A 144,179-nucleotide genomic window follows, 5' to 3' on the forward strand; every position below is an offset into this window, starting at 1 on the left:
TGTTCTTTTTAACTGCTGGGTCAGATGCATCGATGTAGAGGTGAATGTGCATGAAGGAAGTGGTTTTGACAGTGAGGCTCAAATGTGAGTGTAACTTGTACCAAATTGTATGCATGATGTAATGATCGCGTAGAGCATGAAAAAACAAGCGACTTTCCTTTTTGGAGCGCCCTCAAATTCTTCATGGATCAAGAGATACGACTTGATCTAGGTGGAGGGGCAAAAGGAGTGCAAATGGTGCTCAATGATGATGTGTCACTGTGGGTCACATGCAATGATGATGTGGCACTGTGACTAGCAAGAGGTGTGCCAATGGAGCCCTGTGATGAGGTGGAAGGAGTGGTCACATGCAGTGACTGTGAAGATGTAACTGTGCCTGCAGGGGTTAGTGCTGACTAGACAGCTGAGGTGGCACTACTGATGATGTCAACAGATGACATGGCAATGATGACGTGGTAGATGATGTGGCACAAGTGACATGGTAGATGATGTGGCACAAGTGATGTGGCAAATGATGTGGCATAGGTGACGTGGCAAGTGACATGGTAGATGATGTGTCATTGATGATGTGGCAGTGGTGATGTGGCTATGCTGATGTGGTAGCTGATGATGTGGCTGATGAGCTAGCAAGATGATGTGGCTTGCTTACATGGCTGTGATGACATGTCAATCGGTGATGACATGATAGATAAGGTGATGGGCACTAGAGATAAGGTTATGTCAACTTCAAGTACTTGTTAGATCTTAGGAATCAGAATATGGCAATTGGGATTCCGAAGCTACAGTTCCTTGGAAAGGTTTGTGAAGCATGCTGCTTCGGCAAACAAAAGCAAACCAACTTTGTCAGAAGTACCTCTCATGCACAAGGTATTCTTGATTTAATACATACAGATGTATGGGGTTATGCCCAGACCCGCAGCATCAATGGTTCACTTTACTACTTGACTTTCATCGACGACTATAGCAGATATTGTTGGGTCTACTTTCTGAAAGAGAAATTTGAAGTGTTTTCTAGATTTCAAGAATTCAAAACCATGGTAGAAAACCAGACAGGTAGAAAGATCAAGGTCATGAGATCAGATAGAAAAGGTGAATACATGTTTTCAACATTCACGAACTTTTGCAGAAATCACGGCATTCGAAGATAATTCACATGTGCAGATACTCCTCAGTAGAATGCAAGAGCTGAAAGGAAGAATGGGACTTTAGCAGACAGTGCTAGAGCAATGCTTAGTGAAAAGCATCTTCCAAATCACTCTTGGGCAAAAGCAATAGCCACTGCAAACTATTTGCTCAATTGGCTTCCTACCAAACTGATATGGGGTATGACTCCTTATGAAGCATTTAGTGGACACAAGCCACACATTGGGCATCTCCGCATATTTAGTTGCATAGCATATGCCCACATACATGATGATCATCGCAAGAAATTGGATGCAAAGTGATGCAAATGCATCATGGTTGGCTATAGTGAAGAAAGCAAAGCATACAAATTGTATGATCCCATCAACCGCAAGTCATTATCTCCAGAGATATAATCTTTGATGAGGAATCAGAATGGAAAACCTCACCTATACAGGAGATAGAAGCATCGATTTCACAGTCATCTACCAAACAGGTTGATGAAGAAGAGCAAGAATTGCGAGCAACACCCCAAGCAGAGCCACAGCAACTCAGACGGTCTACTAGGGAAAGTAGACCTCCAGCCAGATTGACATATGCTGAGAAAGGTAAAGCAATTCAAGTGGAAACCACCAACTATGCTCTTATGACTACCATCATGGCTACGGAAGAGCCAGTTTACTTTGAAGACATAGTAGACAAGCCAGAATGGCAAAGTGCTATGAATGAAGAAATGGATGCTTTGTATAAGAATAATACTTGGGAATTATGCGACCTTCCACCAAGAAAGAAGGCCATAGTAAACAAATGGGTATACAAAGTGAAGTACAATCCAGATGGCAGTATTCAAAGATACAAAGCTAGACATAGCAATATGGTCAAGTCTATGATGAGACTTATGCTCCAGTAGTAAAGATGGATTCCATACAGTTCTTGATATCACTAGCGACGCTCAGCAAATGGAATGTGTATCAGCTTGATGTCAAGAATTCATTTCTCAATGGTTATCTAGACGAGGAAGTCTACATGCAACAACCAGCAGGTTATGTTGAACCAGGAAAGGAGAATAAGGTTTACCATCTCAAGAAAAGTCTCTACGGCTTAAAGCAAGCACCCAGAAGTTGGTACAGTAGATTTGATAAGTATTTTGCTAATCTGGGATACATGAAATCCAATGCAAATCATACTCTCTACTACAAAGTTCAAGGGGAAGACATTACTATTGCACTTTTGTACGTAGATGATCTGATTGTGACAGGAAGCAAGGATAGCTTCATCAAAAAGCTAAAACAAGACTTATCTGCAGAGTTTGACATGAAAGATCTTGGACTTATGCACTATTGTCTTGGAATTGAGTTCTGGAGAGATTCAGATAGCACATTCATAAGTCAACTCAAGTATGTTGACAGTCTCCTGAAGAAGTTTCATATGGCAAATTGCAAGATTGCAGCCACTTTCATGGAACAGAGTTTGAAACTTACTAAAGATTCAAAAAAGCCTACAATCAACGATAGGTACTACAGGCAGCTCATCGTATCTCTTATATATCTAACTATTACTCGGCCAGATATTTGTTATGTAGTAAGCTCACTAGCATAGTTTATGGCAAATCCAAAATAGTCTCACTGGAATGCAACCAAAAGAGTTTTGAGATACATCAGAGGTACAAGACAGTTTGGGATAGAATACAGAGGAAGTCATCCACGGTTGCATGGATACTATGATAGTGACTATGCCAGAGATCATGAGACCAGGAGATCCACACATGGATATGTATTTTTCCTTGGTCAAGGTGCTATATAATGGTTGTCGAACAAACAACCAATTGTTTCTTTGTCTTCGACTAAAGCAGAATATAGAGCACTCACTATAGGTGCATGTGAGGCTATAACAGATTACTTTGATGAGTCAAAGCCAACAACAATATACTATGATAATCAATCGGCTCAAGCATTGGCCAAGAATCCAGTATATCACTCCAAGACAAAGCACATTGATGTCAGAGAGCACTTCATCAGAGAAAGAGTGTTACTTGGTGACATCACACTGCAGCATTGTGATAGCAAAGAAAATGTTGCAGATATCTTTACCAAACCACTCGGTAAAGAGCGAGAAACACCAATTAGCTCTTGGTTTGACGTAGAGGAAGGACATTCCCATTAAAGGGGTGTGATGGAATGTAATGCTCATTCCTTCTTTGATTCCCTAGAATCATCATCTTGAGGGAAGGCCTACTTCATGATGTTGATCTTGAGGGAAGGTGTTCAGAGTTCACGCTCAACATCATGTGATCATGTGTGCATAGCACCATCACGTGACCATATATACATAGCACTAACCTTATAGAGTGCTATAAAGGAAAGGGTTAGATCCCCTAATCCTAACCCTAAATGGGTTTGTATATATTCTATTTTTTCAACTAAATCTAGTGTACAGTTAGTCATTTGTGGTGTGCTCTCTAGCTGTGCCCTCTCTCCTCATCTCCACTCTTCTCCTATCCCCTCTTCATATTTTGTCAGACCTCGCCTCCTCAATCATATCCCTTAGAGTGAAGATGTGGTCTAGGGTAGAATGTTGCCTCTTGAATCCTACTTGTCCTAGTGCCCGTGCCCCTAAGCCTCTATGTGACTGCTACTGTTGAGATCCCTCTCTAACACTGATCCATAGATCTTGGCTAAAGTGTCTCCAATCATGAGAGTACGGTAATTCCTAGTATCGATAGGGTCCGTGGCTTTGGTATTGGCACAATGGTGGTGGTTGGTGCTCCCAGCACGTGGGAAGCCGTGATGACACACGAACTAATTGAACTTCTATGCTAGGATGGAAGCTAATACATCCTGCCCATGTGCAAAATACTTAGTCCACAGGCCCTCATGATCTTGTGCTCTTCGATTGTGTAATCATCAGAGTGCAGCCCATACATTCTGTGTGATGAACAAGTGACAGGTGGTGGGCCTAGGTATAGAGGACATGTCTAGCGGTGTTTGCATCTAGGCATCATAGAGGGAACATGCATATGTGTGCCACACACCTCGGTTAGTTATGGGAATATGTAGCTTTACTTCTAATAGGAGCCCCTATTTAGTGGTTGGGTCTCCTCCTTGAAAGGTCTAATAATCTCATCCATCCTGAACCCAGCAAAAGGAAGTGTAGGCTAGAGTGAAGCATGCCCTAAAGGGCTGATCCTTGTAAACTCTTTCTAAATTAATAAAGCGTGCCCTAGAGTGAAGCGTGCCCTAAAGGGCTGATCCTTGTAAACTCTTTCTGAATTAATAAAGACTACAATTTTCAGTTGATTTCTTTATTTGTTATTATTTCCTTTCTTTGAATTGTATGTAAGTTAAATAGAGAAAGACAAATTATTATTATTATTTTCATATTGCATGTAAAGAAATTGGAGATTGCAATGAAAAAGACATAGACTACACAGAATATAAAAAAGACACTTTATTATATTCATAGGAGCAAAATACAACATTAAGAATCTGATCGCCCAAGGTGCAATACATACAACATCTCTAGCCATCACCCAAGGTGTAGTAAATAAAACAACCCTGAGCACCCTTGGGTTTCCTAAGGCATATGATGAACTGCATATCTTTGTTAGACACGGTGACCTTCTTCCTGTGGATGGTAGCCAGCTGGGTATCATCCATGAGGTCTGTCAAAAGTAGGCCTCAGCTGCGTGCTACAAACTAAGAAGGGCATGTGCTAAAATACGCCAAGAGGCCTCCACTATCCTTGCCCTATACCACCTAGATATTGTGCTTTGGTTGAGGTCCTGTATGACCTCGTGCACTACCCTTGCAAAGCTTGCCTTTGGGATGAGGAGCTCCACAGACTTTTGGTACTTTCATATCTCCTAAAGTGCCATGGTGGCGCTTGGTTTAAACCTATAACTCTTCAGTGGAGGAGGAACTATCTGGCTTGGATGTACTGGTGGATGTTGTCCTCTCCATGGGGTTGGACGGTGATGTGGCTATTGTGATCTCCCTAGACTGGATGGTGAGGTGGCTGTTGCTCCACATGCTTCTTCCACCTCTACTCCTCACATCTTTTTTGGGTCTCTCCATTCTCTGATTCCATCTCCTTCGTATCTTCTTGGGGCTTTTGTGGCTTCCGCTTCTGACAGGGGTATTCTGAATGGGGGGTTGAATTGTTGTCACTGGAGGAGCTCCAATCGGAAGAGGAGACTACTGGAGTAGTGAGCTTCTTCACCTTCTGCTTTGTCTTGGCCATGGGGGATGGACAAAGAAGGAGAGAGGGTGTGAGAGTGAGAGAGGGGGATGGGGGATTAGGGGCAAGTGGGAGGGGGTGTTGGAGTGTGGGAGGGGAGAACTCTTAAAACAATGATATGAAAATGCAACCCAATTCCTTTATATAGGGCCCAAAACCCTGATTTTTGAAAATACTTGTTTTCAACATAAACTCGTAGAACATGAACTTGGTGCAACCTTGAGCTCAACATTACCTCCAAAAGCATAGAATTGGTGCAACCTAGATCTAGAAACCTATAATTAACATCGAACAACTTAAAATTTTCCTTTTTTTTGCATTGATACACTGACTTTATTGCATATGACCTTACTAAAATTACAAATAAATTCTGAAATTTATGAATGGGCATCCACATTGGAAGAGTCTACACCATCAATTTCATTTGAGTCCACCCATATGCACCCTTCTCTGTGATGGGTTGCACGCCACCTTGCATGATTTTGTCTTGTATTTGATGAACTATATATTCTTCTTCTATGTTTAGCATTAACATCTCGCATTGCATGGGACACTAAGGACTCTTTGAATGCTAGTGTTGCAGTTGCTCTTATTTCAATACGCCTGTACCACCAGTGAACCAATTGAACCATTGGGCTTGACTTAGTTCTACCACCCCCATGTTGGGTCACCCTATTATATGCACAACATGCTTGCCAATGTTATCTTTCCATGCCCTGAGTGGACCACACTCCAATGCTTCCATCATGCCATGCCATGTATGGTGCATGTGCATATAAAGTGTGCTGCTAAACAAGAAAACAAATTAATAAGTATGGGACCAATCAATATGTACATCTTAATATGTAAGTTAGAGATTACCATGTACTATGTGAAATGATTCTTTCCCTAGGTAATCTCCATATTCTAGCTAAATTCATTCACAGCATTGATAAAATGGTGCGCATCATCATCTTTGAACCTTTTCTTTTGTAGCAAAGATACCAAGCTATCAAGGGCTAACCAAACTCGAGCTTTTTCCAATCTTTTTTTCCCCTTTCCCCCTCGTTCACAACAGGCATTGTGTAACTTTCGCCATACATCAAACTCATCAGCACGTTTGAGCCTATCATTCTTTTTCTTTGTAGAAAGAAATTTTAAAGCCTTGACACCTCCAAAACTTGGCTTACAAGGAACATTACCTGTTTTTTCATATCTTTTCTCATCTTTTGTAATCTTGACTTGCCTAGGGTGTAGTCCCATATCTAAAAGCACTTTTTCAATTCTTGCAATCATTCTCTCACTTTCTTGTTGGGGCTTTAAGTTATATGCATCAATGATATATAGGTGCAGTGGCTTTTCAATTATTCTAACAATGGCATGAAGGGCATAAATGTGTACTCTTTGAAGAGGAATTTCAAGAATTAGGCTCCATGATGGATCTTTCCGTGGAACATCACGATCTGGTGCCTTTGTCTGATCGATCTCTGCAAGTTCACAAGCCCATTGCATTTGGTTCTTTTTACTTGTCTGCAATGATACTCTCTTTTGCATGCACAATGGACAAAGATGGCTTGTATTTGCTCCATGTGCCACATTAAACATACACTTGAGGTCAGTAGCTAGATGCCATTCTACGTAGTAGGATCCATAGCCCTCAACCTCAAGTAGCTCACCATTGTTATGACGTTTGATCACACTTGGGATATCTGTTTGGTCAAAGAACCACTTCAAAATTGATAGTGACTCCTTTGGCACCTGTAAAACCAACTCACATTCTATTTCAAAATATTCCAAGCATTTTCCATTATTACCAAATCAAAATTTAAATTTCCAAGGTACCTCAAATGCAGCCAGCCACCAAATCTCCTGTTTTGATTGAATGCTGAACTGCCTTGCATCATCAAGCTCAACTTGATCATCCAATATTCTATTCATCAATGTCAAACTGACTCTTTCTAATTTTTGACCTTTGACAACCTCACTTTCATCAAGCTTCAGTACGATCTTTAGTTAACCATTGCATTCTTCCACAGGCATATCATAAAACTTGACCATGGCCTGCAAAGCTCTTTGAACATCCATCACAAAGTTGTTGTCGACTGTGAGTTCCAATTCTTTGGACTCTCCAGCCTTCCCTTTCATAGTTAGTGTACTACATACATGCTGAGGCTCACCAACTAAATCAAGTACACCCAAATTGAGAGAATGCCTTGCCTTATCAACATCGGTAAGTTTTGAAAGCGAGGTTTTAACTTTGTTCCTACAGAAAGACATGCTTTCTTTAAGCTCTTAAATATGAAACGATATGCCCTGGTACTTATCCCTGCAATGTCATAGACTCCATGTGCATTAGTTGCATTGAATTGCTCCACAACTTTGCTCATGGAATCAGATGTTATATTTGATTTTAGACTTTTGAATTTGGGATGTTGTATAGTAGACTCCAACATTTTTTTCGTAAACACTTCACCCAGAGCACAAGACTGTTCATCATGGATAGACATGAGTTCTGAAACAGTCCTACAAACTCTCACTTGACACTTCTAGTGACCACTTTTCTTGGATATTTCATCCATTGGATGCAATTTCCTGTTACAAAGTCTTGGACCCATAGGAGTATCCTTCATGAATGCTAATGTTCTTTCCACTTTCTTGATCTCATCTTTAAGAGATGTGTTTTACATCTGTAATTGAATTACATTTACAGTGTGCTCTCCCAACTGAGCATCTAATGTTTGAACCTTTTCCTGTAATTCATGATTTTTATTCTCTATGCCATCATACCATTTTTCTTTTGTAGCCATCTGAACAGTTGTAGCTTGCATAGATGATACCAAATGTTGATTCCAAGACTCTAACATTGAAATTCTTTTGTCTCTTTCGTTAAGCAAACATTCATAGTGGGTGTGAAGGCTCCTTGCTCCATAAGCAATCAACCTTTTACAATATCCTAACAAATGATTCTCACCCTTACATAGAAAATTTATAAAGCTGGTCAACCCATGGAATTGAGGGGCTTGACAAGTTTGTGGATCTATTGGATATATCTTCCCATCTAACCACAAATCCATATGAGTTTTTCCTTGATTCCGAAGAGCTACCAAATCACTTTCACTTGCTAAGGAGGATTCATTCCTCTTTAGAAATGGTGCATTTTTTGCATCAATTTGAAAATGGATGTCCACCTTTTTCTTTTTCCTAAGGGCCTCCATGGTTTCATACACTTTCCACCTAACACAACATAATATTGACATTAGCAAAGAACATTTATATTCAACACACAAAACTAATACCACATACACAAACCACATAAATAATAAATAATAATACCAAATCATAAAACTAATCCACATATACAAATCACATAAATAAAATGACCTTGCCTTAGAAAAACATAGTAAGATAATTAACGGAGTAAATTACACAAAACAACATGTAGTATAATTAAATATCACAAACATAATTAAACTATTGTATGTAAAATAAATAAAAATTTAAAACAAACATAATTAAACTATTATATGTAAAATAAATTAGATATTAAAACAAACTATATCAAACATGCTTTAAAGAATAATGAATATTAATAACATCAGCACATATACATGATAAAATGATAGAAAACAAAACTAATATCACATATAAAGATAGCACACAAAATAATAATGACTTGCATAGTCAATTTAGAGGCACACTTGACTTTGTAAATCATACATAAACAACACAAGTCACATCAAAATACTACAGACATTGTTAAACTATTAAATGCAAAACATATCAAACACTTGACTGAATAATACCTGATTCTTGAAATAGAGATCTTTGGAGAAAAACGTGATCAAACTTGTTCTCCTCATTGGACCCTCTTGTATTAAAGGAGGCTGAAGTAGATGGTGGATCTTACTTCAGAACAAATAATATGCTGCCAAACATCTCGAAATCTATTTCAAAATAGAAAATTATACATAGTAAGAGTGTAGAGACTGCTCTTTTACTGTTGCACTATTCTTTCTTGTAAGAAAGCCTCAATGAGCTCACTTTTCATGAAAATTCTTTCAGATGTTAAAAAAACAAAAACTTGTGAATGAATAGTACCTAATTCTTGAAAAAATGTGATCAAACTTGTTCTCCTTAATGGGCCCTCTTGTATTCCAGGAGGTTGAAGTTGATGGATCTTGCTCCAAAGCAAATTATATGCTCCTAAACATCTCAAAATCTATTTCAAATAATCTTTTATAGAAAACTACACATAGTAAGAGTGTAGTGACTCCTGTTGCACTATTCTCTCTTGTAAGAAAGCCTCTATGGGCACATTTTTAATGAAATTTCTTTCAAAACAAACAAATCTTTCTGCATTTTCAAACAATGTAGTAAAAGAAAACAACACAACTATACAAAATGAACTACAAACTAGTTGTTTCTTCAAAACTGCTTCATTGAATCTAAAATCTCATCATTTCCACTGTCTTTTATTGTTCCAAAGGATATCTCACCTCAAAATCCATGAAAGCTACTTGGATAGACCCCAAAACTTCACAAGCTCTTCGAACTCATGCCCCCTTATAGAGCAGTGTTGAGAGATGGGCAAAAGAAAGATTGATTTTCATGCATAAGCAAGTGCAATGCCTGAAAATCAATCTTCTTTCATCCTTTCTCAAAGAAACTCATCCAGAATCTCCTTCTACACTTGAAACACCTTGCATAATTCATGTTCATCCAGAACATTGATTGCCTTGAGTTTCTACATGAAAATGATTTCAGATCACAAGAGAATCTTAGATGAGGGAAGAAGTGGCGGGATTTGAAACAAAAGAGCCCAAGATAGAGCAAGAAGCAAGGTGAATCTTGTTCAAAAATCTTGGAAGTTTTGAAAGAATGAAAATGAAATGGGATGAAAATGTAAGGAAAGAAAGGAAATGACGAGATTTTGGCATGAGATTCCATCCCATGATAGGGAGAACAGAGAAAGAAGCTTCCTGCTCAAAAGAAACGAGCAGATTTGAAAAAAAGGGTGGAGCAAGAAAAGTTCAAAATGGAGCTCAGAAATGAGGGAGAGGGAAGAGAAATGAGAGAGAATGAAAGGAGTGTGGTGGTTGATGGGAGGATTTGGTTTCTGGACAAATGGTGCCAGTTTGGTTGGGAAACTAGGTTTTTCTATTTGGTTACAATTCAAAAACATGATGGGAGAGTTGAGGTAGCAAGTGGGAGGCCTACATCAAACTTTGGTCCATTTGAATAAAGAAATAAGAAAGTTAGGCCTTTTTCAATATTCTGTTGCCCTCCACTAGCCAATATTATACTCAGTTTTATTCACCTCATTCTTCCATGTCACTACCCCAAGGGCTCTCTTACACTTGAGCACCTTTGCTAGCATGAGGTCCTAGCCATAAATTTATCCTTAACCACCATGGGATGGCTTGTGAAACTATGTGCCTAGATGAATCCTTGACATAGCAAGAGGCAAACCCTTAAGGGGAGGTATAACTTGCCTTCAACATGGCACAAAAGAAAAGAAGAAGGCAAGTCTTGGACAACTCAATAACTGCAAAGAAACATGTTGAATGGAGGTTGTCAAAGATCTTTGTGGACCACAAGTGGATTGATAGAGTTTAAAATCTTATAAACAAATAGTACAATATACAATTCACTAGAGCAATGTATTCTTAAAATTTATGTTCTCAAAAATTTAATACAAAATTTGGTGTGAGACTTTGTCTCCTCAGTAAAATTAGCAATTCTAATATCCTTGTTTTCTACTCTTTTGCTTCTTTCATCGAGCTTCCCTCCTTCTATCTATTTGGCCTTAGGAGTAGAACTGCCTCTCTAAACCTTATAAGATGGTGCTTCCCATAGCCATCAAGATGTAAAGGACTCAAGTAATACCACATGTCAGCACATATGCAGTGTAAGTGAGAAAGCCTACCCTTGAGTATTGGTGTCCTGGGCAATACCCAAAATGTCCAAAGCAAAGAAATTCTTAATTAAAATAACTTTTTCTTTCTATCGATTCACCTGATATCCACCGAGATACTATGATAAACATTTAAAGAAATAGACTACATCCTCTCCATCATTGCTTAACTATCTATGATAAATAAGATATTAGTGGAAGACATCTTCTTCATATAGTCAGAAAGAGTCGATAATTGTCCAAGACCCCTTTCTCTACTAATAAAAATAATTTAGAAAAGAAAAAGAGTTATAGTTTACCTTCAAGATAATTGTCATCTTCAATATACAACTGCAATATGAAATAGAAACTAATGAGAAAGCTTTACATAAAGCGTAATAAAAATAATCTAGAAAAGAAAAGAGTTATAGTTCACCTTCATGCTCTCGTCATCATCCAATATTTTATCCTTCCAAAGGTTAGTGCTTCTTTCTATGATACTCTCTCTATCTTTTCATGCTCATATACCTTTGGTTGTAGATTCATCTCTGTTTGGACCTACTTGAAGGGCTCATCATTTATCTCCTTGAAATTAGTAGCTTTTTGAAAACACATAGATAATTCTTCTTTGGGGTCAACCTTATCTTCTACCACCATGAGATCATCATCATCAATACCTAGACCTTAGTCAAGACTACAAGCTTGAGCTGTTAATGTAATAGCATTAAATTCCCTTAGGTCAAAGAGGATGAGTATGGCAAATAGCAGATAATACTCTTGACCCTGAATAGTGAATGAGGGAAATATAGAGGGATAGCAACACTAGAGGTCTCAAAATCAATCCCTTCAATAGAGCTTAGTGTTTCTAACTTTAGAGCAACAAGGTCCAGTAGCCTCTTTGCTTCCCTGCCCAAGATCTATCTCCTCCTCTTCTAATTCTAGTACTTCTTCAATATATTTGTCCCCTTCTTAAATATGAGAGTCTTCTTGGACATCCTCCTTCGCCTCTTCTGGCATCTCTTCACGAGCATCATGACTGAAATGAAGGAACATAGTGAAAGAAAGACTTTCCTCTAAGAGGCTACATCTTTTGTGATGAATAGTGAATTTTCCTTATGTGATTGGGGTAGGGTGTCAAATCTTCTATTACCAAAATCTCGAGTTTTTGATTTTTAATCAAATCCTTCACATGAATATAAGACTTGTTGGATATGACTAGCCTAGCGCTCTCTATAAGATTATGGATCTGTCAACTCCTCTGTTATGAAATACTTATGCGGCTCCAAGATGGCACCATAGTCTTGATCTTTGTTCCAAATCTCAAAGAATATGTGGAAGTCGTGCTGAGCATTGCATTTCTAAAGGAACTCCAAAAGTATCAAATCTGATGACTTTGGTCTTGTTTCAAAGTCTTTCCCTTGAATTGGATTGGCATTTTGGCAACCTGAACTAGCCTCCTCCATTCCATTTGTTCTCTCCCTCTTCCTTGTAGTTTCCTCTCTCTGACAGGTTGTACTTGCAATATGCAATCTCCTCTTTGAAGAAGTTTGTGATTTTTCCACTTCAACTTGCATCAAAAAATGAAATGATTATCTCTTCTCTCTCTCTCTCTCTCTCTCTCTCTCTCTATTTTGTGTTGAGCATTGCATTTCTTAAGGAATTCTTCGCTAGTCTCCAAAAGATATGCCTTGCCATTGATTGAAAAAATTAATAGCTTGGAATCTACGAATGTGGCCCTCCTCAAAGAGAAGGAAGATGTAGACAAAACACTAGCTGAGGTGAAAAAACACGGAGGGAAAATGCAAGAGGAATTAAGAAAAGAAAATCCAGAAAAGAGGAATGAGAGAAAGAAAAGATTGAATGGATATCTAAAAAAAATAAGCTCCAGGACAAAATACATGCTCTGGAGATTGAAGTGCAACAATTGGAGAACATGAAAGCAACCTCAGTAGGATACTGCAAGGCAATGGAAGAGCTGAAAATATAGAATGCTATTCTCAGGAAGGATATTGTAGCAATGCAGGAAACAATCCAAGGCAGACATGTACAGCAAAGGGGAAGCTAAGATGTTGGAGTGGAAAGATGTGTTAAAAAGGGTACAATGGCCCCAAAGAAAGAATTGATCTCCGAAGCACTTGAGGAGGAAAAGAGAAGGACCACTAATGCATTAAATGTCCTAGTAAGGGTTCTACCAATGGGAAACACTCCAATGGAAGATGCCAATACATTGTTCACTAAAATGGGTGGGTCAATCTCACTTTTGAGACAGCCTGGAGAGTGGGTGAACCTGAGGCACCTAAAAATCCATTCGTGCTTAAGTTTTGGACAACCATGGATAGGAAGACCCTCATGAGCATGAGAGCTGAGCATGAGACTGCTGACTCTAAAAGGAACCAAAATCTACTTGGATGATGACCTCCCTCTCCTACAACAGGAGCACCAAACGGAAGGTATGGTACAAGTTGGCAGCAAGAGCAAGGAAATGGGCTGCATTCGAGAGAGAGGAGACAAGAAGGATAAGGAAGAGAAGGAAGAGGGAGAATTATGATGGTGTCAAGCCCATGGGATGAGGGTACACACAAGACACGTATGCCCCTCCATAGGCTTTGCAGCTCCTTGATCAAGGGAAAATAGAGGAAAAGATAGAAGAGAAGAGAAGAGGGAAAAGAAAGAAGAGGAGAGGAGAAAAGAGGGAAAAGGGAAGAGGAAAAGAGAGGGGAAAAAAGAGGGGGAAAAGAGGGAAAAGAGAAGAGGAAAAAAGAGGAGGGGAAAGAGAGGAGAAAGGAGAGGAGGGAAAGAGAAGGAAAAAAGAGAGAAAGAGAGGAAAAGAGAGGGGAGAAAGAGGAAAAGAGACGAGAAGAGAGGAGACAAATTAAAAGAGGAAAGAAAAAGAGCAGTTGGAAAAGAAAGAAGAGGAGAGGAGGTAAGAGACAAAGAGAGGAGGGAAAGAGAGAAGGAGAGGAGAGAAAGAGAGGAAAAGAGTGGGGAAAAAGAGGGAAAGAGAGGGGAGAAAGAAAAGGGAGGAGAGAAACAAAGAAAACGAGAGGGGGGGGGAAGGGAAAAGAGAGGAGAGTTCCTACACACATCACTGTTGCAGCTAGCGCTTGAGGCGCTAGCTGCAGGCCAATGTATTCACGAAAAGAAAAAAAGGAAAGAGAGGAAACACGTTCTTACCTAGAAAGTATGTGTCCTAGCACCGGATGATCCTACTCAGAAGAGGTGGTGTTTTGTTTTATTGCCCTACAATAGAGAGGAAACATACCATTTTAAGTGAAAGGAGGAGTTTGGAGAAGCAACATTCCAAAGGAACGAGTTGAGGAGATAAAGAGAAGCCTACAAACAAGGAGAAAGCATGAAAATAATAAGTAGATATTTCATACTATTCTCTTTCATGATTGTTTTTCATGTATTGTTTCTTCCTTGAGAGGAAGAAAAGGAAAGGAGGAGACAAGGAAGGAAATGTAGAGGAAGGGAAACTAGAGGAGAGGTAGAAAGAAAGACAAACAAACCAAACAAACTTGAAATAGAAGTGGAAGAGAGGAATTCTTACCTTGAGGTGGAGAGGGAGCTGCAGCAAGTCTTGTAGGTGCAGAGGGAGAATGTATGAGAGGATGGAGAGGTGGGAGGGGGAGGGAGGAGGGAGGACTAAGGAGGCAAGGTTTGTGGGCGATCGCAAGTTGAAAAAGAAAGTGAGAGAGGAGAACGCACAAAAAATCAAATGGCATTGCGAGACAAAGAGCACGGGTTTTTGGTTCCCAGATTCCATTGGTATGGGCATCGGTATAAAGGTGGGTATATAAAATTAGAGTGTTGGCATGGGCATCGGTATGGGAGTGTCTATATACTGATGCCATACCAGTTGACAAAACAGGGGGTTCTAGGGGATTAGGGTTTAGGGTTTTTAGGGGGGGCTTGGGGGCTTGGGAAATTTTCGAGGGTGAGTGCATATTTGAAGGGATTTAGGGGAGATTTAGGCCCCGAGGTGTTTAGGGTATAGAGGGGATTAAGGGTTCAAGGGGAGTTCAGGGAATTTGGCAAAGTTTAAGGGGTTTAGGGGGGGAAGGGGGGGATTAAGAGGACTTGAGGGAATTTGGGGGATTTGTGTGTTTGGGTGTTTGACTTGCCTGGGGGGTCTAGTTTTGGATGTGCTTAGGTGGAGAGGATGAGTAGTAATAGCTCATCAGATAGAAGGCCACCTCCTAGGAGTTTGGAGTGGCTTCATGAGAGATTGCCTTGTCCTTTCTTGCATTGTAGGCATGTCATCAGCACTGTAGTGTCATGCACCACTTGAAAATGTATGGAGAGGCACCATCAAAAGAGTATCATCATTAAACCAATGATATTTGAATGATTTATGGATATTTATATTGATTTTCCTTATTGCACACACTAATCTTGCATCATTATATATGAGAAGAGCAGTGAGGGAGCACATGCACCACCACTAAAGTTCCAGCAAGATGAGGATGATCCTCTAGAGGAGGACGAGGGTATGGGGGACATAATGGATTCTATTTTTGGAGGCACCATGGGAGATGGGGGTGAGATGTCTGAGCATGAGACCGTGATGCAAGATTTGGCATCAACATGCTTGTATGATGGTGCGAGGATGAAAAAACTATGAGCTTGCCTCTTGATCTTGAATTTGCAAAGCAAAGTATGGATGGTTGGACAAAAGTGTCTCAAACTTGATGAGGTTTGGATCCTTGATCTTAATATCTCATTTCTAATTGTTTTAATTAATTAGTATCCCATTCGCAAGGTTTCTTGAATATGAAAATTGTAATAGATTTCTCCTCAGAAGATCTTGCCTATCCCAAATACCATGCGCAATTCTAGAGACAAAGTGAAGAAGATGTTGAAAATGGTTGGGATGGATTATGACACCATCCACGCTTACCCTAATGATTGTATTTTGTTTTGTCATAAGTATGCGATTTGGTTAATCTCCCGGAGTGTGGAGCACAGTGCTACAAATAGGAGTGGCTAGGGGAGATGAATCCAATGAAGGTCTTGAGACATTTTCCCATCATCCCCAGAATACAGCACATGTTCAAAAGCAAGTCCATTGCGCAACTGATGATGTGGCATGCTATGCATCGGTCCACCGATGACACTTTGAGGATCCCTATAGATTGTGCTTCTTGGAAGCACATAGTGGCCGGACTTTGCGAGGGAGCCACACAATTTACATATTGAGTTCCCAATGGATGGCATGAACCCTTTTGGGTTACACTCTACATCTTGGTCGACATTGCCCATAGTCTTGATGAATTACAATATCCCGCCATGGCTAACAATAAAGAAGGGACACCACATGCTTGCCCTACTTGTGCCGAGGAAGTACAAGGCCAAAAATATGGGTGTATGCATGGCACCCTTGATCGAGGAGCTACAGACTCTATGGAGGGCCATACGTGTCTTTGATATTTCTAGAGCCCCGAGGCGCTAGGACGCCAACTCAATATGTATTATGTTACTACCCTCGTCCAAAATCCAAGGTATGGGGGGACAAGGTCCATATAGAATATGCATTGATTTCCATTTAATTTTCAAATATGCAAGGGATAAATATGAAAATCCCATGTCCCCTCTCTGGAAAAATATAAGGCATATACATTGAAAAATATGCAAGATTTTAAGATTTGTACATATTTTTCATAATCTGTGAGGCCCAAGGGAGGGGATCTTTTGGATGAGGGGGGGGGAACAAAAAATACACTAAAATATGAAAACCCATCTCCTTTCAAATTAATGTAATTTTTTCATGTGTTACCTAAATTTCAAGGTGTAGAGACATATTTGAAGCTCTTTTAGTGTAGAACACAACCATGTTGATTTGACTAATTTCTACTCATGGAATATTTTTAAATTCATCTCATACTCAATATTTTGATAGGTTTTTGTCACTAAAGGGAGTTGGCACCCCAGACCCGAGGCAAACTGCAGACATTTTCATCAAGGAAATTTTGAAGTGGACCATGCATGACTATCCAATATCTGGGGAGTGCGTAGATACGTGCTTTTGCATGCCTATTGATACCTTTATGCTTTATTATGGTGTGATCTATGCATGTCTAATGACCTATTTGTGCATGCATATATGTAGGATTTAAAACACAAGGGTACCATGCTTGTCCTATTTGTGGCCCTAGTTTGAATGCACGACACTCCATATGAGGAAGATGGTTTATGAAGGTCATGCTCAATATCTTCCACTTGATCATCCTGCACGTGAAGGTCAACTTGTATCCTTCTGCTACAAAATACATCCTCATTGTTTTAATCATGTTTTTTTGTAGTACAAAAAGTACAGTGCATTGAAGTCACATGGATGGCATTTTTGTGTGGAACGCATCGATTCAAGGAGAGTCACATATGATTGTGGAGTCATGGCTAGCTTTGTACAAGATAGTCAAGCAAGTGCTTCAGATACCAATTTATCTCCTCAAAGTTAGATTATTGTGGGACCATACGTGACATCTATGAAGTTGATTTTAGATGACTTAGTATTTTCATTCTTAGATGTCAAATAGTGAAGAACTATCTATAATGGTCCCAATGCTACAGTCAAGAGAGATAGTAGTGGTTTCTTTGCCATTGACTCCACCTTACCCTAGACTGATGAAAGTGATACTTTTGTTCTACCAGAGAGCATTGTGAACACATACATACTAATGAATTGATTAAAAGCTAATATCTTCATTTTCAAACAAATGTTGGAAGATGTTCACATATATATTGTTTTTTACTTAAGCATCAATGAATATAATTTGTACATTCAACATAGGTGGTATTTCTTCTGGATCATTTGGATCCAAGATGGTGGTACGTGGTCCAAGTTGCTCCTCAAAGCAAACATATTTTTGAAGATAGGAATGTGGATACAAAGATGCCAGCAGAAGATCAAAACAATGATATCAATGGATCGAGGGAGGAGGATGAAGATGACGATATGAGCCACGAAGAAGGTGAAAATAATGACACTATAATGGAGGACGGTGGAGATTACAAATTTGGAGAAGAAGAGGGAGAACTAGAGGCCGGTGAACTAGAGGATCAAGTCTTAGGTAGACATACAATAGGGGATGATGATGTAGGTTATCAATTGTATGTAAACCTTGAGATAGACATATTTGGCATTCAAGACTTGGCTTAAGACAAAGCCATCGATGTAAATGCTACTGATTTATTATTTTGGCATCGATGAGACTTCCTATGTGTAATTTGGCCCTCACATTATAGTGACATTTTGTACATTAGTTTGTATGTTAAGTTCACTATCAATATATGAGTGTTTTGATCTCAAGTTTAGTATACATATTCTTATATTTTTTATCTTTCAAATGAGCAAACTTGTGGTCCAAAATTATTTTGGGACCCTTGGAAATAACGTTCTGTAAAAGCATTAGTCTAGAAAATTGTACCCAAAATTCGCTGCAAGCATCAGTAAAAGTGTCGGTGGAAGGGTTGGTAGTAGTTGATATGAATGTCGGTATAGGGGTCAGTATATACCAACCCCTATACCTACATATATATCGATTACCATACCGATTGATATTTGGACATCTATACCGACACCTTCCACGCCCACCAACCATACCGACGATCTTCATGCCCACGCCCACAAAGCATCGATAGATAGTGCCGAAAAGATGCCCGTGTCTTGTAGAGCTTATTGTAGTGTTTATAATATTGTGGCATAGACTTTAACTATATGAATAAAGGTGTTGTTATCCTTCGACCTTGCACCCAACTTGGCTTTTTCTCTCCTTGGAATCGACGACATGCATCAAAAGAGCCAAGTATTGTAAGATTTTATATTGAAAACAAGCAAATTTGTATGAAATAATATTTGTATGGTAATATATAATATGTTATTATAACCACAGATACTGTGGGTGGGGATGCGGTGCGCTTTCTTCCCCAAAAAGTTATAAGTCAAGAGAATGGTCCCTTCCTTGTGCATCGAGATTGAGAGCATTGATAGTCATAGCATCGCGTAGCATCATGAAGAAGTGTCATGAATGAAATTTTTATTAATATATTACCTGAATGTCAATAGTCGTATTTGTAATGAGGAGTCTAAGAAACACCCACGATGTTGTCAGATTGATTGTCTCTAGGATAGGGTCCTTCCCTGGGCAGTGATATTGAGAACATTGAGCTTCTTAGAATCTAATAGCGTCATTAATAAGCCTCGCGAATGGATAAGATACTAACATATTACCTCAATGTCAATAGTCATGTTTGTATTCCAAGTTAAGATCTCCTCCACTTTCTGCAATTATGGAAACATATTGAAATATGCTATCCATTATTCTTGAATAATGCTAGAATCCAAATTTGACACAAGCATTAGCAAAAATTTAAGCTCATTTTGGGGCCCTAAGAGAAATTGCTATATTTTTCTCTTTTTTGCTCTAAAAGTGAATAATATCAAAAATCAAATTGACAAAGTACGTATTCAAGGTAAACGTGCATTCAATGAGGATACATGAGCTACTTTATTATACTTGACATAGGGTGATAAATTGGTGTTTTGGACCTCATTTGTGCATCCGGAGCAAGCCAAAACCCCTAAAATGACTTTTGAAATACTGAAAATGAACAGCCGGAGGCTCAAAAAAGACTAAAAAGGCCCAAAAAACCAACCTTGCAAAAGAATATGATTTGATAGGTTGGGTGGTACTTAAGCTGTCAAATCACATTCTTCTGCACAGTTGGTTTTTTGGGCCTTTTTGCCTTTTCTGGTCCTCCGGTTGTCCGTTTTCAACATTTCAAAAGTTATTCCAAGGGTTTTGGCCCACTCCAGATCTGCTAATGATGTCAAAAACACCAAATTTTGCATCTGATATCAAATATAATAAAGTAGCTCATGTATTCTTATTGAATGCAAACTCAACAATCTTTCTTATTTTCTCTTTTTTTTTATTTTTTCCAATGTTATGTTGGCCCTCCTTTGATTGGCAAAGGCCTATTTACCTTCTATGCTAAAAGGCCCCAAATTGAGCTTTGATTTTTCCTAATGACTTGCAAACACTAGCTTTTATCAATGCTTGGTTATTGAGCATGCACACGCATGCACTCAAAAGTTGGACTTGGACTCAGAGCACATACAGGAGTGGTCTGAGTAGAGTTGGGAGTCCGTCCCACGGAGGCACACTTCACTGCATACACATGACTACCTATGGCAAGGTATATTTAGAGACCCATAATTTTTGTGTTTGAACTTGGATCGAGGAAATTATTCAATTGTTGCAACGGTCTCACATTAGAGCATATTTGAAGTCATAAAAATTTTGGAAATTTTCCTCCTCGTCATTGGTGGACAAAATGATTTTTAGAGATTTTCCCCCTATAACCACCATAAATGAAAATTTGAAATTTCATGGAGGGCTCCTAGTCGTTAGTTTATTTTTTTGATTCAATGGTGTTTGTTTAAAATCCATCTTGTGCATCGATCTATTAAGATCAAACTTTTCTTGAGAGTTTGGCACAAGGAGTGAGGCTACCCCTACAAGTCCCATTTCAATTGTATTGGCACAAGCATGCCTCAATAATTGGAGAATCAAAAAATACCTATATCTACCTAGTGTTGTAGAACTAGAGTTATTTTACTGGGAGCAGAATTAAGAGCATGAGTCAATCATAATTCATAGGGAGTATCCAAATATGGCACTTGGAGATGGCCCAACACATTCTTGATCAATTTATTTGGCATTCCAGTTATCCATTGAGTAAGGTTGATAATGAGTTGATAATGTAGACATGCAACATGCATGGAATTAATCAAGGGTATGGGGCAGGTTTTAAACCTCCTACTTATAATGCTTGACAGGGTCAACTATGCTGAGTAAAAATATCACCTCAATCGTAGTATTTTTTTAGCTCTTACATAACATAGGAGCCTTGATGATTTGTGAAACTCGAGTAAGTTTGAAATCTTTTGACAAATTAGATAAATGTTTTGAAAGTTAAAACTTAGAACTTACATTTTAAACAAATACTCTTATTATTATCAATAATTAAAGAGATAGATGTATTAATGTAGCATGTGTTCAATACCAAATATATTGTATTGCACACATTATCTCTAAATCCAACCTTCTGGCACACATTATCTCTAAATCCAACCTTCTGGCTTTCAAATTGTGAGGACCTCGACTTCCTCAAGTTGATCGATAAGAATGGCGTGACTATCCATTGTCTCAACTTATGATGTCCTGAGGGTGAGAAATTACTACTGCTGGGAGGGGGGAAAAGAGGGATGGATGGAGTGCAATTGCTCACATGACATATGCATTGATGTAGATGGCAAAGAGTCCCACCAGGGAAATTTGCCTTTGTACTTGGCAAACAAGTTGCTTCTGCATGTAGACTTCTCATTGTATAGCAAAAAGTTCAAGAAGCCTTGAATAGATGTTGGAGTGATACAAAATATGCCATCAAATGCAATGGTGGGAGGACGAGAGACATTGGAAGAGTGAGTGGAGAAGCTTTGTGATGAAAAAGAAGCTTGCTTTGACAATATCTATCGTTTGTAAGCTCAATGACAAATGAACGACAAATGAACACTATCATGGCCCTATAGGTAGAGTTGAGAAGCTTGAACAACATGAACGTGTGCTTGCGGCAGGAGTCCATGGTGCAAAGAGATGCATTGCAAGGACATAGAGATAGTTTTATCTCACCATCTTTCACACCAAACTATTCTAATGGAGGCATTTCTAGTGGATAGTAATGATTATGTCCCATTCGTTAGATAGGTTTTGATGCATATACTACTAAATTTTATACCAAAAAGGTTTACTTAGCTTCATACAAACCATGCAAGCAAGTAGGTTGTTCCCACTTTTTCATCTTTTGAGTGCTCACCATCATTGTATATGGCTTTGGGACCTGGCAATTTGTTGCTGCGCTAGTTCATGAGTCATGTAAACTGAGCATCTTTGAATATTTGAATGTATGCTTCCTATATATTTTTTGAGAAATTAGCATAATATGTCTTGACTCTTGAGTTATTAATATTCAATTGTCTACATAAGGTATTAAACTTATAATACAATATGCATCAAAGCAACCTATTGAAGCAAGCTACAAATCCATTGAAGGAACCCATTGGAGAAGACCATTGAGGGAACCCATTGGAGAAAACCCATTGAAGCGACCTCATTGAAGCAACCCATTAATGCAAACACTTAGATATTTGATAAAAACATGAACATATACACCATGAAGACATACATGTTGACATTAAACCGATGCACATACAATGATAATAACATACAACTCTAGCATTTATCTATTGCACATCATCACTAGAGCAAACATCGGACCTCAAAAGTATCAAATCCAAGATTGGGGGATTTAGATTGACTCACCTTATTTGTTTCCTACAAGCAAGGAAATTGGATGTACAACAACATGGGGGCTTTGGGTGTCAATGTCATAGTTTTTATGCTATTAGACAGTGGCTATTTCTCGTTTGGGTTACAAACCTTAAGCGGGTATAATAGAGTACTAAGGATCTCATCCCTACAGTATTAGCAATAGAGTCATTCATTTGTGGCCTTGGCGAAAAAACTTTCTTACCTCCCCGATGTAGATTAATTTTCTCAAATTATCGAATGAGATCAATTCATGCCCCGGGGTGGTAGAGCATATGGCCACATGCCAAGCATAACCATTCCTTTGGCGGCGACGGGTGTGTTACTATCTATGCCAAGTCACTTATAGATATATGTGTCACTAGGATTAGGCTTACTTCATCTTCTCTTTATCTTCTCTTTCCACCCCATGTCTCTCTCTTATAAACACCTTCTCTTTCCACCCCTATCACTCCACCTTCTCTCTTACATGTTCCTTTCTCTTTCCACCCTTTGTCACACCCCCACCTCTCTACATGTCACACTTTCCACCTCTATCTTACCACATTTTTCTCCTTTCACCCTCAGTCACCTTACTAATTTTAGCACGACATGCTCAATGCCTCCTCTTTCCACCCTTGGTCACACTTTCACCTCTCTCTTACAAAAACCTTCTCTGTCCCACTCCACAACTCTCTCTTACAAAATCCCCCATGTCACCTTGCTATTTTTAGGGCTACCCTCCCTAGCCACTCCGAGAAAAGTATGCTAAGTTTAGCATCTTCTCTCCTAAATTTAGCATCTCCCTGCTATATTTAGCATCTCCAATCCTTTCAAACCTCCGTCCTTCCTCTTGTCCCTTTGGCGATTTGAAGTCCTCTATGGCGATTTCTCTCCGTTGGCTTATTTCAGCAACCCCCCTCCCTCTCTACAGCCCCCACCTCCCTCGCCTACCCCCTCCTTCCCTCCTACAAGGGCATCCCCCTTCCTGCCTTCCTTCACACTTTTGCCCACCCCCTCGATCCCTCCCTAGCTGCACTAGGATTAGGCTTACTTCGTGTTATCCATTGCCACACCCGCTTCCTAATGTGACGTCTTATTCTCACATGATGAATTCCAGGTTCAACATAGGGTTATTATACAAGGATCTTCTAGATTAATGTCTCTTCTGCCATAGAAGAGGACATTTTATCACGGATTGCCAAGCAAATACCCTCATGCTGGTCGTGGCGGCACACATGCACCCCTTACTCTCTCATCTTATCATCCCTGAGTCCCCACTGAGCCTTTAGCACCTCCCGGGCCTCCACCTGTTCTGGGACCTCTAGCTCCTCTGGAGCCTTCAAAGGTCAACGCTCTCTAGGGCGACCATAGTGCCAACAAGACAGCAGATGGAAAGAGAGACAGAGACAGAGATAGAGATACAAACAAAGATAGAGATAGAGTCATACTCATAGTCATAGTCAATGTTGGAAAAGGTAAATGCTTGTTGTAGAGATCCGGTCCATTGCACGACTTGTTTTGGCAAAGGTTGGAGATTCGCTACATACGCCAAGTCTCACGCTCCGCTACATTTTTCACTCCACTTCAAGTGGCTTCTACTCACATGGGAGTGGCATATGGTTTTCATTGCTAGATAGAACATGCATAGGACACAGACATCCGCAGTTACTTGTCTCGTTGGATCCCAAGTGCACATATGTCAACAAAGGGTACTTTGGCCAAGATTCGGACTGCATTATTTTTATTATTTTCATGGTCCATGATGACATTCCTTTGGACCAACGTGTGCATGTTGGTATGATATCCAAGATCTTGCTACACGATAGTGCACCATCCCACTTGAGGATGCCATTGTACAATAGTTTACTCAGGTGTGGCTTTAGTCAGGAAAGTTCTATAGTCATCCCCTTCACCAACGGATATGCATGTAGTTGCCCCCCCCTTCCCCCCCCCCCCCCCCAAACTTCCATTTCATGTCTAGACTATCCAACATTTCATGAAATGTGAGGGGCTTGAACGACTATCGATATATTGTTGATACAGGAAGTCACAAGATGGGAGTACCAAGATTGCATATCTTCCCCTAATCGTGTGCCCATTCAGGAGGATAAATTATCACATGCCAAAATTGACAAATACAAGTACTTCTCCAGGGCCAAAGTAGAACTATTTAGAGCTAGCCAATGGCACTAAGGTGGGAGTCTGCAAAGCAGTATTAGCTAGATGGGCTTCTACCATCATTCAGAAGGGTATACTACTAGAGAGTAGGGCAATTTATATTATCATCCAGATTGAGAGTACATCTGTTAGTGTTCTCAATGTGTATGCTCCCACCGCACTACGGCTCAAACGAATTTTTTTGTGGCAAGTCAAAGAGTCATCCTCGGGCTAACGCTTGGATTGTTGGAGGAGATGTCAAAATGATTGACTTCTCTAAAGATAAGATTGGCCAGAGAGAAGGAGGCTTATCTGATAGAGAGAGGATTGATTGAGACCGCTTTTTGCTCCATGATGGACTTCATGATGCATCTTGGTTGGATAATTACTCACTTTTAGGACAGTTTATAGCTCTCTTAGACTGGGGCTTCTCATGGCTCTCTATTCCTAGCCAGATTAGGCAAATTCTATGTTGGTCAATGGGACCAGGGTGGAGGATGACATGGTGGTATTCGGCCAAGATTCATTCTTTTGAAACATGATGTAGGTTCTTCCCATGGCTAGATTGGGTAGCACGGGATTTCTGGTTTTAGGACATGGAATTTGTGCAAATTCTTCGAGAAATCGTGTTATCATAGGACAAGCCACAGGAGCACGGATGGCTAGCCTAGTTGGAGCGGGCATTAGCAACAGTCAACGATGCTTGCTAGGCAAAAGTAAAACAAGAGAAAGAAAAACACAGAGACAAAGAGAAATTAGAGAGGGTTGAGGTTGCCAAACAACATGGCTTGGCATATAGCTTCTTGAACTCTCTTTTCTAAGAGGTTGGTTCGCCACAACACAGGGAGACTAGAGGAGTTCCAGGGTAGGAGAGCTCACTTCTGATATTGGTCCCAACAGACATTTTGGATACATAAGGGTGACAAATGCTCAAAAAACTTGTTCAGCGAAATTGGACAGAGATATTCCTATGACGGCTATAGAGACTTGCAAATGATGCAGGAGTATTACAAGCAGATCCTCACCATCTTGTGGAGATCAATTCCAATTTCTACTAGAGTCTTTATACAAAAGAGCCAATGACCATTGAGATTGCCAACACGAGAGAGGAAATTTGAAGGCATGTTCCAAAGATTAGGATGTAGCACATGCTTGATTGTCCACTCACTCTTCAAGAGATTACTGATGCATTACGTGAGCTTCCCAAGGATAGATGCCCAGGTGATGACGATTTGTCTCCACTCTTTTTCAAGACTTTGTTGGATATCATTAGACCTCAACTCTTATTCACCTTCTCAGAGACTCGTCAACTAGGGATTTGGGCAGCCTTTGTGTACTAGTCTCATTTGTCTCGTCCCAAAAGGGGGAGATAAGAATATTCTCAAGATTTGGAGACCCATTACTTTCCATCGGACTTCCTATAAGATATTAGCGAAGACTTTGGCTTTGCGCCTTAGACCCCTACTTCCCAATATCATCAAAGCTGCATAGACAAGCTTTGTTCTGGATTGGAGATCCTGGACAATGTGTTTACTTTTTGGGAGGATACACACACTAGGCACAGGACAAGCGACAAGATATTGCAATCTTAGTTCTCAATTTTAAGAAGGATTACGACAAAGTTGATAGGAGCTTTTTCGAGGGTAATGAGGAGGTGTTGTGTTTTAGTGACAGATGGAATTCATGGGTATAGTCCCTATATGCTCACTCGGCTAGAAGGATGTTGTTGTGTGGAGGTAGAGGACCTGCATTTTAGTTATCCAGATTAGTTCGTCAGGTTGCCCTCTTGCACCATATCTTTTTCTTTATGGCTGAGGAATGAGTTACTTTTTGTAGGCTACTAGTCAGGACACTCTAGGGCTTTCTCTCCCAATGGCAGGAGGAGTTGCTGGATACAAAGTTTGAAGGTGACATGCTAGTGACAATCAAGAAACATCCACGCAGTTTAACTATCACTGCTCCTTCCATTGATAAGTTCTCCCTAGCATCAGAAGGACTAGTCAATTCGAACAATTCAAAAGGTAGTTGGACTAATATGGTAAATATTTTGGGAGCAAACATGCAAGAATCATCAACCTCTGCACCATCTGTAATTGAGCATCCATCTCAATTGTGCTTCCTTATTGGAACTGTCCTGAACTTGCTGAACTATTTGAACAACCACCCACTGATACTGTACTGAACTTGCTGAACTATTTGAACAACCACCCCTTACAATGATCATGCACATTTGCTTAATTACTTGCAAGATTTGATACCACGATTGCCCTTGCAAGTTCAAGAAAGGCGTGTGTGAGATTCTTGCCATGGTGGTGCGGAATCAAAGTTGTTGGACAAGGTAGCCACACACGCATGCACATCTCATGAGCACCCCTACATGCAGACTCCAATCATGCAAGAGCCGGGGCTCTCAGACAATCTTCATGTAGCAATTGAAACATTTCACAGACATGATAAAAAAATTGCCTTGAAAGAGCATCTGATACCTTTTCTCCATAGAAAACTACAAATGAAAGTTACAACACAATCCCATTGCCTTCCCACTCAAAAAGAAGCTTACGCAAGTATATACTATGCACTTTGAAGAGCTATCTTATCAATTTTCTTTGTTTGGGTGGATGTTCTTCTTCAATGTCCGCATTGATAGACACCTACCTCTATCCACCACTTAGCCCAATGCCCCCTCTAGTCTATACAAAGCTTCATGTCGGATGTGTTCAGGAGCTTATGGATGCAAAAGAATGGAGAAAACAGCCAGCTTGAGCTCTCATCTCAGAGGTAAGAAAATTACAACAAGCATACCAAAGCATGCCAAATATATCAAATCTGGCCAAATAACTAAGAACCACTTGGTGTTACTCAGATTGCCTTTTAGTCATTACATAAATAACAACCCGCTGACTTTGAAAATCAGGATGCCATATGGATCGTGGGACTCTCCCGATTCGAAAAATCTTTAAAGCAGATTCCAAGAAAAACTCCAAAATAGCATCTGTGAGTTTAGAAGGCCAGAAAATTTAATCAAAAATCAGCCCGACTCTGGTTACAAATATAGTTTCCTTCTCTAGCAAAAGAGCTTGTCTTGACAAGAACCATCAGGGAAATGCAAGTCAGAAGCTCACCATAGCGTAATTCAGCAGCAAGGATAATTGTTGAATCATTGCAACACATCCATTTGAGAGTGCATAGAAGCTCTTGTATGGTCTCCTCATTGTACACCACATCGGACGCCAAGACTGGAATGTCTCCAATAAAACACACTATGAGGAGCCATGTGATACTCGCAACCTTCCAATGTGCAGGAAAGGATGTTCATTACAGGAGACATTCTGAACTACTATGATCATTAAAAGATGAACCACACCTTCCCTATAGATGCTGCACTGTACAAGAAAGTCTATTACAGGACACATTCTCAACTATTAAAGGCTGAACCACACCTCACCTACAGGTGATGCACTGTACAAGAAAGATTACTTAACCAAATTTACCTTTCTACTCGAATGTCTACGTGGAGGAAGACTTGATACAAGTGAAGCTACTTTAGAAGAAAATGTACATGGGGAGAGGGGGAGAGAGAGAGAGAGAGTCCTTCTTCCCAATGAAGTTTGATAGGTTTATCTTAGTTACGTAATATGTAATTATAGGAAAATTTTCATTCTTGCCTTCCATTGACAGCAACCTTTGTTGGGTTTACAATATAATTTTACATAATCATTCATAAAAATTAGAAAACATTCATCTCAAAAGCATTAAATTAGGGTATTCTAGCTATTGTACCCTTCATGTAGAGGTAGAAATCCACTTTACATTACAACTAACGCTCCACAATATAGAATTATGATATTATTGTCAATGTACAATTCACATAGATGTAGAAAGTTTCAGCATTTTTTTGGGTCAAGGGTCAATCACTTCACAGTTTTTAGATCTGTGGCATATGCTTTCCTTCAAGAAAAGCAAAGGTCAAAGGTTCATGACCTTTTGATTTAGCGTGATGAGAGCTGTGAGAGTGGAAGTATGGAGTGATCCCATATGAACCATGCACAGCCTGCTCTCCCCATGCCTGCCCTCTTTGCATGCTGAGTGACGTATATCTCTGGTGCAGATTTATATATCTTCCCAGTAGATGGCCTACCATCTTCTTCTTGCCACTTCGGACTGTGATCTTGGATGCGCCCAAGCCCTGCTTTACTTTGGCTGTTTTGAACCATGGTCGGCCGAGTAACATGGGATATGACAAATTGCCCTGTTCCATCTGAAGGACCACAAAATTCACACTGAACGTCATACCTTGAATGCTGATTTGCTGGTTCCTAGTGGTTGAACCCGGCCTTGATCCGCCATCTTTACTTGAAACGGAGCCTCGTCCAGCTCTGTCAATCCCATATTTCCATACTTTGAGGGAGAATATTCACACTGGATTCCCCATCCAACTCCTTCACCGGGCCCTTGGACCGAGTGATGGCCAAAACATCAACTTTTTGAGAACACTCCGGGATTTCCTCAATGAGCATGCATCCGCAACAATCACAAAGTTCATGCAGGTCATGATGTTGATTTCTCATGGTGTACAACAGCAGTGGACTAGCCAATTCTTGTATGATGACCACATTAGCTTGTGGTGGTGGTTGCTGAGGCGGCGGCTGGTTTGGCTAGTTATTGCCAAATCTCATAATTGTCAAACCTCTCTCAAACCAGTGTTTGACCCACAACCGGCAATTTGGTCCACGTCTGTGTCCTTCCGTTCCCATGCAGTCGCCACACTCCTTATCATTCGGACCCCATCCACTTCGGTTCTGGTTCCAGTTCCTTTGTTGGTTCCAGTTTCTATATTGATTCCAATTTCCTTGTTGTCCCCAATTTCCTTCTTGTTGTTGTTGTTGCTCCCACTAAGCCTTACTAGGTTTACTGGTCCGAGGCTGTTTTAGACTGCCATCCACATCATCAATAGAATGAAGACTAGAGCTGTTAACCAGCTATAATATGACCCTTGATTAGTATTCAGAAATATGTTTCAGGATCAGAAGGGACATCTCTGAAACGTTGTAACCACTTGGAACAGCTTTTGGCTGAGAAGGATATCCGCACATGCTGCGTGGAATGGGGGATCTTCTGAATGTCTGATATTTTGAATCTGTATCTGTGTATCTGATAATATGAAATCGTATGGGCTCCTTTCCTGTATTCTCTGCTCTTGTTGTTTATATGTCTGTTGGATTTTAAAGCTGCAATCAGAAATAAGAGAGAGACAGAGAGTGTTTGATTATCTGCCAATTCATATTCGGAGTGAAGTGAGAAGAGCAATATGCAATGACAAACCTCTGCATTGTAACCCACTCGATCCGAGTTTACATACGGAGTGCTAAACCCCGTTAACACTGGCGATCCCGCGGGTTCAAAAACTCAATCAACTTTGATGGTCGTGGACATTTGGCCGGACCGTGAGGCCGAGACAGAGCGAGCGGTGTGACATAATATGAAGAGGGGAGAGGAGAAGGGTGGAGATGAGGAGAGAGGGCATAACTAGAGAGCACACCACAAATGACTAACTGTACAGTAAATTTAGTTGAAAATGTAGAATATATACAAACCCTTTTAGGGTTAGGGTAAGGGCATCTAACCCTTTCCTTTATAGCACTCTATTGGGTTAGTGTATGCACATATCGAATACATGATGTTGAGCATGGTTTCTCAACACTTAGTCTCAAGATCAACATCATGAAGTAGGCCTTCCCTCAAGATGATGATTCTAGGAAATCGAAGAAGGACTGAGCATTACATTCCATTACACCCCTTCAATGGGAATGTCCTTCCTTTGTGTCAAACCAAGAGCTGGTTGGTGCTTCTTGAAAAGATGTTTGGTAAAGATGTTTGCAACATTCTCTTTGCTATCACAATGCTGCAGTGTGATGTCACGAAGTAACACTCTTTATCTGATAAAGTGCTCTCTAACATCAATGTGCTTTGTTCTGGAGTGATATACTGGATTCTTGGCCAATGCTTGAGCCGATTGATTATCTCAGTATATTGTTGTTGGCTTTGATTCATCAAAGTAATATGTTTCTAAACAATAGTCTTGTGAGCCATAAAGCCTCACATGCACTTGTAGTGAGTGTCCTATATTTTGCTTCACTTTAAGATAAAGAAATAGTTAGCTGTTTGTTTGACAATCATGATATAGCACCTTGACCAAGACAAAATGCATATCCCTGTGTCGATCTCTTGGTCTCATAATCTCTGACATAGTCACTGTCACAGTATTCATGCAACCTTGGATGGCTTCCTGTGTATTCTATTCCAAACTGTTTTGTATCTCCGATTTATCTCAAGACTCTTTTGGCTACATTCCAGTGAGACTGTTTTGGATTTGACATAAATTGTGCTAGTGAACTTACTGCATAACAAATATCTGGCCGTGTAATAGTCAGATATATAAGAGATCCGATGAGCTATGGATAGTACCTGTCCTTGACTATAGGCTTTTTTGAATCTTTTGTAAGTTTCAAACTCTGTTGCATGGGAGTGGCTGCAATCTTACAATCTTCCATATGAAACTTCTTCAGGAGACTGATTGTCAATATACTTTAGCTGACTCATAAAGGTGCTTTGTGAATCTCTCCAGAACTCAATTCCAAGACAAGTGCATAAGTTCAAGATCTTTCATGTCGAACTCTGTAGATAAGTCTCGTTTCAATCTTTTGATGAAGCTATCATTGCTTCCGGTCACAATCAGATAATCTACATACAAAAGTGCAATAGTAATGTCTTCCCCTTGCACTTTGTAGTAGAGAGTATGATTTGTCCCCGTGCTGTGGCTCTTCTCGAGGTGCTTCTGGCAATCCTTGCTCTTTTTCATCAACCTTTTTTGTAGATGACTGAGTAAGTGGTGTCTCTATCTCCTGTGTGTTTGAGGTTTTCCATTCAGATTCCTCATCAAAGATTATATCTCTGGAGATAATGATCTTGCGGTTGATGGGATCATACAACTTGTGTGCTTTGCTTTCTTCACTGTAGCCAACCATGACGCATTTACATGACTTTGCATCCAATTTTCTGCGGTGATCGTCATGTATGTGGGCATATGCTATGCAACCAAATATGCGGAGATGCCCCATGTGTGGCTTGTGTCTAGTGAATGCTTCATAGAACCACCCAACTCAGGTATGCTGGTACAATCCGAGCGTGCACACCATAGTTAGGGGAAACGGAAACGGGGAAACGGGGAACGAAAACGGAAACGGAAACGTTTCGGGATTTCTGGGAGGGCTGAAACGGGGAAACGCCACGTCAGCAAGGGAGGGGCTGAAGCAGGCTGCAGGAGAGAAAGGAGAGGAAAGGAGTGAATGGGGCTGAAGGAGGGCTGGAAAACCTTGAGGATGGAGAGAGTATGAGGCTGAAGGAGTGGAAGGAGCCTGGAGACCAAAATCAAAAGCAAAAAGACAAAAAATGTGATTTTGGAGACCTAGCAGCCTGTGTTGTCTGAAACGCGTTTCAGGGCTCTGAAACGCGTTTCAGACTAGCTGAAACGTTTCAGCCAGCCGTTTCAGGGTCCTGAAACGTTTCAGACCCTGAAACGCGTTTCAGAAAACGGCGCTTCTCTGAAACGGCGTTTCAGGCCTGGCTGGGCTCTGAAACGCGTTTCAGCGTAACTGTGGTGCACACAAATCAGGGTCAAGCACCGCAATGAACTCCAGAAATTGGAGTGAATTGTGTCGCCATTGGTGCAAATGCAACAGAGGCGGTTCTATCATGCTTCGGATCCTGAAGAAATAACTTATACTAAACATATTTCCGAATACTAATCCGGGGTCATATTATACCTGGTTGTCTTCGTTCTATTGATGATGTGGACCACAGTCTAAAACAGCCTCAGCCCAGTAAATCCTAGTTAAGGTTCTATCATGCTTCTTGCCATCTCAATAATGATTCTCTTCTTGTGCTCCGCTACTCTACTTTGTTAGAGCGTGAGGAAACCTATTATATGTCTCTTAAACCCCTCTGTTTGCAAAACGCCAAGAAATCCTAGACAACATATTTTCCACCTCTGTCAATGCAAAGACTCTTCACTGGTGCTCACGATCCCGCTGCACCTATGCTAGCCACTCTTTGATCTTCTGAAAGGCATCTAATTATCCTTTAAGAAATATACCCACCTCTTTAAGCTATGGATGTCTGTAAATGAAAGGAAATACAGACACCCACCAAAGGATCTTGTGAACATGTGCCCACACAAGTCAGAGTTAACTAGCTCCAAAGGTAAGGTGCCCCGATTTTGGCTTTGTGGAAGATGTTGCTTTAACCCGCAGGCAAGTTAGATTGAACTAGCTCCAAAGGTAAGATGCTCCGTTTTTTGCTTTGTAGAAGATTTTGCTTTACCCTCCAAACAAGAAGTGCAAATAGAAGAATGTGGGTGACGCTTGGGAAGTGCTATCACCATATTCTTCCGATGTATCTCTGCCAATGTGGTGAGTAGTGCATGTCCAAAACAATTGTGCCACAACGTGCTCATTGAATCCTGATCACAAAATACAGACCACCATCCTCGATCTTTCGAGGCGGTCATGGCAGAAACTGAAAGCAGATTCTTTGCAAGAGTTGGCATCTACATAACATCAGAGAGAATTGTATGCACACCATCATAAGTGAGAAAGGAATAACCTCTCTGGAAATTTTGAGTTGTCACCAATTGTGACAATGAACTCATGAGGAACTGGTTCAAGTTGTGTTAACCACTCTTTGTGTCAGGTCATGTGGTGAGTAGCTCCACTATCAATTTACCATAGATCCTTTGAGATAGATACAAATGTCACCTCATGGACCCCTGCAAAGAGTAACTCGTCATTGGTGACATTCGTGGACTCTTCCTTTGGCTTGGATAGAGTAGATGTCAAACTTCCTTGGCATAATGCCCAAGCTTCTAACAGCCGACATTCAATGACTTCTTTTGTTCAAACCGACACATGGCGACTTGGGAATTGTTCTTGTCACATACTAAAAACTGTCTCTGTCAATAATGTGGATGACTGAAGTACTGACATCGTCAGTTGCCAGCTATCGATGAGACCCAAACAGACATACTAACACGTCCATAAAAATACTCAGACAAAAAGAACATTCATCTTGCACATGCAAACCATCTTAATATCAATAGCAAGCAACCTGTGAGCATCATAAGCTTCATGTCTGAATATCAAAAAATAGAGAAAATACGAACCAAAGTCAGGATGAGGAGCAACCAAATGCTTATCGAGTTCTTCCCCCCAAGTTAACTCCTGTACACTTGCCAGAAATTGGGTGGTAGAGGTATTTGTATTTTCTACCACATTTTTCTTAAGTAGACGCAAACGATCTGGCAAGTCTGTCAAGACAACTTGTGCACCAAGCAGAGCAGCAACGCATCTGCAAGTTGTAAATAGTGCTTCAGAAAGGTCAGTTACAAGTGCTAGCATTGATAATGTAAAATATGTGTGAATAAATGCTGCCTTTTTCTGCATCCTGTGTCATAGCTTGCCCATGCAGAGAACCATGACCACAACAAACTCTGCCTAGCTTTTGAAACACCAAAATAAAAATGGCATAGGCCACCTCCGAAACAGTACAACTTCTTTCTAAGATCTGCAATTCCTCCTACCAGTCCTTCATATCATTCTGATTATTGTCCTACCTAACTAGTTTTGTCTTTCTTCAATATATGATGGGTAGCTTATGTTTGCTCTCAAAATTAGCATCATAGACGTTACGTATAGGGCATGGATCTACAAGGTTCACTCACAAGCTTCAAAATGTACCTTTGCTAGGCATCACATGAAATGCATGCTATGGCATCTCTCCTCATTTCAACAACATCCAAAAGTAGTTACATAATCATGCATGAAGACGAACTTCAAATTTATCCATATATCAGTCCAGAGAGAGCTGAGCTTCTACCACTTCTTCAGAGGAAAGGGCAGACTCAGCCACAGCAAAGGCTTAGTACTAAAGAGCAAATGCAAGCCAATTAAGATAAAATCTGATACACATAATGTTTTCCTACGAATGCATGGATTGCATATCCATGATGGATAATAATAGCTCAACATACCCAACAAAGCCACAGCCTGCACCTATCTCAACACATCTTTTTCCTTGTACATGAAGGAGGTGCGAATCAACAACATGCTCCAGAAATTTCCCAAGGACAACAGCAGAATCCCACAAAACGGCACCCGTTATTCCTGGTTTTCTCTGTTCATCATCAAAACTTGCGTCAGAACAAGACATGCAAGATTGATGCTCGATTAAGTGTTGCTTGCAAAATAAGACAACCTGATGATTATATTTCAACACGACATTATAGAGCTCTTACAGTCAGTTGGCACGAAAGAACATGAGAAGCCTTGTTTTTTGAACGTTCATGTCAATACATGTCATATAGCTGAAGACGGCGCAAGGGAACTTAAAGTTTCAGGCATCTTCGATTACAAGAACCAAAGTGATTGCTATACATTCTTTGCCACCCTCAGAATATGTTACCTTAAATAATCAAAAGTACATCAGGTCGAAAAGAAATAGCAGTGATTGCTATACATTCTTTGCAACCCTCAGAATATGTTACCTTAAATAATCAAAAAAGTACATCAGTAGAAAAGAAATAACAGTGGATCCCCATCCTGAATGATATCAACGGAGAACCAGAGAGGAAATAATCACACCCGAACCACAAGAATATGTTGTCAATATCTCAAACCCTAAGGAAATTCATTGGACGCTCCAGGAATACCTTGACCCCGAAGACCAAGCACCCTTCCTCGAGGGTCTTCCTCATTATGTTCCTGATATGGCATTCATGCCATGCTCTGCACCACCATCGAACAACATGTTGTGATCATGCTGATCGAGCTGATAGCTCATCAAGTTGCAATAGTTTCTTCAGTATTTCTTGAAACTCCTCAATCTAAGCGAGTTGATGTTCTACAGCTATCCTTAAACTCAACATTATGAATTCATGAGGTATTACAGCTTGCAATCAAAAGCCAAAGTGAAAGGTGTGTGAGATAGGTACCTTGTACACCACCCTATAGGCCCACAAGGCTATATGCAAATTGACATTCCCAACTCAGGGTGGTGTACAGCTCTCCACCGAGCCAACCTCATGCTTGATGATCGATCAAAATTTCCTCTCTGGTTTCCAGTTTAAGGCAGGAGCCTCTCGACACTACAGACTCCCAAAACAACTTCGCAACTTGCCAAGAGTCCATGCAGTAGGTCCCCCCCCTTGGGGTACTCTCATACACCCTTTCCTAATGTTACATGAATGACTAGTGAATGGATTGCCATTAGGCACTTCCACCTTATAGCCCTTTAAATATTAGTGCATGTAGAACCCATAGGAGTCTTAGTCCTCCTGCCACCCTCACCAAGACCTCGATATGCAACGCATAGTGCAGTGTCAATCTCATGATAGTCACTCATAAGGCTGAAAGCCATGAACTCCATCACGGACTAGCTACTATGACATATACCTAGATGGAACCAGGAACATTTCCAAACTCATCCTCTAAAAACACAACAAAGTGCAGTTTCAATCTCACAATAGTCACTCATAAGATTCAAAACCATAAACTCCATCACGCATAGCAGGGACTAGCTACTATGACATCCCCACTTACGTCATCAACGCCCAACAGTGGGTGTAGACCATACTAAAAATATGCTCTCACACATACAAATCCACACACCCACACATACTTGAGCATCCATTTATACAAAGTCTTCGTTCTGAGTTTCTATCGGCACTCCGGAGGTGAAGGGCAGACTCAGCCATGACGAACGCTAGCACTAAAGGGGAAAGCTAATCAAAAAGTAGTCCAAAATCCCTTCATTCAAGCTACAACTGCTTGTGAAGTCCAAACGATTTCATTTTAGTCTCTCTTGAATGAGCATCTAAATCTACATGTTCTCTCATACGTACAAATCCTGACTACGGCTCGCACTAAAGGAGAAGGCTAATCAAAAGTATTCCACATTCTCTTCATTCAAGCTACAACTACTTGTGAGACCATATGATCATTCAATTTTAATCAAAGTCCGTAACCAACTATAAATCACACCACACAATCATATATACTAAGTCCAATCACTAAGTACATATTTGATTACGACAAACTACTAAATGATCTCTCTAAGGCCTCCTGTCAACCAATCCATCCGAGGCCATGCCACATTCAACTAAAATGTAACATTCCTTCCCTCTTCAAAACTCAGAATCCTTGATGATCAAATTTAGGAATACTCTCCATATCTAGTAAATGGATTCCAAGGTAGCCTCAAATAGAGGAAGCCCATGCCAAGTAATCAGCACCATAGGTATCTTCCGGTTCTGAACAGTCAATTCTCCCTGGTCTAGGATTCTTGGTAGTTTGCATCTTGCATTTTCCTCTACTTCCTGCAATATAACAATTCCATCAATTAGTGAATCAATTGGCTGCAAAATTCACTTTAATAATAAGAGTACATGAAATACTCGATGCACCTTGTAACCCTGTATGGCTTGACGGAGCAAGTTCCAACATATTCCATGTAGATTGCATAATTCACCGTACTAGGTACTTTATGTGGCATTCAAAGAATGACACCGTAGTTAGATTAGCTGGTCTAAATCCATGATTCAATTCAGAAGGACCCATCCGTGTGGATGAATGCTTTCTATCATTATAGCCAAAGTCTAACAATGGCAGCCACTTATTCTAAGAACTTTGCCTTAATCAAACATATGCTCTCAGCATATCTTCAAGATTTTGGTTGACTCTCTTCGTCTCACCATCCATTTCAGGATGGTCCCAACTTAGTCCTAAGTGCATCGAATACAACGGTCCAAAAATGACTGGTGAAGCTTGTCTCCATATCTGATATTATGGATCTCAGTAATCCATGTAGTCAAAATACATTACTACTCCTCTTGCCGTGCTCTCCCCTCCCACCTAGCCTCATTCCTCTGTCCTTCCTTGTCCTTCCAGCCCTCCTTCCATTCGTTTCCTACACCTCTTCCCCTCCTTTTCCCCTTCTCCACCTCTATGCCTTTCTTTAGCGTTTTCTGCCTATCTACAAGCCTTTATACTGGTCATGACCTGGATGTGAGCCCTTTGGTGGATTTTCGTGCTTTCCTAGAGGTCACCTTGTTATTTCCCAATTCACGCCTGTTCTTAGAGGCTGGTTCTCTGCTCACATCTCAGACTGCCCAGACTATTTTAGCATGGCTTTGTACCTCTCTTGGTCTTCTGCAGTATGTTGTTTGGTCCCTGGCACTACCCATTGGTTGGAGTCTACAGCAGAAGCTCTTCTGTAGCCGTTTTTGCTTCGCAACGAAACTTTGAAGCTGCAAACTACTCTTTTCAGCTCCTCGATGGCCTTTTGCTGGTTTGTGTGTAAACCTCGGCACTTTTGGCGCTTTTAGTGCTGCTGTTTTGGTTGGACAGCAGCCCTTGCTGCCTTGTGCTCTCGTGAGCCTAGCAGTCGATACTTTTAAATTGTTGGATAGAGGTTGAAAGGCCTGAGCCTTCATCTCTCTGCTGTGAGATCGTTTTTGGCTTGTTGAACCTTTCAGCAAGCTTTCCAGTCTGTGTGGGAGCAGACCTGCTTCTACCCGAGATCTTGGGCTGGTTTTTTATCCCCTTCCCCCCCCCCCCCCCCCCTCCTCGCAGTGCAGCATTGTGTTTGTTCTCTCTGAAGGAAGAATCTTGGTGGTGACCCTTGGTCTGGCAAGAGGGGCCCGCATGGCAGCATACTAGACTCCCCAAACCGTTAAGGTTCTACTTTCTCCAAATAACAAGCACCACGTGAAGAATGCAGTCCAATCACTTCGGAACAGAGTTTTGGTGGGCAGGATTGTTGGACTCACGTCCACGAGGAGCCAAGTGCAAGATTGGATTCGAGCGAGTTTAGCACTAGATAGCGAACACATTCAGGAGGTCACTATCTATAGGAGAAGCATCTGTCTTCTCCAACTGAGTTCCCCTAAGCCCCATTTTCCTTGTTCTACATCTAGTCTACTTCATCCCTTGGTACCAAGGTTTCACAATTGACGACATGGATTCGACGCACCCTGTGCCACGTTTCCAGGTGACGTTCCGTTCTTCGGGGCTCCCAAAGGAGTATTGGCCCATCCTTCACTCCATTGGGAGCTATTTTGGAACCGTGCTAGAGGCCCTGCCGACTACAACAGTCTCGATTATGGCAGATGATGGGGTACCTCGTCTTAGGGTGGTTTGCGGAGGAGCCCAAGAGTCTTCCCGAGGAGATGTTCCTCAAGGCTCTAGATGGGGAGAGCTATGCCAGTTCAAGGCTTTTGAGATAGTAGGCTTGTTGCATTTCTGAATTCCAACAATTGGTATTAGAGCATCCAAGTTATGATAAGAGTGATGAGTGGAGGTATTTGAGAGACTGCAAGAACCAGAGAATTTGAGCAGTCAGTTGAGATTCTAGAAAATCAAAGTGGCGTAATGGAAGCATGATGGACTTGCATCATTGAGAGTTTGAGTCTAAAAGTCCTGGTGAAAAGTTCAAGGAAGTTTGGTCAACAATTCTAAGAAAGGTGTAGCAAGTACTTTCTGCGAACTTACGGAAAAGTCGCTAGGATTTAATAAGAACTCCTTCAAGGGAGTCTCTATCTTCGATCAAAGACGATAAGCAACGTAAAGTCTACTGAGTACTTCCATGGAAAGAGATTTCGACTTGGTAGTTACGGCTACATTTGTTGTTTCTTGACAAGCTTGGTTCCAAGCTTTGTTGGGTGAAAGGTTTCCCGTCAACTGAAGATCTTGCATCTTTTATATTTGCAAGAGATTATGATCGTGATGATTATGCCCTTCGACAGTAACTTTGGGTGGCAATCATTTGGACCTTTCTTTATGTGTCATTTCTTTTAGTTCTATGCGGACAACATTTCATTCCTGTGTGGGCAACATTTCGTCCCTTAGTGGGCAGCTACTTCTTGTTATCAATTTCCCTCCTGCTTGGTTTAAGGGGGGAATGTTGGCATTTCTCTGGTTTTGTGTAAACCCTCGTAGGGTGGTGATTAAGGATCTGCGAAGGTTTGAGAACTTGGAATTCTTTGGCACTTGGCAGGCTACCATGCAATGAATCGTATTGAGTTTCTAAGGCAGTTAATGGAAGGGTCGCAATTTCTTCTCTCCAAACAGTTAGCATGTTGTAATCCTTGGTTGGCTCCATGAAGATCGCGTCATTTGGGTGTAGGTGCCTCTTGGATGCAGCAGAGTCAACTAGCTATGACTCTTGAGCATCTATAGGAGGTAGTAGGTAATCTATAAAATGACAGAGCTGGTCATGGGCATTTCAGCATGTGTCGTGGTATATCTTTGGTCTTTTATCATTGTCTCTCAGCGTGTGTCATAGTTCCCACAAGTTTCAAAAATGGGGCACGGCGGGAAATGGTGTTTCGCAATTTCGGCCACCGGGAAAAACGGTGGAAACGGAGTTTCAATTTTTAAGGTTAATAAAGTCTATATATTTGTTATTTATACATATGTCATATATATATCACTAATGAATAGATTACAAAATCTTGAAAGTTGAAAGATTCAAAGCTAGTATGATTCTTTGCTGGGTGCGCAAGTTCAAATTTCACATTGACTTATAGCTTCAGAGAACTCAAACTTCAAAGTTTGGCAAAGACGCACACGCTACATCAATTCCCATAGATGATAGATCATAAATGACAAATAGTATAGGCCCTAAAGGCTGAAGCCTCCAAAAAGTCAATACAAAACATGATCCATGATCCATATCCATGTCATATGACAAATCCTAGAAATAAATACTATAGTCTAACTATCTATGATGTAGACTGTAGTCAAAACAAAACATGATCCATAGCGGTTCCAAAAATCTGACAAAATCCTAGAGGTAAATCTAGTAGCATCATGCATGCTTGAAAAATCACTCCTCAAGTCATTCTCATCCATGGAGTCATCAACAGTCAACCTCCTCCGACTCCTGACTGTCACCGTCAAATGAAGATAGGAGAGGATATTGCTCCTCTGTCTGCTGAAGTAGAAGCGATGGATCCTCCCCCCGATCTCTGACTCTAAGAGCAGGTGGAAGAGCGAGTGGTGCGGGTAGATGCTATCAACTGCTCATAAAGCAAGGAGTACATATCACACTTATCTTGTGAAATCTTTGGGATGTACTTCACCTTCTCAATGTCGATCTTATCCACATTCACCTGAGAAGGCTCTAGGTGCTGGGCATTCCTATTATGGAAGAGTGCCCAAGTGCTTCAATTTCTCTCACATGGATCGGAACTACAATCCTGTGAGAGCACTCGAATCACACAATTAGAGATTAGAATTAAATAGAATGTAACGCATATTGTACTATGTTACATGGGGCTGAAGCTTGAGTATATGGGTAGTAAATTACCAGTGGGAGCACAATTTCCATACTTTTCCCACCATGAGACAAGTGGTAGCTAAGTCTCTCGAAGCTTTGTAGTCTCTCGACCAAAGCTCCCCGTATGGTTGCGGAAGGCCAAGAGATCATCCTCTATACGGCCCTGCATGTGCCCATCACCATGGGTCACCACCCTGATGTATGACATGAAGCCATGATCTAGCACGTCATTCTGTATTGGTTTGTGAAACCAATCCCATCGCTTATTCCACACAACCTTGATTTGCTCAAACCTTTAGAGATCAAACCATAAGATGACAATGGACAAAAAACAAGAGTCAAGTGTCAAGACACGTCACTCAAGACTCAAGAGTGAATTAAATATAAGGAAAAACATAAGGGTATTAATCTTAGACTTTAGAACATAGATTCTTAGTGTCAAGTGAGGAGACTCTCAAGTATTGTTGCTTGTTGAGAGGCTCCCCAATCGAGTCCTTGTACTTGTATAAAAGGCCAAGAGTGCTACCCTCCATGTCTATAATGTGCAACACTGTGTAGATTGATTTGAAAATTTTGATCAACGCCTCAAGTGACAATGGTCACCTCCCCATTTGTAAGCCTCCAAATAAGGAGAGCGTGGGGGAGGTAGACCTAGGGTTAGGGTTGCCTCATGGGCATCTTATTGGATGCCATGTGGGCAACACAGCCAAAGAGAAAAACAAAGAGAGGGGCCTCCCACATCACAAAGCAAGCACCTGGCAGAGGAGATCCACCATGGAGGGCAGATCTGGCAAAGAAGCATCCAGATGCTGTCCACACATGGAGTGGACAGAAATGCACAAGTCCTCAAGACCCTAAGGGGCATGAAATTGGGGCTGATGGTGGGCAGGCCTGCCTGGGCCAGTGGCAGACTGCCATGTGGCCAGGCAGGGCCAGCCAAAGGCTGGAATAATATGCCCAAAGGGGGGGTTTTACAGGCTGCAGCAATGAGTCGGCCTGTTTGAGTCGGCTACAAGGCCTCTAGCAGTCTGTTACTTTGGGGGGCCACCAGCCCCTATAAAAGGAGGCACTTGGGCGCCCATTCTTCATCACTTGGAGCAGCAAACCAAGAGCAAGAAGGAGCAGTAGGAGAACCATCCTTGGGCCTATACACAGGAGGAGGTGGAGACTTATAGAGGGCTGCAAACTTAGCTCAAGGAACTGCCCACCTGGGCTGGCTTTCCGGACAGCAAAATGGAAGAGATCCTTTGGACAAAGAGTCTACATAAGCTTTGTGGAGCATGGGGGCTCGGAGAACTAGAGGTGCCAGGCATATAGTAGGAGAACCTTTTGGTATTATATCTTGTCCAGTTTGTGGATGGACAGAAATATATAAGTGTTACTTCTATATTTGTCTTTGAGCACAATCTATTTCCTGGCTTGCACACACATGTCAATGAAGCTTGATTCCATAGTGAAACACTTCCGTTTGTAATTTCTGGGCTAATCTATCAGTCTTCCAATACAGGATACCCTCTGGTTGCATTTTCTAACATCAACCTCTACCCACCATTGCTCTCTCATCACAGCAAGCATAAAAGGCAAGTCTATGAATGTTGGAGGTGGTGGCCTCACCCCTCGTTGGCATTGGAGCTTGGTTCATTTGAGGGGGGCCGTGCCTATTTGACACGTGGAATTGGATGGGAGTAATCCCATAATCATATGTGTATAGTGGGGTGCCTTGGATATAAAGGCCTGATTTGCCCACTCTCTCTCATCTCTCCCGGTATTTTTTGGGAGGAGAGGGGGGCATTGCATGGCGGTGCACACATGGCACGCTCTGTGTGCTAACATGGTATCAATGCAGGTATCAGACCTGCGGACTTAACTGTGCATTTCAAAGTGACCCTCGCGTGGTTGACATATGGCAGTCGCAGGCTGTTTGGCAGCAGAATTGGCGCGATCCGCGGCGGCGCAGCGTTTAAGTGCGCAGGTACCTTGATTTCGACAGCGGCTCTATCTCCTTGACGCATGTGTTTCCTCTCGTGGGCTTTGGCGGCTGGCTACCCATGGCAGATGATCTATGTTTGGTCAATTTGGACTTTGGGCAGCTACACCTCGTGTGGTGTCTCGCGTGGCCTTGTTTGGTTGGCCCAGCCTTGATTTGGTTGTGGGCTGCCTTTGTTTGATCAATTGTACTTTGGGGTTTGTCCACAAGGGGGTGTTGGAAGTGGTGGCCTCACCCCTCGTTAGCGTTGGAGCTTGGTTCATTTGAGGGGGGCCGCGCCTATTTGACACGTGGAATCATATGGGAGTAATCGAATAATCATATGTGTATATTGGGGGGCCTTGGATATAAAGGCCTCATTTGCCCACTCTCTCCCATCCCTCCAGGGATTTTTTGGGAGAGAGGGGCATTGCATGGCTAGGGGGCGGGGCTTGGGACCCCCGGTACCCGGTGCACACATGGCACGCTCTGCGTGCTAACAATGAGCTCCATGCTAAAGGATGAGTTTCCAGCCATTGTGTGGACCCCTTGTGTGTCACGTTGCCTCAACTTATTGATCTAGAACGTAGGTGAAATACAATGGGTTGATTCCATCTTTTGCACTACACAAAGCATGGTAAAGTTTGTGAAGAAGAGGCCAAATTTTTTGAACATATTTCGGCTTATAGTACTCTTGAGCTACTGCACCAGCATCCACCAGATTTTGCATATATGTTCATTGTGCTTGAGAGACTCCTACGAGTTCGCAGGGAGTTGGTCCGCACTGTGTATTTAGATGAGTGGCTACAGCCACCTTTGATCACTTACAGACTCTATAGGGCACCTAAAACGAGAAATGATGCTTCCAAAAAGAAAGCAGTACTTTGAGCCTGAACTGTTTCGGCTTCTCCTTCCTTCATTGCATAATATATTGCCAAACAATGTAACCTTTTCAAGCTGGTTGGGAAGGTCAACTCAGTTCCGATGGCATATGGTTGCTTGGCAAGGATGTCCTATACATTGGCAAACATCACATTGCTTGCAGTTACATGGCTGCATCTCAAAATAGAGTCATCCGCCATAAGATGAGGTTCAGACAGAACAGATATTGGACTTGCAAAGGGAGCGTTCATTGATGTGGCAATCTACTATTCGACCATGGAATCGCTGGTGAAAGGAAAGGTTATTCGGCACCCAAAAGGATCGATCAAGAGTAGCAAATCAATTGCAGACTTTGGTGGGCTGCAAGGTTCGGAAAAGGCCAATAAAATCCGACAGTATAAGATCCATGCAATAAATAGTCCGCGCTATGTGATCATCATACAGAGGCAAACGCCCTCCTTCCCAGGTCCTTTGCAGCCGGACCCACGGTAAGCAAGGTTGCATTATTTTTTGAACTATTAACTTGGCTCTAAAAATGGCCTCCTACTACAACTTGGTCGGCTTCTTCCAAAGCCAAGAGTCTTTTATGAGGGAGTACCCATCTTCTTGACATGCCATTGGCTCCTTCATGGTACGTCTGCCTTGCAATCAATGTGTAGCACAGTTGTTGAGTACTATCTACTTTCGCCTTTATGGTGACATTTTCTCTAGGAAAGTCCTTGTAGTTGTGTTTGATACTCCACAATGAGCCTCTTTCCTCATTTGAGTATTCTGAAAATGAATGCTTTCCATAAGAGCATCCACCACACCAACCTTTCTTTGATGGCTAGTTTTTTTATCAGGCACAACAAGGCATGATGATCCAAATAAAACATTAGGGGATTCCCAAGCAAATAGTGCCAAAAAATCTATAAATTGTATATCATGTCGAGTGCCTCCCTAGTGATGATATTATAGTTATATTCGGTGATGTAAGCATTCTATTGGGATAATAGATTGAATAGTCCTCCTTCCCTTTTAGCTGAGCCAAGATTGTCCCTATAGCAAGTCCAGATGAAGATGAACATGGACAATGACACTCCATCTCAATTGCCTTAGAATGGCGTGTTCCTTTTATTCTCAAAAAGCTAGTACGAATCAAGTCTTCTTTGAGTTAGCTTGTACAATGGTTCAAGTACTCGTGCAAAGTCCTTAATAAAACCCCTATAGAAACTAATGAAGTCTACAAATGATCTCAATTGAAGGAGTGTGACTTATCTTATCTCTCGGTCATAATCCCTTCTTTTAAGATTGTATGTCCAAGTAATACTTCTAGATTTGACACAAAACATGTGCTTTGCAAGATTTAAGGATATACTTGCTTCTTGACATCCTTGACAGACTTCCAAGGCATGCTAGATGGGTTGCTTGGCAATAGAGACATAGGATTGATCTAAGAAGATAGTCAAAAAATCGATAAAATATGAAGGGTCTCCACCATGTACCATTGACAAACTTGGGTAGTACTTGACATCCTAATGGTTTGTGAAAGGCATGTACTTGTAAAACGAAGTCTCCACCATGGACCGTTGACAAACTTAGGTAGTACTTGACATCCTAATGGTTTGTGAAAGGCATGTACTTGTAAAACAAATTCAAAAGACAATGTCTCGCTAACTTAGACTGGTGGGACCTCCAAGTAATCCACCCTTGCAGCACTATTTCTTGGATAAACCTTATGTCTCTCCCATAACTAATCCTCTCGCTCCCTCTCCCTCTCCCTCTCCCTCTCCCTCTTCCTCTCCATCAAGCTCCAAGATCCCTCTCCCTCCCTCTCCATCTCCCTCTCCACCGAGCTCCATCTCTATCAAGCTCCCTCTCCATCTCCCTCTCCATCAAGTTCTCTCTACATCGCTCCCTCTTCACCAAGCTCCCTCTCCATCTCTCACCACCAAGCTCCCTCTCTATCTCGCTCCCTCTTCACCGAGCTCCCTCTCCATCTCTCACCACCAAGCTCCCTCTCTATCTTTCTCCCTCTCCACCAAGCTCTCTCTCCACCTCCGTCACCTCTGTCAGCTAGCAGCTCCCTCCATTCGCCCACCTAGTAGCTATGCCCACGCTGCTCTACAGCACCCGCGGCCCGTGCTGCCTCCTATCCCCCGCCCGCACTGCCTTTGCAGCGCCTTCGCCGCTGCTTCAACAGCCCCTCCTCGCCCGCCATCCACCTCCTATCCCTCGCCCGTGCTGCATCCCCCTTCCGCGTTACAGCCCCTTCCACCCACTGCAGCCTCTCTCCAGTCCCCCACTCCGTCTGCAGCCCCCTCTCTACTCCTCCGCCTAACCCATACTCCTCCCCTCTAGCCCGTTGGCTGCGCCCATTCCGCCTCTCTTTGACCCCATTGCGCCCCCTTCGGTACCTCACTCGCCCCTCATCTGCCTCAGCCATCCCCTCACCCACTTCTATACACTCTCATCCTCACCATCAACAGCCCCCTCACCAACATTCAGCCTCCTTTTTCACTCACGCTCAGCCACTTTCTCGGCCACCTTCACTCTCATTTGCTCTTAAAATCTTAGCCTCACCACTATACCCACATCTCCTCCTCTCTCTCACTCGCTCTCAGATGCTCCTATTTTGGCCAAGAATAATGCGGGGTGTATGGGTTGGAGGGCCCTCATGAGGGATCGCAGACCCTAGATTGTGATACTCCAAGTACCTGACCAAAAAAAAACAAAGAAAAATTTTGGATTAAGGGGAAAGGAGAATGGGAGAATGACAAAGAAAAGGATAAGGAGAGAAACACAAAAGAGGACAAGATTCCAAAGCAACTAATTCTAAAGGACGTCAAACACACATGTCGACAGGAGCGGGCTATTGTGTGGACAGCAAAGGAATAACAAAGAATGCTACAATACCCACTTCAACGGTGCCATCATCCTCATCATCATCATCAACATCTACTTCGGGGTCATCAACATCAACTTCGACAACTACAGCGGAGTCTTCTACCTCAAATCCCACACCCACATTGACTACAATTATTACACCAGTTTCACCACCTACTTCATAGACTCTAGATATGCATATTGGCCTATAGTACTCTTTCTCTTCTCTCTCACCCCTCCAACCCTCTTTCCAATACTCTACTGGAGTACCCTCATCACTAGTATCCCCTCTTTCTACTTATTTCACTCGATCATAACCTACCATCCAGCCCCACCCCCTACCTTTGTACCAGCTCCATTCCAGTATTCTGAGAGGCCCGGGCTACCAATTGGCCGACCCACCAAATCCCTTGGAGTCTCTTCTCATAGAGGTGCATAGCATTCGTGCACATGAGGTGGAGCTGACTCGATTTGCACCAGAGCAGGCCCGTTTCACTCAGGAGCAGGAGATTGTTATTCAACAACAGGCCAACCTCATCCAAGAACTCAGGCAGGACATCGTAGATCTCAAGGAGGAGGTATCTTTTCTGAGCACAGTCTTAGGGGGCACACCAGCAGCAACAGTGGAGGCCTAGCTAGCCACCATGCAGTAGGCCATAGCAGAGACTTCCAAATGGGTGGATGTAGTGAAGCGGGAACCTACCAAGGCAACCGTTTCGACTACCCTTTTGGAGCAGCAGCACAAGGCCACAAGGCTCTCAACATCAAAGTCCGAGGGATTCCAGAGATAGAGGTCTCAAAGATGGATGATGCGACCACCTTTGTGGCAACCACATTAGGGGTTCCTGATCATGCTATTGTGGGAGCATGGTGAGTGGGGAGATACCCCAACAGAGAGCGACCTCTTGTTATACGCTTCAGAGATACTCAAGCACGCTTGGTGGCTCTGCGCGGTAGATCGGCCCTATGGGATCATCCCACTATATCTATGAGGAAAGACGTGCTCTCTTGCAGCTGCGTGATGCGGCTCGCAAGGAGGGGAAGTGGGCAGTAGTGCAGAATGGACATCTCATTACCGGACCCCGCAGATCCCCTGACCGTCCCACATATGGGGGCAGGGTCTATGAGATGCAAGATCCCGAGACCCTCGCTTGCATCATTTGGAACTGTAACGGTACCCTTTGGTCAGAGCCTAGGAATTTCTCGGAGTCCTACACAGGACAAGACATAGTCTTCTACACAGAGACACATCGGAGCCCAGAGAGCCCTCTACCGGTGGTCAGTGGATATACTTGGGAGTTAGTATATAGGGAGGAGACGAGGGAGACAGGTGGAGTACGTGGCTCAGGAGGAGCTCATTGGGGTGATCTCAATGGAGAGGAGAGGTAAGACAGCATCCTCATTGCTAAGTTCTGCGTCCTCCATATTGGACCCGGTTGGCACAGTAAGTCCTTGATAGACACTCCACCAAGTGGGCATTTATTCACATTAAAATGTTGGCCTGAAAAGGCCATTTTCCAAAACCTTCTGAAAAGTCTAAACGAAGATTTAATCCTTCGTTCCTTCAAAGCTAGTGAACGAGATAACGTACCAATTGGAGCTATTAGTTTATGGGAGGACATTTTTTCATTTTTCCTTTTCTTTCTTCTGGTTCTTTTAAAAGTCAAAAAGAAGTTTTCAAGAAGATGGGAGGAATGTGTTAGCTTCCTGATGAACATTCATGAGCTCCAGTCAAAGAGAGTCTTACGAAATCAGACGGAGCCTGCAAAATCCTGAGAATGTGCCCGCAAGCATCGATCTGCAAACACTCGGCAGACTGTCTGACGTAAGCGTTTGGGGGGGCAATCTGGGGCTGGCAGAAAGCCCAAAGAAGCATAATGTCTTCGGAGGCATCCAGAACAGCGTGAAGAGGCGCCTGCAGCACTCCTAGCATCACCATTTCGTCCTCACCCGGCCTGTCGTCCTCCATGGCCACGAGCTCACGAGGTGTTGTTGCTCAATGGGACATAGATAATTAGCACAGTCGATTTCCTTGAGCGATGAAAGTTCTTGGGCAAATTTGAGAGCGTTTGGCAGTTAAGAATTGCAAAAGTCAATTGCAACTTTCAAACAAGATGAAAATTTTTTGGGCCTGCCACGAGGTCTAGTGTCGTGCCTTGCTGGCGAGAAGGCAAGTGCAGGAGTGGTCTGACCAGTAGCAGTAGTAGTAGGAGTGGTCGGAGCACTAGCAATAGTTGCTTGTTTCGGATATCGTGTCTTGCAGGAGTGGTCGGACCAGTAGCAGTAGGAGCTTGTTTCGGTTATCGTCTCTTGGAGGTTGATGTTTGTCCAAATGTGGTCTAATATCGGTCCGTTGAATTTTCGTGTGCATGATATTCGATGAAGAGTCTTATACGTCTCTCGGAAGCACATGTAGCATTGTAGTAGTTGATGTTGAAGTCGCCAATGATGATGGTCGGGCTGGTAGTGTCCAAGGTTTGCAAAAGGTCTTCCAAAGTTGCTATGAAGTCCCTGATGTTTCAATTAAGTGATTTGTGTGTCCAATGAGATGCATTTGGGAAAACATTTCGCTTGTGAAGGTGGTAGGGTTGTGCTCGTGATTAGATCTTGTGTGTCTTTGTATAGAAGTTGGAGGCTCTAGTTATCAAAGCAGGATAGTGCATTGAAGAATGGTAGCAAGGATTGTGTTGTATTATTATTCTCTCTTTCTTGAAGGCATAACATGTCAGCATCAAGAACGTTATTATCTGTGAGGATGTTGTGTTGGTGTGCTTTGAATGAGACAGTGTTCAAGGATTCAATGATTGTATGGGATTTGCTATATTCAGGTATGTCCTTTTAGAGGCATTCCCATCTTATTGTTGTTTATGGCCTTGATATTTCATTTACTACAATGTGGTCAACTCTAATATATTTATTTTCTATCTTTTTGGGGAGGAATAGAGAGTCTCTAGGAGGGAACTCGGGAAGTTGTGTATGTTGTGCCATGGGTTTGGACCTTTTGTGGGTCAAATGCAACAATTGTCATTGTAAGTCCTTGGGATCTATGTATTTTTATTGCATTTGGTGCTTGTATTGGGAATTGCTTGCATCATGTTTAGGAAAAGTTTTCCTACTTGAAATTCCTTGGTGATTTGCCATATTGGTGGTATTGTTTTGTCATACAAGTGACGGTTGTCGTAGCAAGTCTTCGAACCAATAGTAGTGTTTTGAAAGGACACCCAAACTAGGGATTGGTGGTCTTTATTGCTTGCATGCTGAAATATACCATCTGCATCGTTGTGACAAAACCATCAAAAATATATACATTGCCTCCGCATGTTTTAACTAGCATTCCTTTCTTTCTTTCTTTCTTTCTTTCTTTTTTTAAACAACTCACCCACCCAACTCACACACACGGTTGAGGCTATCGAGGGGACGCCGCCTTGCCTCTACTCCCCTTGGGGATCGAACAACGGCTACCGCCCTACTAGATTGGCAGCCCTACCACTGGGCTAAGCATTCCTTTCGTTAGCACTAATGTTTCATGGAGGCCAGTCATTCCTTGGGTATCTTTAGGACCTGATTTTTCTATTGCATGTCTTATGCTTTGTGTCGATTGCCTGCAAAATGTGAGCTATTTGTGGGAGCTTGCTAAAAACATATTTGTGAATAAGAGGTGCGGAACCTCACCAAGGCTGGCTTTCGATGGAGTGTGTTGTTTAGGTTGTGCAAGTTGGCATTAGTATGTTACGCAATTCTAATCCTATTTAGGACCTCTATAAATCTGATGATGTCTCTTTTTCGCATTGTTGTCCTTAGCTTGTAGTAGTGGAATTTTTTTATTTTTTATTTTTTGCTTGATCAAGTTTAGTTGTTAGGATTAGGTTTTTGAAGATCAAGCTATCTCTTAGTGGACTTGCGTGGCAGAGGTCACCTCAAAATATGACATCTAGGCCACCAAATTCTTTCTGTGAATGCCTTTGCTTGAATGGAGCCGAATGTCGATCAAGTTCAACATCTTTGGCCAATTAGCGATGCCTCATCGAAAATTACTAGCCTTAGTTTTGTATGATGTGCTAAGATTGTTGAGCTTTTTGTGTGTTAGAGTTATTGGTCTGTGTGTAATACCGAGTTAATCATTGTCCCTCTAATGTTGAATGCATCTTTGCCTATATATGCTATTAATAGAGCCATTTGGAGCTCAATGTCATTGTCCATCATCTGTGCAAGGTAATGTTGAATCAGGCCTTGGACCAGAATGCATAGCACAAAGGTTTTGCATGTGTCAGCACCTCCATTCAGGAATAGATGTGGATAGGCTCCTCAAATGCGAATCTTTTTCGAAGCAGTCTATCGTTGTATAGCAGTCACTGTTCAATGTTTATTTTTCTTATTGCATCATATGTTCGGCATGAATGTGAATGTTCTGTGCATTGCACGCTCACTATCTGGGCGAGGTCTAGATTCTCCTATGTCCAAGCCAATGTCATATTTAGATAGATCATTTGATGTTGCATTGGATGATTGTCTTGAGTTGTGTTCTCTTTTGATGTTATGTCGGTGAATTCGGTGAATTTACTTTAGCTTTCATCGATGAGTTTATGTTTTCTTGGTATGCATTAGACGACGTGCTTCCAATCAGCAGGATGGTGTCCTCGCATAATTTTGAACGGAAGATATAGTAGGCACTTCTCATGATAGAAGTGTGATGGATCTTTGTGTTATTTCAAGTGCACAATCATATGATGCATGACTTATATAGCTTCCTTTCCTTGCCAGTTGTTGTTTTTTAGTATGTTACGTACTCAACAAGACAAAGGTGGTGTAATTCACTTTGATGCTTGCAATATTTTTTAATGATATCTTGGTAGAAAATGTTGTTATCATCATCAAGTAGGGTTTGCAAGGCTACTTTTCTTTTTAGAAAGAGTGTTCTTCCTTCTTGGAAGTTGGCATTCATGAAACTAAATTCTGTTGAGGAACTTGTTAGTGGTAGTGATAGTGCAATGTAAGTGGCTTATTGTTGGCGACCTCAATTCCTATGTGTTTATCATTGTGTTACCAAGCTTTCACATGTCCTCAAATGTGGTAAGATTGTTTCTGATGCAATAACCAAATGCTTCTTTCATGGCTTTGCTTCTAGTTTTAACGACCTTTGTCATGTAGGAAGTGCAATAGGCTGCTACACCATGTGGATTTAAGATGAATTGTATGTCTATGTTGGCATCCCACAGCGAAGAGAGCTTATGATTGAAGTTATTGGTGTAGATGTCTTTTAACTCTCCTTTTTTGTGGTCGAATACGTGAGTGCTTCGATAAAGTTTTCTTCCATTGTTTGTAGCAATTGCAGCCATTCATTAAAGTAAATAGTTGTGTCCTATTAGACATCATGTATATTGTTAGTGATATTTCTTACTAGTGCTTCAAGATCTAGCTGACAAATTTTAGTGTCTTTGTCAAGTGGTATGTACCATGAGGACGTGGCTTTTGGAAGCCATATCTGCATGGCTGATTCCCTTTCTTGTAGCCCTTGCAATGGTGATGTATTTGTGCATTTTAGAGCATTCCATGTAGCTCATTGATATCAATAGATATGTGCTTGTTGATGAAATTGATTATGTCTATGTTTGAGCGTTGGTCAAGTGCTAGCGCATCTTGAATCCTAATAGGCCATGATTGTGTCGACGGTCTTTATGTTAGAACTTTGTGACAAAGAAGAAGTCAATGTGACGTCAATTCTTAATTCATGCTTGATGACTTGAAAACAATGCATGCAGTATCCCTGTAATATCTTGCTATTGTGAGCGGGTTTGAGAAGAAGAGATGTTGAATAAGTGTTGTGTCCGGTTCATCTGGAGGACCTTTGATATTTGGATTCAGGTTTTACAAAGCATTCCAAAGACTTGGCCATCATCTTTCGCCAAAGAGAATGTTACAAAAAGTGGGGGTCCAAGTTATCGAATCATTACAAAGACATTATTTTTGAACTTTTCTTATAGTCTCCTGATGTTCATGGAGCTTCAAAGTCTTTATAGCCTATCCTTGAATTGAGCAATTGGTCAATGTTTGAACATTGTATTTTCTCAAACATCCCACATTAAGTTGCTTTCCTTGTAATTGTGCTTTTGGTTTTGTTGATGCACCCAAGTGGCCAACAAGACTTTTGAGATCATTATTTTTAATCTTGAAGATGATCTTTATTCATTAGATCCTACTTTGCGATTGTTTGGTAATTTTGGTTACACAAATGATGGTACATTCTTTAGCTCTTGCATCCTTCCTCAATCACAAAATTTCTGTGGAGAACTTGGAGTAAATGGCCATTTGAAGCATGGTTGAAGTAGTAAAGCTGAGACAACATGATGTCATGCTTCTCCAAAGAGAATGAGGTAACTTCCAAAGAAGTAGTCCTTAGATAGGAGGGTCCGTAATACGTATTACAACAAAGAACTTCAAGCTCTAGAATGTTGCTGCATCACATCTCCCATGTTGTCACGAATCTGATGAATTAGACCTTGTCGATACGAACCTACAAAAACCTTCAAAGAGTATACTTTGTAACTTATAATTCAAACACTAGTGTGAGTCATAAAAAGGCAATTATAGTGCTCGAGACACTCGATGCCAACTTCTTCGTATTCCTAAGCATAAACAATGGTTGTAGTCACCTAAAGTATGCACAATGGCTTCCAGCAGAGGAGAATGAACTACTAAGTAACTTGATAGGAACTGGTACCAACCTTCCTTCTCAAACAATTTTTGAAGAGTTCAAAAGACTCTTCCCAAGAACAACAAAGACAAACAAACAAATTTAAGAAAAAGTATACAAAGTACACAAGGAATAAAAGAAGTTGAGGTCTACTTCGAGTATGCATAGCCAACATAGAACGATTGCTCGAAATATCCCCAATAAGAAACTAAAATATAAGGATACTATACTCAACACACCTTCAAATACATGCTCTTCTTGTAGGGATTTTGTTTTCAAGAAACAACTACAAAAACTAAATCAAAATGGCCTTCGTACTCTTAACGCTACATATAATTTTGCACATTAGTTACCTATGCAAGAGATGCACTCAATTCTTCAATACAGGAAAAATACCAAACCTATTTGCAAATTCCATGTTGCAAATGAATAGGTTGATTGGATACGTTGCCAAGCTCAATCCAAAATCGAAGCATAATTGGTTTCTATACGAATACCGTTTTGATAAATTCGAGGGTTGAATTACGAGGGACAATATGGATTGCGTGGAACATAATAAATTTCATGGTGGACGTGCAAAAAGCACAATAAATATTGCCAAGGTTTGTGACCAATGAAGTATCCATGCTAGAAGGCATTAAAATGAAGATTAGGATACAAGCAATGCTACATCTGTGGAATTGTACAACCATTGATAGTAATGAAAGCACTCCATTATTCTATTTCCACTTTTTGTAGAAAACACTGTGATCCTTAACGATGCATGGATTGAGCAAACTACTTTATTACAAGTGAAACAACATCTAATCGACACACCTGCCGAAATTAACAATGAAACTGACTATGACATGGATTGAGCAAACTACTTTATTACAAGTGAAACAACATCTAATCGACACACCTGCTGAGATTAACAATGAAACTGCCTATGACAACCTATGACAATGATCTTCAAATAGACACATTATTTCATGGGTTCTATACATTGCAACAAATTTTTGACTACAATGACTCAATCACACATCTTACACCATCTAAAGGTACCCCCAACTCCCACGAGGGCTCCAGAGATTCATTTCATGATGAGGACCGTGGGACGACCTCCCTTGATAACTGTTAAAGAACCACCTTGATACCTTCTCTCCATGTCGCCCCTCCCCATGAAGAACTCCCCCAAATGAGCAGAATGTTTTCGAGAACCTTCCCGATATCGAAAAGCTTTCAGAGAGGATTCAACAAATTGCAAGAAAGAGTGCCATCATCCCTATCCCACTTATACAGCCCATCCTGGACGTAGTTCGTGCGTCATGCACCCATGCAACCGCCTAGGGTCAGGACAAAGCAGACAACAAGGAAGCCCCATCATAAGGACATTTCAACTCAATAAATTTGTGACACATGGGAGATGTGATGAACAACATGCTAGAGTTTGAAATTGTTTGCAGCAATGTAGACGTTCTTTGTCTTATGGCTACTTCTTTGGAAGTTGCTTCACTATCTTTGAAGAAGCAACACCAAAGAAGCATGACATCATGTTTTCTAAGTGATATTGCTTCAACCATGCTTGGAATGGCCATGTACCTCAATTTCTCTGTGGAAATTTAGTGATCTAGGAAGGATGCACCAGCTAAAAATACACCTATATTGCACTAAAATTATTGAAAGAAATCAAAATCAATTTGCAATGCATTTAAGCCTTTGCAAATAGCATTTTCATAAGAGAGAGGTTTCATGGAGAAAGTTCAATTGCAATGCTTGGCATCATACTTTGCTGACAAATGATACATAGTTGTAGTAAGGAGAACCAAACTTATTTCATCATGGATGAAGCAATGCATGAAATGCTAAACTGATATGACAAGATCACTACAAAGGGTCTCCAAGATATCGTTCACAAAGTCTCCTTTGTAATCTATGAAGTAGGAAGCTAGAAAAAATCTTTAGAGCTATTACAACTACAAATACATTGTTATCAATAGCATTAGATTTGTTGCATTAAATTCATCGTCTACTTCATTAGGACTCAGAACCTACCACAAAGTTTTTCTAATATTATAGCCACAAAAAATTTGGCAGAAAAGAGACTCAGATTACTGGTCTTGTAGTTTATTTGATAATGTATGAACATGAGAAAGCTCTCAAAAAGCTTTATTAGAATGAGAAGAAGACTTCTATAATAAACATCAAAAGCATTGTTTTTCAGTTTTTCTGATGACACATCAAGCAAAATACACTAGAGAAAATAATTACTTGCATTATAAGTAACAAAAGAGATTTCTCCAAAAAGGCATTTCTGAGTTTTTTGATGACACATCAAGAAAAATACACTGTGAAAATATTTACTTGCATTGTAAGCAGCAAAAAGATTGCTCCAAAGATTCCTAAGTGTTACTAGTGCTACAAGGACAAAAAATATTTGCTATCTATTAGAAATTAATTGATGGAGAGAACAAATCAAAATATAATGAGAATATTTAAAAAAAAGAAGAAGTAGGTGAAGTACTACTCTCAATTCATGACAAAGTCTTCCAAAAAAGGCTAACTAATCTTAGAAGTACAAAGGAAAACCTAGTAGAAAAGATTTCCAAACTCTTGTTGTACATATGATTTGATTTGCAAATTTGAACTAGTTGGTAATCAATGAGCAAACTAACTTCACAAAGAAATTTATGGATATTAGTAGTAAAAGAAGATTAATACAAAAGAAGTTGCAATCTTCTACCAAGCATAATTCTAGTTGTAGACCCAAAGTATACGCAACAATCACACATGATATCTTTTTATTGCATGAACTTTTTGCTACCAAGCCCAAAGTGCAATGGCATCCCACTGTACTTTCACCATGCAAGGAGGTCTCATAATGATAAGGCAAACAAGTTGAAAGCTAGAGCTATAGCTCCAAGTTAGACACGTCAACTGTCTATGAAAAGCAATTTAGCTTCATTTTGTTAGGCTGGAAGTCTAAAACATGCCCTTGATCATTTATTGAAAAAGCACCAATCTTCCTTATTCCTACCAATAATGCTTTAGTATTCATGGAATTAAGGTTCTTGGAGACATAGAACCTTGTAAACATACAAACCATAGAGTAGGACATTTATTTGTGCACCAGCACGTAAAGTGATTTTCCCTGGTAGAGTGGCTACCTCTGTTCACTGTTGCTCCTTAGCAACACTCATGACAAAAATAATTGTGTACCTATTGACTCATCTTGTTTGTTTTACCACAGATGCAAATAAATGTACTCTACAAACTCATAGAAAAAGTACACATACGAAAGAGGATTATTGAAGCAACTCCTAAGAGCACATTACCTTCTTTCTGTATCCTAGAGTGGAAATTTGCCTTGTCAAGGCATCCATTAGGTCATTCTATATGTTAACTACTATGAGGACCAGAGTGAGAATGGTGTCATCTAATATGGATGGTGTGTTCCTTTGCTACTTCGACACTCCTATGGTTTGAGCAATGTACATTGCACTTCCTTTCTCATGAAACTCATTCATAATCTGATAATACTTGAAACGTTGTTTAGGGACAAACGATACATGCAATATGTTAAACTAACAAAGTTCTTATGAAAGGAATGCCAACAATTCCCTTAACTTCACTACAATGTTAGGAACATTATGTTGTCTCTCTCAGTTTTGATAGCAGTCCATCAATTTTGTCAATTGCTCCAGCTACTCCCCGCTTGCTTTTGAGCTTTATCAACTTTGGCCAAGGACATTTCGCTACATGAAAGAGCTATTTCATCAACAACAAAGGTAGTGGATCTAGTCATGCCACTACTTACATCCAACAATTGACGTCTTTAGTGCCTTTGGCCACTTTGATTTTGCAAGGAATTAATGCAAATTTTTTGCAAATCTTTCTTACCCTGCAAGGCCTCAAATTCTCACTTACATGAAGAAACACTCATTATAGTGCTGCTTGATCTAGTGATTTCTACTCATAGATACAAAGAGACCATCATTGAACCTTCGTTGATCCTCGTGATCCTCTCTTTATACAAAGTTACCAAAATGATTACTTTTGAAGTCTAGGGATTTTAGAACCTTTGTTGGTAGTCTTACATTTGAAGGACGTCTTCTAAGGAGTAACAAGAGAATTGAATAGCCCTTTGGCAGGTTGCTTCTCAAAATCTAAAGGAAAAGATCTAAGTATGAAATATTAGATTATAGAATTTGAGTTTTCTATTAGCAATTTGAAGTACTAAGTTTCACTTAGTTATGGGAATTATCATACACGACATCCATGGGTTACATTTTCTCATCCAAAAACTCAAGAATCTCTTGCACATTGCTACAATGCTCACACTTTTTTCGGTCCATCGAAAGGAACTACAAGGATACTGAGACTAAGAAATTATTCCTAGCTATGCCATAGGATTAAGAAACCATGTTTTTTGAAGGGAAATTGACATAAGCAGAGGCAATATCCTCAAGAAGCCACACTTAATATTCAAATACATCAAGTAGCGTGGACTCATGGAATGGACTTCCTAGAAAAGGTACACTTTTTTTTCGAAGACAAAGAAAGGTTTTCAACAAACCAATACAAATTACTTGCACATGGTGATATTGACTATCAAATAACACAACCAACCATTGAAATCCATGGAATGCACGTGAAAACAAGTCTATAGATATTTCAAGAGCATAAGGCTGGCAATGAATCTTTCATTAAGAGAAAATGCAAAGACTATCACTAGCCAATCAAGCCACATAAAATCCATGAAGAAGTCAAACAGAGTGTCGATATTAACTGATGTACTAGGAATTCCTATCACGTAACAAAGACCATAACATTAGCAACATATCATAGAATGAGATCCATAGAATCAAGAAGCCATGAAAAAGAATCGTTTTGTGCAAACAAAAAAAAGTCAATCATGGTAGGTCCAATCTAATACTTTCTTCTAATAGAAGAACCATATGTATAACTAAATGATCAAGAACCCTACACTTATAGTGCCATAGGAGAGCTAGGCACATAGAAAAGGCTTAGTTGGACCACATCAAAGCAGTAGAAAACTATCAGTTGACATGCTTTACTGGAAGAAGTAGGAGATTTCCAAGAAACACAAAACTAATCAAAGAGAAATAACATGCAAAGCACAGTTAGTTTGACTTACTAAGCCACACCAATAGGTAGAGGGACTCGACTAAGATAGCTAAAAGCATTGGATTGTTGGCGTCAGAGATAAGAAGGGAAAAGCTTCAAATGCTAAGAAAATCAGGTAGCCTCTCTCCGTTGAAAAGATAGATGATTTGACTTCTTAGAAAACCATGCAAGCTACCAAACATGAACATCAAATCATCAAGCAAAGCATGCGATGCATACATGTTTCCTTCATTCAAATCTTACCATCTAAGGAAACCCAAAAACGTATAAGCATCACAAACTTAATCACTAAATTTGTGAAAAAAAGTAAGAGGACTTGCACATATTTGAAGAATAAAATATTTTGTTCAATCGAAGCTAGCCATTGAAGAAAACCCAACAAAGTACAAGTAGTAAGATGTAAATCATTGAAGCCACTCCACCAAGAGTCCTTCCATCAGTCCAAGACAATGATGGAACAATAGAGCTCCCTTAATCCATCTCAGCCATAGAGCAAATGTGCAACTAACACAGCCGAGTTGAATGAAATGAAAGACTTGAATAAGACTCTTTGACCTTAGTGTAACCTATCCCAATGATATCTATCGATGCATGATATGTTTCCCTTCTTATCCATAGCCTCAAAGACCACTTTTGCTTCAATCCAACCCAATATTCAAACAACACAGCTACACTAATTGATTTCGACTAGCAAACCAACATGCAAGCAACACAACAAACTTAAATGAAATAGTCGAATCATCCAAGCTATTTGACTAATACCTATTGAGCCTAAATCCTAGTTACATATCATGGAGCACCTTTGCACTCTTGAGCCAGGGTCATCCAAGCATAGAGCTCTATTGATGCAAACTATTCAACCTATTCTAATGATACCCAGTACTAGCAAACTTGGATGAAGCGCCATTAATCCAAGCTATTTTCTTAATAGAGCTCTAATAATCGATCTCCCCCACAAACCAAACATGCAACCAACCAAAAAAACTCAATGCCAATAGAACGACTTCACATAGTAGACCCTATTGAAAATGCCACAACAACAACTAGCATATGAAAGACTGACCACTACTCAAAGCACCAAGAGACTAAATCTTTTGAATGAACTCAACCTCCCCAATGGACGAGCCCAACACAGAGAGGAAAAAATGCAAAGGGAAAGCTATCCTAAACTATTACAATGATATACTTGTTAACAACAAACTCAAACAGAGATCCATTGATCCAAGTTATTCTCTTAACAAAGCTCTAATATCCATCCCCACAGAGACCCAACATGTAACCAACACAACAAAGACAATGCCTCTAAAACAACTCCACATAGCAAAGTCCTATAAAAAACACCATAAGAAACAACCATCACACAAAAGATCAACCACTACTTGAAACTCAAAGGGACTAAAGCTTCTGCATCAACTCAACCTCACCAATAGATAAGCCCAACATAGAGAGGTGGAAATGAAAAGTGACTCAAGCTTCTACTACATTGACTAAAGCTCCCAAAGGGATGAGCCCAATGGAATACAACCAGAGGCAACAAACCTTACAAAATGATTAATTCCACCTTGCAGAGTCATTGACTCCCTTAATCCCCCACATGATTGGCTAGCACAATCCCCATAGTAAACCAAAATCCCCGACTCTTCACTTAGACCTTGCCATGGGTAGGCCAAAAGGAGACAGTGAAAGATCTTTGAACACCAACATACCTTCTTTTTTGGGGGGTCCATTCTTTTTGGCCTTGCAAAGGGACTATGGGAAGATTGTTAGTATTACGGGTCCAAAGGGCCCTATGGGTTTTCATGTGTTTGACCAATTTTAGATGTAGTTAGAGAACATTCCTACTCCAACACTAGCACCAACTTTCAAGCTTGTAAACCAGCAAGCTATATTCCTCTTTGTAGTTTGTTGTGTTGTAATCTACAATTGTAAGATCTCACTTGTTAGTGCAAGCAACCTGAAATTGTAAGAGAACTTGCCTGTTGCTGCTATAAGCAACCTCCAATTATAAGAGAGCTCACTTGCTGCTACAATTCTAAGAGATCCCACCTAGTGTTGTTGCTACAAGCAACTTGCATAGCCAATCCAACTCGAGAAAGATTTACATGTAGCTTACTTCCTCAATAAAAGTTTCAAGAGTAGAGAATTCCATTATCTAGGTAGGTCTCCTTGTAGACTGTGTTCAAAATGCCTAGCTAGAGAGGAAAATTTCCCATAATGTAGTGCTACATTTTGGCCTAGTGCGTAGGCATGCATCTAGAGGGAAAGTCTCAAGCATTGGCATTTCTTGGCAAGCCTGCTCACATAGCCTGAAAGGGAATGGGATCCTAGAATTTTAGTTGTTAATGGAGAGTAAAAGTTGCCTTTGTTTGTATTACCACAACTACTCATTCTTTAATTAAAGGAACGCCATATTGGCTTTGCCACCTTGTTTACACAAATTTACATCAATACGGAAACAAGAAATGGCATCCCCTCAAAAACAAAAAACAAACCCACAAATAGATAATGTATTTCTTCAGTAAAAAAAGAACTTTGGATCAAACACATGATAATCCACTCAAAGTAAATGATATAGATTTAACATGAATTTGAAAATATATGCATTGGTTCACTTCAAACATCCATTTCTTTGGATTAAGTATGTGAGGATTGAATTGTGTTTCCTTTTTGGCAAAAACGATTTGATTTTGTATTTTTAAAAACATAATTACATTTTGAGATCCACTATACAACTGGATAAACCAATAGATATCATAGATCCCCGAGAGTAGGCAGCATAAAGCAACTCAAAAGAAGGCTATCATCTAGAAAATTTAGGAAGGATGCTGTCATGTGGGACCAAATAGATGAAAAGGAGACCTGAATACCAATAGCATGCTTGACTCCATTGTATTTTCATGTCTGTACTTTGATATCATAACATTGCCCTCTCATACTGTAGTAATGCATTGTTAGGATTGTAAACTTTGCTTTAAAGAACTCATAAACAAAGTATGACTTTCATGATTTGAAGACTTTAATTACCATGCTTATGTATCAAAAAAATGAATACAAAAGGGAAATAAAGGTGTGAAAAAGACATATGAGGTGTTAATTATTATATTTTATGGTACAAGATGCAACCTTGATAATTTTTGTGTAAAAGAAATTATATGGTATATGTACAATTTTGTATTTATGGAAAGGTCCACATTAGTGCTCCATCATCTAAACTCCTAGGGGATGCCACATATTTTTGAATATTGCAATTAGAGTGAAATGAAGGAAGGCATATGAGGATGTAGTTGATAAACCATGTGTACAGTGTGCCTAGTCTATTAAATAAACTATTGTTGTCCTTGTAATCAAGTTTTGATTCCATCCATTGTGCAAACTTGGTCAAGTTGAGATTTATTTTTTATTTTTTGCCGCAACCATACATAGTTGCATATGCTGTCCTTGCATGAAAATTTGCATATCTTGCTTCTTTGTTTTTTACTATTGTAGTGAATCTATATTACCATAATTGATGGAGATCATGAAAGCCTTCTATAGTTCTAGAGAGAATGACAAATATACTCATTCTCAACTATGCAAACTAAATAGAATAATCTTCACAAACTCCATGGAGGAGCACACCCTATCTTGTGCCCTTTTATCAATTCGAGGTCCTCTACTTTTGCCATAAACCTAGAATAGACTTTCCTCTTTAGCCACATATTTTTTCTAAAGCTCATCCCTACTTGTTCTTCTTCACTTTTAACCCTCTCAATAATTTTATCATACATGCTTCTTGTGTAAGTTCATTCTACTAAAATTTGTAAATGAAATTGTTTAGCATTACTATAGGTTGTTGATGTTTACAATACCGTTTGAGCCAATACCATTTATCATTGAAGTAAATTAGACTCCATCTAATGTCTAGAGTAATATGCTTCCAATATTACTATATATTTGTCTCTATGAGGTCCTTATCCTAGATATTTCAATTTTCCTTTATGGATCTTTCCATTGTAAAGAAAAACTAGGTTGCCCTCGTCAATCTCCTTATCCTTGAGATGCATATTGAACCATACTTTTCTTTGTCATTTTCTTTTATTTTATCTATTTTCATGGCATGATAGGATCTCAATCTATGTGTCCCTTGAGTTGGTAGAGTTTGTCTTCTACTAGCACATGGGCTTGGTACAATAAAGTCTAGTGGCACTACCAAAGGCATAAATCTAGTATTTTCCTTAAATGTGGACAATGGATAGCTATATCAGGTGATAACAACCTTATAGAGAAATTTTACTATGATTTGGCCGTATTCCTTTCTTACTGCTCTAACATTTACCCACCTTGTGAAATAGTATACAGTAACAATCATATCGAGTGCCTCTTGTAGCTAAATGTATGTGTCCAACAGAGTCAATTTCCTAATTTCCAAATGGATTATGAACAAGAATTGCATATAGTAAATTGATAAAGGATTTTCTATGCTATAGCTTCATCAACAAAGTGTCCACCTCCTTTACCTTCATGAGTTTCCTAGAGAACTCTAAGTATTTCATGTGGCACTGTGTGTCTTCTTAAAATAACTTATTTTCCCATTATGTAAAAATTTCTTGCGATACTTTGGTATGGGGATACTTTCAAATTGAGATTTTATCCTTGGGTGGTCTCAATTTTGCTCACAGTAGACATCCCCCAGTGATATATATGCACACCATTCAAGAACTTAATCAATTTAAAATAGGAAAGCATCTTGTGGGTCATCTTCCACCCTTGTTGGCTCATCAACCTTTCTCACATGGGACATTTAGTCTAATACATGGTGCTGATTTTCCTTTTGCATCACAATCTTGAATTCAAACTCATGTAACAATACAATCTATATAGTTATTCTACCTATTTTTCAAGGTTTGTTAACCAAACATAGAAAGGTTTGATGTTGTAAAATACAAATTTGTTGGTCAAAAAGTAATTGGTGTAGAAAATTGCTAAGGCTTCTCTTGTGGTATAATAGATTTGTATATCATTGAGTTTTTTCTAGTAAAAAGAATGGTTAATCATTTTTATGTTCACCTACATGGCACAACAATTGCATATTTGGTTTGTTTAAGTGCACATGTCCCTATTGGGGGCTAGTAGAATTGGTGTTGTGGCTAATCTCCAATTTAAGATTTTAAAGGCTTGATACTATCCATATGAATTCCAATAAAAGCTTGTATTGTGGCCTTATAATCATTGCTTACCTGAGAATGAATCTCCTACAATATCTTGCATGATCATGAAAATTTTCACCTCATTTATGTTTGGTAATTATGGGATTATTTAATTTGATCCATTTTGCAATCTTGTGCCTAGAGACTATGTGTCCCAAGACAATTCCATGCATAATGATGTAAGTAAATTTCATTGAGTTTAGGGATATATCATATTATCTACATCATTTCAAGACTTATTCAAGGCATTCTAAGTGTTCTTTTTTATTTGAATGCACACTCGATCCATCTAGAAATACTTGCAAACCTTTATTGAGCACTAACTTAATGCTATGTACATCACTCTCTAGAGTTGCTAAAGCATTGCACAAGCTTAAAAAACAAGAATACTTGTATGTGAATTTTCCCATTTGGTTTTAGATTTTGTCTTTAATTAAGTAAAGGGACCACAATTGGCTAAGAACCTCTTCATCCTTCTAGATATTTTCTACATTTCTCTTTTCTTCTTGTAGGATTAGCTCATCCTACAATCTTTTTGTGAATTGAGTTGCTAATTGGTCCCAAATTTCTCACTCCTCCACTATTACATATAAATGCTAGGCAAAGGATCCCCCCACCAATGCCATGGGGGACCATATTGCCGTGGCTTCATTTTGATTGACCTCCTCCTACATAACAAGCTGCATCAGATAACTATAATAATATTTTGAATCAGCCAATCCATTGTATGTTGTTATCTCGAGTTTGCCAAAGTTTCTTGTTTTGATATTGTTAAGCTCTCAATTGTTGCACCTCCAAAGTAATGGATCATCCATATTCTCTTGGTAGACTTCACCTTCATATTTTCTCAAGGATATAAGAAACATATATGAAGTAAATTTTCTCTAACAACCTTATAAAACTTAGGTGTAGCAATAGTAAATATTGGGACTTTTAACGTTCCTAAACTTAGTGCATAACTAGTAAATGTTGGGACTTTTAGCCTTGTTATCACTCATGAGTAGGGGTCCCAGGGTGTGCTTAATCTCTTGCACTCAATGTTATAATTTTCCTTGGGTATGTGTACTAGGATTTTAGCATCACATCTATCCTTAGCTAGTTTGTATTGTTGTGCTTGGCTATGGGTGTTAGATAAGAAGAGGCCTAGGATTTTAGGATCACATCTGTCCTTAGTTAGTTTATATTGTTGATGGTTAGACATAGGTTTTAGATGAGATAAGGCCTATGATAATTCAAGTAAACTAGGAAATTTAAGGTTGTAATTTATTGGAATTGAGATCTATTATTTTATGTGGCTTTTAAAGTTTACTAGTCAATACAGGTGTTTGAGATTCTAGAATGGGTTCCACAATGGTTCTGGTGTATCCTCAACTCTGGTATGTGTTTGAGATTCTAGAATGGGTTCCACAATGGTTCTGGTGTATCCTCAACTTTGGTCAATTGAGCATGGGTTGGATTTTGAATATCTCTTATGTTCCTTTGGCTACCCTTTGGGGATTTCTCTTAGTCACACATGCTCAATTAGAGTTTTTGACACTCCCTAGTGTTAGATAGGTGCATCTAATTTAACTTGTACTTTGGTAGAGTAGGCATGAGGGTGATTTAGATTTAGCCTTGAGCGTGAATTTTTTTATTGTGCCTAGATTTGGGGCAATTCTATTTCTCATGCAAATTTGGTGTTTGTTATTAGTAATTACAACAATTAGTTTTCTAGAAGTACCTAATTGCTCATACTTCCTAGACAAGACCATGAGTTGATTAGAGATATACTTTGCTTCATATATACATGAGCTCTGAAAATATGGCTTAGTCTATGATCAATATACCCAAAAAAAATAGTTTTATGATATAAATTCTTTCATTTTTCACAACTATTTACTGGTTGGGAACATTTAATTGTAAGTTTTTTTCTCATAGGAATAAGCATATAAATTGATAGGCTACTAGTTATACATGAGACTCAAGCATGGATAGAATAAGAATGGAGGCTATTAGGCTAAAAATTATAGCCTTTACATGTTTTGCTTGTGCGTTTTCCTCCCACATAAACTGTTGTTTGGATTTAGAAGGTGGCTTCTCATGCACTATCTTGTGCATAGTAGGCTCATACTAGTACTTGTACTTCAGATAGGGATCATATGGTTCAAATTTGAGTTGATAAAGTGATGGGAAGGTTGAGCAAGAAAAAAAATAGGGTTTTATTTCTATACTAGCATTATTTTGGAGTGCTTTAGTTGCTTATTTGACTTACCCGCATATTGTTGACATGAGTTGAGCCACCCATGCTATCAATTGAGCAATAATATGACTGAATCAAGTAACAAAATACAGGTTTTCAATATTGTCACAACCAATGTCCGATATAGTAGTTAATTTGTACTTGTGCACTCACTAGTTCATAATAGGCATTAAACAAAAAATGTTGGAGTGACTTGGGTACTAGAGTTTGGCTTGATCAAGAAGAAGGTAAACCCAAGCTTGACAATATCAATATTTGTGAGAAAATTTCAACAAGTGCTATTTGTTATCTCAATTTAACTATGCATAGCATTTTCATATTTTTGCAAACACATGCAGTTTCTATGAGATTGTACATATGATGATGTTGTTTGAATATAGGTAATTGAGTGTGGCTTGAGCAAGAATAAGAAAACTTGATTGTAATACTTTTATTATTTTCTTATTTTTGCAAGCCCTTCCATCCCATGTGGTTGAGATCGATAGCCTTCTGTAGACCTAGCTGCTATGCAAAAAACCATAGATTTGCATAAACTTCTAGCACTATGTTTCAAACTTGTGGGGTACTTAGACTCCCTAAATTTTGAGAAAGAAACCTCAAATTCGTGAAAGACATGCTTGACTCACCTCCTGTGAGATGATTTGTGGGCATTGAGTTTTGCTTGCAAGACTAGCTCTACCTAATTGTTGCTACTCACAAACATTTAGATAGAGAGATAGTCACATGTTAGGATTCAAAGTTTGTGAAAGTGATTCAACAAAATAGCATGCTTTTGTGTATGAGAGTTCCAAAATTTTCAAGTCTGCTCACCCCTTCTTACTCCTCAAGAGTCAATTTCTTTGTGGTATCTTTAAGGGCCCCTCAAGCACTTATACATACATACCAAGTACATAGGCATCTTCAATTCTATGCTTTGAGCCTAATCTATGATGGAAAAGGCTTGAGCCTTAATAGTTTGATCTTTTGGAAGTTCTTTCAAGTTGTTATTTCCTAAATAGGTCGATTTTTACCTCCTTTTGAGTTGATTTTATTGTCTCTTCGACCTCATACACTGGGGAATCATTGCTTGAGAACTCTCCCAAAGAGCCCCCTTGTGTTGTTGATTCATGCAAAGAATTCCCCTTAAGTGCTTGCATAAATTTCATGTTGCTTGATTATAGATGGGTCCTCGCTAGAGATAAGTGACTCTAGCAAGGATTGGGGGGAAGGAGGAAGTTTGGTTTGGGGGTGTGGTGGGGAAGGAGGGGGCGGTTGTGGGGGTGGGGGAGGGTTTTTCTGCCAATTCCTTGCACTGTTTCTGTAGACAATAATTAAATCTTAAGATATGGACTCCGTTTTGCAATTTTGACACTCAAACAAAGACAATTTTCTCAAATATTCTTTGGTAGAGTTATCATGGGGGATGGCATAAACCCAAAATTTTAGATCTTATTGAAATCAAATGGATTTTTCCAACTAAATTATTCATATCATAATAAAATTTGAACTTACCCCTTGTAACTAGAAAATCCTTGAAATTTACACGTTGATACCTCACCTATAGCTAGTTGCTCTAGTTAGGATTTGAATCCAAATGATATTTTCTTCACAATGGACTACTAACTTGTGTTCACCTTTCTCCTTGCAACATATTTGCACCTTTTTTATAACTTTCTTTGTGCATACACACCTGTGCAAGCTTGGGAGACTAGTGTCCACACTTTTTTATAATATTCTTTATGCACTATGATTAGAAACATTGCGGCAGGTATGGGTTCTAAAATTTGTGGCATATTTTATGGATTTTTAACTTAATAGTTCATTTTGGTAGTGTTTAAGACTCCTAGAAGACTAATTTGGAGAAGAAAACATGTTTTTTGCATTTTATGTCTTTGTTTTTCTCAAAAAGCATAAAAACATCAATGCTATCAGAATTTGTTTTTGAAAGTGTACTTTTCCTTGACATAGGTTCACTTTCATTGTATACTCTCCATTGCATCCCTTGATAATTCACCACCACGGGTTTCAACAAATTTGGCCTTGACTTTTCAATTCTGACCATTTGGAAAACTCTAGGTTCTCCCTTCACACCAAAGTGCTTGGTTTGAGCCTTCCCCATTTGTTGGGACCTTTAGATCTTGGGTAAGGGTAGTTGCTTGAGATGTATGGAAAGAGAGAACTATTACAAACAATGGAATGATAGAAAGCTTTTTTGTATTACTTAGGAGTGGTGGCAGTTAACCAACTCACTAGCCAAACACGACACACTCACTAGTTACAAAAAAGAGGAGCCTTCCTCTCTCCCATCCCTTTCATATGGCATGGTAGGTACTATTGCCAAAATTTATATACAGCCACACCTACCCATTAGGTGGCTAGGTGCCTTTAAGTTTAGTCCTAAAATCCCTTTTGACAAGGCATCCATGCACCATTCAACTTGGTGCATTCTAGCAATGGTCCTATCTAAGCATGGTTCATATGATATATTTCTCCCCGCTTTGCTTAAACCTTCTCTTCATTGAGGTGAATTTGTTTGTTGGAATCATTGGTTCAACTTTGTCTCCTATTGAAGCCCTTCATTCAAAGGGTTTAACAGAGCACAATGAATTCCATCAGCCACCACAAAAAATAGGTACACCCAGTTTAATGGTATTTTATGAGTACCACGAAGCCATAGGTATAGGTCAATAGTTGGATCCAAGTCTACAACTACAAATTGCAAGCCTCTTTTTATGGAGCATATCCTAGAAAGAGTCATGGGTAAGGAAGCTTATAGCTTCTTAGACGGGCTCTCTGGTTATAACCAAGTGTCTGTTGCACCAAAGGATCAACATAAAACCATGTTTGCCATGGGAATGGGGAGTCTATGCTTCCAAGGTGATGCTCTTTGGGCTCACAAATGCTCTCGTGACATTCCGAAGGTTAATGATCATAGCCTTCAAAGAATATCTGAGGGATTTCCTAGATGGATTGTCTATTCATTCCAATTGGGATGATCACCTCAAGTATTTGAGACTTGTATTCGAAAGATGTCATCTCTATCGAATTTCCCTCAATCCCTTGAAATGCCAATTCTAAATGAAATGCGGGGCTATCCTTGGACACGTAGTGTCCAAGATTGGAATCTCCATGGATTATAACAAGATAAAACTTATCGTTGAGTTACCCCTACCCGCCAATGCAAAGGGAGTACAATAATTCATTGGGCACAAAGGCTACTATTGTAGGTTCATCTACAACTATGCCAAGCTCACTCGCCCTTTGCGTAAGTTCTTGATCATCTCTCACTGGATAGAAGAATGTAAAATTTCCTATGAGACCCTCAACCCATCTTGGAATCAACCTCAATTTTGTGAGCACCTCATTGGAACTTGATCTTTCATGTCCATATTGATGCCTCAAAGTTCCCAATAGGGTGCGTGTTGGTGCAACTAGGTGAGTTCAATTTGGAGTACCTGATATACTTTGCAAGCCACCAACTGAATGATGCAGAGATGAATTATACTACAATTGAGTGAGAAGGACTTGCCATGGTGTATGCAATTAAAAAGTTGAGGCATTACTTGGCAAACAAGTTTGTCTTGTTTGTAGATCACTAACCTCTTCTCTATTTGGTTAATAAACCATGTATGACTAGATGCATCACATGGTGGATGCTCATTCTTTTAGAGTTTGATTTTACCATCGCTATAAGGAAGGGATGTATGCATTTTATGGCTGATCACATGTCCCATATTCCCAATCGAGAACCGGTGCGATAGGAGTGGAGGACGATCTTCCAGATGCCTCGTTATTTCGAGTTGACCTAGTTTTGGAATGGGCTCAAGATATTGGATACTTCTTAGCCTATGGATTCGCCCAAGACAAGGCCCTTAATAATGATATGGCTAGGAAACTTCAAGGATGTGGCCGCATATCAATTAATAGATGCAGGATGGGGAAAGATGGCATAATGCACCACTGTGCTCAAGAGGATGAATTTGTGGAGGTCTTAGATGAAGTGCATTTCATGGGTGTGTGCATCCATCAACCTTCACCTGTCACCAGATAAATATTGTCTAACCTATCAGCTCTGAAATCATCCCCTTTCCTCTTATTTTTGCAAGAAAATGCTTCCAAAGCTTTGGGGTTGATATGCAAGTAGTCCACTAGACCGTGTTTAAGGAAAAACTCCTCCCAAATTTCCAATTCCGATTGTGACACTGATATGACCAGGCGTGAACGGTCTTCAGCATCAAAGTGAAGTTCCAATCACCTCCAATTTGTCAATGGTCACTTTGCTGGCGAGCTTATGGCCCACAAGGTGTTGCAAGCTGGACAATGGTGGCCCATGCTCTTTGCAAACACTATTGAGTTTGTTAAACACTTTGATCTTTGCTAGCGAGTCTCCATCCCATAGCCAAGATTACATGTCCCTTACTGGAGTCCTTACAAATCAATCCTTTGAAAAGTGGGGCCTTGATTTTGTGAGACTCATTAGTCCGATCACCAAGGGTACTGAGGCCCATTATATTATAGTAGCCACATATTAAAAACCAAGTGGGTAGAAACCAAAGCTACAAGGAAAGTGAATGCGAGGACAATTGCTAAATTCTTGTATGAGAATGTAATATCCTGCTTCAACCACTGGAAATTGTAAGTGATTGGGGAACACACTTCGTTAATGACACAATTCGCATATTGATGAGTGAGTTCCTTATTGTTCACAAAAAGTCCACACCTTACTGCCCTCGAGCTAATGGACAAGTCGAAAGCTCAAACAAGACCTTGTGCCGTACAATGACGTGCACGGTGGAGGCCACAGTCGTAATGATTGGGAGCATAAACTCATTGCAACACTTTGGGCTACTGAATGGCATATAAGGTTTCTACCAATTGCACACCTTTAGCCTAGCATTTGGGTTAGAAGCACAGACATGCCTATGGAATTATCATTCCAAGCCTTAGAGTTGTAATTAGAGACCAAATATTTGATGAGGTGATTCTAGAAAGGCTAATCAAGCTTGAAAATCTTGATGAAACAAGATTGAGACTGGCCTATGGCATAAAACTTGAGAAACTAAAATGCCACAAAAAGTGGTTTGGGAAAATGATTTAAAAGAAGTTGACCTTGTGCTACTATATAGCGTAAGGAAAACAAAGCATAAACTGAAATTTTGAGGAATGGGTCCATACCATGTTGTGGAAATCACACCCCAAGGGTCGGGCAGAATCACGACCCTTGAAACCATTAAAATTGATGGTTATATCAATGGTAGAAGCTTAATTGCTACTATGGTCCTTTGCAGGCCATCCATCGGGAAAAGGAACTCAAGAAAGAAGTTGATCAAATGAGGCGACAAGCGATAGAGGAGGCTAGGGCTTGATAGGCTAAAGAGAAAAACTTAAGGCTAATAACAATTTGCAAGGCATCCGTGGAAGGGTTAAACCCCATGTAGGATCTCACTATTGCCTCGGCTAGGGTACAAGCGAACTTCCAATTATGCAAGGAAGCTATCCATTGCCTTTGTCAACCCTGGTGCAAGCCATAACCTGATTTCATACGAGATGTGCAATCTCCTGACATTGCCTCGACCCAAAGTGCTTGAGTGAGTTTATGTGGTGTAATCACAAGAAAGAAGGTGAGTTCAAGAAAGGAGTTGGAGGGAATGGTTGGTTATTGGAGGGGTGTTGGAACTTTATGGGGGCCTCGTGTCACCCTGTACAGGTCCCTATAGGATCTGAACAATATTTTCAAGGGATGAGTTGTGTTTAAACCAAGGCTTGGTGGATTGCAAAGGCCTCGAACCAAAGGGCTTGAGTGAGTTTATGTGGTGTAATCACAAGAAAGGAGGCGAGTTCAAGGCAGTGAAGCTGGATGATTCTACATCCCCAAAGAGGGCTGGTGGTTGAGAGTCCAATAAGGGGTGAGTGTCTTGCCTTTACTAGTCTTTCAGATCATGTACCAAACCTTCGGCATTTTTGCCTCCCTATCTTGACTTTATGAACCTCTGGGATCATGTACCAGGCCACTAGTATTTCTACCTCCCTCTGGCTTTTTGGCTTGTTGATGTTCCCTTCAAGTTTAACAAGAGAGTTCTAACTTTGAAAGGTTGTTGTGTTGCCATAAAAGAAGCATGGCTTGATGTGGGATAGGACCACACAAGCCCCTACTAGAAATGGGACTTTGCCATTCGTTGGGTGGTTATTAAGTCAAAGGAGATAGATGCCTAGTACAAGAGCAAGAGGACAAGGAATGGGAAGCTATGAAGATAGTCCACATATCTTTGAGGGTGATGTTGGCTGTGTCCCCACAAGGTCCAATTATTGCTACTCTTCTGGTGGAAGTAGAGTCTACACTACAAGATTTGGAGTTGGAAGAGGCCATGGCATCTTGCCATAATTAGGCAGTTCTCTCTAGCGGTTGGCAATTGTCTATCCAAAGTAATTTTCCAATCACTGAAGAAGAAGCTCCAAGGGGAATGCATTGACAAAGTTCAGGATGCCCATGGAATCTTGTCATTGAGTTCTAGCATGTGGTATATGTTTTTTGGCAGGAATTAAGTACAATCATGGTGATTTTGGTTTAGGATGCAGATTGGTGGCAAGATGTTAATGAGGTGATGTAAGGTCTTGAATATTGGGTGCCAGACTTTTAAAGAAATGTTCTACATAGGCCCTCACTAAGGATGAGGTGGAGGAGGCATTGAAGACTATCATAATGATGGATCCGTTGGACCTAATGGCCTAACCAGAGAATTTTACTAGGCATTTTGGAGTCTTTTGGGGCAAGATATTACTGACATGGCGAATGCAACCATTGATAGAGGGTCTCTTTCTGCTAATGTTAACGTAGGTTTGGTCAAGCTCTTCTTGAAAAGGCAGAGTCACCTAAGGGTTAGTAATTGGTTGCCAAGATGCATGCTCAAAACCTCCTATACAATGATTGTCAAGGTCCTAGCAATCCACATCCGTGATGTCTACGTAAGTGTGGTTGACCATGAGCAAGCTAGATTTGTGAAAGGCGGAGATATCTTCGAAAACGTCCTTAATATAGGCTTAGCTCTTGACCATGCCACTGCTTCTGGACAAAGGGTGGTGATCTTCGAATTGGACATCGATAAAGCTTACAATTGAGTGAGATGGGATTTCTTGTTGATAAATTTTGATATTTGGCCATGAGTTTGGGAGGATGGTTGAATGTCGATTCGAAAATGCCTCTATCATGCTCTGTGTAAATGGGGGAGCTGTGGGCAATTATGCCTTGAAAAGGTATGTGAGGCAGGGCTTCCCGCTCGCACCCCACCTATTTGCAATTAGGTTTGTGCCTCTAATCCATTTACTAAAACAAGTAGTGGTAGCTAGTATAGTCAAATGGGTATCTTCCTTCTAGGAACCATCTATGTGCCCAAGTTTTCACAAATGACATCAAAACCTTCTTTGTGGAACATTGAGGGAGTGTGGAGCACCTCGCTAGAATTTTGTAGACTTTGTGCATAGCCTATGTATCTTAGTGCAGTTGGCCTAAGACTTTATCCTTAAAATTGATATCAACTCCCTCGGATTGGCTAAAAGATCAGTATTCCAAATGATTAGGAGAATTAACTATTTTGCTATCTTGGGGTGTCCCTTGGTTTAGGTCTTATAGTTTGGCAACACTTCTATTTGTTTAGAGAGAAGGTGAAAGCCAAGTTGAGAGATTGTCACATGATGTGCCTATGTTGGAATGCCCAAGCCATGGTCATTCAGCACATTCTGGCAGCCTTTACCACCTATGTGGCTTCTATTTGGAACTTTAGTATATGCTACTAGCTCAAGATTGAGTGGCCTTCCGCATGTTTCTTTGGTCCAAAGAAGGAGGAAGAAGGAAGATGCACTACATGCCCTAGGAAGCCCTCAAGGCCCCAAAGTTGCAAGGAGGCCTTGGTATGCCCAACATTGTCAAGGATGGTGTAAATTGCACCATACCTCTAGGGCATTAGGGGCAAACCCTTACCATAACCCCAAGGGGTTCACATGTATATCTTCATGTTCACATTCAATACACTTAGTGTACAGGTAGCTATATTGTGTGCACTCCTCTCTCTCTCTCTCTCTCTCTCTCTCTCTCTCTCTCTCTCTCTCTCTCTCTCACTCACTCACTCACTCACTTCCGCTATCATGGTATCAGAGCACTAGGTGCTCCCACTTCCTTCAAGAGTGTAAAGCCTCCTTTCGTGAGGCATCTTCCATTGAGAGAGATTTCCATTAGAGAGAGTGAAAGCCCTTGCTTCATCAAGGCATACATGTGCAAAGAATTTCAAGTAGTGATGCATATGTGGTGTAGGGGAACAATTCCATGAAGCACACTATCACATGTCTATGATCCTCCTTGAAACCTTGAATTTCTTATGAGGTCATACTTGTTAATATCTACAAACATATTCATATTGTTAAGTTGATGAATACCAAAGAATTGTGCACATTAAAGCAAACTCACCACACATAGATATTTGAAGATAATGTGCTCATAAAGAAACCCAAAGGTTCAGTACATCAAAAGGTAAATATAAAATTATTCTTCTACAATAAGTCTGCTAAAAAATGCCCTCATGAAGGAACCTAAAGGCTCAATACATCAGAAAGAACATGAAACCTTCATCTTTGGATGAAAGCCTATCAATACTCTGAGAAAAGAAATCCTGACAAAGGAACTTAAAGGCTAAGAACATGTGAATGATAAAATCAAATCAAGCCTTTACATAAAAGCTTATGAAAATTCCAGAACTATTGATGGTAAATGTCCCACTAGGCTTTTGTGTGCGTGCATCAAGCTATCACTATGGATATGAAGAGATGGGATCTCTAGACGGAGCAAGTTGTCCACATGGGTTCCTTTGATCTGCATGGCCCCCTCTAGTCCAGCGCGGTGTAGTATGCGACCTTTCAATGATGGAACTTGCTGGATCTCTTGGATGCAGTAGTATGGCCTAAATGGGTCGCAACTTACACGAGTCCCTCCATAGTACTTGCAGTTGTACTCAACTAATTTCTCGTTCAAGTTGTCTTATTGAATGCACAGGCTTTCTATAACTATCACTCTAGAATCATGATTAATTTTTCCCTAAAATTGTCTCGTATGATCTCATTCTGTTTTTCAAGTACACGAAACGCTGAGGTCAAAAGCATATTTTGGCATAAATACTGATCATAGCAAAGATGTATACTTGAACTTGTTATTGTTTGACATGAAGACAAGAACAAAGATTACCAGGCCCAGTTGGATATCTTTTATCATCATGGCACTTTTCCAAGATTTCAACCCAAATTCTTCTTTATCATGGCTTGGATACCTTTGAAGTCAACTGAAAGGCTTGTATCTATCTTTCCACTAGTGAATAGATCATGAAATACACTCATCCTTCCTGCAATACTCTCTTTTACAAAATGGATATGGAATTTCCCACCACTGTTGAATGTGTTATGTTTCAAACAAAGTATTTCCACTGTGTTGGTTGCATTCTATCCTTTAGCTGGATGAGCGACTTATGTGTTTGGTTCCAAGAATTGATCCTCGCATCCATATCCAATTATTTATAGCTCTAGACCACAACTCCAAGACCACCTTTTCCTGCTCGATGGATGCTTTGATCCACTATATAGAATGAGAAAAATCTTTTACTGAGTTGTTGGCTAAATGTAAGCAGGATGTAAGGCATACTCCTCCGTCCGCCAATGCGATGTCGATCAGCAACATGTGTAGGGATTGCAAGAGAATGCCCATGGTTAGCATGAAGAGACCCACAACAGCCATTGACATAAAACAACCAATCACTCAGTCAGTGAATCAATTGCGGCAATGTATGTGAGAGACCACTTCTGCTCTAGATTCTATGGAAGGAGCAACAGGGGGCAAGAGACACATGCAAAAGAGGACAAGAGAGTGTGGCACGGGGGAGATATTTGGAGAATTAGAGGAATTGGGTTGGGGGGAGGAGGTCGTGGGGCTCGACAGAGGCAATGGATAGCTGAGATTTTCGGAGTTCAGTGTAGGGCCGCCATGAACGCTCAGAGCTTGAAAAGCTTTCATTTAACCATGCAAAAATCACCACCTGCCAATACAATGCCAAATATAAGCCTCCCTTCCCATGCACTATGGATGAATGCCATGTGTCTATTGCTAAAAGGGGAGTTCACTCATTCAAAAATGGAGCTTGGGAATTTCAAAAATTCCCCCAAAAAAATGAATAATTACACAACTTCACCCAACTGGATACTTGAGCACTGTCTCTAGGAGAGCTAGTGCTAATAAAAGGCACCATGAACAAGTGAAAAAAAGTGAACATAAATATGTTTTTACTTGGCGAGCACTAGAGGGTTTTATGGAATACTCAAATCCTGTGGCACATCTTTAAACATTAGATCAAGAGGGCCACTATTAGCTACTTTTCAACTCCCGCACTATATATACTTACCAAGGGGTGGCGAGCCCATATACGTAGCAAAATTATTTGCTTTTTTGTGCTTTTCCCCACTACTGTCATAGAGAAAGAATGACCTACGCTACTGCCCAATGTTGCTTTCTTTTTTATTTACGGTAGGCAGCCTAGAAGGAAGTTTTCCTTTTCTAAGCCCTCGTTAAGCCATGTGTCGTGATTATAGGCATTGATCTTTATGAAGATCCAAGGGTTTGAAACGTGCTTTCTAGAAAAGCAAAACTTTTGTGAGCTCTCCTTAAGCCACGTGTACAATTTTAGGCCCTTGATTTTAGATTGATCTAAAGGACTAAAACACTCCTTCCAAATTTGACCCAAAAGCATTCTTTTTTATTCATTCTTCCCAGAAATCAATTATATAAGGAGGAAGATAATTGCATATTTTGTTTCTTGCCATCACTTGATTGTGTAATTGTTGGACAAAGCTCATGACCTTGCTACTGAAACTCCAATTGGATAATAGTGAGGATTCAGGTCCAATTTGGAGTTAGAGCCATGACGGAAAAGCTGCCTACCACAACCTAGTTTGCTGTATAATTCTGCAGCAATCGTTCAAGGCATTTTCAGAGTACAAGACGAATGATTCTGTATTGCCAGAGTGAGAGAAAGTATGTCTTTGGATGACTACCACCAGTTTGACAGACAATCTATGTTTTGCTGAGACACTGGAACGGATGAATACCAGAATGATGACGATTGTAGAGTCCATTTGTCGAAACCATGGATTGGTGCCAGAATGTCTCTTTTTTGTACGTGGGCAATATGATACTCAATGAAATCGTGGATTTCGAGGAGTTTCAGCGGTGGCAGGGCCTCATCTCCGATCACACCTACGAAGCGGTGGCAAAGAACTCCAATTTCTCCATTTTTGCAACGGAGTCCGAAGCCTATGATGTAGCCTACGCTAAGCTTGAATGTAAAATTGGAGCAAGGTCTAATTGCCCTTTGCCTCGCACCAAGTTGCTCGAATCCATCACTTTGCAGTATTCTTCTCCTCATCCCTCTTCTCATCATATTTGCTCCGATTGTATCCTGTATTGATCTCCGAGATCATTCTTTCACCTTAGGAATCCCAACTCCTAATCCAGCATTGAGGTCTAGATCCAAGACGAGCTCATCGATCTCCCCAAATCATTCTTTCACCTCAGAATCCCAGCTCCTAATCCACCATTGAGGTCTGGATCGAAGACGAGCTCTCTTCTTACATGAACTACCCCGACATTCAGCTCTTTTCTTACATGAACACCGCCGGTCTACCACACCCCTGGTCCTATTGCACTAGCTCTTGAATGTGAATGTAGCACAAATTTGTGAACGTGATTCTTGCTTTTGTGTAGGTTGGAGGATGGACCTAGGGATAGCTCTTCACCGTGTTCCTCTAGTGTCCCCAGCACCACCTCTCCTCCACGACTAATTTTCTCATCAATTCTAATTCGGTAGACCAATTCCTGATGAAAGCTCTGCTGCTAAATTCTTTGTGAAAGCTCCCAGTTGTAGTTCATCATATCTGTGATTCAAGGCATGCAATCTGTTCATAAATTGAATGCATCGCTCCACCCCACTCATTGCTACCAAAAGGATGCCTTGCATGCCGTCACCATTGTCCAATTTTCCAACAATACTGTGCCTCACCTACCTAACATCCTTTTAGAGGGATGTAGCCTGCACAGCCCAGCTTTAAAACGTTCCACAATGGATATAGTGTCATACATCTTAACTAGGGCTGTGGGGTTGCGGGTGCCGAGCTCCTGGGCCAGATGAAGCATCTATGCGTCCAAAGTTTTCCCTGGCTTGAATTGCAATGCTCCTTCCACTCCTAGCAAGCCTAGAATGGCAACGAGTCTGTCTTTGAAATCGAGCAGTTTTGTCGTGACACCTTTACAACCACCTGTATGGGATCCCACACTCCACCTATCACCAGCTCCTCATTCAACATCACAACCTCTAGCCGTAATAGTTCGGCTCATCACTCCATGTAAGTATGACATTGCAAGATTGACTTAATTTTGTACAACACATCCAACACTAGATGTGCTCCCTCATGTGCTACATCTTCAACACTGGTGGTGATCTTTCACGAAACAAGAGAAAGGCACATTCTCCTATCATTATAATTTTATGGAGAGAGTTGTGCCGACTCTCCACCATACATGATCTATGGATTTTCTTTCCCCCCCCCCTTCCCCCTCTCTTTCCCATCCTTGAGCATGAATTCTAATGAGCACCTTCTTCTCATGCTTATTTATATTACTTTAGCTCTCCGCACCAAACCTACTAATCCTTTTTGTTTTTGTTTGTTTTTCCTAGAGTTTGCAAATTCATAAGAGACATCATACTTTGGAAGAATATATTCTTCAGAAGGTATACATACCACAACATGTTACCTCTGGTATAATTTGAAATTGATGTTTAGAAAAAACAACATTTTAACATTAGAAAATAGATATCAAACAAGGTTGCATTCATCATATCCATTATCATGCACATTGAAAATTATAAACCACTCCTTCTAATAACCTAGATACGACTTCTGCGAATGTTTACATTCGAGCTGGCCAAGCATTCTAGTTTTTTCTCTTTCAAGCCCAAATGATTACTAAGCCCTACCCCATTGGGGGGTAACGCAAAAAAACAAAAAACAAACTAGACTAAGGGGGTTTCACATGCAAAAAGTGAGTTTCGTCCAATAAAAAATCACGCTGGTCATCGAAGGCTTTCACATATGCGGGCGGACACTGCTCATTGGCATCCTAGTCACGCCTGGGTGATCGCGAAAAGTTGGGTGGCCTCCTAGCCATGCACAAGAACTCGTCTGCCACAGAGCAACCAATGAATCGGGTTTGGCAAGACTTGAACCCAGGCCCACCAGCTTGCCATACAAAAAATCTACCAACGACCCAACTTCCTTTGGTGATATTAAATTTACGCATTTATGAACTTAGTTAGAACTCGTCCGCCAATTTAACCAAAACTCGTCCGCCTATTGTGAAGGCGTATGTGGATGAACCTTCATGGACACTTCAAAATAAAACGGACACTAATTTTTAGGGGCTCATCAGTCCAAGGACGGGTGTGAAACACCTCTAAGGTTAGGAAGGGTGAGCTTCGAACGACTTTATCCAAAGATTTCTCCTGGGGCCAGGTCATGTGGCCGGGGCCCGGATGATGCGAGAGTTCTTAATGATGCAAAGGGCCATACCATGACGCAAAAGTGATGTGATTCCCACACGTTTGGCTCCACAGAGGTTCGCCCTTCAATCTCGTCAAGAATCGTGACATTTGACATTTGGCTACGAGCCTCACAACCGCCGTGCCATGCAAACCAATTCCAATTCTCCAAATTCGACACTGCGCAGTGTGCCGCATTGTGTGCAGAAAGCCAGAAAAAATCCGCAACTTTGAAAGAGAGTCAGACGCTCTGGCGTGATAGTTACAAAAGTCGCAGGATGGGGACAAGAAGGTGACAAAGATGGGTGAAAATTTTCGGTGTGAAAACAATAATAACTGAGAGCGCCGTAGAGAAACGGTAATTTGGGTGATAAAGAGAAGAGTCTTACACAAGACGGAAGAAGATTGTTGTGAAAGGGAAAGTAGGAGGTGCGTAGATTCTCATAAAGAGAAACAAAAGAGGGGACTCTTGTGTTTTAGACACCAATGCTGCTAAGAGCCCATTGGCCCCTTCCCACCTCCCATCCCTTTGAGATTTCCTAGGATCATGCTTTCACCACTCACCCACCTTATGCATTCAAACTTCACATGCTCTCACACCCTTCCTAGCATCCACTTATGCCCGACAACAGGGAGACGTGGTGGGACCCTCCAATTCTTGGCATTCCTCTCTTACTTTGCCATACCGTCAAAGGCTTGCGTGTCGATAGAAGATGAATCTTGGCCGTTCAATAAAAAAATTATGCAGAATGGTAAATCGCCTCTTAATTGCCCAAAATTACAGTTTAGCTGCCCGAAATCAAAGTTTTTACACGTCATTCGATGGATGCCTCCCCAAGCCTTTTGACGATCACGAAAGCTAAGGTACTCGACCAGCCCGTTCGCCATTTTCTGAGGGGGAAAGGCCTCCCCGCTCACTTTCCCTACTCCTTCTCACCGTCCTCCAAGTAACAACTATGAAGTAAGGATTTTTTATAGAGCCTTTCTACGCCACCTCATGGCACTAACCCGACACCACTAGCAAGCGATTAAAGAGTCCCCTTGGAGAATGAGGGCTGCGGCTCAATCGAGCTCCCTGGTTGTCGAATGCTAACCTAGAGTTGATGAAAGATGGGATTCAAGATAATCCAGCGTTCAACTGCTGAAGGGGGGCATCGCTCACCATGTCCAACACGAGTTGCATTCTCCAAGCTTCATTTGTCAGCCAAAGCCAGACTAACAAGCCTTGGGAAGTCTTGTAAATCAACTGTTCAACCACAAGGCAACAAAGCAAGTTCTCTCACAATTGAGTTCCTAGACTCATTAGCTCCTCCAACTCCAAGGGCAATGTGGGGAGCTCTCTTAGCCCATAACTACATGTAAGCATCATCTAATGGTCATAAACAATGAGTACCATCGGATGGTAAGAGTTGCCACACATTAGCCTCGTTTTACCCACCTTAATTCCCACTCGCTATGCCTATAGTCTTGTTTATCAAAAAAGGGATATACCTCACAGTTTCCGTTAAGTCCTTTAGCTCTATTGCAATATTTTGCATTGTTGACAAAAGGCTTCTATTCGGCAACTTAGTTCGTCCTTAAACAACTACGAAAACAACTTGCTAAAACTACAAATTTGCATAAACACCACTAAAGTTGGTAGGTATCGAAATGAGTGGATGAAAGGAGATAAGAGAGAAAGTTCGACTTTGTGATATGCAAAAAATAATAATGTGCGCCTTTACCTTGCACTATTATAGAAAGTTCTATTCATGTTTAAAATTTGAAAGAAAAGCTTAGAATTCGCATGAGCTTCCTTAGAAAGAGAGAGAGAGAGAGAGAGAGATTTGTGAGCTTGGTATCATTGAGGAAACAGAGGCATCTCCAAAAACCAGAGCCCACAAAACTCAAGATGTTTGGGTCTTGAGCCCAAAGTTTCATGACATTGACATACTATTATGGCTATCAAAACTTTCAACACACAATTAGATCAATTTGCCCATTTTAGACTTTAAAAAAAAACACAAAACTTAGAAAAACTACAACATAACTTTAAATTAATAAAACAAACCTTTAGATTGTTTGTTCCTAAATAGACCATCATGGGTCTATCACCCAACTAGTAAGGAGCAAAATATATTTTTATTAGTATCAAAATTAGTTTTTTTATAACAAAGAGTAAGTAGAATATACCAACAAAAAGAGGCTAGGGTGTCTAATAAGGAAGGTATCCCTACTACTAATTGCAAGGCTAGTGTGCCCAACAAGGCATTATTAGTATTTATCCTCATGCAATTTGACTTTATGAGCAAAGAAATTAGGAACCCAAAATTTAAAATTTTAGAAGTTAGCTACATAATGAGAGAGAGAGAGAGAGAGAGAGAGAGAGAGAGAGAGAAGAGAGAGAGAGATTTTATTCAACTAAAGAGAAAGTTAAGTGAAAAACAAACCGATAAATAGGCATTTATCTAATGCAACCAACCGAATCTTAAACAATGATGAAGGCACCTTCTCAATGTGCTGGGGTAAAGATGATGCAAGCTCCAAGAGAATTATAAAGACATTGCCTACCATAGTGCTGACCTTTATGTCATAATCAAAGGCTGTCATAAAAAGACATATATATTTTTGACTTCCATGAGGGTTGAGTGGTTGCTAACATGATATTCTCCTTGTGCTATCTCATAAAATGTGTGTGTGTTTGTGTGCGCGCGCGCGCTTCTTTTCTCTTTGAGCCAAGGCACATGTACCATTTTGTGTGTTGCTTGGAGCGAAAAAGAGCACATTTGGTGTTGTCAACGAACGCTTGCTTAGAGTAGGTTTTAGCAAGAGCTTTTTGGGTTGTTGGCAAGACGATTGGCAAAAGAATCCATCATTACTATTGCCCTTCTGGCAGTTTAAAACTTGTGGCACTCTAGAAGGACGTTTGAATGGGTCGATGCAGCTAAGACAAGCTCTCTCTCTCTCTCCTTTTTCTTTATCTGTCTGATTCTCTCTCTCTCTCTCTCTCTCTCTCTCTCACCCTTGGTGTAACACACACACACACACACACACTCTCTCTCTCTCTCTGCCCCACCCTGAGGGGGAGAGAAAACGCACATGCATCTACCTAGGGCCAAGGGTAATAAAAGTAGTGTCTTTTTTTCCTCCAATAAAGTGCAAGGGGGGCCGGGGGAGAAAATGAAAGGAAAGTGTGAAAAGAAAGATGAAAGGAAGGAGATATGGCACAGACTCCAATGTCGTCCATGGTGGGCAACCTTGCTCTCACTCGTGACCATCATCTTCCACGTCCTTCCTCTGCTCTGCAATGCCCTTGTGAACCTTCTTTGCTCTACTAAACTCACAAGAAGAGAAAAGGCTTGCTGATAAATCTACTGGTTCTTTCATGCAATTTTCTGTGCTGCTCATGGCTTTTGCTTGCCTGGGCTCTTGCCTTCTTCTACACACGTCCCCCACATGCAAAAGGCACCGGGCGTTCACTGTGAGCTTCCTTCTCCCATAAGATATTCTCTCTTACAAAAAAAACACCCTGCTGGCTGCCACCACCATACAAATCAATCAAGCTAGCTGCTACTATGGCTGCTCTTCCCTAATTGGGTGCTCATTGCAGAGCGACAAGCAATCAAGGCTCAACAGCAAGCCGAAACCCAATTCAAAGTTCAAACTCCCCTACCGAGCTAAATGAAGAAGGACCCAAGTTTCAACTTCCAAGTTCCAAAGTTTCAACACCCCTGTGAAAGCTCTCTGCCACCTATAAACATACCTCTATTGTCAGAGAGAGTCCTCTGCCACCTATCTACGTAGTTAGTACCTATCTCTCGAACAAACCCATCACAGTTAAAGCTCCTAGCTAGCTGTTACAAATTCCTCCTCAACAGCTTCAATGAGCCAAAACTGCCCGTTGCAAGACAGATAGAAAGAGAGAGAGAGAGAGAGAGAGAGAGAGAGACTACCGCACAGAGGCAGAGAGAGGCAGAGAGACTTGGTAAGCGCTCAAAGGTAGCTCTTTTATAACTTTGGGCTTTTCCTGATGCACAGTAACAAGGTCTTCTCCATCTTCTACCTTTCCTAATCTTCTCTTTTGGATCATCAGGCACATACATACCTTTGTAGACAGGTCCTACTGTTCCGTTCCTCTGTCAGAAGAGTTGGTGCTAGCTCCCTTTCATCACCGCCCTCTTGTCGACCTTACTCTCTCTTCCTTGCTCTCTTGCAACCTGCCTCTCAGTTTGCTGGCCAGCGTTGCCTCCTCCTCCTCCTTCACTTACAGTTCACTTCACTTCGTCTTTTCCACTTCCATGCTCTTCTGCTTCCCAAGCTCCCTCCCCACTCCCCAGATCCATCTTCCCAATCTCCTTTCCTTGCTTCACTTTGCTATTGTCAAGTTTGCTCCTCAACCCATCAGCTCCTCCCAGCCGAGACATCCTGTTCATGTCCTGTATCTCGTTCCCTGCTCCCTCACCGCCTCTGCTTCACCGTCGTTTCTAACCGACGCCTTGGCAAGTCCTCAGACGGATTTCTTCCAAACAGTTGTTGGGTCTGGACTGCATTCTCAAATCTACTGTCATTGACTTAGTTGAGGCCACTCCACCTCGACGCAGCTTCCTTACAATGTGATCTAGACTGTAAAAAGGCGGAATTCTGCAGCTACCAATTGGAAGCCTCTTCGACGAGAGTTGAGAAGCTGTGCAATATGAAAGCAGACACGCAGCTCGATTATGCTATCTTCCAGCTCACGCCCACCCGAACGAGGTGTGCATCCGCGCTTAGTGTAATGCTGATGTCCAGAATTAACTGTTCGACGGAGGTTTGTCCAGACATATTACGTTGAGATCCCTGTCGGACTTCTGTATGGTTCCAGTTAGCTGTAAATTAAGCTAGAAAAATCCCCAGTTGACCGTGCGCAGTCTCGGAAAAAGGATTGGGGCAGCGGTTTTGGAGATTTAGTAGTCTCATTCCTTTCGGGAATCAATGTGATGAACTTTATGGTGAGAATACACATTGGTTTTTCAGGTGCGAGCTTCATGTCGTTGCACAAGGAATGACCTATAAGTTGGCCTCCGGACTGTTGAAACCATTTGTAGCACATCTGCGTGTCGCAGAGGAACAACTAGCGAAAGGAGGCTACTCTATTCGGCTGGAGCCACCGGATCCTCACAGTGCTTCATGGTTTACCAAGGGTACAATGGAAAGGTAGGGAAGCCAATTGTAACGTCGATAGGACTCTTACAGATCTAGCATAATGAAGTCTGATCGTAATCAAAGAATAGTAACGCTCACGCAAGCGCTTGTCAGATCCTGCCTGATTCTCGTTGGTTTGAATTTTTCTGATCTGTAAAAGGTAGTCACGTTTTTGTAGTGTGATTTGGTTTTGGATTCGCAACGTAAAGTTCACGTTGTTGACAAATCGGAGTGGTAAGGTAATGTAGGAGTATCCTTTCAATGTACAGTCTCTGAGGTTGCAAGGATTGCTATCAATGAACCTAATGTCAAGAAACGAAGGATAATATTGGAAAGTTGGTTTTCGTTCTTGTGCGTAAAATGATAAAAACATCTGTGACCAGGTTTGTCAGATTTGTAAGTACTCCTGAGGTGCTAGAAAGAGTCAGCACTGTTGAAATTGAGCTGATAGAGCTTGACGAAGCAATCAGCCAGCAAACAAAGGATGCGGATGAGGCTAACGAACTCGTATCAGTGAGTGAAATTTACGTAGTCTTGCAGTCCCTAGCAAATCAACTTAAGTTTTTTCATTTTAAAATAAAATTGATTCCAGTTAGCTTATACGATCTGAATCATGTTTGTTTAGGTGGATGACCAATCCTCTAAGGTCCCTCAATCGTCTACAGGTACGAGTTGCCTTTATATATATATCTCAGTGTACGTTTTATTGCAATGTATCATCCTAGAATCCCTTTTTCGATACCTGCCTCAATACCGAGTACTGCCTTTCTTCATAAACTTTGTATATGCCCTATTCTTAGGCAAGTAGATTGTATGTCTACAAAATACGCAGATCCTTGAAGCATGTGTCTTTTGAAGGATCCAGTGCAGATACCTTCTTGAGGGTATCTGTCCATGGTGACATGCATGTTTGTGCAAAAGGACATTCCTGGATATATCGTGCATATTTTGATAGGAACGTACAATGCTACGCATCCTCAACACATGCAGCCATAGTGGCATAGAAAGCTTCCCAGCTCTCTGATGGGCAATCAAGCAGCTCACACAATTTGTATGGGAGCATGGATCTTATAAGTATGTTTACGCAGATCAAACACTCTTTGTTTGCTGACAGTCAAGAGATTGCGTTAGCTTTTAGATTGGCATATACAATGGTGATTTGGCCTTAATGAATGCACTTTCTGAACGTTTCTTTACTAGTGCTGTTTTTCCTACAATTGAAGGCTGAATCCATGTTATAGTAAAACCTTTGATGTCAAAGGACTTCTAGGGAGGGACCTGTTGCTTTGTGCGCTGTGCTACTGGAATTGAAATTTCAATGCTGGTTGTAAGATTGAGCCGATTTAGTGTTTAAGATGTTACCGTGGAATTATTATGTATAAATCACATGGTAATGACATCGAGGGGTGTTAACACGTCTTCATAACATGTCGACTGTTCAAGTGTTGGTTCCGGCCTTTAGATACAGTCTGGTAAAAAGACCCCCTTTTGCTAGAATTTACTTTGGATGTACAATGTCTCTTCTGAGATAGAAGAAAGGGCCCTCATCTTGGGCTGCTGCATTGTTCAATTTGCTTTCACATGTTGCTTCGCGTTGTTTAGAGAGACATCCTCCAGGTGTATGTTGTGACAAAGATCATGTATTTTTATGGTCTCAGTTTTTTTTCTCATAAAGTATACAATACAATTGAGATATCTATGACTGACGTTTCTAAGTGCTCAAGAGGTGGAAAATATTATACGTTTCTTGTAGGAGCGAAAGTTTTGGCATCTGCAAATATGGAGAAGCCTGCTGTAACTCCTACTAAGGTGTTTTTCATATAGGTCCTTTGTAATTGTTTTTACCTTCTTTTTTATTGATCCACTAGCCCAAGTGACAAAGGTTTCCAATTACTTCTATGATATACTTTGCAAAGTAGTTTCTACAGTGATTTCACTGACATTATGTTTTATTTTCTTTGACTATGCTGTGATCTTGACGTGCAGACACGGCGAGAATCGCTTGATGGTGCGGAAAGTGCAGTGGAAGGAGAGAATACAAAGTCAGTCTAACTTGTGGATGGTGCCTGTTGATGTGTTTTTTGTCTTCTTATTTGTGTCAGACTCGGCACCTTTTTTGTGATCTGATGCCTTGACAGGGAGTGGTTAACCAACCTATCGTCTTTAGGCAGCGATTGTTGAGGGCTATGGATGCACGCCGGTTGATGCTACAAAAAGAGCAGGGAATGGCATTTGCTCGTGCAATCGCAGCTGGTTTTAGCGTGGAGCACATGGGTGACCTGGTGGTGTTTGCTGAATGCTTTGGAGCTAATCGCTTGAGGTAAGAATTTGACCGTATTCTGCATGTAAAACCTGTTTTGCATCTATTGATTCAAAACTGTAACAAGGAATTGGAATGTTGAGGATTATGATTATGTAATCGTAACTTTGTTTGCAGGGAAGCTTGCATTAAGTTCATGGCATTGTGTAAGAAGAGGCAAGAAGCTGGCCTGTGGCTAGAAGATCTGGACTTGGCTGCAGCAGAGGCTGGTTCTACCCAAGCAGATATGCCTTACATGGGTGTGGAAAATGCAAAGGGCTCCTATTTGAAGTCTAGGGAATTTCCAGATGCTTGGTCTGATATCTATGGCAGAGAAATGCAGCCAGATGACCCTCATCGTGCAGGCTTCCCACCTGAGGGAAGGTTTGGCGGGGATGGGGCTAGCTGGCGTGGGTCACTAGATGATCCAACGGGAGAGTACTGGCAATGGGCAGCTAGTATGAGGCCAGGCAATGGACCTGTGATGATGGGAGACTTTAATGGAGAGTTTAGCCCCATGGCTCGGGCAAGGAATAGACCTATTCCTGTTGGAGGAAGGAACCAGCTGACACCCGAGGATTTGCAGACTGTTGCAGCCTCTTATCTGGGCTCATCAGGTTCTGGAATGGGCTTTCTGGAAGGACATATTGCAAATGGTGAATACATGGATCCAGGCCAAGGGAGAGGGCCTGGCGTTGTGAGAGGACAGCCGTTCATGGAAGGATGGCAAGGGCAAACTCAAAGCGGTCTACATGGAGCAATGCACCCATCTTTAAACAAGCATCTTGAATCGCCTTATGGCTTTGCTGGTCCAGGAAGAGGTCATCCTCCTGTTCTGCCTTATCCACATTACTTGGGGAATCAATTCATGCAGCCAGCCTATGTTGATAGCAATCGCTGGCAGGGGGCAGAAGCCAACCCCAATTGGATGGGTCATGTGCAATCTCCTCTGCCAGCACAATATCAGCCAGGTAATCAAGGTCATGTTGATAATTCTATGGCTCGGAATCTTGTAGGTGGGGGTATGCACGCTACTCAACATGAAGGAGATGAAGAGCCGGGACGTCCAACAGCGCATGGGACAGATCTAAACCATGCACAACAATCAACAATTCATACTAATGCCCAAGAGACGATCCACAGTCCGAATCCTAAGTTTTCTGGCAATCATTCTCAGAAGATTTCTGATCCACAGACTCCAGAATATGCCAGTCGGAATGAAACAATGGAGTCACCGATGGACATATCTGGAGAATTACCTGCTGAAACAAGGCGATTGCCCAGAAGATCCTCTTCACCCAGTAGGAGGTCTTCTTCTCCAATGAGGAAGGTTCAGATTGGCCGCTCTGGTGGTAGGCGCTCTGGTATGGTTGTCATCCGCAATATTAACTACATTGCCCCCAACTCACAAGATCGATCGAGCAAAGGAGACGACGGTGGTGAGTCCTCTGGAAGTTGGAGTGAGGAGGATAATTCTGGCGCCAGTGGTCAAGATGACGAAACGTTACAATCAAAGGCGGAGAGCGTGAGAGTCAGAGTTCAAGACGTGATTGGTCTATTTGAGAATAAAAAAAGTGACCCGAGTGATGCAAGGAAGAAACCTTCCAGAAAGGAATCCCGAAACTGGTCATCAAAGAGGGATGTATTGAGGAGATGGACTGATCCTGGTGAGGCCAACGATGAACACGAGGACGGCAGTACACAAACAGTGGTACAAGGAATAGCTGCCAAGGACGGTGCATTTGGTGAGGAAGCATCCATCGTCACCAACAGAGTGGGACAGAGGAGCTTCAACTCTTCAGCTCATGATGTCGCCGAGCTGGAATTTAAGGCTGGAAACTTCACAAGAAAAGAAGTTGGCGCAGGCATGATGGAAGGCCAGACGCCGGAAGATATGCTTATGTTGCCCAAGAGGGAATCAGGCAATAAAATGTCCAATGATCTGTATTCGACTGAAGGTTTCGTTGAACAGCAGGGGGGAGCAAATCGGAGAGAACACATTGCTGATGATTCTTTCATTGTTTCAGATCGAGCAGGATCTAATAGTGCAGCGGCCGGCAGGACTATTGATCCAGATTTTGAGCTTGCAACTGGAGACTCTGAGCAGCATGCGGTTGACAAAATGTCTTTAGATGATTCCTTTATTGTCCTCGACCGTCCGTCCCAGGAAGGAGCAAACCTCAGCTGGAGAACTTCTCTCCATTTAGAGTCTGAAATGCCATTGGAGAACCATGTGGATAAAGCTGCTCAGGCTTCCGACAACTTTGAGCCTGACGATTTGTTTATGATGCCTGAGAGGAAGGAGTCGGTTAGCAGATCTTGGAATACTCCAGTTGACTATGACATGCAGCTGATGGACAATGCACAGGCTGGCGGGGAGCAAGAGAGTGTGGAGGATGGGAAGGATATGCCATCAGAAAATGGAGTGCAGGAGCTGGAGGATGAGAAAAGAGGAGCAAAACCCAAAGAAACGAGCTCCAAGAGGACTGAGCGCGAAGCCAAGGCCAAAGCTATGCAGGAGATGCTGGAAAGGAGGAGAGCTGGTACAAATAAAAGATCAGACAAGCCCAATCCACTGGCAGAAGCACAGTTAAGGGCAGAGAAGCTTCGGGCTTACAAAGCAGGCTTGCAGAAGACCAAGAAGGAGAAGGTGAGCTGGAATATGTTGTTTCTTTGCAGTGCTATTGAACTAAAGATAGATAGATAGATAGATATATATATATAGAGAGAGAGAGAGAGAGAGAGAGAGAGAGAGAGAGAGAGAGAGCTAGCTTAGCATGTGCTGTGGTCATGGCTAACTCTGGTTCTTGCTTTCCCAAACTTGACAACATTGTGGGAAATTTTCAACGTTGGAGCACCTAAAGTGAGACCTAAAAACGGAGGTTGACAGCCCTCACTTGACATCTTGGTCTTCATTAGTTGAGAATCGAGGGAATTTCATGCTACCTACCGTTTGGAGAGTTCATAGTTTCCAACTCGATTTTTTCTTATCAATGTGTGAGGCGAGAGTGAAGTAGAGTGTAAGCAAGTGTAAACCCTGAGGAGCAGCGACAGCTCAGGCGGTAAGGTGTTTGCCCACCTGAACGGCTGCCCTTGTTTGAAGCATGACGGACGGGCTCCTTGCTGCCTGGCGGCGTAAGTCCTGGGCGGATGTGCTCCTAGTAGTGGACCGTGGGGTTGTGAGTGGGTGGGTGAGTGTGAAAAAAGAGTGTAAACCTTGGCTCCTGCTTTTCAATGTCTTCATAATTATCGTGTGTGTGTGTGTGTTGAGACTCTGATTTCACCCAAAAATTGTGTTGAGACTCTGAATGTATGTGTAGGTTACTATAGGTGGCCTTCCGAGGTTTTAGCAAGTAATTCTGTGTGTGAGTGGACACTGACAGAGAGTATAGCTAGCTGCTTACTCTGGCCCTTGCTTTCCACGGTCTTTCTCAGTAAGTAATTACTTGCACATTGGAGACTAAATCAGTGTAAAATTACTCAATTGGCTCCTGGTTTTCAAGGTCTTTGCCAGTAATTCTGTCAGTTTGTTGTTTACCTTCAAGGTCTAGCAAGTAGTTTGGTGAGAGTTGAGGACACTGGCAGTGAGTGCAGCACTTTATTCGGGCCCTTGCTTTCCAAGATCATTTCTTTTCGAGATTTTAGCAAGTAACTTCAAAAGTGGAGACTGACTATGTAGTTACTTTTGCTCTATCTAACAATTCCATGTGGGCCATTTTTCCTTGCTTTCCAAGTAATTCTGCTTTGTGTGGAAACTCAGTGCCAGTGTATTACGGTTTTCTTGGTCGCTCTATCTAACAATTCCATGTGGGCCATTTTTCCTTGCTTTCCAAGTAATTCTGCTTTGTGTGGAAACTCAGTGCCAGTGTATTACGGTTTTCTTGGTCATGAAATGGAGGAAGCACAGAGCCAAGGGCACATTTCTCACCATAGCCTATATGGCAGACAATTACTTTTTGAGCACACATCTCAATAGAATATAGTCTATTATGAAACAATTGTAAGCACTTAGATCTCAGTTCGAGGACAATGACACCAAAGCAATTTTACTTACCAGCCTTCCACCAAGGTATTCTGAGCTTGTTACGATTTTGAGAGTTAATTCTGTTTCATTGGATTTTCATGATGTAGTCTCAATGATTTTAAGTGAAGAAAGGAGGATTTAAGTTATGTGGCTTAGTGGAAAACATGCTTACTTACCGAAAGACAAGGGTAAGAAAAGGATTGGAAGCAATAAAAACTTGGTGTGTGATTATTGTGGATGAGAGGGACGGATAGAATAGTTTTGCTACAAGAGAAGAGCTATCGATCTCAAATGTAAAGAAGCTAAAGAGTAGTAAGATATGACAGTTCCCATGAAAATGGGAAGGTAGGTAAATTAGGTTCAAAGCGGAGCTTATCCCATGTATGCCTCGGGATACTGTATGCTCAACATATTATGCATATAGGAGGCACTGAAACAATAGTACTCACATAGGGTAAAAATCACATTTCTGTGGCCTCCTGCCTTCCAAAGCTTTGCGAGCCATTCTGTGGGCATGTTGTATCTAATGGAGGTTGAATGTGAGCGTAATTGCTTACTGTAGCTCACGCAATTCTGTGCAAATGGGAACTCGATGTGAGCGTGGATGCTTGTGTGTTGATTGCTTACTTGCTTTGCAACGTGTTGACAAGTAGTATGCAGACTGTATGAGATAGACTGTATGAAATGTAGTAGTTTACTTTGGCAATTGGTTTGATTTCGAACGGTTTGTTTGTGTGCGCATGCAGGAGGAGGAAGAAAGGAAACGAATCGAGGATTTGAAGAATCAGCGGCGTGAAAGGATTGCAGCTCGCAGTAGCCCAGGCTCCAATGGTGCCCAATCTGCTTCTCCCACCCCGCGTGGTCTTCGATCGCACGCACCAGCCCCCCTCAGCATCAGCAACCCTTCGCCAACAGCTTCCCACAAGTTTACTGGCTCCAGTCCCCGCGGATCCATAAATGGGGCTTCCTCTCTCTCACCAAACGTGACTAGAGCCAAAATCTCAAATGGAAGCAGACTCCCTCGCACTCCCCAGACCCCGAAATCAGCTGAGAATCTACTCACCCGCTCTGTGCCTTCCCTCTCCGAGCTTCGCAAAGAAACCCGCAAGACCACACCTGCTGTACGTGCTAGCACCGGATCGCAGCGCTTATCTCAGCTCAAGAACAGTGAGAAAACGGCGGCTCCCAAAGACACTACGATCAACTCCAACGGTCACGTCGAGGGTAAGAAGGAGCAGACGTCAACGACCACTGCAAGGAAAGGCAGCCCCGCTACGAAAGAGACCAAGGCGGAGGGCTCACCTGCGGTGAAGCCTCCAAAATCTCAATCAGGTTCTAAGAAACCGGCTGCAAATGCGGGCTCAAATGGAAGCATTCCAAAACCTTCTGTTCGAAAGGCAACTGCATCGGGCACTGCGGTAGCGGCGGTTGCTACACAGCAAGCTAAGAGCGATGTTAAGGAAACGGACGAAGAGGGTAACAAGGCTCCACCTCCGTCCGTTCTGCCAGAGGGAAATGCAAAGGGCGCCGAGCAACTGCAGGAAGCTACCGTAGAGGCAGTAGAAGCTGCAGATCCTCCCACGATTGAAGCAGGGGAAAGGGCAGGAGCCGACAGCGGGTTTGTCCAAATCAGGGCTCCAGCGTCAACTGAAGTAGGAACTATCACTACGGATGGGGAGGAAGTTCGTGGCACAGAGCAGATGCACGAGAAATCGGTATCTTCCGATGCCCCGATCAAGGTTCTTGAAGAATTGAACGATGATACAAGCACTTCGGATGCCAATGTGAGTTCTTCCCTCCATGGCAATCCCCAATTTGAGCACCCGATTACTGCACTTGCAGATTCCCAAGACTCCCGAGCTCATTTGGATCTGAACGATGACGAAGATGGAGCTCCTAGTGGTGAGGACTACGAAGCTCCAATTGCTCATATATCATCTGCGGATAATGATTCAGCTGCAGACTTAGAAATGGACGTAAATGATACAGATGAACCTTCTGTTTCTACTGAAGTGCCAATTACGGCGAGTACAGGGCAGTACAACGCTCCTTTGGCTCCCCTCACACAGTCACCTCTTGTTACTCCGTCAAAAAACCTCCCTCGCCTCCTGGATGCAATTCAGCAAGCACACTCACCAGAAGCGAGTCCTGTGAATGCAGAAATCGCCAGATCAAGGAAGAAATGGGGTGACTCTGGATCTCAGAAAACATCCAAGGGACATGCTAAGGGCTTTAAGAGACTACTGCTGTTAGGGAGAAAGAGCAGCCGGAGCCCTGTACAGAACTCATCGGATTGGGTCTCAGCTTCAACGACTTCCGAGGGTGATGAGGATGGGGATGAGGTTAGGGACTTGCCTTCAAGCATCGGCAAGAACGTAGGACTTGGATCTGCTTTGGATTCCAACAGCTTCGGTGAGCAAGGTACAGTAAAGCCATACTTTTCTGCACTCTTGCATGCCTCTAGAGTACGTAGTTTTGGGAGATGAAGATCTGTAGTTGTGGGAGTTTCTAGTAAGAATAGTGCAATGTGGGAGTTTCTAAGATTAACAGTTCAGCAAGAATAGATGTTGCTTAGTGGGAGATCAAGAATAGTGCCATCTGTTGATGTGGGAGTTTTCTAAGATTAACAGTTTGTAAGAATATATATTGCTGACCTAGGTCCTATACAAGTCCATGACCTTGGTTTCCCTGTTCTTATTCTTGAATTTGTATCAGCTACCTCAAAGACTGGTTGTTGTATGGGCAAACAACTCTGGAATTATTAAGGGTGTTGATACCCCAAGACTTTGATTGAACCCTAGGTCTGGGCTGGTTGCTATACAGGCAAAGGGTGTTAAACCCCAAGACTTCATTGAACCCAAGGTCCAAGCACCTCGAGGCAAGCCTTTGGAAGTCGTCAGCCTTCTTTATAGTGGTAACCTTACATCATGCGGTTTGTTCATCCTTTTAACCTTCTACCACCAGCTTTCTCCTTAGCACCTTCTATCATTGCAGTGCCTGCCATTCAACTTTGGAGCTCTGAAAAAAACCGGTATGGTATCACGGGTAGCAATTTATGTTATCGGTATGGGAGAGATTGTACCTTATCTAGATCACAAGCACACCCCAAGGCTACGAGGATGGGGTTGTTACAATAGGCTCTTAATATAGCCCCTAATGACTTGAACCAAGATATGAGCACCTCTAGGCCATAATCTTGGCCTCCTCGGTTCTATCTGCCTTCTCCTTTTGAGAAAATCTACATGACATTGTTAAATGTATAAATTTATTCGCACACGTGTGTATGGGCGCATTTGTGTGCACGTTATGCAAGGCAGAGGTTACGGGTCTATTGCTGCATCTTACCATGGGTACAAATGTCCATAGCAAGAGATTCTAAGAATCAATTTCAGTATTTGATGGTAGCAGGGAGGTGCTTATTTTACATTACAAAGCTTACTGGTAGTACCAAATGGCAAAATTTCACCTATATTATAATTGTGTTCGCAGGTGTCTTTTTGGCCTAGAAACGTTTTGAAATGTGTCCAAACACTTGGATGTCTTGCCGCACCTTTTCCTTTTAGGACTAGTCATGAGTTAATAATGGAATGGTTCTGGGGATCAGGTGTTTAGCATCAAAGCTTAGGTAAACTGGTGTGGTGCTTCAGCATTCTGGCTGTTGACGTCGTGTCTTCTAACCCGTTCACATTGCATATCTTCTATGGTGCTATAGCCTGCTGTATTTCAACTATCCAGTTACCTGTGAGCTTTTGTATCTGATAGTGAAATGTACTTTTCCTCCATAGCGTGCTAACTGGCTGTTGGTTTTTCCAGTTAGGAGCTCTGTTCCAGCACAATCCCATTTCAAGACTCAGTATGACAACGTTCCGGGAAGCTCATCAACCAAAGGTCAGCAACAGATCCTCACCGCACGATGCCTTTTGGTTTTGTTTCCCTCATTGCACGATGCCTTTTTGTTTTGTTGTGAATATTACATTTTTGCTGTCAGCTGTCTCCACTTTCTAACAGATTATATGTGGTTTACAGCTTCACGCTCTTTCTTCTCTCTTTCAACTTTCCGGAGCAAAAGTGGAGAAGTTAAGACGACATGATGTGAGCTGTCCATGTTCATAGGTTTTGCAGATAGAATTTATATATTCTTTTGACCTCTGGTTGTGCACGCTTATACGTATTTCGGTAGAGCTGCTTGAGGTCATTTCATGCACCTTGTAATAAAGTCCATGGGAAATGGTCCTAGATGTGCAGTTATTGCATGATAGTTTGTGCCTGTGTGTTGTTGTATAGGAGTTTGTCCACTACATGGAAAATGCCCAGTAGCTGTTTTTTTTTTGTTCTGATGGACATGGATTTGAAGGGTTGTACAAACATGGCGGTTGTAATGAAAGGAATTCCTCTGAAAGTTTACCAAACAGGGATGGATATACAAGAGCATAACAGACGACTTGTTGAATGGCTGAAAATGTGTCTTGTCTAGTATGCTATAAAAAACTGTCATGTGCTCTAGGTTACTAGGCTAATTAGTTGTGGCTAATGGCTGACGTATTCATTTCCACGGATGATGAGCAAAGGGGGCTGCTTGCTAACCCTTTTGTCCCAGCTGTGCTGGTGCTTTGCTGCAAAGGGCTGATGTATGGGGGCTTCCCATACCATTCCAGCTTGAGAACTGGAGCATAACTTATGATCAAATGCGAGCAGAGAGGAACAATCTTCTAGCCTGCTTAGCAGTGGACGTACCATATAAATCTTTGTAGGTGTGGATGTAATTATAGCCCGAAAGGTGGCTGTAAGTCTGAGCATCTAGGTGGGCGGTGGTACTTGCAGCTCTCTCAGTGTTCTTCTCCTTGTCCTGTTCTGCTGCCAACATGAGAAGAAGCCCTATGCTATGTCTTCTACTGGTCCAGAGAAGAGCAGGCAGTCTGATGGTTGGATGATGTATGTAGCAGCCTTGGACTGTGCAAACATGCCAAGAGGAGCAGATTAGTGTAGCACTGAGCTGCACCGTGTGGGGGCAGGCCAAGAATTGATCAGCTGCAGCAGCGCACCGTCCATCGCCAACCACTCGTGCCTATTCTCCATGAATCCACCAGCAGCTGCAGGAGCAGAGCACACTGCCATAGCAATAGTTTTTCCTCTGTGCCTAGAGCCCACTGTCCCATTGCCCCTGATCTCTCTTAATGTATTAGGTAATTTCAAACTTCTTTTGCAAAACCCAACTCAAATGATCTTTGTTAACACCAACTAGAAAATCTTACATCATATGCGTTTGCATTTCTTCCATTTTCAAGCAACAAATCACTCTGTTCTATATGCAAGAGTATTTGTCCACCTTAGAGCCATGAACATGAACTGTCTCTGTTTAGGGGGAGCATTGTTGGATGGTTTGTTAAAAACAAATTTTGTATCAGAATTTTCCCATCACATCAAGCTCAGCACCAATTGATCTATTACCGGTCTAGGTGGGTTTGTTTAAAACGCTTTTCGAATGTGATTTCGCCGCATTTTACCTAACTTGAGCTTGTGCCTTTTCCACCCATTGATCTATTATCTTATATCTGCATGTCTTGCGGCTCCATCGTTAGTGAGCTCATGTTTACTGGGAGCATTGTTGGATGGTTTGTTCAAAACAAATTTTGTATGAGATTTTTCCTGTCACATCGAAGCTCATGCCTTTTTGCACTAGTTGGTCTATTACATTTCACAAGCTCATGGATTTCGCCAAATTTTACTTAAGCTTGTGCCTCTTTCCACCCATTGATTTATTATCTAATGTTGGGTGCTTTCTATAAGGGTTTGATACTCCCAAGATAACATAGTCTACAGGCCGACCTTGTGATAGATTGGCCGACTAAATTTTCACTTGACTTCCTCTATTGGCTTTCACTTGGGCCTTTGCTTGACTTTAACACATGGCCTGTTGATAGGTCCTATCTGAAGTACTGAGACCCCGAATCATATAATGTTTGGACGCCCCAAAAATAGTTGAATTGGCATGCACTTTGATCTTGACGAGTCGACCAGTCCACCACCAGACTTGCTCTATTTACTTAGACATGGGTCCTCTACCTAGCTTGACATGTGGCATGTTGATAGGCTTGTTGCTTGTGTGTTGCCTTGACGTACTGCTTTTGTCTATGTAACCTATTGTAGACTTGTTGAGCTTAGTAGCTCGTCCATGCTAGCTATATATTGCCCTAGCTCTTGTGCCCTTTGCATTATTTGATGCCTCAATCAGTATCCTCGCATTGTCTCCAATCCTAATCATATGTTCTATCGTCTGTACTCAAGACACAATACATTAGTAACAATCAACTTAATGAATTACCAAATTGATCAATGCCAACATAATTGTGATTGGCATACAATAATCAAACATAACACCAATAAATAGAGCAATGGCAATATTAGCATGGAATCATTCACAATACCAACACTAGCTCAGGGAGGCATCCCAAGTAACCACACAAAGTATCCTCTAGAACCCACATTATGTCTAGGGTGGTTCCATGGAGTACTTTGCTATAGTCTCCATGACTATAATGTCTCAAGTAAATAATTTATATATCATCCTTGTTGCTTAGGTTGCAACCAACCTTGCATGTTTGATTACCAGAAATGATTTTGCAAATTTGTGCCTAAGTTACACGTGTAAATAGCACTCAATCAGTTCCCCATTCTTTCTAACAAGATTTTGGATCAAGTCATAGGACATAAACCATGTTACTTTTTGTATTAGTATAGTGGGTATAATTGTTAAGAATGGTTAGCAGAAGATGACATTTTATCACCAAATGGTGAGCATTAGGGCTACAAAATTTCCCATCAATGTTTTGAAGGTTTTTGATTGAGACCTTCAGAGACTACTTAAACGAGTAAATGACAATAGTTAGGATTGACTTTAGAATCTAACCAAGTCTGTGCAATATTTCTTGACAGATTATGTGTTTGCATGATGGAGGAAACTCATACCTCATTACTTTGCATATGCTTAAGCAATGCTTAAACTTATAAAAATGTGTGTTTTGTGTGAAGTCTAGCATATTGATTGGCCACACCATTTTCAAGGAAGGCATAATGATGTTCAAATAGACCAAGATTGATCCCATTGAAGTGATGTCAAGTTGATCATTTTAGATTGTTCATTGTCATTATCAATTTCTATTGATAATTGATTGAACGTTTTCCTAGAGTCATTGAGCAATCATTCAAACTCAAAAAGGAGACTTGGATCTTGTGGACTTCAAAACAAGCACATGCATTTTGAGATCTTAAGGATCAAGTTGCAAAGTTTATAATTTTAGGATAACTAGAATGGAATGTCATTTAATGTTCATGTTGATGCTTGCCTCAAGGTTTTTCATCACAACTATACTCGCATAACAAAAAGACGGGTGGCCTAACCTATCTACTATGCAAGTAAAGCATTAACACTAGCACCACATGTTGTTGGCGCTTGGTATCATATATATCAAGTAAAACTTTAGGCATTACTTGGGAACACATTCATGCTTTTCATGGATCACCGAGCATGTATTAGAACCTGGTGGGTAAATAGTACACAAGCTTGGTAAATCCAATCTCCCATGACTATGGTGCATTCAAACTTAGATATATTGACAAAATTATTACATGCATCTACATTTGCAATCAAGGTACTAGACTTACTGTACAAGGAGACGACGTAGTAATTGTCAATTGTAACGTTTTTTATGAAATGCCCAAGCTAAGATAGGCAAAGCGCTCAAAGATTGAGCTGGAATTCTGTGACATTGTATCACCACATGAAAGCATTTAACAGTTGAGGAAGCTCATCAAGTTGTGAGCCCACTTTTGGGTCCGAGCTAATTTCTCAATCAGATAATGTAGGCCAATTTGTGGTGGATGACCTTGTTGCATCCAAGTTTTAAACAATGTGATGTCTACCAAAGAACGAGACAACCCTTATTAGATATTCACATACCACTCCAATCAAATAGTCCATGCTAAGTTCTCCAGTGCTGGGAACTTCACTTGATGGGACACTTTTAGCAAGTCACACCCACCTATCTCAAAATCAAGTGTGCCATAGAATAGCCCAAAGCCACAACCCTCCAATATAGTTATTCTTAGAGTATAGATCAATCCATCTTTGAGGATATCATATGTTAGTTTGGTTGGCCCATTGGGTTTTAAGTGACAAAGGAGCTTACTTTATGAATAAGGTTTTCTCATTACATGATAGCCAATAGTTACTAGTTAATTCCTCAAAATAACGGCTAAGTTAAATCTACAAGTAAGACTAACGGCTATTCTAACCAAGATGATGAATGCTAAGTTAAATCTACAAGCAAGACTAAATGCTATTCTAACCAAGATGATGAATGCTAATTGCACCAATTTGGATTTTAAGCTACATAGCACATTATGGGTGTACCAAATGATGTATAAGGCATGTCCTTTTAAAGATTCTTTTGGATTCCATGTTGTGGTTCCAATTGACTTTTGGTCCCTAGACTAAGAGTGGAGTCCAAGTACAATGTCAATGAGAATGAGGCAATGCAATATGGATTACAACAATTGAGTTAAGTACAATGCTCAAGCTACATCATCACAAGAGAATAGGGCCCCCCAGCAAACTTTTTTGCACATAAAATTTAATGTAGGTTTGAGACTAAAATCAATTGCAGATCGGCTTGCAGATCGGCAGCAGGAGAAGATTCTAGAGTGCGGAGCTTCTTGGAGAAGTTTCTGCTCTCTAGAAGGTTCTACAGTTGATATAAAGACCAGGGCAGGTTGAGTAGAGGAGATTCAGGAGAAGGCGGCCTGTGAAAGGCTCCCATCAATGATACGGGAAGAGGGGAGGGCTGAGGAGAGCAGTCGAGAGGCAGAGAGGGGGGGAGAGCTAGAGAGGGATAGGGCAAAGAGGAAGATAGGAGAGAGCAGGGGGGCGATGTAGCCAGGGAGTGAGGGAGAAGGTTGATTTGACCCAGCCAAAGAAATTAATGCGATTAGCTTAGGTTAATATGCAAAAATGCGACAGAGGAGAGATGCACTAAAATTAATTAATTGAAAACCGTCGAGGAGCGAATAAGGAGAAAAGAACAGACACGGAGTGTAAAAATACCTTGAGAAAGGTATATTAATGTTGCTTTATAATTGTCGACAATCTTGCTGCAAAGAAACTAATTTGGAATGGACCATTCCAAATTTGCGAAGGAAGCACAAATGTGCATGGGAGACCTCAATATGGCAACTCTATGCAGTATACATACTAGTCATTATAGAAAATTGTAGAGTAACATCTATTTTTCCATGCCTAACATGCCACCTCCATCTGTTCGTTGCCATCACTTTCGCACTTAGTAAGAAATGTCCCCTCATCAATAAAAAAACATTGATACAAAGTAGCCCAACAAAAAAAAACTTTGATCTAGTTTCACACCCAGTTCATAGCAAATCATCGATACATTTGTGCTTCCCCAAGCCAACATTGAAGATGACCTCCCACTTGCCTTTGCATGCATGCAATACATTATTCTTATTTTGAAGATATACATTGAGATCCATAATTGCATCATGAGTGAAATACAAAAATGCTTTTTCAACCCCCAAAAAAAAAACGAGCAAAAAAGCAAAAAAGAACATGCAAATTTCAAGGAAGTTTCACATCTTCATGATGAGTGAAACAAAGGGAAGATGACTATGCCTTCCTTCATACTTGTGTATGAATACATAGGCCAGCCTTAAGAAGAGTGGTAGCAATGTTAGCTTTGCATTCCATGAGGGAAAGCCAATTGATTTGGCTAGAACCTTCTATGATGGCCTAGTTGCTTTATCATTCGATGACAACAAGTCATCATCTTATCCCTTCATTTCCATGATTAGCATTTAAGAGGGTATTAAGGAGATTGTAGAGGATGCATCTAGCCAATATCAAGAGTTTTTGCCTCCAAGAGGCCCAAGAGCGAAATCTTAGGGTAGTTATGAGAGAGCCTCTTTGCAGAAGCCAACGGTTAGCCAAAAGGGATGTACAAGTTTTTAGATGCACAAGAAAGCATGAATGAAAAGAATTGATGGTGCCCACGAATCCAATGGAATCAAAAGCCTCCAAACTCCCAGCACAATTGAGCTTCACAAGCTAGCCAATGAGACTACTATAGGCACAATGGACCAACCTGAGGACAATGAAGAGGAGTTGTGCCTCAACTCCCAATCCCTTTATTTGAGGAAGGTTGATAACAAATGTAAGACTGCATGACACACACAAGGAGAAGGTAATCAACTTTGGGGAAGGTAATCGACTTCTAAATATGATTTAAATTTTTTGAAATAGTTGGGTAGCAAGGCATGATACCCAAGGTGATAAACAATAATGGAAGATTTGAAGAGAGATGCAAGACTCCAAGAGAAATTAACCATAAACCTGAATATTGAGCTCAATACTCAAGTAGCTCGAGGCTTAGTGTAGAAGCAATAACTGGACACCGAACCTACTTAAGCATAATCTTAGAAGAAGAAGGTTGATGAGCTTGACGAGACACATGCCAATAGTGTTGGTCAATGATTATGCTTGTGTGTGAAGATGGAGAAATACAAGCATTGAATTGGGAGATCAAGAGGCTTAAAAGTGAGCTGGAAATGATTAAGGATGCTAGTTGGGATACCAATAATACATTTTAGCAAGAGCTCTTGAGCATGACTACAAGAAAGACTTTATCTGATTAAGGATTAATGGGAAGCCAAGCATGAAGTTCTCATATGCTTGTAGTAGTGGAGGCAAAAGCCTTGTTAAGCATCCGAGGCAAATGCCAAAGAGAGGTGGCCTAAAGAAGGAACTAATTTTAGACCTTGAAGACCAACCGCCCAAGGGCAAAGCAATCTAATCAAAGCTAACTACGTGGCTTCCCTTGCCAAAAAAGAACCTTTAATGACGCCCCACTTTGAGCTTAACAAAATATCCCAAAGAATGAGTAGAAATAGAAGTGCAAAATATACTAGCAACAACCCTAGGTGGGACCCTGATAACTTTGGTCAGGGTATGAAGGGATAAGCCTCACAATGGGGAAAAATATTGTGCCTTGTTTCTCTAAGCTTGCAACAAGTGCAACTTGCAAGTATGATAAGGGTGATTTGATGAAAGCCCCATGAGAATATGATGACCCTACCTCAATCCACTAAGATTCCAGAAGGTCATGCTGGCAAGCCAACCTCTCAGTAGTAGGTAGACATTTACAATGCAAGTGCACAAATGTTTGTGAAAGAATTAATTCCTATGGGAGGGCAATATACCTTCATAAGGGGACGATGATGGCTAGACAAATGTTCTTCAAGATGCAGTGGAGGATTGCCAATAAAAATGAGTAGATTAGGACTAAGAGTTCTTTAGTGCCTATAGAAGGGCAATATGCCTATAGAAGGGGCTGAGGATGGTTAGAAAATTGTGCTTGAAGATGCATCCAAGAATTGCGAATCAAAGTGACTAGATGGGGTTGAGAGTTCTTCAAGATTATGGATTTACCAAGAGATTGAGCTTGAATATAGCCACATCAAATAGTGAGCAAGTAGATGATGTAGAACATAAGATTGAGATCTCTCATATTGATGAAAACTTGACCCAAAGGATGGATGTGCCTAGAGTTTTAACAAAGGAGGTTATTAAGATGCACCTTGCCCTCCACCCATTTGCCACATTTGACTGCACCTTGACCCCTCTAGCCACTTTCCACATTGGATTACAAATCAATATGCAAGCATATCCACTTCTAGTTTACCCTTACTCCTGTATGACAATATTGTGGTGGAATTTAAAAATCTCCTCCCGTTAGGAAAAAAGCATTTTGGGGCCTTGTAAGAAATTCACAATTTCTTCTTTTTTTCTTTGTCCAAAATATGCAAAAATAATAGAATACTCAATAAAATATATGCAAGTACTGTAAACATGTCAAAGGAAATAGGAATAACATATGAGTTTATTAAACTCATGTCATAGGATGGATGAATAAAGATATACTTCTATACTCAATGTTGGGAATTCTGTGATCAAGGGCTTGTCCTATGATCATGTGTGTGTGTGTGTGTGTGTGTGTGTAGCACACTTAGTGTTTTGATGTGTCTAGGCTATGACATAAGTGACGATGTAATGCAAAGGCCCCCCCATGGGGAGGTGCCTTTGATTTAGGAGTCCCTATGATGTAGGGAATGATTTCCTTTGATGTAGGAGAGGTGCCTATGATCTAGGCCACCCTCTCTCCCATTCTATAAAAGAGAGGACTTCCTCTCAACTCAATGGAACATTTTGCCATTTGGTTCCCACTCTCTTCTCCATGATATCCATCTCCAACTCCCCAACATGTGGTATCAAAGCCTCCATGAGCCCCTAACCGATTCTAGCTTCAATATGCCACCTCATCATCTTCGTCTCCATCCTCCACCTTCTTCTTCATTTATTCCCTCTTTTCCATTAGATTTAGCTTAGCTTTGTTCTCTCCATCTGTCGCGCCATTTCCAGAGCCCTATGAAAAAAAGTTTCCACCTATGGCTCTAAGTGTTTCTTGACATTTTGCCTTTGTCACCCATACCGACACTTTCTCTGTTCAACTACCTTTTGCATAATTCCACCCATATCTGCAATCATTCGTCAATTCCTCTAAGCTAGAGGTGGGCGAGATTACAAGCTATCTTATGTCCAAGTTTGAGGCCCAACAATGTGTCCAAGTTTGAGGCCCAATAGTGTTGGAGTGGAAGAAAACACACAAAAACTAGTCGGAGAAGGCGCTATTCTCATGAGCAACTCTATGCATTATTTTGGCAGTCCTCCTAGGTGAACATTCTTTGGTATAAGAGTGTTGATTGTGCATAAAAATACTCTTCAATTATGCTTCATAGAGATTGAATTAAGCCCTCCAAATTATTCTGTCTTTACAATTTTGGGCGTTTTTGGTTGTTGAATGCTTGATGCAAGCTTAGGGATGATTAATTGACATAATATTCTCAGTTAATGCTGGAGTTTTGGTTAAAATACTCTCTTATAGTATTTTATTCCATTGTGAGTATCTTTTTTGATTTGAAGATGATACACATGCACTATGATTGTCGATGAGCATTTGAGTTATAACCATGACTAGCTCTTGTGGTTCTTCTAATGAGAACTACATGAAGAAGTCCAAGTCAACAAGAAGGGAAAAGATCAAGGTAAAGAAAACTCCTTCCAAGAGACTTTGGGAAAAGCCTACTGGATATTTCTATGCCAAGAATTTGGTATTTTCAGTATACATAGCAAATAACTTGCATTTGTATGGTGACGAAGACTTCTTTGTTCTTCAAAAAGATTGACCATTTGTAAGAGAGTGGACACTACATGATTATAAAGGGAATACCCTCTAAATGGCCAAGGTTTTTACACTTGCCAAATGAAAATCAAATTTGTGCTTATGAAAGAGAATTTGTGGGACTTGGTCAAGCCAGGGAATCAATCATCTCAAGAAGGAAAATCCACCACAACCAAAGGTAAAGGGAAGGAAAGTGACTCTTCTTCAACTACACCTACAGAGGCTAAAAGGCTAGATAAGGCTTATGCACTCATTGCTTTGGGATTAGGAGATGATTTCGTGCATCACATTTGTGATTTGGAATCCCCTTCTGAGGCCTGATATAAGTTAGATGTGTTATTTGGTGCTAGCTCTCATACTTCTAAGTTGAATTTAAAAATTAAGTTCTTTTGAACTTGAGACAATGTTGTAGCTCATGTTAATACTTTGAGGAGTCTGATGACACAATTGGCCTGAATCAACTCTCCAGTTACTGAAGATGATGCTATGGCTTTGCTCTTAAAGAGTATGCCTCAAGACTATGATTATGTTGTGATTACCTTGAAGAATCTTCCCCAACCCACACTAGAGGGCATCATCAATTCTCTACAAGAGGAAGAGAGAAAGAAGACTTCAAGAAAGGGTGAAGAGCACACATTTGCAATGAAGTTTACAGCAAAGAGCAAGTACAAGGCATGCAAGCATTGTGAAAAGACCAATTATCTTGAAAAAGATTGCTACAAGAGCAATCCTTGCACTTATTGTGGCAAGAACAATCATTCAGAGAAGTTTTGCAAAATGAGAAGAAGAAAAGCATGGCAAATCTGGTTGAAGAGAGAACTCCATCAACAAATGAGAAGAAAATAAAGACTTTATCTTTTAAAGCCTTTTATCATCACTTGGTCAATTTTGAGGTTCTCTCTTGGAGTAGTACTCCAAAAAGAATGTTATGTGTTTTGTCTTTTGTAAATCACCTTTGGTCACCATAGGCCATGTGATATGTGTTTGCCTCCATGGTAGCTCTTGCAGACATGAGAAACTAGGTCCACACAAAGGCCTAAGATTGGGGATGAGCATTTTCTAAGCGAAATCTTCCGAGCGTCCGAGCGAAGGAAAAAAAAAGCTTCCAACTATGCAAAAATATGACAAAAATGGATCAAAAGAAAACATAGTTTCACTTAGAAATATGAAAAGTATTATAGGAATGCCTATTTTATACACAAATATTTATGTGAATCTTTGGGAATGGTGAGAACATAATGAGATGGCTTTTGAAGAAACCCACATGTAGAGTAGACTTCTCTATGAAAATTCCCTTATGATCCTTCTTACAAGTTTTTACTTAATAGGGGGTGACATTGAAAAACCTCTCTCAACCTATCTTCATGAAAGGGTTTCTCCAAAGAAAACTCATTGAAGCAAGCCATCACGGTAGTTTCGCCAACGAAATCCCTTAAACAAGGTCTTTCAAGGTAGTTTCGCTGGCGAAACTACCTTGGACAGTACTTTTAAAAGTGACAACTTTCACATCCAATGTCCAAATATAGTCATTCAGCCACTCAAATTGATCAGAAAACCCCATTTGAGCACATCTATGGGGTTATATTTTGGAAAACCTTGCATATATAGTATTAAATATTACATGTATTTTATGAGAGTGATATATAAGCCCAAGTTAATACTTATTTATAGTAATTTAAACTTCCGTAAAAACGTGTCCATAAATATCTTGTTATTAATACTATAAAAACACTTCAAAGATATTGCCATATGATATAAATGTGTTTAATAAGTAATTATTTAGTATAATATTATTATATTGAGAGTTATTATGAGGGACATTTCTTAAATGAATTATTTTTCAATAATATTTTAAGGTAATAACAAGGGTACAAAGGGATGTCTATGAATAAGAAGATTTATGTTATGTAAAAATGAATGAGTGACTAGTCTGTATAATTTTATGATAAAGGGATCTAGTTCTAATGAAACTAAAAGTGTAAAAACCATGTTTCCTAAAGAAATACTATTTTAAAAATCTCTTGAAAAACACGCTCGTATAAACCTGCTCATAGGTTTTTGCTCGTAAAATTGACGCATCCCGTAAGATTAATCCTTGTACATGCAAGGGAGATAACCATTTGCGAGGGGGTCTATCCCATTTATTACAAAAATTTTGGACTCCAAAAGGGCCCTTTAGAGAATCATTAAAATATTAGAGGCCTGGATAAGGGAATCTGGAATCCATCAAGGAGATTATGCCATGTGGACTTCTCTGTAACAGAGGCTCCTCAATTCTAGGGGAAATTCCATCTTCTTTTCAAAATACCTCAAAAAATGTCATTGGTTCTTCACAATAAAATATTGCCCATGGTAGGTCTGGCCTGACATGGGCCTAACCATGTTAGGCCTTATTTTCCTCCCATCCATACTAGACCCCAACTAGAACTATGCTCACGTTTTCCTTCTAGTTCAACAATTTTGACTTCCAAACCAGCTCTCTCACTATTCTCTCTCTTCCAAAACCTTTCACTTCCTCCATGCACTCCAAAAATGCATTCCCTCCATCTTGTAGCACCTTGTTTCAAACTATCTCTGTTCTACTCTTGATTAGTCATTTTTCCTCCTCTTTGTGCACGATTTTCATTTACATGCAAAAATCTCTTAGAGAAAACCTCCGTCCAAGCTTCTTGTTTCAATCTACTCTTGATTAGTCACTTTCCCTCCTCTTTGTTCACGTTTTTCTTATACCTACGAAAATCTCTCAGAGAAAACTTTTGCCCAAGCTCTATTCATCCCTATCTTCTATTTTGTTACTACTTCCATTCATTCATACATTGCTACTCTCTTCTTAGAAACCAAAGATACAACCTGATTCTTCTTTGAAGGAGTACGAAAAAAGGATGTTCTATCATTTTTTCCTCTTTCTCTGTCTTATTGGAGTATAAAGAATCAACTTCAGAAGAAAGGACATGTAGTTTCAAGGTAATGAAGTGATTTCACTTTGAAAGTTGTCTCTTTATTACGTTTTTATCTCACAAGTCATCTATGTGTTTGTTGCAAAAGTTAGAGAGGAAGAGGAGATAGAGGTTGATGATATTGAGAGCCATAAGATTATTTCGACATTTGTTTCTTCTTTGGTATAGGAGGGACAAATAGAGAGAGAGAGAGAGAATGAGGGAGAGAGAGAGAGAGATTATAATTTTGAGCTACTATGTTTGTGAATTAGTTGAAGGCAGATACCATAGAGAGAGAGAGAGAGAGAGAGAGAGAGAGAGAGAGAGAGAGAGAGAGAAAGAGAGAGGGAGGGAGGGAGGGAGGGAGGGAGAGAGAGAGATTATAATTTCGAGTTGTTATGTTTTTGAATTATTTGAGGCATTCTTTGAAGGAGTACAAAAAAAGGGCGTTCCATCACTTTTGTCTCTTTCTCTACATTATTGGAGTATAGAGAATCAACTTCAAAAGAAAGGACACATAGTTTCAAGGTAATGAAGTTATTTCGCTTTAAAAGTTATCTCTTTGTCTGAGAAGTAGTCTATATGTTTGTTGCAAAAGGTAGAGAGGAAAAGGAGATAAAGGTTGATGATATTTAGAGCCGTAAGATTATTTCGACATTTGTTTCATATCTGGTATAGGAGGAGAGAGAGAGAGAGAGAGAGAGAGAGAGAGAGAGAGAGAGAGAGAGAGAGAGAGAGAGAGAGAGAGAGAGAGAGAGATTATAATTTCAAGCTGCGATGTTTTTGAATTATTTGAAGGCAGATACTAAGGAGAGAGAGAGGAGGGGAGGAGGGAGAGAGATAATATTTTGAGCTGCTATATTTTTGAATTATTTGAGGCAAATACCAGGGGAGAGAGAGAGAGAGAGAGAGAGAGGGAGAGAGAGATGGTCCTAATAATGTTTTGTTTGTTTATGTGAGGAATAATCTGGGTCTTAGCATGGTTAGAAATCAAAGTAATCTATATATTTCAAAATATATTTTGTTTGTTTGTGTGAGGAGAGAGAGAGAGAGAGAGAGTTATGAGGAATGATTACTATGTTTGTTTATGGGTGGAATGGGAGAGGGAGAAAGCTATTGTTAATCATATGGAACTAAGAACAGGGACTATGGAGATGGAAAATGATAGATATCGAGGTAGTTTACAATCTGTTATACTAAAGAACATCAAGGATGAGCATGGGGGATGGATTCCTTAACTATACAGAAAATATTCATGGATAACAATGCAATCCAGTACTCGTGGGTGCTATAAAGTGGCTCGGAAAGATGCAATGGATATAAACAAACATTGGAAGGGGAGGATATTAGATTTTAAAATGTCTCCCAGTAGCAAAATAGTAATGCGGGTATATTCAACACGTCTTTACCCATGCAGAAATATATACGTGCATCCAGATGCAGGCCTTCCATATCGTAGGCCCAATTATAAGTATTCCAAAGTGTACTAGTGTCATGCTTCAAAGTATTTGCATTTGTTTGGGGACTTTCTTATGTCTTGCATTTGTTTTATAGATTTGTATCCATCTACTTACAAAGAGTGGGAGCGGACAGCATGCATAACTAGGGTGTTGCATGTCCTCCATGCTGAGATTGGGAGTCTTCAGTACGAAAGTTGCACACCATCAAAATTAAAGAAGGATGGGACCTTCTTTTATGACTCAATGTTCATAGTACCGAATCAAAAAGGCCAGTATGGAAGATTAGAATCACTTCCCTTGCCTTCTTTTGACAGTCTAGAGTGGCCACTTCCAAGCATAGAGATCATCGAATCATATAGAAATAGAATGTTCAATAATGTGAGAAATGCTATGAAGCCAACTACAAGTGGAAGAAATGCTAGGCTCAGTTGGTTTCTTCCATTTCCATGTTTTGTTGATTTCTTTGCTGGTTGTAGGCAATTGAGAAAAACAAAGATTACATATACTTCCAAGAGCTTAGAATTGGACTGCCTATCTGAATTATTTGACAATGGATGGACAACAAGAACATGTCATAGTGAAAACTTGGTATAATGTCGACTGAACACTTCAGATGTGACATTCCGATAAGCATGTCTAAAATTCTTGTTTATATAAAAAATTATAATGAGTATGTATTGACAGATTCCAATTTCTGTAGGTATTTCATTGGAAGGCAAAATCTTTGCATGTCTTTCACGTATAGAAGGTTCAAATGGAAAAATCTACAATGGGAAGCAATGGATGATGATTTGTGTGATGGGACTCACAGTCCCATTGTTGAAGTATTTATAACTCGGCAAGGACAACCTGATCTAATGTTGGAATTGGAGGAGGAGTGGACCATGCATTTCATTAGAGAAGAAATGCAGCTGGCAACAATAAACCCTCCTCAAGACTACTATTTTAGACTTGACAATCGCAAAGTTAGATATAGGGATGAGACAAACATTCTTTGTAAGAATTGTTGTCCCCCACATACTCTTGAAATAGTAGAGGCATGACGGTAGGGGATCATATTTTTTGTCCCAAAGATTTGAGATCAAGTGTTTGGATTCTCAGTGCTTCAACACAGCACTTGGCCATGGGGCATTGTTAGATGTATGAACAGAACAAATAATACAAAGCGATGTTTCATTTATTGTGTTTAATCATTTGAACCTTTGAATTGATGGCTCTCTATGGTGCATGAAGGAAAAATTTATAAATATCTATGATTTTAAATCTATGCCGCCTAGTACGCTTCCAACAACATATTGCATAATATGATGGATACTGTTAGAATTACAATTCAAGTGGAGGGTCTCTGCAAACATCAAAAAGAGAGGGAGAGGGAGAGAGGGAGAGATATATAAAGAGAGGAAGAGGGAGGGGTAGAGGGAGACAAAAAGAGAGGGAGAGGAACAGAAAGAGAGGAAGAGGGAGGGGTAGAGGGAGACAAAAAGAGAGGGAGAGAGAGGGAGAGAGAGAGGGAGAGGGAGACAAAAAGAGAGGAGAGGAAGAGGGTGGGGTACAAGGAGATAGAAAGGGATGGGTAGAGAAGGAGAGGGAGAGGCAAAGGCAGAGGGAGAGGAAGAGGGAGGGGTAGAGGGAGACAGAAAGAGAGAGAGGTAGAGGTAGAGGGAGAGGGAGATAGAAAGAGAGGGAGAGAAAGAGGGTGGGGTAGAGGGAGATAGAAATGGAGAGGGAGAGGGAGAGGGAGAAGCAAACAGAGAGAGAGAGAGAGAGGGAGAAGCAAAGGGAGAGAAGCAAATGGAGAGAGAGAGGAAGGGGTCGGGCGAAGAGAGCAGAGGGGAGAAATTTATTTTTATTGTTTTTATTTTTAGGGCAATGGCCCCCTTATATAAAGTGTGTTACTAAATGTCATTTTCACATTCATTGTTCACGGTCCTATTTCTCATAGCCTTCTTTTTCATCTTCCCAAGCATCCTTCTTTTTCCACGTCCTTCTTTTTCGTGTTCCTAAGCATCCTCCCACACTCATGGGTTCCCCTAGAGAAGCCTATGACCATTGGATTTCATCTACTCATTCTCATGCCTTAGCAGACCAAATTTACCCAATCTTTTACAAGCCACTCGATCTCGAATCACACTTGAGATCTTTCCTTCCTAATAATAATCCCTCTCTTGAGTTTATAGATAGACTTCTCCATGGGCAAATTGTCATGATTGCTACCTCCCCTCACCAATGGGTCCCATTGGACATTCTGAGGTCTCTTGATGAAAGCCCTAACTTCAAGAAGACTCTTGCTAGGGCCATGGAGAATGTCCCTCTCTCTCTCTCTCTCTCTCTCTCTCTCTCTGAGTATGCTATTCCCCTTGCTTTAGATTCTCCCATTGATTTGATAGGGAGAGATGCAGCCATTACCGTTCTCCTCACAACTTGCAAGTTTGATGTCGAACAATAACTCGAGAGTTCTTCTGCATCCACAAGTGGTGGAGCAGGTCCGTCAACAAGTGGTGGAGCGGATGAGGTAAACCTAGACATAGAACATGAGGAGCATGCAATAGACCTAGCCGAAGAGCAAGCTGAGAGCCAAGTCATCCTATCAGCTTATCCAAGATGTGCATACCCAGCCTCCACATATAATCGTGACGAGGTAGCAACTAAGACACACCTCGCATTAGTCGATCCAATCTCTATTGAGGGTAAGGAATACCTTACCCTCATAAAATTGATGGAAGAAACCGGTCTTCGTGAGAGGATGAGGTGCTATGCCAACTTGCAAATGATGCCTTTGATGATTCCATTGACTTCAGTGCTCCCATCGATCTAGAGGTCAATGATATAGCATGCTATGATGACTCCAGCCTTAGTGATTTAGAGGCAATCCGCCTCACACAAAAAGGATTGAGGATGCCGAGCCAGAGTACCAAATGTCTGACGAAGAATTCCTAGATTTGCAGAGAAAGTTGTTCGGCGACAAAGAGGAAGAAGCCGGCACCTCAAGTCAACATGAAGTGCAAGATGAACCACAAAAGGGATTCCAGCTGGACACTATGTTTGATACCCTTTGCAAACGATGAGGTAGAAAAGGCATGTACTTTTAATAGCTTAGGGTTTAGGGTTTATTTTCATTATTTGATCCATATCACTTATTCTCTTCTAGTTTTCCATAATAATATTCTTCCAGCATATAGAATGCATGAGTGTTTAGGGTATTTGTGCAATATTGACAAAAAACATGCAAAAAAATCAATGTTCATAAGGGAATCAAACCAGGGTTTAGGGTTTCACAAAAATTAATTCTTTTAAATCTATGTGATCATTCAAAACATCTGAAGCATATTGTGAGTTTTTAGGTCCAAAAATACAAGATAATATTCCCACCTAAAAATTTTAGGGTTTGAACAGATAATTTCTTTTTTGGATTTTATGGGACCCCATGTACTCCAAATGACCCCAAACTTCACCATATGATTGAACATGCCCAGAAGGACCTTGGAAGCACAAAATCTAACATCGTGCAACCAGGGCCTATTTTTGGGCATGGTTAGTCATATGGTGAAGATTGGGTTCATTTGGAGTACATGGGGTCCCATAAAATCCAGAAAAGATATGATTTGTTCAAGCCCTAAAATTTTCAAGTGATTTTTCAGGCTAGGATTTATCCTGCCATAAATATGCTTTCATATAATCACAAATCAAGGTTTAGGTTGTTGATGTGATATGTTTATTCTAGGATATTTTGTGGGTTGATGAATATGCGGGGCACAAGGGCAGAAGCAGAGGACCTTCTGTAGGAGGATTGACTTCAATTGGTCACTATATTGACCAAGTTTGAAAGCACATTTTGATATTTCATTGACAATTATTGCCCGAAGGAAAATTGAATATTATGAAGTTCAGGGTCCTTAGTCGGATGGTGAAGATGAAGCCTATCCGTCACACGGCAGATTGTGTTGTTTTGATAAAGCATAGCATTGCTTTGTTTTTGTTCTTGGACACATGATCTGAACCCCTACATAGCATCATAGCCATTGCAGGAGTAGCGGGTGTCAGTGATCCCTAAGACATTGATAAAGAAATCGTTCAACCCACTCTTCTTAGACAAGCCAAAGAGCTGTGTGAGAAAGGCCTTCCTCTTCCGATGTGTCAATTGTCGAAAGATCCTCTGTGCCTCAGATGATGCGAGATGACTCAAAGCCCACTCCCATGTGAGGTAGGCTCTTGTCTCCTTGCACTCATTGTTGAACCAAGGGTTTTGAGGCATCTTCCCAATTTGGACCCGCATCGATTGGTGTCGTGGGAAAGGATCTAGTGGTAGCATACTATACCACTAAGACAAGAGTGTCCGAAGCACGAGCAAGGTCTATATCAACCCCAAGTAGGGCCAGAAGCTCCCTGGCTAAGTGGCTCATGTACACTGGGTCGAGGGCCCAGCCAAAGTGGACTTGGATACATGCAAGTGTGGGTGCAGGGGGAGCTCTCTCTATGGCTAGCATGGTGGCAGAGAGATGTGGAAGGCTAGGTATGAGCGGTTAGCTCTGAGTAGGGGGGGGCTAGGTATGACAAAGTCGTGTATCCATGAGAGAAAGTCTAGTGGTCTTAGTAGGTACTCTACTATACTTATACTAGACCCAGTGCCATGTGGGAAGCAACTGATTCTTCTAGGTGATGGCCATCTCTAAAGACCATTATAGGTGATCAAGTTGTGGACTACCCCTAGCTCAAGTAGATGTCACCCATATCTTGTCACTTGTGGGGCACCTAGAGAGTGCCTCAGTATCCCCAAGATCAACTGCATCTAGCTCTGGAACTATATGGGGGTCTCTATCATCCATGAAGTCAAGCAGGCCTACTAGTTTATTTCTTGTCCCTACATTGAAGTCTCCTAGTAGGGGGGTGTCTCCCTATCTAGAGATTTCCATGATCATTTCATCAAGGATTGTCTCATATGGACTGTGTCCATTTGTAGTGACCTCTCATGCATAAAATGACGTGTTTGGAGGGAAATAACACACCACAATAAAAATAGGTAGGGCATCTGGCAGTTGCACTCACATCCACATGTGTCATGCATGCTCCTCTTTTCAGACCACATATATGAGTGGTCTCAGGTGTGATTTGAAAAGGACAGCTATCCCCCTGGAGCCTCGTAATCCACTATCTCTCTTCAATCCCCTCCTATGAGCTAACTCTCATGGGTATCCTATTACTATGGGCAGCCCTCTGTCTGGGCTCTTGTGTGTCTTAGTTAAAAGATCATGTCTCTATCACTGTTGTATGTCTCAAAGAAACCTCTTGGATTTGACCATAGTGTGCCATTACAATTCCACATTGCTAGAGGATGCACGAAGGCAAATGAAAAATATTGGACAAGGGAATAGAACCAGACCATTTATGTATCGAAAAGCAAAGTGCAAGAAACATTAGATAACTTATGGCATCTAATTTTCTTTTGTTTGGAATACATTCAGAATCTTTTGGTAGTTCTAAGTTTCTTTGGTAGAAGCAATAACAAGCTGGGGAACACATGCATTACCTGTCTTCCTACATGATGCCAAATAAAAAGGTCTTCTAGCCTTAAATTGAGAGGCTACTCCATCTGATTAAACCTAATTGCTAGTCAAATAAGTTTCACATATCCTTAACAAACCACAAGGCTTCAACACAGATTCATTCTTATGTTTCAAGCCTCAAACTCAAACACCATGGGTAGCTAGTATTAGGTCAAAAGGCCCCAATTGTGCTATAATAATGGACCAAAAAAGGGAGTGCTATAGCATCACCTAAGGGTCACTTTTTATCCATGAAAGAAACAAGTCGGTGCAACCTAGGTCATGTGGAGTGGTTCGCGTTTGCTTTTACAAGTCTCAACCATGGTCTACCCAAGATTAGTGGGGGAGGCTACACGAGCATGTGTAGAGGACATTTGCGGGAAACAAGCACTTGAAAATGCCATGACCTATTACACAGTAGAGACAAGCCCAAACACTACATCTAGTGTGCATATAGCTGCTCCACTGTGAGACAACATACTCAATATTTGGGTCTCGTATGGCATAAGTAAATCAAACAACCAACTGCCTGCTAATAAAGAGTAACATCACATGCACCGTTGCCATCCTCAGAAGAGAAGTGAAAAATCAGGCTATAATGGTGTGAATACTAGCTTGCAATCCTTAAACTGAAAACACTGCAAAAAAGGATGATGGTGCAACCTAGGGGCTACTCTACAGCACTATGGCAGCAATCTTTGTAGTTACTATCAAAGGTAGTCTGAGGGGGGTTAGGATACCTAGAGCGAACAGTAGCGAGGGTCTCATCAGCCAAGCTCTTTGGGTGGTCTTTGTAGTGGATAAAGCAATCTCTGTAATTGTTAGCAATTACAGAGCGCATGAAGGCCATGATGTCCTTCCCCCGCGCATCCATCAAGATGCCTCCTGTCTGAGTGATGTCATAATAAATCGTACCATCACCCAGAAGCACATCTAAATCATCTGAATCATCATCCTCCCCACCGCCACATGGCCCAAAGCACTATGCCATGCATCCCCCACCGCTCTCCCTGCTACTACGCCTACTACCCTATCGTGTCGAGCTCGTACGCTGGCCACTCGTAGCTGGGGACTGCACGGGACTACGCTGGAAGGCGAGCCACAGACATGTGCGTTAGAGGAATTTTGATGTGGACCATGCATGACTATCTAGGATTTGGGGGAGTGCATAGGTATGTGCTTCTATATGCCTATTGATACCTTTATGATTCTATTGTGGTGTGATCTATGAATGTCTAATGACCTATGGGTCCATGCATATATGTAGGACTTAAACAAGGGTACCATGCTTGTCCTATTTGTGGCCCTAGTTTGAATGCGTGACACTCCAAATATATGAGGAAGATGGGTTATGAAGGTTATGCTCAATATCTTCCGCTTGATCATCCTACACATGAAGATAAACTTGATCCACCACCACCAGTTCGTAGGAAGACAAGTGATTGGATTTGGGATTGGAGAGCTAATAGTGAGGAGCGTCTTCTTGGTATGGACTGGTTGTCTATCTTTCATGAGCTTCCATATTGGGGTGAGTTACAAATAAAATCACCTCTTGGATCCCTTGCATATCTTCAAGAATGTGGGGGCTTCTATTTGGGCACACTTGGTTGGTGATAAAGACACAAGGGGAGTGCGAGAAGACTTGCATGAGATGGGTAGGATGCCTCACTCGTGGCCCCAAGAGCATGTGCGTAGAACTCAAAAGCATGGTTCTACAACTCAGGATGGTGGTTCAAGAACCCAAGAGCGAGTCCTCCATGAATTGTTCTCCTAAAGGCACCATGGATCCTTTCCAAGGTAGAGGAGGCGAGGGTCAAGGAGGATATTGCATCTTTTTGGACACCCACAGGACTGAGGGGAGAGTTTACAAAGGACAATAAGCTTAGTGGCCTCAAGTCCCATGATTGGCACAATACCTTACTAAGATTTTCATCCTTTCGTGTAATTAACTTATATGATTGTGACACATTGTTATAACTCCTTTGTTGCTCAATGTGCAGTTTATGCTCCCAATTACAATGAGAGGTTGCTCAGTGGCATTGCCAAGTATGCTTACTATCATATCAACTTTGTTATATTTCATACAATTTTAAATGATGGGTATAAAATATTGAATCTTACAAGTGTATGTGGAATAGGTGGATCTTACAAAAAGAGATCTTTGTATTGAGCATCGAAAGGGCTAAGGTGGAATTCATTGAAGTTGTGTGCCTTTGAATGAGAAGCACTTTCCCTCAAGCATTATGATGACTCAGGTGCACTTTCTTGTACACGTAGTTGATGAGGTCGCCATTGCAAGAACTATTCATAGTCGTCGGATGTTTTTGCTTGAATGGTTTATGAAAACCTTGAAGGGGCTTGTAAGCCAAAGAGCTAGACCCGAAGCAAGAATGGTGGAGGGAAGTATACATCATAGAGTTTCTTGTATCCATGGATCCTGATATGCCACATGCTTGGAACATCAAGGACGATGATCATGTCATTGCACAAGTTCCCCAAGGTAAAGGGCTTGCAAGAAAGATGAGCAAAGAGAGAAATTCAATAAGTTTTGTGTCCTCAATAGTCCCGAGATGCAAACATGCATGGAGAGATATGAAGATGCCAAAGCAAAAAGAATAAATGAGAGGGCAAGATTTAGAGTCATGCATAGGCGGAGGGTGCCATATCCACTGAACCTTGCTCCTCTCCCAGACACATGTCCCATGATTAGCTCACAGTGGATGGCATGAACCCTTTTGGATTACGCTCCACATCTTGGTCGACATGGCCCATAGTATTGGTGAACTACAATATCCCACCATGGCTAACAATAAAGAAGGGACACCTCATGCTTGCCCTACTTGTGTCGGGGAAGTATACAACCAAAAATATGGATTTGTACATGGCACCCTTGATTGAGGAGCTACGCACCCTATGGAGGGCATACATGTTTGATATATTTATAAAGCCCCGAGGCGAGCCGCAGACATGTGCATTAGGGGAATTTTGATGTCGACCATGCATGACTATCTAGGATTGGGGGAGTGCGCAGGTATGTGCTTTTGCATGCAGGTGAAAGCAGCTACGGTGTCTAAAAATGTACTTTTTTTGGCAAAGGTTCTAGCATAGATATAGTACTAAATTGTGTACTAAAAGGCACTGACAGTTGGATTAGATTTCCACAAATCAAGGAGTCCACGATCTACAATTTGCAATCCACTCTCAATCGATGATGATTTCCCCACACATCAAGGAATCCACAATCTACAATCTACTCTCAATTGACTCTCTTCTCTCTCATGGAATCACTCGCACATGTTTGAAACCATTGACACTTGACTCTCTTCTCTCTGTCCCTGCAATTATCTCTGCTCATCTTCACTAGAGGTCCATTACTCTCTCTCCTAGAGGTCCATTGCTCTCTCTCTCCCCAACTCTCTCCATTCTCTATGCAAACTGGCTCTCCCCTTCTCTCTCATTGAAGCCCTCACACTTTGGACCGTATGTTCTCTCTGGCACAGAAAACAATTATGTTTGAATGATTCTATAGCTCTCTCTCTCTCTCTCTTAGGATGACTTTCTCGTACAATAAGATTGAGCATGCATGTTTTGACGTATTGTCTTCTTGTGTCGTTCATTAATTTATGATTTACCATTGAAATATGGTTGTGCGCAGGATGGAGAACTCTGCACTAGAAGTGCCACACCATGAAGGGAACTCGCTCAATGCACTGCCACATCATTGCTCCAAAAGGAACATGAGACACTTGATGTTAATAGTTGTGCAACATTTCAAGCATACCACAAAGAACTTGGACTTGAGAATGAAGGCTGACATTTTTTCTAAGATTATAAAACATCCAGATATGCAAGGGGTTGTCGATGAGACAAATTTTCAAAGCCAGTCCATATCAATGGCAATAGTGGATAATCTAAAGACATCATTGGGTCTTGTGAAAAGAGTAGAAAGTGCTGATAAGTTAGCTCTGCAAAGAGAGCAGCTCTCCACATGATTGCTAACACTTTAGCATTTAAAAAATATAGTGATAGAAAAGTAGCTAAAGACCTTGGAATTCAAGCGCGGAATCTAAAGAAACATCGCGTGGACATAAAACAAGCTTCCTTCAAATGGGCAAATGGAGGTCAAAAGCATAGACAGGATTCCTTAGGTTGTGAGGTTGTTCAATGTGTTGTCCAGTTCTAGAAAGACAACACCAGGGTTTCCCCAAACAAGAAGAATGTTTGCAGGCATAGGCTTGGCCCAAAAAAGTATGTAATACATCCCATCCATTTCTTGGAGCTCACAGAGGTGCATCTTCCTTCTTTCAACAAAGCCCAAGTAACACACTATTATTTGGTACTCTTTACAACTATTTAGTACTGTCAGGGATAATATTAGTATTATTCATATCTTAAAGCTAACATTTAACACTAAAACAGACTCTATATGAAGCGAATTTAGCACTAAATCATAGAATCACAGTACTAAATACTACACCGGGGACTTAATACATTTATAGTACAGACCATATTTTGGAAATCAGTTCTAGGAATAAAGATAGGACAAAATAGTATTGTTTGCTCTTTCAAGTCAGCCATTATGACTAAATAGAATACTCATTATGACTAAATAGTACTATTTAGTGTTAATTAGTAGTGTATGTTGTTTGAAATTGTTTGTATTAGAGGACTTCAAGCGTAATCATTCTCTCCTTGCACTAACCCCGCTACTAGTTCTTTTTGGTACTATATAGTACTATCCCTTGCACTAACCCTACTACTAGTACTATATAGTACTGTTTAGATATTGTTCTCTTCCTTGCCTTAACTCTGCTATTACTACTATTAGTTCTATTTAGTATTATTTTGTAGTATTTTAGTACTATTTAGTGCTATGTAGCACTTAGTAACATTTAGCACTGAGTAAGTACTATTTACTAAGTCCTATTTAGGACTCAATAATTCTTAGCGCTTAGTAATATTAGCACTTAGTAAGTACTCTTCAATACTATCTAGCACTTAGTAATATTAGCACTTACTATTCAATACTAATAGTACTATATAGCACCTAGTAATAGCACACTTACCATCTAGTACTTGCTATTTAGTTTTCATAGTACTACAGATCAAGCATTTACTATTTAGTAATATTAGCACTTGCTATCCAACACTTACTAATCTTAACACTTCCTATTTATACTATCTAGCACTTACTGTTTAGTACTATCCAGCGCTGGTAATATTAGCACTTACTAATATTACCACTTAATATTTAGTACTAATAGTACTATCTAGCACCTAGTAATATTAACACTTAGTACTATATAGCATTTAGTAATATTAGCGCTTACTAATAGTACTATCTAGCACTTAGTAATGTTAGCACTTACTAATAGTACTAATATTAGCACTTACTAATAGTACTAAACTAGTAGTTAGTAATATTCACACTTAGTACTATCTAGCATTTAGTAAAATATTTAGCACTTAGTACTATATTTAGTACTATCTAGCATTTACTATTTAGTACTATCTAGAATTTACAACAATACTTAGCACCTAGTATTATTTAGCATTTAGTACTATCTAGCACTAATATTTGGAACTACTAGTAGCAGTTAAGACTTAGTAATTGAGTGATAGAACTTAAAAAAATAATGATGGCACTCTAAGTTTTAAATAACTTATAGTTTTTTTGTTTGCTGTCTAGGTTTAAATAATATTGATTGTTGATGATTGATTTTGCAGGCATAATTCTTTTTTAATTTCAAGGAGGAGCATCCTTCCATAGATATTGGTTTCTGTTGTTTTCAGAATCTGAAGCCCTATTTCATTAAAAACCTGAAGGAAAGGAATACTTGTTGTTGTATTTACCATACAAGAATAGACTTGTTCTGACTAGCAGTGAATTCCATGAGGCATAATAGCACATTCTTGCATGGAGATATGTGTGATTGCTTATGCAAGGTTTGTAGGCCCTAAGGGGAGGGGGACACGTGTGTTGCCCACACCAATAGTTGTTCTTCTGTGTCTAAAATGTGGCATTCGGTAGTATGTCCAAAGGAAGAGGATGCTGAATGGTACAAGCTTGAATGCTTATTGCACAAATGTGATAAGTGCCCACAACCGTTGTTTTGCCCATGTGAGTTGGATGATGCAAATGGTGCATTGATAAGATGGAATACATATGAATATGTCATTGAGGATATGAGAAAAGGTGATGCAAAGAAAAGAATATAATTCTTATACAAGGAAACTCCTCCATCCATCATCATCCCTCAATACTTGCAACACTTAAATGTGTTTATCACTCACAACTTCCATAGTTACTGGTAACACTCTCAATTCAAAGAGTGCACCATAAATTTTCTTGATGATGTGGTGCTTTTAGTTGTTGACTTTGCAGAGAACTATACATTCAAAGTGCAAAATGAGGTTCAATCAATGCATTGGCATAATGACCAAGTGACTATCTTGGTTCATATTGCTATTGGAAGGAGACGAGCAAGATAAAAAAGCAATCCATCTTTTACATTTCAGATGACAAAGAACATGACACACTATTTGTGCAGCATTGCTTTATGCTCCACCATCAATGGTTGGTGTCTAAAGGCTTGAAGTTTAAAAGACACTGGGTTTGGTTAGATGGGGCAGCATCTCAGTTCAAGGCCGCTCGCCCATTTTACTTTGTTGCAAGGTAAGACATTGGACACTGCCCCCTTATTTTCTACATCACGCTGAAGATGTTGTATATTTTAAAATGCAATATATATGTTGTTTATTATGCTAGGTATTACTCCTTGATTGGCATTCAGATGATGTGGAACTTTTTTGGAAGTGGTCATGCAAGGGAGAACATGATGGGGCTGGTGCAATCATAAAGTGTGCACTAACCAGTGAGCAATTGGATGTAAATGGCACAAAGCTACAAAATGCATACGATGTTGTGGAATGGTTGGCATGGAAGATGGGAGATGATTCTAAACAAAGGCTCTTCATAGAAGTAAAGGTTGGTGATGTTGACAGGTCTAAAGCATAGAACTACCAGACCATCAAAGGAAGTCATTCAACACAATGCATATTGGGTTTTTAGTAATAAAGATCCCACACAAGCCTTGTTTAGACATTTGTCATGCTTTTATTCATTCTGCATGGATGAAACATGAGATAAGTGCACCAATTTATCTCATGCAAGTCCATGGACCTTGAATAGGCTAGAGCCCATCAATGGATAGACTGCATCATACATGGAGAAGGAATTTGTAACATATGCGATGGATAGAGACCAGTTGGCTGACATGCTTCAGATGGGTGACCATTTTGCAGTAATACAGTCCCCTACAAATGAAGATAATGAGGATTATTATGTGGTATTATACTCAAAATAAAAAACAGTCCTCATAGAGCAAGAGATGGATGGCTGTGGTAATGTCTTCAACATTGGGGATCAAGTGGTTTCTGGAATCTTTTATGCAAAAATCACAAAATGCAAAAGCAGTTATGCATTACTAAAAGATGCACCTACCGATATAGTGCATGCTGATGCGGTGTTGGCAATAAAGTTTCAAATTTTGCAAGCAAAGCACAAGGTTAAAGGCTAGAGAACGGTGTATCGTGTACCCCAAGAGGTGCACGAACGAATCTTGGCAAACATTTCTCTATAAGAACTGTTGCTGAGCATGTATTTTTGCAATGGCTCTGTTTTGTATTTTAAGCTGCCCCTTTGGGGGTTTCATTTTGTAATACAAAGGCATCTCGTTTCTCTCAGGGATGCTCTGCAGTGAGGAAATTTAATAGTTTTTAGTACTATTAGTTTTAATTGTGTACTATTATATTATTAATGTTTAGGTACTGCTGTCATATTATACTATTAGCCCTATTTTTTAGTGATTATGTACCATTGTAGTAATTTTTATAGTTCATATTAAGTTTGTTCTACTGTCATATCATACTACTTATTACTATTTGGTTAGTACTATTTAGTACTATGTACTACTATCGTAAGTAACTCATCTACTGTTAATTGAGAGAGAGAGAGAGATTGAGAGAGAGAGAGATAGAGAGAGATTGAGAGAGAGAGATAGATAGATAGATAGATAGATAGATAGATAGATAGATAGAGAGAGAGAGAGAGAGAGAGAGAGAGAGAGAGAGAGAGAGAGAGAGAGAGAGAGAGAGAGAGAGAGAGAGAGAGAGAGAGAGAGAGAACCAATATACTATTGTCATATCATATTTTTGTAATGTTGTTCCTCTTTTTAATATATTGCACTTATAATTTAGAGTGAGCCATACAAAATCAGAAGGCGCTATATAAAATCATAATGAGACATATAGAATCACTCATATGACATTACGGAGCCCAAACGGCTTGGATACAATAGCTTTGCACTGCACTCCACACACCCCAATATACAACCCGGTCAGGCTTGGATACATATAGCAGCTCTGCGGTGTTGCACTCCACACACCCCAATATACTATGTTCTGGGAAGGAATGACCCTAGAACGTAGGAGTTTTTGGCCCTTCTTCCTCAGCATCCTTGTTAGTAGCCAACCCGAGGGACTGTTGTCTCGGACATTCGAAGTTGCTATTTCTTCTAGGCCGTACCCTACATCTGTAAGGTCTCTGAAGATGTTATCAGCCCTTTTTGCAATTCCATCCTATAGCTCTAGAGTAGAAGAGTGTACAGCTCTATTACACATTGATGGATCTGTAATGCCAGTCATAACCAGCCAACTGTATGAGCACCATAATAGACATGACACATGATTCCTTAGCTTAGACCTGATTAATAGTTAGCATTATTTTATCCAGAACCAGAATTGGTACTGTATGGTTGAGTAAAAAATACCATAAAAGATAACATATAAAAAAGGACCATATATTTTATTGCATAGACATTGGCTATTTATGCACTGGTTAAAACAATGGCTCAACTAGTACTTTTATCAGCAAACACCAGTACCATTTAACACCACCAATACCATGTAAGAACACCAGTACATTTATCAGCTCACCATTAATTTTATTAGCAAAGTAACCAGCAAAGTTTGTATTACAAAGTAGCTAGTACAAGTCTATATTTAGAAAGTAACAACATCTGTATTCATCAATGTACAAGTCCTTTGCAATCTGGCCTTTAAGGCCTAGTGTATGGTGGGTATTGGTTTACATAAGGATTATGCCCTAAGAATCTGTTGGCACATCTCATGTGGAAGGTCTGCTATTCTTTGTTGGATGATAAACCAGTCCGTGGGCTTTGGATCTTCAATTAACAGTGAAATGACATCATCAACACATCCCATGTCAGCATAATTTGTAGAAAAGACTTCAATGAATAATTTGGCTAGATGTTCACCATGGGCAGCTGCAATGCACTCAATCACATGGCCTTCATAAGGGTATCTCATTGTAAAGGCAAGAACACTTTCTTTGGCATTTGCTAAATCCAATAAGTATGGGAGCAACTGATCTAATAGCTCATCATCATTAGGATATCCATCATAGGCAAAAGGAGTTATGTAGGAACTGGGTGGATTTAATGTTGCTTTCAAAGGAGTGTCGTCAACCAGGAGTGTGTTCATGGGATCATAGGCAATGTCATGCATAGCCAATGCCCTAAATGGCTTAAGTAGACACATCTCATCCAGCTGTGTTGGGTGGCAGAATTCTTCCCTTGTACAACAATCCTCTTGTGCAAAGTTGAACAGGAACTTGAACTCCCCAAACTGATCATCATATCCCAATTTGCTTTCAATTGATCAACTGTGGCTGCAAAGAGACGACATGGTTGCCTAATTTATGAACATCACCACCTTGGGCCATTTCAGGAGCAGTCTGCCACCACCTCTTTAATAATATTCCATTCAAATCAAAGATTAACAACTTTTTTTGAGGCAGAATATCTCCAGAGTCTCACCTAGAAGCAACAATAACACATATATAAATCCATCATACTTGAGTTGATGAATTGCAAAAAGAATTTCATATCAACTTATGAGAAGATAAATTCCAAAAAGAATTTCATTTAAAAAACAAGGAAGATAAATTGCAAAAATAATTTCATTCAAAAAACAAGAGGATGTCATCCTCCATTTGCTCTCCATCAGAGCTGTCAGGCAGTTCAGGCTTTAGCCTTGATATAATCTTAGCTACCTCAGTGACCCTGAGCACTGCTATTTGTGTCGAGCTTTTCACCACTATCAGTGTGTTTACCCTTGCTGTTCTTTCCAGTCAACTCCCCACCACCACCTATGTCTTCGTCCTTGTTGTGGTTTCCTGGCAAGTCCTGCATGTCCAATCTTGCTATTGCTTCCTCTATAATCCTATCCGGTTGCTTAGATTTTCTTCATCCAAGTTCAACAGATCATCTTCATCCAAGTGCTGATCGTCTTCGATGTCTCTAGTTAGATTGTCTACAAAGAAATAAAGTCAAATCAGAAATGCATTTGAGGTGATGTACACAGAAGACTGTAAATGTGCATCTTCACAAAAAAATACATAGCCTCCTTTTCCTCTATATTCTTGCTTCTGTACAATGACTGCACAACAGATTTCTTCTTGTGTTGTATGTGGCACTTCATCTTAGTAAGAGCTTCCTTAACCCTTGCCCCTAAAGGGCCATATTTCCATTGGTTGTGTTGGAGTCCAGATGTGATTGGTACTAAACAGTACTAAAAGCTAAGTGCTACTAATAGTGCTAAATACTACTAATGCTGCTAAGTACTACTACATAGTACTAAATACTACTAATACTGCTAAGTACTAAATAGTACTAATGCTAATCCTAATACTACTGCATAATACTAAGTGCTAACTAAGGTACTAAATACTACTAATACTAAATAGTATTAAGTGCTAACTAGTGCTAAATACTACTAAATACTACTGATACTAAATAGTACTAAATACTACTAAATACTACTAATACTAAATAGTACTAAGTGCTAGCTAGTGCTAAATACTACTAAAACTACTGATACTACTAAATAGTACTAAATGCTACATATTAAATAGTACTAACTGCTAACTTAGAGTGCTGAATAGTAGATGATAAATAGTATTAAATGCTAAATAGCACTAAATGTTGAATAGTACTAAATGATGAATAGTACTAAATACTAAATTATAGTTCTAAAAACTAAATAGTACTAAATATTAAATAGTACTAAATAGTATTAAATGCTAGATAGTGCTAAATGGTACTAAATGCTTAGTAGTATTTAGCCTTTTAGGCTATCCTTTGAGTACTAAATGATATATAGTACTACATGCTAAGTGGTGCTAATATTACTAAATGTTGAACAGTCCTAAATGCTAAATAGTGCTGAATAGTACTACATGCCAAATACTACTAAATGCCAAATAGTGTTAAATGTTAAATAGTGTTGAAACACATAGAACTAGTAGTGCTAGATATTGCTAAATAGTACTAAATGCTAACTAGTACTAAATGCTTAGTAGTATTTAGCCTTTTTAGCTATCCTTTTAGTACTAAATACACAGTACTAGTAGTGCTAGATAGTGCTGAAACACAACTGTACTAGCAGTGCTAGATAGTGCCAAATAGTACTAAATGCTTATGCTTTTAGTACTAAATGCTAAATAGTACTAAATGCTAGGTAGTGCTAATATTACTAAATGCTGAACAGTCCTAAATGCTAAATAGTGCTGAATAGTACTAAATGACAAATACTACTAAATGCCAAATAGTGTTAAATGCTAAATAGTGTTGAAACACACAATACTAGTAGTGCTAGATAGTGCTAAATACTATTAAAAGCTAAATAGTACTACTGAATGCTAAATAGTGCTGAATACTACTAAATGCTAAATAGTGCTAAATAGTACTAAAGTCTAGATAGTGCAAAATGTTAAACATTGCTAAATGCCAAATAGTTCTAAATCCTAAATATTGCTAAATCACACAAACAATACTATTTAGTACTAAATAACTGACTTCAAATTTTCACCATGTACAATATTATATTACTCTATTGAGTAATAAGTAATAAGAAAAAAAGAGTGAAGAAAATAAACCTGCTTTGTCAAAGCCCATGGCTGCCAACCATGCATTTGACACCAATACATTGTAGGACGGATGAATACATTGCAAGTTCTTAGAAAAATGGAATGCTGCACACATGATGTGATATGTGTGCAAGCATGGTGCAAAAAGCACATCAATAGTTTCTTGAGAAAATCCAAGCCCACAAAAAACACACCTGCACATTTATTGAAAGGTAAGTACACACTACTTGTAAGAGGACCTAACTCTAAAAACTAAAACATCGATTTGTATATAGAAGTTAAGAATCTCACCATTCAATATTCATGTTCATAGTCACTATGCTGCAGAGCTTGTGGGATGGTGAGTTGGTGTTGGATTCAAAACTCCAAGAACCTGACTTGGGAGCTTCTCAATCAGATGCTGCATGTTGCTCAAAAACCTTGAGCTTGCTTTGTAGTGCTCTCCAACGTTGATTCGCTACCTTTTTGCTGATTCAAATATTACTTTTGTTGCATCTAGTTCTACCTCAAGTTTTGCTACATGCTTCAAGAACTCATCTTGCAGTACACTACCATGTAATAAATTATCTACTTTACTACGCACCCAGCTAAGTGTATGTACAATTGATTTAACTTTTATGAGGGCTTCACCCTCACTTGCAGTAGCAGCCTCAAAATATGCATGCAATCTTGCATTCTCCTTTGATAGTGTACCCTTCCACTCATGTAGTACACCTTCTTGCTCCACCCTGAACTTCCATTGATCTTGTAAATGTACAAGCTCCCGTTTTGCTATAGACATGCCTACGTCACGTTCGTGCTTGATACACGTGCTGTCCAAGCTAGTCGAGCGCAGATTCATGTCTCTATGTTGGGCGAAGTCATCCCAATCCACATCTACTCCATGAGTAGATGCAGTGAATGCCCGCACCAACAATGTACCAACTTCATTGTTCATGACTATTTTCAAATTGTAAATCCTATAGTAAATCTTCATAAAATCATTCAGTAATGATTTCTTTAGCCGACCTATATGAAAGCCACGCCAGCTCTCTTTGTCATTGTTTCCCCATATTTCTTGGCTCCAGATGTCCAACTCCAGATATGAGTCTGCCTTTGCTCTTAGGAAAAATCTCCATCCAAGACTGACTCTAGTCAAAATTGCTATTGGTTTGATGTCCTTTTGGCTTCTCTTTAGTTGGAGTCAGAATAGAAGCTACTTTGATGTTCGTAGCCTTTGCCTTCTCTTTGGTTACAAACTTCCTGGATGGAGTGTTTCTTCTTGGAGAAAGGACATCGGGCTTCTTGGAGGCGGGAGATGTGATGCCTTGGGCTTTCTTAGAGACATGGCGGTCTTCAGCTACTGCAAAGAGAGTAACATTTTAGTACTAGGACTCACACTAAGATGAAACAAAGTAAAATAACAAAGAGAGAGAGAGAGAGGGAGAGAGAGAGAGAGAGAGAGAGAGAGAGAGAGAGAGAGAGAGAGAGAGAGAGAGAGAGAGAGCAACAACAAAGCAAAAAGTTTGCAGGTCGACAGAAGGAATGGCAAAAGACAATCGCATGCAGGTCCGAATATTGAATTATGGGGGGAAAGCATTTAGAAAATGGAGGAAAAGACAAGAACGAATAGAGAATTGGGGAAAAGAGAAGAACAAATAGAGAGAGAGAGAGAGAGAGAGAGAGAGTACCCATGAGAGAGCGACCCACAACGTCTTGCTAGAAAATTCGAGGTGGAAATCAGAAGTTTGAAAGTGGAAGCTAGAAATAAAAAGTTCAGAACTTCAAAAGTGGAAGTGTAGGTTCGAAAGAGAAACACCTAAGAGGAGACACAGTGCATGAAAATGTGTGTATGAGCATTAGAATGCGTACGTGAGAATATCTTGTGCATGAGAATCTGTAATCAATAAATATATTACTGCACATCGATTTGAGAAATCTCTCCATATCGCACACTACTTAGTACTACCACGTTCTTACCAATAGTACATACACTGTAGCATGCTTTCATCCATGCCTATTGATACCTTTATGTTTCTATTATGGTGTGATCTATGCATGTCTAATGACCTATGTGTCCATGCATTTATGTAGGACTTAAAACACAAGGGTACCATGCTTGTCCTGTTTGTGGCCCTAATTTGAATGCACGACACTTCGAACATATGAGGAAGATGGTTTATGAAGGTCATGCTCAATATCTTCCACTTGATCATCTTGCACGTGAAGGTCAACTTGATCCACCTTCGGTCCATAGGAATGCAAGTGACTGGATTTGGGATTGGAGAGCTAATAGTGAGGAGCCTCCTCCAAGTATGGACCGACTGTCTATCTTCCACGGGCTTCCATATTGGAGCCAGTTACAAATCAATCACCTCTTGGATCCCATGCATATCTTCAAGAATATGGAGGCTTCTATTTGGGCACGCTGGGTTGGTGAGAAAGACATAAGGGGAGTGCGAGAAAACTTGCATGAGATGGTTAGGATGCCTCAATTGTGGCCCCAAGAGCATGTGCATAGAACTCAAGAGCATGGTTCTACAAATCAGGAGGGTGGTTTAGGGACGCAAGTGTGTCCTCCATGAATTGCTCTCCGAAAGGCACCATGGATCCTTTCTAAGGTAGAGGAGGCAAGGGTCAAGGTGGATATTGCATCTTTGCAGACACCCATGGGACACATGCATTACCTGAGGGGAGCATTTACAAGGGACAATAAGCTTAGTGGCCTCAAGTCCCATGATTGGCACAAGGTCTTACAAGTATTCCACATGTTAGCTTGAAAGAAGAGTGTATAGAACTAAGATTTTGATGCTTTTATGTAATTAACTTATATTATTGGGACACATTGTTGGCCCTCCTTTGTTGCTTGGGTAGTTTATTCTCCAAATGATAGTGAGAGGATGCTTGTCAGAATATGTTAGAACCACTATCTGCAAGATCAGTGGCATTGTTAGGTATGCTTACTATCATATCACCTTCGTTATATTTCATACAATTTTAAATGATGGATATAAAATATTGAATCTTACAAGTGCATGTGGAATTGATGGATGAGATCTTTGTATCGAGCATCGAGAGGACTAAGGTGGAGTCCATTGAAGCTGTTGTGTGCTTGTTTGAGAAGAACTTTCCCTCAAGCATTATGAGGACTCAGGTGCACTTGCTTGTAGACGTAGTTGATGAGGTTGCCATTGCAGGAATCGTTCATAGTCGTTGAATGTTTTTCTTTGAATGGTTTAGAAAACCTTGAAGGGATTTATAAGGCAAAGAGCTAGAGCCGAAGCAAGCATGGTGGAGGGATGGTTTGTGCAAGAGTCATTAGTATACATCACATAGTTTCTTGCATCCATGGATCCCGATATGCCACATGCTTGGAACATCAAGGACGATGATCGTGTCATTGTAGAGGTTCCCCAACGTAAAGGGGTTGAAAAAAATATGAGCAAAGAGCAAAGAGAGAAATTCAATAAGTTTTGTGTCCTCAATAGTGCCGAGATGCAAACATGGACGGAGAGATATGAAGAGGCCAAAGCAAAAAGAATAAATGAGAGCGCAACATTTAGAGTCATGCATAGGCAAAGGGTGCCATACCCATTGGACCTTGCTCTTCTCCCTAGACACATGTCCCATGATTGGCCGCTAATACAAGAAGCTCTTCTCGTGAAGCCGAACATGATGGAGATGATGTAATTGATCGAGAGTGGGAGACTGCAGTTGGATATATGCCACATGTACGTTTTTAACCTTTCTACTTAATTTGGGTATTTATGATCACAATCGCTACAAAATGCATCCTCATTGTTTTAATCATGTTCTTTGCATTACAAAAAGTACAGTGCATTGTGGTCACATGGACGGCATCATGTGGAATGCATTGATTAAAAAAGAGTCACATATGATTATGGAGTCATGGCTAACTTCGTAAAAGATAGCTGAGCAAGTGCTTTTGATACCAATCTTCTCTCCTCGCAGTTAGATTATTGTGGGACCATACATGGCATCTATGAAGTGAGATGAAGTTGATTTTAGACGATTTAGTATTTTCATTCTTGATGTCAAGTGGTTAAGAACTATCTGCAATGGTCCCAATGCTATAGTCAAGAGAGATAGCTGTGGTTTCTTTGCCATTGACTCCACCAGAGACCCTGGATCGATGAAAGTGATACCTTTGTTCTTCTAGATCATTGTGAACAAGTACACACTACGAGTTGATTAGAAGCTAATATCTTCATTTTCAAACAAATGTTTATAGATGTTCATATATATGTATTTTTGTACTTGAGCATAAATGAATATAATTACTAGCACCTAATTTGTATCTTCAACATAGGTGGTCTTTCATCTGAATCGTTTGAATCCAAGATGGTGGTACATGGTCCAAGTTGCTCCTCAAAACAAACATATTTTGGAAGATAGGAATGTGGATATGGAGATGCCGGCGGAAGACCCAAATAATGATGTCGATGGATCTAGGGAAGAGGATGAAGATGACGATATGGGCCACATTGCACAAAGGAGGTGACAATAATGACACTGCAATGGAGGAAGGTAGAGATCATGACTTTGGGAAAGAAGAGGGAGTACTAGGGGCTGCTGAAGGGTAGACATACAATAGGGGATGATGATGTAGGTGATCAATTGTATGTAAACCTTGAGATAGACATATTTGGTGGGCAAGACTTGGGTCAAGATGAAGCCATCGATGTAAATGCTACTGATTCATAGTTTTGACATTGACGAGACTTCTTATGTGTAATTTGGCCCTCACATTTTTATAGTGACATTTTGTACATTAATTTGTATGTAAAGTTCACTATCAATATATGAGTCTTTTCATCTCAATTTTGGTGTACATGCTCTTATATTTCAAATGTGCAAACTTGTGGTCCAAAATTATTTTGGGACCCTTGGAAATGACATTTTGTAAAATCATCGGTATGAAAAATTTTACCCAGGCGTCAGTGAAAGCATCAGTGCAAGGGTTGGTAGTAGTCAGTATGGTAGTTGGTATATATGTCATTATAGGGGTCAGTATCTACCAACCCCTATATTGATAGATATACCGACGACCATACCGATGGCTATTTTGATGTCTACATCGACACCCTCCTCGCTCGCCAACTGTACCGATAATCTTCGTACCCACACCTTTGAAGTGTCGGAAAGAGGCCCATGTCTTGTAGTGACACTTGTCATTATGAAATAAAACATTACAACAACAAACTTAAATGGACACACAAGTTTATTATAAAGAGGCTTAGCATGCCCCCACTTCATTTGATACCCTTGCTAGCCTCCAACAATACATGCAATTGACCAATAACAAACAAGGTGGTAAAGAATCACAACATTCCACGTGAAATGAGGGAAGAGGAGAGGGGAGGGAGAGGGAAAAAAGGGAGAGGAGAGGGGGAAAATGGGAGAGAAGATTGAGAGAAAAGAGAAAGGAAATGAGTGAAAAGGGAATTAAAAGGGGAGTGGCCCTTTAATTAGGGAGGAAAGAATTGGTGTACATATGAGAGTGAAAGCCCTTTTCATATATTTTGCATACCCCCATGTCGTACATTTAATAAAAGCCCATGAAGCCTTAAACCCCTTAAATGTAGCATAAAGAACAATCTAACTAGTAATTAATTCCTATCATGCTACTACTAATCCAAAATGCTATTTATTTTGAGTCTTCATTAATTCAAGTTTCATGACTTTGACAAAAATTTGCAACCAAAACCTAGTCCTCTAAGAGGAATAATTCCTCACTAGGAAAGAAAGATTTCTTGTGTAACTACACTTAATGCAACCATTAATCAAAATGCAAAGTAAAAAAAAAGCCCAAGAGAGCTTTGCATAATAAATGGAAAGGTGCTTTGTGCGCAAGCCTACCTCCAAATGGATAGGTGCTATGTTAATACTACCTTCAATACCTAAGCACGTGTATAACTTCGAAAAAATTTTGCAACCAAAATCCTAGTCCTCCAAGAGGGATAATTCCTTAGTGGGAAGCAAAGACTTATTGTGTAACTACCCTCAACACAACCATTACTCAAAATGCAAAGTTAAAATGGATGACGGAGAGACCGTTGCATAATAAATGCAAGAAAGGTGCTTTGTTTGTAAGCCTACCTCCAATTGACAGGTGATATGTTAATACTACATTGAATACCTAACCATGGCCAGTTACTATATCTTTTGGCTTTTAAAGAGTAGCAAGCCTGCTAGTTGCTTTCACGCTTCCTCTGAAATTGAATTTCCATTTTTTGTTGAATAGGTGGAGTATATATTAATTAATACGCTTTCTGATTTACATAACGTATTCGTGTCGGAAAACTTGGACGTACTCTTTTCATGTGGAGAATATACAAGTGTTCAAAAATGGTAGAGATGGTAGACGGTTTGTAGAATGCTGCAAAATACTGCGAAGAGAAGCTCGGCTGGGCGAGCTACAAGCTCCCTGCATCTTGGGCAACAATGTCATGGGCAAAGTAGGTGAAGCCACCTTCTTCGTTCACCAGCTTTGCCTCCCATCCGCCTCTCTTTTAGAAAACCTCCCATGCATAGAATCTCTCGTCATGGAAAGGTAAACCGCTTTGCATATTGCACACTTTCTCACCTATACAGTCTCCATCCATGCTCTAGACCCCTCAGTCGTAGCTTATAGACGCTTTGTCCCCCCTTCTTCCCAGAAAGATTGTTCTCGTCAAGGACAGCACTCGTTAATTAAGTGGAAAACCGTTTTCTACATGAGACTCAGATGTTGCTTTTGCTAAAGAAAACACAGAGTCGTCTGCGCACATCCGCAAAATATACCCAGCTTGATTAAGTTTAGCTCTTAGATAAGACCGCTGCCGACTTTTGTTCTATCATATGACCCAAATGGAATGTAACGGTGTACATCACTACACGCAGAATGACGGCGTTACCTATCAATCCGGTGTGCAGCCTCCAGTGCATGGCCATGCTGCTGTCTTGGCGATCGCAAGGGCTGTCCCACACAACAAAGTTATTCAACGGGATTACACAGATTTCTACTTCAAGATCACGAAGTGCGAAGACAAAACCGACCTGAAGCGGAAAATGGCTCGTATCTGTAAGTTTATGTTACATACTTCCAATCGAAAACGTCGTTTAGATCTGACAAGTGTACCTGATGTTTCACGTGGGCCGACATTGCAGGTGATAGATCTGGAGTTCAAACTCGTTACTCCATCATGACGGAGGAATTCTTGAAATCTCATCCGGAGATCTACACTCCTGGAGAACCGAGTCTTGAGCTGAGGCATAAATTCCTCGCTGAGGAAGTACCTAAACTAGCTCATGTTGCTGGAACAAAGGCTTTGGAGGAATGGGGACGGCCAGTTTCTGAGATAACACACCTGGTAGTCGTCACTATCAGCGGGATTGCCATGCCAGGCGCAGACGTGAAGTTGATCAAATCTCTTGGCTTGCAGCCCAGTGTGAGGAGAGTAATGCTTTACATGCTGGGTTGTTATGCAGGTGTTACAGCGCTGAGGGTGGCAAAAGATTTAGCTGAAAACAATCCCGGAAGCCGCATCCTCATCTGCTGCAGCGAGCTCTCAGCGACCACGTTCCGCGCTCCCGACGAGAAATCACCCTACAGTCTCGTGGGCGCTGCGCTATTCGGAGACGGAGCCGTGGGGGTGATAGTGGGCACCAATCCAAGGCCAAAACTCGAGCGTCCATTATATGAAATCCATGCAGCAATGGAAACCATAATTCCCGACACCGAAGGGATGATCGAAGGGACGATGAAACTGGAAGGGCTGCAATTCTATCTGGACAGGCAGCTGCCGGGGGTGATATCGAAGCATGTAGCTGGTTTTTGTGAGGGGCTATTGAAGGAGGTGCCGGGGAGGAAGCCAGGGTTGGGAGAAGTGTTCTGGGCAGTGCATGCAGGGGGACCTGCGATCTTGGATGCGGTGGAGAAGGCAGCCATGCTGAGGAGCGAGAAGCTGAAGGCAAGTCGCCATATACTGGCCAACTATGGGAACGTCTCAGCCTCCACAGTGCTGTTTGTGCTTGACGAGCTCAGAAGAAAAGAGTTTTGTTTGTCTGCTGAGAAATGTGAGTGGGGTGTGGCTATAGCCTTTGGCCCTGGTGTCACCTTTGAAGGCGTACTCCTTCGAAAAATGTCGCCTAGCTCAATATCACTCAAATAGGCCCAATTGAAAAGAATTCAAACATGTATTGATTAGGAATCATGATCCCTCTTTCATTCCTTCATTTAAAACACCATGGATCCACCCCATGGCAATTAAGTATTGCATGGTAGATGATACACTCAATCATGGGTCAGGGAGCACTTCTTTATAACAAAGAAGATATTGTATCAATTAGGATGTCACATGAGACTATTTATTTGATCACTTATGATGGATTAGCCATTGTAGAATTCCGTGGTACATGAATCAGTTCGATGTCGATGCACCTTGATGATAAAGATGAGTTTCCCATGAGCACCTCTAAATGTCAGGGGTGATGATGATAAAACTCTCATCTATGTAAACAAAGTGGCAATTCCATTATAGATACTTCCAAAGTTATGTAGCTTGGTCATTGATAATACAAATATATGCCACATAATAATCACTCCAGTATGCAAAGCTCCTTGTAAAATTTATATTATTTGTTGTAGCCATTATGTATAAGATGTGGTTTAGTATCTTGTACTTACTATTAGAACTACAATCTTAGATTACGCCTTTGCATCATATTTTCTAGCAAGAAACTTGGTAGTTTTTTGTTTATCATGTCTATATAATTAGAATCTCCGAGAATACATAGTAGTAGGTGATCATTATGGGAAATCATCTCTAAGGTGTTATCGATATCGAATCATGCAACTAGTTTTTATGAAGCTTACCATGCCTTCAAATCCTAAAGGAGCAACAGGCTTGTGTTGGTTTCTTCCAAACAAATGATATATATGTGTCCCTCAACAGATAATAATTATTTATGTTGAGCTTGTATTTGGGGAGACATATTGTGTTTCAACTTGTCACAAGTATACTATTTGAAGTGCATTTGAAGTGTGTGTTATGAAGGCATGAGTATTTATTCCCTAAATTGCATTTGCTCTTAGTCTTTGAATTTCTTCATGGATATTTTCATTTATGGAAAAATGTTTGTCTTGTATAGCAGTGTTAGGTAGAGATTTTTCATTATTTTAACTCTAGATAGTAGGCCATGTGTGGGTACCTTTAATTGGATTAAAAAAATGCTTTCCATTGTAAGTATGCTCTACGGGCTGTTCTTTTAGTAGCTAGTTAAATAGGGAATTGAGGGCCCTTTCAATGTGCTTGTCTCTAATTATTAAAGGCAACTATAGCTACATGGTCCATCTTTGCTGACACATATCTTGACAAAATTTGTAAGCAATTGAGCGCTCCCAACAACTTCCTTTATTGATCATCTGTTCAAGAAGAGAACAAGCTATTACCAACATGCCGAATTTGCAAGTCAGTCAAAGTAAACTGTGGGAAAGGGCAGAGAAACCGATAGTTGGATTACCTTCTGATATGACAGCGTCCTTCTTAAGGAAAGTTAATGCATTGGACCTCTCACATGATGTTCTCTCTACTTGCATGGAGGTCGCACAGCTCGTATGGGTATATTTTCCCTTTAACTGCTAGAGAGAGAGAGAGAGAGAGAGAGAGAGAGAGAGAGAGAGAGAGAGCCATGGCTATGACAATAGAGAGGAAATGGAGGAGAGAGACACTACTACACACGGATCCTATCACGACGTTTACGTACCGACGTTTAGCGTCCGCTTAGCATTAATCGTCGGTATGAAAAGCGGGTTTCGTAAAGCGTCGCTATATAGCGACTCTTGCTAAAAGTCGCTATATAGTGACTATTATAAAGGTCGCTATATAGCGACGTTTTCCACAGAGGTTTTTTTTTCCATATAGGCCTTAAAAGTTAGTTTTTTCCAATGATAAAATTTTTTAAATTTTCATATATGTTTGATCTCATAGAGAATAAAAAAATGAGAGCATGTATAGCAAGCATTTGAAGCTCATATATTCATGTCCGAGTTTGAGATGAGAAAAATCAATTAAGAGCATTTACATCAACTGTTTCATCTTGAGCCAAGTCTAAGGTGCCAAACAACTCTATCTCCAACTCTATACCGAGTTGATCTCCTATATCATCATCGTACTCTAGCATCGTACGTTCACCTAAAAGTATTTGATCATCTTCTTCAATAAAGTGTGGTGATTCTTGATGATCGTTGTCTTCTTCCTCAATATCGTGATCTCCATCTTCCTCCCGTGCGATGTCATTATGCGCATCTTCCTCTTGGCTCATATGGTGATCTACATCTTCTTCGCTAGATTCATCAATTGGATCTGGCATTGGTAGTGGCATCTCCATATCCACATCTCGATCTTCAAAAATTCGCTTACTTCGTGGTGCAACTTAGATCACGTACCACCATCTTGGATCATTATGATCTGGATGAAAAACCACCTATATTGAAGATGGGTGCCAAATGTCGTCAATTATATATATGAAATTATGCTCAAGTACATGTATCAATGGATCTTTAAAAATGAAAGCTTCGATTAATTAAATCATTAGTATGCACCTGCTCACAGTGCTCAGGAAGAACAAAAGTATCACTTTCATCGATCCAATGTTTGGTGGAGTCTATTGCAAAGAGACTGCTACTATCTTTTCTCACTGTCGATGGGGACCATTGTAAATAGTTCTAAACCATTTTACATCAAGAATGAAAATACTAAATCGTCTAAAATCAACTCTGTAGATGTCGCGTATGGTTCCACAATAATCCAACTGTGAGGAGAGAAGATCGGTATCCGAAGCACATGCTCGGCTATCTTGTGTGAAGTTAGCCATGACTCGACAATCATATGTGACTCTCTTTGAATCGATGCATTCCATGCGAAAATGTCGTCCATATGACCCTAATGCACTTTACTTTTTGTACTGTAAAAGAGCATCATTAAAACAATGAAGATGCATCTATTTTATAGCATATATTACCACAAATAATTACTTAATTACGTCAAGAGGTAAGAAACTTACATGCACCATACATCCAGATGATAACTCTCGCTTGTGCTCGTTTATTGTCTCTCCATCACATTCGAATTTACGTAGAGCCAGTTGTAGCCAATCAAGTGACATGTGAGTAGGGAGAAGAGCCAGATCATGTGGATATGGTTGTGATCGCTTGTACATTACTCTGAATCTCATCCTTGCATTTATTCTTTCTGCTTTGGCCACTTCATATCTCTCAATCCACTTCTGCATCTCAGGGCTATTGAGGATACAAAACTTATTGAATTTCTCCATTTGCTCTTCGCTCATCTTTCTTTCAATCCCTTTTCCTTGGGGAACCTCGCCAACGATGCGATCATCATCCTTGTTATGCCAAGCTTTGGCATATTGGGATCTATGGATGCAAGAAACTCTGTGATATATACTAATGACTCTTGCACAAGCCATCCCTCTGCCATGCTTGCTTCTGGTCTTGCTCTATGTCTTATAAATCCCTTTAAAGTTTTCATAAACTGCTTGAGAAAAAATATCCATCGACTATGAACGGTACCTGCTATAGCCACCTCATCAACTATGTGCACAAGCAAGTGGACTTGAGTTGTCATAATACTCGAGGGAAAGTGCTTCTCAAGCAAGCATACAGCTTCAATAGATTCCACCCTAGCCTTCTCGATGCTCGATATGGAGATCTCTTTTTGAGATATCCACCTATTTCACATGTCCATGTAAGATATTTTCATAATCAATTTACAGATTAATCAGCTTAAATTGAAGAAAATACATTCAATGCGATTTGATGGTAAGCATACCTCACAATACCACAGATCTTGAATATAGCATTTCTAACATCTTCTTGTAAGCACCCTTTTATTGTAATTGGGAGGATGAACTATCAAAGCAACAATGAAGTCATGTCAACAATATAACATAATAATAATTACGCTAATGCATCACGATTATTGGTACACTAATTCTACTTAGAATACCCGTAAGACCTTGTGCCAATCATGGGACTTGAGCCCACTAAGCTTATTGTCCTTTGAAAATGCTCCTTTCAAGCAATGCATGTAACCTGTCGGTGTTTGAAAAGAGGCAATGTCTGCCTTGACCGCTGCCTCCTCCCTCGTAGAGAGGATCCACGTTGCTTTCGGGAGGACAACTTTTCCCGAAGCATGCACTTGGGGCCACAAACGAAACATCCTATTCATAGCACGCAAGTCTTCTCGCACTCCTCTCGAGTCCTTGGAACCAACCAAGTCTGCCCAAATAGTAGCCCCCACATTCTTGAAGATATGCATGGGATCCAAGAGATGATTGATTTGTAACTGACCCCAATAAGGAAGCTCGTGAAAGATTGATAGCCACGGTGGGTCTAGGAGCTCTAGAAATATCAAAGACCTGCACTCCTCTCCATAATATCTGTAACTCCTCTATCAAAGGTGCCATGTACATGTCCATATTTTTTGCCTTGTACTTTCTTTGCACAAGTAGTGCAAGCATGAGGTGTCCCTTTTTTATTGTTAGCCATGGTGGGATATTGTAATTCACCACGACTATGGGCCATGTCGACCAAGATATCGAGCGTAACCCAAAAGGATTCACGTTGTCCATGGCTAGCCCAAGATGTAAGTTGCGTGGCTCCCTCGCAAAGTCCGGCCACTGATTATCTATGTGCTTCCAAGCTACACAATCTACGGGAATCCTCAATGTGTCATCAGTGGACCGATGAGATGCATGCCATGTCATCAACTCTGCTATGGATTTGCATCGGAACATGTGTTGTATTCTTGCAATGATGGGAAAGTGTCTCAAGACCTTTATTGGTATCCGCTCACCCTGCAAGTCATCTCTATATCATTGTTCCCCACACTTTGGACAACTAGCCAAATCTCCATGCTCACGATGAAAGAGAATACAATCATTATGGCAAGCATGGATGGTATCATAATCCATACCCACCGTTGTTAGCATCTTTTTCGCTGCATCTCTTGATGCGGGCATGGTATTTGGTGTAGACAACATCTTCTGGAGCAACCTATGACAATTCAAAACATACATAGGCTTCAAACAATGATGATTCGGTATACACTATCCAAATGATGATTCTCAAAACAAACAATATCCAAATAATGAGTCAAATCAATGCAAGAGCTAACCTCATTAAGGCCGAGACACTTGTATCCGACCACCCCTACTTTACTTGTAGACTCAAGATTGAGAGACAAGCACGTAGTTTAGACATCCTAGCACCCTCGTACAATTGTGTTGATTGCAACTCTTGCATTTTGACCTCAGACTCTGACATCACGTGTACATGGGACGTAGTGCCCCTAAAAATGGAATCCATCATGTCGACCATCTGGGAGACTATAGTCTTGCTGAAAGAGAAGGTATATGCATACCCTCGTCACCCTCCTCATCCTGTTTTAAGATTTCGTGTAAATATAAGATCTTGTATTTCCTGGTATACAATAAGACTGCGAACTTAAATAGCTTTGACCTACTGATGGTCCATCAACACGTGCAACACCAACAGTGGGTACTAGTTCCGGCTCCTCCCCATACATCTGCAAGTGGCGCATGATAATACGACATTGATGTCGTACTTCTCATTGCAATGAGTGCAATGACAGTATAACCTCTCCGTAAGCCACTTCGTGCTCCCGGGCATTGGCACATCATCGGATGAGCTTCCCTTGTCCCTTCCATCTACACTTATAAAATCACAACATAAGCATGAAGAAGAGATATTAACAGTTATAAAATAGCATCTATGAGCTTTTTTTCATGCTACAACAAAAAAGTGACTTAAAGCGTCACTATATAGCGACCTTTTGCTCTGTTCCGTCGCTATATAGCGACGCTATGGGTTAAAACCCGAGACTCCCGGCGCACGGTGCTTTCTTTATCCTCTTCTCTAATCTCTCAAGTAAGTAAGCCAATCTCTCCTCCCACCTATTTTCGATGACCTCCCACCTATTTCTCACAACCTCCCACTCTATTCTCCACTCCTCACCCTTCTCCTAGCTCTTGTACTCCCTCTCTACCCTTTTCCCTCTTTGGTTTCTTGAAAGGAAGTTCTTCAAGAGGTGAGTTTGTTTCAACAATGTAGGTTATTTGTTTGTTAGCTTTAGTTTTGTGAGTGCTTCTCCTTGTATTGCTAAACCTGTAAACTAGTTTTCATGGTTGTTTTCAAAGGATTGAAACAAAAAACGAGATTTCAAGAAAGAAAGAAGACTCACCTCTTTTTTCTGTATTTCTCTTCCTTCTCTTTCTCCTTGTCTCCTCAATCTCCTCCTTTCCTTGTCTCCTCAATCTCCTCCTTTCAAGAAGTTACTTTTGTAATCTCCTCCTTCCTCTAACATCTTATTTGAAAAATGGGTTGTTTCCTCTCTTTTGTAGGGCCAGTCCACAACACCGAGTAGGACGTACTATTTCAGGTAAGTGCTTTCTCTTTTTCCCATTTATTATTTTTGTTATTTGCATTGGCCTGTAGCTAGCGCCTTAAGCGCTAGCTGCACTGATGGGCGTAGAAACCCTCTCTTCCCCTTAATCTCTTTCCTTCTTCCCTCCTTCAATCTATTTCCTCCTCTTTTTCCCTCTTTCCTTTTCCTCTTCTTCTCTCTTTCTTTTCCTCTTTTTCCCTCTTTCCTTTCCCTCTTCTTCTCTCTTTCCCCCTTCTCTTAAGCATAAACATAAGCATGAGCATAAGAATGCTTATGCTTATACATGAGCATAAGACAAGTAGGCATATGCTCATGCATAAGCATGAGCATATGTCTCTTTTTTCCTCTTTTCTCTTTCCCTCTTCTTCTCTCTTTCCTTTCCCTCTTTCCTCTCTTTCCCCCTTCTCTTATGCTCATGCATAAGCATAAGCATGAGCATAAGAAAATGAGACATATGCTCATGCTTATGCTCATGCATGAGCATAAGAGAAGTAGACATATGCTCATGCATAAGCATGAGCATATGTCTCTTTTTTCCCCCTTCTCTTATTCTCTCTTTCCCCCTTCTCTCTTTCCTTTCCCTCTTTCCTTTCCCTCTTATTCTCTATTTCTCCCTTCTCTTATGCTCATGCATAAGCATAAGCATGAGCATAAGAAAATGAGACATATGCTCATGCTTATGCTTATGCATGAGCATAAGAGAAGTAGACATATGCTCATGCATAAGCATGAGCATATGTCTCTTTTTTCCCCCTTCTCTTATTCTCTCTTTCCCCCTTCTCTCTTTCCTTTCCCTCTTATTCTCTATTTCCCCCTTTTCTTATGCTCATGCACAAGCATAAGCATGAGCTTATGCTTATGCTTATGCTTAAGCATAACCATGAGCATAAGAAAATGAGACATATGCTCATGCTTATGCTTGTGCATGAGCATAAGAGAAGTAGACATATGCTCATGCATAAGCATGAGCATGTCTCTTTTTTCCCCCTTCTCTTATTCTCTCTCTCCCCCTTCTCTCTTTCCTTTCCCTCTTTCCTTTCCCTCTTATTCTCTATTTCCCCCTTCTCTTATGCTCATGCATGAGCTTATGCTTATGCTTATGCTTAAGCATAAGCATGAGCATAAGAAAATGAGACATATGCTCATGCTTATGCTTATGCATGAGCATAAGAGAAGTAGACATATGCTCATGCATAAGCATGAGCATATGTCTCTTTTTTCCCCCTTCTCTTATTCTCTCTTTCCCCCTTCTCTCTTTCCTTTCCCTCTTTTCTTTCCCTCTTATTCTCTATTTCCCCCTTCTCTTATGCTCATGCATAAGCATAAGCATGAGCTTATGCTTATGCTTAAGCATAAGCATGAGCATAAGAAAATGAGACATATGCTCATGCTTATGCTTATGCATGAGCATAAGCGAAGTAGACATATGCTCATGCATAAGCATGAGCGTATGTCTCTTTTTTCCCCCTTCTCTTATTCTCTCTTTCCCCCTTCTCTCTTTGCTTTCCATCTTATTCTCTATTTCCCCCTTCTCTTATGCTCATGCATAAGCATAAGCATGAGCTTATGCTTATGCTTAAGCATAAGCATGAGCATAAGAAAATGAGACATATGCTCATGCTTATGCTTGTGCATGAGCATAAGAGAAGTAGACATATGCTCATGCACAAGCATGAGCATATGTCTCTTTTTTCCCCTTTCTCTTATTCTCTCTTTCCCCCTTCTCTCTTTCCTTTCCCTCTTTCCTTTCCCTCTTATTCTCTATTTCCCCCTTCTCTTATGCTCATGCATAAGCATAAGCATGAGCTTATGCTTATGCTTATGCTTAAGCATAAGCATGAGCATAAGAAAATGAGACATATGCTCATGCTTATGCTTATGCATGAGCATAAGAGAAGTAGACATATGCTCATGCATAAGCATGAGCATATGTCTCTTTTTTCCCCCTTCTTGTATTCTCTCTTGTTGGTAAATTGAAAGGAAAGGAAAGAGTGGACACAAACTCAGAATACTTGCATTACTTGCTTGTAGAATGAAGAAGAGTGAGGTAGCCCTGTAAGAGAGAAGACACTGCCCAATACGTGGGTTAGACCCTCTCATGGCTTGCTTATGCAAAATATGTGAAAAGCCATAAAGCAATGTCTTGTTATGCTACAAAGGATGAAAATGCCAACCTGACTTCCTTGTTGAAGATTGCCAAAACAATGGTTGCCAAAAAGGAAGCAACTACAAAGCCAGAGATCTACCCTCTCATGGCACTTTTATTTGACTCCAAGTGAAAAAGATGAAGGTCAGATACCTAAGATATGCTTCTCTACACAACTATGGAGATGACAAGATAATTGTTCTCTTGAAGGATATGATTTCCAAATCCACTTGTTCTATCATAGTACCATCTTATAAGGCACTAGACACTGCCCATGTGGTAAGACCTTGCCTTAACATGGATATTTTGCCTCCACAAGATGAGGCATCCCATGAAGATTATGCATTTTAAATCATCTCTATGTATGCTCCAGATCTCTCTTTTTATGTCAAGGTACTCAGCCTGGATAGTCCTCCAAAATCAATGAAAATAAATTATTGTGTTTTGTAAACACCTCTGGTCACCTTATGATGTAGGCCATGTGTATGTTTTGCTCCATGGTACCTCCTGCAGACATTGTGTGCATGTACATGTAGGGGAGATAACCATTGGAAGGTCTTTTTGTATCCCTTTTGTTTACCTTACACCCAAGGGAATCCTTGCTAGCATGAGAACCTAGCCATAGATTTATCCTTGACCACCATGAGATGGCATGAGAAACTATGAGACTAAATGTATCCTTGACATAGCCTGAGGCATTCCCTTGAGGGAGGGTTTGATGGGATATCTCAAGGTGTATGCCTCAGGCACACCTTATGTTTCTATGTGTGAGTGCTAGAGGCACAGTTAGGTGCCCACAAGCACAATTAGGTGGTGGAAAGCCACATAGGATGATTGAGAGAATCTAGGAGCAGATTGAGGAGATGATTGTGGAGCTCTGAAGTCATCAGTGATGTCAGTGAGCATGTATGAGGTGCCTAGGCATAGGCATATGCTTATGAAAAGAAAACAAAAAGAGAGAAAGAGAGAAGAGAAAAAAGAGAGGAGGAAAAAAGAAGAGAAAGAAGAGAGAAGGAGAAGGAGAAGGAGAAGAGAAAGAAGAGAGAAGGAGAAGGGGAAGAGAAAGAAGAGAGGAAAAAAGAAGAGAAAGAAGATAGAAGGAGAAGGAGAAGGAGAAGGAGAAGGAC

At 40.7% G+C, this 144,179-nt stretch overlaps 3 protein-coding genes across 6 annotated transcripts; 2 read left to right on the forward strand and 1 right to left on the reverse strand.

Moving 5' to 3' along the window:
- Positions 1-27,299: 27,299 nt before the first annotated feature.
- On the reverse strand, positions 27,300-49,051 carry LOC147887871 (uncharacterized). Of its 3 annotated transcripts, none has more exons than XM_087393726.1 (5): positions 48,609-49,051; positions 34,844-34,986; positions 33,999-34,161; positions 27,882-27,995; positions 27,300-27,751 (listed from the first exon to the last, which is right to left on the reverse strand). In XM_087393726.1, the coding sequence occupies exons 1-5, from the start codon at positions 48,828-48,830 to the stop codon at positions 27,716-27,718; spliced, it is 678 nt and encodes a 225-aa protein (XP_087249852.1). In that variant the 5' UTR covers positions 48,831-49,051; the 3' UTR covers positions 27,300-27,715. The 3 variants fall into 3 exon arrangements, with proteins under 3 accessions (XP_087249852.1, XP_087249849.1, XP_087249851.1); XM_087393723.1 differs by having other exon boundaries at positions 27,882-28,004; positions 33,977-34,161; positions 48,609-49,050; XM_087393725.1 differs by having other exon boundaries at positions 33,977-34,161; positions 48,609-49,048.
- A 34,301-nt stretch (positions 49,052-83,352) lies between these two features.
- On the forward strand, positions 83,353-96,495 carry LOC147887872 (uncharacterized). 2 transcript variants are annotated; one of them, XM_087393495.1, is made up of 12 exons: positions 83,353-83,683; positions 83,778-84,436; positions 84,698-84,877; positions 85,249-85,378; positions 85,491-85,530; positions 86,619-86,674; positions 86,852-86,907; positions 87,033-87,185; positions 87,303-89,814; positions 91,935-93,609; positions 95,002-95,076; positions 95,215-96,495. In XM_087393495.1, the coding sequence occupies exons 2-12, from the start codon at positions 84,378-84,380 to the stop codon at positions 95,277-95,279; spliced, it is 5,001 nt and encodes a 1,666-aa protein (XP_087249621.1). In that variant the 5' UTR covers positions 83,353-83,683; positions 83,778-84,377; the 3' UTR covers positions 95,280-96,495. The 2 variants fall into 2 exon arrangements, with proteins under 2 accessions (XP_087249621.1, XP_087249620.1); XM_087393494.1 differs by having other exon boundaries at positions 83,353-83,669.
- Positions 96,496-133,003: 36,508 nt separating this feature from the next.
- Positions 133,004-135,015, forward strand: LOC147887873 (piperidyl ketide synthase 2-like). Its single transcript, XM_087393713.1, has 2 exons — positions 133,004-133,501; positions 133,588-135,015. Exons 1-2 carry the CDS (start codon positions 133,279-133,281, stop codon positions 134,589-134,591), a joined length of 1,227 nt encoding a protein of 408 aa, XP_087249839.1. The 5' UTR covers positions 133,004-133,278; the 3' UTR covers positions 134,592-135,015.
- The last annotated feature ends 9,164 nt before the right edge of the window (positions 135,016-144,179 follow it).

This window comes from Dipteris shenzhenensis, chromosome 22 (assembly GCF_047967505.1).
Source record: "Dipteris shenzhenensis isolate YYH24624 ecotype China chromosome 22, Dip_SZ_1.0, whole genome shotgun sequence".
NCBI lineage: Eukaryota > Viridiplantae > Streptophyta > Polypodiopsida > Gleicheniales > Dipteridaceae > Dipteris > Dipteris shenzhenensis.

Bases quoted from the DNA above. Each gene is read 5' to 3' on its own strand.
- LOC147887871 (XM_087393723.1), bottom strand. From the start codon at position 48,830: ATGGAGGACGACAGGCCGGGTGAGGACGAAATGGTGATGCTAGGAGTG. The intron at 34,162-34,843 runs GTATGTTGAGCT...TACAACTTGCAG, and splicing joins GCAGGCTGTGGCTTTGTTGG to ATGCGTTGCTGCTCTGCTTG. The intron at 28,005-33,976 runs GTTCGTATTTTC...GTTTTATTGGAG, and splicing joins TGCTCCTCATCCTGACTTTG to ACATTCCAGTCTTGGCGTCC.
- LOC147887872 (XM_087393495.1), top strand. From the start codon at position 84,378: ATGAAAGCAGACACGCAGCTCGATTATGCTATCTTCCAGCTCACGCCC. The intron at 85,379-85,490 runs GTGAGTGAAATT...ATGTTTGTTTAG, and splicing joins AGGCTAACGAACTCGTATCA to GTGGATGACCAATCCTCTAA. The intron at 89,815-91,934 runs GTGAGCTGGAAT...GTGCGCATGCAG, and splicing joins AGAAGACCAAGAAGGAGAAG to GAGGAGGAAGAAAGGAAACG.
- LOC147887873 (XM_087393713.1), top strand. From the start codon at position 133,279: ATGACCCAAATGGAATGTAACGGTGTACATCACTACACGCAGAATGAC. The intron at 133,502-133,587 runs GTAAGTTTATGT...CCGACATTGCAG, and splicing joins GCGGAAAATGGCTCGTATCT to GTGATAGATCTGGAGTTCAA.